Raw genomic sequence first — 135000 nt, 5'->3', positions numbered from 1 at the left:
AGGATGAATTTGTATAATTTGTGCAACTTGTATCATTTAAGGAGCAGGACTTCCAGAATGGCCAAGTAAGGAGCTCAGCAAAACCTCTCCCTAAAAAGTAATGAAAAAACTAAACAAACTTGTCAAAAAAGAAAAAAATGTAAAGATTGGAAATTGACCAAAGGCATACAACAACTTGGGAAGCATGTATTCAAGAAAATGTACTGAACCTCCATGAGAACAGTGGGAGTCTGTGATGTTTTAGCCTGGGGCTGCTCCCATCACAACTCCCCTTCCCCCAGCTTTGTGTCACAGAAATTCTAGCAGGGCCATCGGAGGGGCCTGCCTTTATTTGGAGTGGAGTGTGAAAAATCCCATGTATGTCAGTGTGGCCGACACTGCAGCTAGCCTGAGGTCTCAACAGTGACTGGGTTTAGCAATAGACTGGTGAACAGACTGAGATCTTGGGAATGAGATAGCTACTTGAACCCTGGTAGTCTGGGAAGCTGTGCTCATGGACAAGACTATGTGTACCTAAGGGAAGGCCTCAGAGGGTCCTAGCAAGCCACTTATCCCTGGCTGGATGTGAGGCCTTGCAAATAGAAAATAAAAGCTGGAATAGACTTGGAAACTGCTTAAACTTCCTTCCTCAGGCCACACACAGATTGCTCAGCTAAGTGTGGAAGCCTTACTGGCTCAAGGTGTTTAAGTGTAACTTCTGACTAATCATTGGCTGACCATGAAGCTATGCTGACTATGAGCTTAAAAATAAAAACAAAAATTAAAAGAAAAAAACAGCTGAGACATCAGTGGCTGTATGTGGGTGGGGGTGGAGGGGAGAGCCTCCAAAGAATTCCTCCAGGCAAGTCACTAAACAAACACAACAAACCAAAAAAAAAAAAAACGCAAACGACCACACAGAATCCAGAGTTGCTACAATATATTATCTAAAATGTCATTTCCAAGGAGAAATAATGTCAAAGAAACAGGAAAGTGACCCATACCTGGGAAAATACGGAGTCAATAGAAAACTCTCAGGGATCAGAGTGTTACGGATATGAGTGAGATTAATTTTGTATCCTGTATTCCACATAAAATTTTATTAGAAACAATTTCCCAAGTCATTAAAATTTCTTGGAAAATAATATTTTTAGTGACTGCTTAGTGTTCCATAATATGGCTATACAATAATTTATCTAACCATGCCTCTATCGTGACACCATACTACATTAAAATTTTTTTCTTTCATTTGATTTTATGTATATATATATATATATATATATATATATATATATTCCACACTTAAGATTATTTCCTTAATGTAGCTTTACAAGATGGAATTTAAAAAACAAACTAAAGTCCCAGATAAACAGTGCTAGATTAAGCTTCAGGGAAATTGTACGATATACCTGCATCAGCAGTTAATGAGTTTATAACCACACTTTATACTTAGAAATAAATTAGTGATCTACTAGGTAGAAACTGTATTTTAATTATTATGTCTTTGATTATAGTGAGTTGAGTAATTTTTCACATGTCTATTTGCCATATATGTTCTATGAATTACTGTTCATGTCCTTTATGCATTTTTCAATGGTGTTTTGGTGTTTTATTATGGATTTTGAAGGGTTCTTCATCAAATATGCTTTGTAACACTTGAGAATACTATTCCAAATGATGACTAGGTATCTTTAATTATTGGGATGATTATCAAAAACCATATAATCAAATTTCATTAAATGTGGAAAGCAAATAAAACAATTTAGAGAAAACAAAGGGCTGGAAAGTACACTGACAGAAAAAAAATGGTTAAGAATCAAGTATATTTGAAAGCTAGGAGAAGCTGATAAAAATATTAAGAAAGCCATGTATTAAAGATTAAAAAAAACCCATTCAAAAGTTAACAAACAGCATTCTCCTTAGATCTGGGGTATAAGAATTTTCTTTGTAGGGTTCCATCTTCTGTGATGGAAACATAAAAACATACATTAAAACTTTTATTGAATACCTGCTACATGGGTGCTAGCGGGAGTGAAAAAAAAGATCCACTCTGCTCTCAAACTAATGAGGAAACAAACACCTAAAAATCACTTAAGGCCAGAAAAGGTGCTAAGTAGAAGGAAGAACAGGATGCTGTGGAAGCTCAGAAAGTTACAGTCACTATTGATGAGAATCAGTAAAAGGTTCATGGAGGAATTGGCATTTCTACTTGGTTATGGAGATTAAGTAGGATTTCTCTAGGTGGAGAATACGAGAAAGGGTTTTCAAGAAAGGATGTGCAAAAAAGCACAGGAACAAGAGGCAGGAGGTTCTGACCCAGGCATGCACCCAGGTCCAATCTATCAGTTTTCTATTCAAGTGGATTCTAGTACCGGTAGAAATAATCAGCATAGACCAGCACCTCGTAAAACTTGTTATGAATGAAAAAATGGCTCATATTTATTTAATGGCTCATTTATTTTAACTCATTAATCTTTTTAAATCTCTGATAATTAAAAAAAAACCAACCACAGAAAATTTTTTAGACTCTGTAAAAATAATCAACACAATAAAACTGACAATGTCAAAACTTTATACAATTATATTTGTAGTCTTATGTTGGGCTCCCTGGAAGCTGACTCCAACTGAGATGAGAATGAGAGTGCAAGTTATCTGAGCAGTCATTCCAGAAAGCACCAATAGGGAGGGGGAAGTAAGAGAGGGATGGGGATGAGCCATTAAAGGGTGTGTCATCAAGCAGCTTTTCACTGAGGTTGACTGGGTTCAATCCCATCGCATCCCCAGGTACTACAAAAAACCGTGTATGTAGCACATACCTTAGTGTCACCCCACCAGAGGTCGAGGAAGCTGGGGTACTGATTCTCTGACTGCTGTCTGTCACTGACTTTAGGCTTATTCCCAGGCACTTTAACTTCCCAGCACTTCTGGCCTGGGATGTCTGAGTGAGAGAAAGCCCTCAGGTGAAGAGTTGCAGGTTGGAAGCCAACCACCATTCTTGTGTACTGAAGGGCGAGTGCCAAGGAGGTATGGGGAGGGCCACCACTATCTGCTACATTTGTCACTGACTCAAAACTATCAAAGAATCACATCTTGACAAAATTTAGGGCCACCAAATTTGCAACATGGGAATTGGTAGACATGATTGCCATAGAAGTAAACTCACTTGTAAGAGATTAAAGTTTTTTTATTGGGACCACTTTTAAAACAAATCTTCATAGTGACATTTTTATAATAAGAATTTTCAAGGTGAAAATAATTTCAATAAAATAAAAGCAAATAAAAAAATTTAAAATATATACTAGAAACATTTTACCTGCATTATACAGAAAAATGGTATCAAGGAATTAAATTGATTTGAGTTTGCTCAGGAAAATATGTTCTTCATTAAATTTCATCAGTGTTGGCATGATTCTGATTAGAATGTTTGTACTCACAAACATGGAGTCACAGTGTCCTCGGGCTCAAAACAAGAGGAGGATTGAAACATCCTGTTCTTGACTTGCTAGAGGCCAAAAAATGAAGAGGATTTGTGCCAGGGGAAATTGCATGGGTAAATGTAGAGTGGAAAAGCATATGGAATGCTTTGGGAATGATGAATTCCTCACTGACAGAGCTATGGGAGCAGATGTTAAGCAAAAAAAAAATCATATTCATGAATATTCTGTGGATCTGCAGAGTTCTTTGTTGAAAGAGGATAAGAGAAAAATTGGATATTACAGCTCTCCAGTGAATTTCCTCACAACTTTTCACTAAAATAGCCCATGACCTTACAGAAAAGAATAAAAACCCATTAAAATGAGAGATTGACAGATAACATAATATAAAATTGTGAGCAGCCTTGAAAATAATTTTAAGGCAAATGGAGTTAGACTGAGAAAAACAGATCCATACGTCACCTTGTGGAATATTCAGGCTTCCCTTCATGAAAGGGAGCTACTGGAGAAAGATTTTCTTTTTTAAAAAAAGGTACATTGTTCTTGCTCCACCAACTGTGTCCTGACTCAGAGATTCGGGCCTTTACTAGCCAACGGACTGGGCCTTCATCTCTCTTGATTCTAAGGAGCTACATTGTGTGGCAGGCAGTTTTGATCCTCAAGTTTTGCCCCTTGCCTTGAAACCCTTTGCCCCTACCCCTGCTAGTGCCCTCTGCCCCTGCCCCGGCCCCTGGCCCCCATCCCCACCCCTCAGTCTACCCATTGTCTTTTTTCACATTGAGACAGAACAAGCCCAGTAATCAACTAGGCAGGAAGTGACGACGGACTGGCCATGGTATAAAGCATATCTTCCCCCATTACTCAGCGTAGCTGACCATAGACATAGAAGAACCATTTCACTTACTGCCATTGGCTTCCAGTACCAGAGAAGGAGACAATGAGAGGAGGGCGATAACTATCAGAATACAAAGAGGTACAATAAGGGAAAGCCTATTAGAAGTGGAAATGTGGACTGAAAGCTGTGCTCAACTCTCCCACTTTCCAACTACAGATATATCAAAGGGATGGAATCACTACTCAAATGGATAGAAGCTGAGACGAAAGTCAAGCCACACGTTCTGTTGTCACACTGAGTCTGGAAGGGTCTTCCCTTATTTATATATGAATTAAAAGAAAAAAATAAATTAGAGTTTATAAACAAAGACGATGGGATAAGAGAAGTAGTTGGAAGACTCAGGGAAAGAAAATACTTGTGGAAAACTATTTGCTTTCAGAGCCAGAAGAAAAAGTCAAGACTATCTGGCATCTTCAAAAGATTGCAAATAATCATAACCTCTGCACACAGGAAGCAAAAGATCATAAGTAGATGAAGAGCAAAGGTGAAAAAGTAGCTGACTCAAAGAAAGAGTATAAGAAAATCCCAAAGGCAATAGGAGAATTAAAATCCACATGAAGTCAGTAAGGAATAGAAAGGATGCCGTAGAAAATTCACTTGCTGATGTGAAAGACATCTTTGAGATGCTTTCCCAGGGTGCAGATGAAAATGACAGAGATTCAGTTCTTCACCACATGCTTCATGAACACCTGCTATGTGCTGGTCACTGTATTAGGTGCTGGATCTAAAGGCTTTCACAATTGCAAATTGTGCTGGTTGCTGCAACTGGCACTATAAAGACTGCTCAGGAGAAGCCAATTCTGATTGGGTGCTTAAGAAAGGTCTCTCTAAAGAAGGAATATATAGCTGGAGATATAAAGATGAGTAAGAGAAAAAAAAAAGTAGGTTAGGGCATGTGGCTCTACAGCAAAAAAAGGATGTGGGGCAGCAGAGAGCCTGAAAGAGGACTGAGAAGAGAAAGGTAGGGAATGTGGTGCAAGATGTGTTGTGAGAGGTACTACGGCCAGATCACACAAGCCCACCTAAAGCTGGGTGAGGAGTTTGTATTTTATTCTAAGGGAAATGGGAAGTCATTTGAAGGGTTCTAAGTAGGTGGCTGATGTGATTTATGTTTTAAAGGGTCATCTGTTCCCCCAGTGGAGATAAGGATGGAATTGGGAATCTCACTGAGGGGGTCAGGGAAGTATGAAGTGTGATGATGACGTGGACAATGGTGGTGGCTAACACTGCAGAGAGAGAAGCGTATGGAGTTAGGACATGCGCTGGAGGTTACAACTGGCAGAAGTTGGTGATGGGTTGGGTAAAGGTGCTGGAGAGGGGACCATCTTGAATACAGTACATATGATGATGCCATTAATTACAATGGGAAGATGGGCAGGAGAGCAATTTGGGGAGTGCAGGTTCAGGCCCTTCAGGTCTCAGATGCTTGTGAGGTGTTCATGAGTGCAAACGTCAAAAAAGTCCTTGGATATAGAAATCTAGATGAAGTTCAGAAAAGAGATCAGAACTGGAGAGATAAATTGGACAGTCATCCACTATTACAGATAGTACTTATTTATTTTGGTTTTATGCACCTTTTCCTGAGGGAAATATTCAAAGATACACAGAAGTAGACAAAATAGTATACTGAATTTCTATATAACCATCATAGTACACATAATGTTTTGTCATGAGAATGGTAAGTATCCTAAAGAGAGAAAGATCCAACTCCCCCTAAGTTTTTTCATCCTCAAAGTGGGAATATCTGAACCTACCTCATGGAGTTACAGTGAGAATAAAATGAGATTAACAGTGTGTGGTAACCAACTTTAGCCATTAATATTTTGTTATTGTTGAGTGGGCAATATTGATCCAACACTGGAGAAAGAAAATAAATCAAGGTTAGTGAGTAGAAACAAATTAAGTTTCTAAACTCCAGAAGAAAGTATTCAAACCATTGCACTCTTACAGAAAGAAGAATGAAACAGAAGCTGCTGACACAGCTATGGCATGTTTTGTAATTCTCAAAAGGTGAGGAAAGCCAAGGACACAGCAGGAATCTGACCTAGTAAAATTCAAGTTTCAATGAAGTGTGAATTGTGTATATAAGACCACTAGTCCCTGGCAATGGAGCCCCCACTTTATGGCAGAAACATTACATTAAGGGAAAATCCACATGACAATGAAGTACATAGTGAAAGGTCAGAACATGACAGGATCTGGTCTGGTGTGGGGTTTGGGAAGGTTTCCACTGTAAAGAATGACTTCCTGAATAGACCAAAAGAGAGGGTTAAATTGTGCCTGTGCTCTAGAGCAGAGCTTCTCAAATGTTAATGGGCACACTAATCGCCCGGGGGGGGGGGGTGTGTGAAAAAAAAGCTCCCTCTGCGGCACTGGGTCCAAGATGGGGCCTGAGATTCTGCATTTCCAACAAGCTCCCAGGGGTCTCTGGGATCCTCCCCTGACTGCCTAAGTCTGTCACTGAGGAGTATGTGTGGCAGGTACCTGCCAGCACTGCTGCTAGAAAGACAGTAGCCCTGGGAAAATGGCAGAACCCATTCCTTCGAGAACCCTCCCGGATAAAGGGGCTGGCTTGTGGTGGCCAGGGGCTTTGTCCATCCCCCTGGGCCTTCTGTGGCCCAGGGCTGGGAGTAGAACAACAAGGAGTCAACCGCTATTGGGATCAACACTGTCACCCACGTCCACGCCCCCAGGAACTCAACATGCAGAGGTGGAGGAGAGAGAAAATGATGGGAGAGATGACAGATACGGAGAACGGAGAGTGAGCACTGGCACACAGGGACTCGCTGTTCCTAGCCAAGAGGTGCAATGAAAGATCTTTTTAGAAAAAGGTTTTCCTAAACTTAAAGAAGATTTGTATCTGCAGGCTGAAAGAACTTACCACAGTTCAGGGAAGACGAACTACCTACACACAGACACATTTGGCAACAAGTTTTAACTACAAGGGGGAAAACCCTACAATCTAATGACAGGAGAAAACAAATCATCATTAATTGAGGGCTTACCTTGAGTTCTGCACGCTACTTGGTGCTTTCCCTGAGTTTGCTCATTGAAACCTCATAGCATTCTAACAGAGGGCTGGTGTTGGCCTTTAAGTGGACTGGATCCAGAAACTCGGACGATCGTGTCAGGATCCCTCTGCTCTCCAGCTGCCTCAGCTCTCTCATTCCGCGTGGGAGCAGGCAGGCTGCCCCAGACGCGGCACAGGCAGCTCCAGGCTCACGTTGTCCCAGCTCAGCTACCCCAGGAGGAAGAGAGTCCCTCTTCTGGTTTCACCATAGAAGGACACCCATTGTCTTGTTCTGCGCTTGCCCTTGGATCCATCACGGTGACCAAGAGGATGGAGTGAGATTATTTGACCAGGGGCTGAGGGTCTATGTTTAGAAGTCCCACCAGAATTAAAAGGTTGGAGTAAGAAAAACAGACAAAAGAGAGGAAGGATGGTTTGGCCAACAAAAGCAAAAGGTCCACGACATGGGGGTCTATGAGTTGCCCCACTTTACAGATGACAACAGTAAGGATTAGAGAGGTCAAGTGACTTGCCCAAGGTCACACATCCAGTGTAACTGAAGAGCCAGGATATAAACCAAGGCAGTCTGAGCAGAGCTCTTAACCACTGTGCTGTAGGCAACAAAGTGAGTTTGGTTTCAGACTTCTCTGCAACATCAGCTCTCAGAAGAAAATGGAGCAACAGTTAGACTTTCCGGAGAAAAAGACTGTAATCGAAGATTTCTGTGCTCTGCCAAACTGTCTTTCACAATAATAGCTAACAAATATTAAACATACACTGTGTGACAGTAACTGTTCTAAGTGCTTTTTATATATTGACTCATTCACTTCATGGACAGCCCTGTAAGAAAAGAATTCTTATTATGCTCATTTTACAGATGAGAAAACTGAAGCCCAGAGAGGTTAAGCAAGAGGTTATCTAAGAGACAGGATGGTGCCTAGGGAATCTGATCTTTTAAGCCTATGCTGTGAACCGCTCTTCCATACTGCCAGGGTTCAAAAGCATATTATCAACACACACTTCTTGAAAAAAATTAATGAAAATATACACCCCAATAACAAGAAAGTAAAAAAACTGAGTTCTAAAATTAGAAAATTGTGTAAAAATGACAAAGTTTTTAAAAGTCTAAATGATTAATCTGTATCTTCATAAAAGATTTTATTAACAGAAGAGGGAGGGAAGTAAAAATGAGCTTAACCTGGGTGAATCAGAAGGAACTAAAAGATTAGCATTTCATTTTTCAAAAACATTTTTATAGGGGGAGGTAATTAGATTTATTTATTTCATTTATTTTTAATGGAGGTACCAAGGATTGAACCCAGGACCTTGTGCATGCTAGGCATGTACTCTACCACTGAGCTATACCCTCCCCCAGCATTTCATTTAAAAATTCTGATAATTTAAGAAATACAGGCCACAGAATGCCTTTTTTAAAATTGTTATTTGGCTTGAAAATTTTGTTTCTAAAAGAAAACAGTAAGTTTTTTTTTAAAAAAAAAGGTAAGCAGTAAGGGTTTTTGGTAATATGAACTTGTGGATGCAAACTTATTTGATGTGTTTCACACCACTGCTGTTATCTTTATTGATGCTCAAATTATCACAACTGGGGCTAGTGGGAATTTGAAGTTGGCTCCTGAGTCCTTTTGCTGTGATCTAGTAGTCTCTGATAGCTTTACTGTTATCAAAATACCTTGTATGTGTTCTTCCCCAGACCCACAGGATGCTTAAAGGTCATACTTACTAGTCCTAAAAGGAGTATATATGCCTTCCAAAGTATGAGGAAGATAAAAGCAAAGGAAATACTCATAAGAGAAAAACAAATCATAAACCAAAGGAAATGACAAAAGAATTTTTTAAATAGCATAGCAAAAAGATGAAACATAATAAACTAAATGTATTAGTTACCATGATAAATATAAATAAATCCTGCTCCCATATTTAAAAATAAAATTTCCCAGACTAGATTTTAAAACACCAATTCTATGTTATTTCAAAGAATCACACAATGGCACAAAAAGATCAATGTAAGAGAATGGGAAAAAATATGCAAAACAGATACAAATGAAGGGAAACAAAGATCAAAATACTTGAATTAGTAGAATTTAAGACCAAAAACTGAATGAAATGACACTGAAATGTATAAAACCAAAATATGAAGGATAGAGACTCAATAATAACAATTAGTAAGTCTTATTTAATAGATTTCCTGGAAAGAAACATGTATACCAAACAATATACCTTTTTTCCTAGTGCCCATGGAACGCTTACAAAAACTGAATATATAGCTGCACTATCATGGCACTTACACAGGGTTCAGTTGCTGAAGAGGACTCACAGGACCCAAACTGGCAAAGCTTACAAATGTACAGTTTATTATAGGGAAAGGACACACTATAGCAAAAGCGTGAAAGTCAGAATATACATTGGGCCTATGACTCACAGCAGGGGTCTGTCCTCTCTCTGTAAGGGCCAGCCCAGATGTCTCGTGGATCGAGAGCCACTGATGTATGCACAGAACACGTCAGAACCAGGGAGACTAAAATGAAATCTTTGCTGAGGTTGTTTATATTTTGCTTGTCACCTAGGCATATCTCTGCTGCAGGACCAGCAGAACCCTGGGGCAGGGGCTGGAGAGTATCACACTAAGACCAGGTGCAACTCTTCAATCTCATTGTTATTAATAAACAAAGCTGACAAGCTGGGTCAAACTACCCTGAAACTCTTTGGACTCATGGTTACATAGAGACACTATACATTAATGTTTCATGCTTTGACCAGGAGTCAGTGTCAAGCAGGAGCTTTAATATAACCAAACAGCTCAGGTTAATTGCAGATCTGCTGTGATTATCCTTAACAGCACAATCACAAAACATGAAGTATAGTTCAATAATTTCCAATATGCTGAGACCACACAAACTCTATTTTTGGACCACAATAAAAAAATTAATAAATAGGATGAGTACAAAGTAATCAAAAATGCAAATTATAGTAAGGCACTTTTTTGAGAATATATGTCTGATGAAAATTGACAAGAATCAGTAAGGATCCAGGGGAACTAGGCCTCTTCATTTACTGCTCCTGGAAACATAAATCTGTAGAATCTTTCCCAGGTACATCTTGATAATGTATATAAAAATCCTTAAAAAGGTACATTCTTTCAGCTCAGAAATTATCTATTTGGCATTTCATTTTGAAAAAATAATTGAGAATATGGGCAGATGTTTATTGTAGCGCAGTGCATAATAGCAAAATATTGGAAACAGTCAAAATGTCCAGCAATATGGGTCTGTTTCAGAAGTTATATCCATGTCCAATTATTCAAAATAATTTTGTAGAGGTCTTTTTGTGGCAGGCTCTGTTAGTTGCAGGTCTAAAATCCTTTCCTGTCTTCTTCTGTAGTGACAGATCCCAGATATTGTTCAGGGCAGCAATGTTCACTTTCCAGGCAGAAAACCATAACAATCCTGTTCCCACTTTCCTAGCTTCCCTTCACCTAGGAATGGCCATGTGATCCGGTTCTGGTCAATGAAATGTGAAGAGAAGTCTCCTGGGGGCTTTGAGAAAGTTTTTTGCTTTTCTTATAAAAGGGCAAGATTCTGTTGATGCCAACAATCATCTACTGCAGACCTTATATTTAGGGTGAAAAATTAACTATTTGTTAGGCAAGAATTGACTGGGTTTTCTGTTATTTGGAGCCCAACGTGTCTCTTACTGTGGCGGATGCAGTGATGTGCTTCCTCATATCTCCCTTCAGGACTCCCAGGTACTGGCAGTTCTCTAGGCTGCTGGTCTTCACCTGCCAACTATCTCCAGGAATTGTACTCAGGTGAAGTCAGCTGCCTTGCCCAGTGTCACATCCTCGTCCTGGGAGGCAGTCCACATCAACCTCTCCGTAGAAGTGTAAAGGCCCCGTCTCCTTTCTTCAGTTTGCAGGGTCCTCCCAGCTCCAGGGCTGGAGCCCCTGTGACTACTGCACCATTGCCTAACTTCCCTTTCTGCCTAATCCTACTTTATTCCCTTCCCTGATGGTGTTGATTTTAAGAGTACTCTGTAATAAACTTCCTGCACTCAAATCTCTCAGAGTCTGTTTCCTGGGGAACCCCACCCACAGCACTGCTGACACATTTATTCACATAAAGGAGATGTTCCAAATATACTGCTAAATGACACAACAACAGGTTACAGAGCAGTATGTATGGTGTTTTCTTATTATACAGATTATATATCTGCAGTGAAAGAAATTCTGCAAAGGAAAACACTAACAATTTAACAGCAGAACTTGTGTTTCCAACAATACATTGAACTAGATATTTAGAGAAACTCCTAGTTCAGAACACATTAAATGCCAAAAAAAGAAGTTTTAGTATTTTAATACACAACTAGTGATGGGAAAGTAAGGGAATTCCTGGCCAGGGCAAGGGGAGGGAGGCAGAAATAATAGGAAAGCATAAATCCACAAGAGCTAGAGATCATATTTACTCTGGAGGTATCTGCTGATTCCTGATGGCCTTGAGCAAGGTTTTCATGAGCCACTGCTATAGGGGAGAGGAGACAAAGCCTAGAGCCCAAGCAGTGTGACAGGTCAGGATGGAGATGCTTGCATAAAGGCAGGAAAGTCAAAGAACAGTAGCCTCACAAAGTTTAGCAGGAAAAAGCCCACCTTGAAGACGGAGCTGGAGGAAGTAAACTTCATGGTAGTAGCCAAGCACAAGCAAACTCACATCGGTGTGGGTCAGATCTAAACTTGAATTGCTGTGGCCAAAATAAACCTTTTACCCAAAACAGAGTTCAAAGTGGTCCTTGGTAGTACCCTCAGAAAATTGCCAGGAGAAAACAAAAATTCTTCTTGGGAGGAATACATTTACCAACTTCAAAGAATTACCATAAAGTTACAAATTCAGAATAATAAATAAATCACTAAATCCATGAGGGTCAGCATAAATATCAAAATTCAGTATCAGGCACACGGACACACAAAACTATAGATATAGGACATCCAGATACAGATTACAAAATAACATTTGTTGTATGTAAAGAATTGAAAATAGAGTTAACAGAATAAGGGCAGAGAGTATCAAAACTGACTAGGGTGAATTTGAAAGAAAGTCAAATAGGAGTTTATACAATAAAAAAGTAATAATTTAAATTAGAAACACAAAGAATGTTTCAAACAGCAGACAGGACTAAAAATAAAATTAGAGAATTAGAAGATAGATCTAAATAAATGACCAGTATAGGAAAAAAGACAATGATAGAAAATTTTAATTAGAGGTTAAGAGAAATAGAGCATAGAGAAGGTCCAATACATGTTCCAAGTGGAATTCCAGGAGAGAGAAATGATAATAGAGGAAAAGGCAATATACAAAGAGATAAGATTTCAGATATTACAAAGAACACCAATCTTCAGAGGCAGAGACCTAAGAACTCCAAGTAGGATAATTAAAATAAGTCCACATTTAAACACATAGTAATACAACTGCAGAATACCAAAGACAAGCAGAAGACTTTTCAGTAATGGCAGCCAGAAGACAATAAGATATTATCTTCAAAGTGGCAAGAGAAATTACTGTCAATCTAGAATTTTATACCTAGCAAATAAACTTTTATGAATAACAGTAAAATAGAGATATTTCCAAACATAAATAGACATCATTAAAAGAACTTTTAAAGAACATATCCCAGAAGGATAAAAATGATTCTAGGAGGAATGTCTGGGACACTGTCAGAAAAAAAGGTAAGAAAAAGAAATAAAGGGTATACATATCAGAGAAGAAAGAAAATCATTTATATTGACAAACAACACTTCCATGTATAAAAACCCAAAGAGTCTACCAGAAAACTACTAGAACCAATAAGTGAGTTTATCAAGGTTATAGGACAGGAGGTCAATATACAAAAATCAACTAATTTCTGTATACTAGCAAAAAACAATCAGAAATTGAAAACTGAAAATAGTACTATTTACAAGAGCACCAAAAACATGAACTCCTTAGGTATGATTTTTACAGAATATGTGCAAGATCTGTATGCTGAAAATTACAAAACATCAATGAAAGAAATCAAAGAAGACCTAAATATATAGTGATATACTGTCTTCATAAATTGGGAGACTCATTGTTAAGATGTCTGTAGTAGGCAGCCTTTAAGATGGCCCTTAATGATCTCTGCCTTCTTGTATTCATGCCCTTGTACAAACCCCTGAACTTGAACATGGGCTACACTGGGTATTGAACTTCTAATGAACAGAATAGGGCAAAAATGATGTCACCTCCTAGATTAGGTTGCAAAGAGTCTGTGGTTTTGTCTTGAGCACTTTCACCCTCTCACTCTGAGGAAAGCTAGCTGCAATGTTGTGAGCTGTTCTAGAGAGGCTCACAAGTAAAGGAACTGAGGGAGGCTTCCAGCCAACACCCCAAAAGGAACTGAATCTTGCCAACAACCACATAAATGAATATGGGAGCATATCCTCCCCAGTTGAGTCTTTAACTCAGCCTTGACTAACAACTTGATTACGACCTTATGAAAGGTCTTATGAAAGGCCCTGAGGGCAGAGGCACCCCACTAAGCTGCACCCAGACACCTGATGCACAGAATCTGTGAGGTAATGAATATTTGATGGTGTAGACTACTTAATTTTAGGCTAGTTTGTCATGTAGTAATAGATAATACAATGTCAATTCTCCCCAAATTGATGGATAGATCCCAGAAAGACTTTTGTAGAAATTTTCAAGCTGACTCTAAAACTGATATGGTAAAGCAAAGGAACTAGAATACTCAAAACAGTTTTGAAAAAGAAGAAAAAGTTGGAGGACTCACAGTGCGTGATTTCAAGATGTGATATAAAGCTAGAGTAATTAAGTGTGGTAGTGGCAAAAAGATAGACACAATAGATCCATGAGCTAGAACACAGAGTCCAGAAATAAACCCACACATATATGGTCAATTAATTTTTGACATAGGCGAAAAGGCAATTTTTAAATAGATAATCCCTTCTACAAATGTTGCTGGAACCACTGAACATTCACATGCAAAAGAAACAAACAAAAGAGCCTCATTGTATACTTCACATCATATATACAGATGAATTAAGCATAGATCATAAACCTACATGTAAAGTTGAAAACAATAAAACTTTTACAATAAAATCTTTGTGACTTGGGTTAGACAAAGATTTCTTATCTCTGACACTAAAAGGATAATCTATAAAAAATTGATAAATTGGACTTCACCAAAAATCTGCTCTTTGAAAAACACTTTTAAGAAAAGGAAACAGATAAACCATAGTCTGAGAAAAATATTTGCAAAATACATATTTAATAAAGGAATTGTAAGCAAAATACATAATGAACTCTCAAAAGTCAATAATAAGAGCACAAACAATCCAATTAAAAATGGTCAAAATATTTGAATAGACACTTCACTAAAGGATATGTATGGATGACAAAAAGCATAAGAAAAGCTGCCTGACATCATTAGTTATTAGGGAAACGCAAATTAAAACTACAATGAAGTACCATTCCACTCCCTCTAGAATGGCTAAGATTAAGACAACTAATAACATCAAGGGCAAAGTAAGGTTGTGGGACAACTAGAACCCTTGCCTGTGGGAATGCAAAATGCTACAGCCACTTTGGAAAGCAGTTTGGCAGTTTCTTATAGAGTTTGACATACACTTACAAAGTTAAACATACGTATAAGAATAATAGCCTTCCAAATATGCCCACATCCTAATTTCTGGAGTTTGTAAAAGCTACTTTACATGCTAAAAGGAACAAGCTGCAGATGTGATAAAAATAAGGGATGAGGAGATTATCCTGGGTTATCTGGGTGGGCCTGATGTAATCACAATGGTACTTATAAGAGGGACACAAGAGGAGTCAGAACAAAAGGAGAAGGTAATTTGATGATGCAAGTAGAGATCAGAGTGATGCACTTTGAAGATGAAAAAAGGGGCCTCCATCCATCCTCCTGTATTCCATCTGAAGAAGGAATATAGTGGCCACTAGAAGCTGAAAAAGGCAAAGAAAAGGATTCTCTCCTCAGAGTCTCCAAAGGGAATCAGCTCTACTGACATCTTAGTTTTGGTCACTTAAGACTCATTTTGGACTTTCAACCTCCAGAACTGTAAGAGAATAAATTTGTGTTGTTTTAAGCCACTAAGTTTATGGTAATTTGTTATAGCAGCAGTAGGAAACTAACACAATTTACCATATCATTCAAAATCCTAACTCAGTAGTCTTATTCCTAGATATTGACCCAAGAGAAATGAAAACATATGTTTAGACAAAATCCTGCATGCATATGTGTATGGTAACTTTATTCACAGTTGTCAACAACTGGATACAACCCAGATATCATTCTACTAGTGAATGGATAAACAAACTGTGGTACATCAATAAAATGGAATAATATTCATTATTAAAAAGGAATAAACTACGAATGCTTGCAACACCCAACTCAAGATCACATGACAAAGATTTTCTCCTATGTTTTCTTCTAGCTTTATAGTTACAGGTTTTACATTTAAGTATATGTTCCATTTTGAACTAATGTTGGTATACGGTGAGCATATGGTGTTAGGATCAAATGCATTATGGTAAGTAGGGCTGGGGGTGGGGGCAGTGGTAGAGGGTAAATGGAGAATGACTGCTAATGGGTATGAGATTTCCTTTTGCTGTATGAAAATGTCCTAGAATTGACTGCAATGATGAAATTGTACATTTTAAATGGATGAATTGTATGGTATGTGAGTTGTATCTCAGTTAACCTGTTTTTTAAAAAGTCATCCAGATTGGAAAAAGGGAGCAAAATTGTCTGGTACCAGATGATCTATGTAGAAAATTTGATGGAATCCACAAAGAAGCTACTAGAATTAATGAGTTAGTAGGATACAAGAACAATATACAAACATCAATTTTATGTCTATATATTCACAATGAACAGCTGAAAATTAAAATTTTGAAAAAGCAATTTCATTTATAATAGCATAAAAATATTAAATATTTGGGGATAAACTTGCCAAAAGATGTGAAAAACCTGTACACTGAAAACTACAAAATATTGCTGAGAGAAATTTAAAAAGGCCAAATTACTGGCCAGATATACCTAGTTCATGGGTTGGAAGACTCAATATAAAGATATTAAGTCTCTCCCACATTCATCTATAGATTCAGTGCAATCCCAAAGTCCTAGTAGGCCTTTTTTTTGGTAAAAAAATGACAAGTAGATTAATGGAATAGTATAGAGAGTTCAGAAACAAATCCACCCATATATGAAAAACTTATTTTTTCAAAGGGTACAAAGGCACTGCAGTGGAGAAAGAATAGACTTTTCAACAAATGGTACTGTAATAATTGGTTATCCACATGCAAAACCCTCCAAAAGACAAAAGGAACTTGGATCCTCACACCATATACTCACTATATATCAAAATTAATTCAAAATGGATCATATACCTATATGTAAAACCTATAATTATAAAGCTAGAAGAAAACAGGAGAAAATCTTTGTGACCTTGAGTTAGGTAAAAATTTCTTAGATAGCACGATAAAAGTGTAAGGCATTAAAAACCAAACTGATGAATTAGACTTTATCAAAATTAAGAACTGCTCTTCAGAAAACACTTGTGATAGATTGAAAAGACAAGGCACAGACTGGGAGAAAATCTCTGCAAAGAAGATCTGATAAAGGATTTGTACCCAGAGTATACAAAAACTTTCAACATCCAGCAATAAGAAAACAAATGACCCAATAAAAATATAGGCAAGAGATTTGGCAAGATACTTCACCAAAGATATACGAACAGCAAATAAACACATGAAAAGATGTTCAACATCATTAGTCCTCGAGGAAATGTATGTCAAACCACACTGAGATACCACTTCACACCTATCAGAACAGCTAAAATTAAAAAGACTGATGATATCAAGAGAAATGGAAAGCCTATGTTCACACAAAGACTATACATAAATATTCAAAGTAGTAGTTTTAATTGTAATAGCCCCAAACTGGATACAACTCAAATGTCCATTTACAGGTGACCTACCCAGCATGGATAAACAAATTGTGGTCTAGCCAAACAATGGAATACTACTCAGATGAACCACTGATATATGCAACAACATGGATGAATCTCAAAATTATCACATTGAGTGAAAGAAGCTAGACCCAAAAAGAGCACATGCTATTTGATTCCTCTTATATAGAACTCTAGAAAATGCAAACTAATTTATCCTGACAGAAAACAGATCAGTGGTTGCTTAGAGATGGGGGCTGGGAAAAGAAAAAGGGAGGGACTAAAGTGGCATGAGGAAACTTATGGGCATGATGGAGGATATGTTCACTATTTTGACTGTGGTGATGGGTGCATGCATATGTCAAAACTTCTCAAGTTGTTCTTTCAATGTGTACAATTTATCATATGTCTATTATACCTCAACAAAGCAGTTGAAATTTTTAAATTAAGATTTGTGTATTGCATATTGAGAATATTTTTCCCTGGCCCAATTTTCTATGTGAAGATTATAACCATAGTCATGCTTGACTAGGCACTCACCATTTATTAGTTATCAGAGGCAGAAAAACAGGGATTAAAAGCATGTTATTTTCCTCCTCTTTGAAAATTATTCATCTTTTTACTTGCAGAATTAAACTTCAATCAGTATACTTCAACATTTAGCTAAAATGTGAAACATTTCAGTAAAGTCAGGAAGGAAATAAATGACTGATAAAACATAACATTTAAATTTGAAAAATGCTATCATACTGTTTTGTCCATTATATTGTTGATCTCTCATCTCAATCTTACTAAAATACTATTAAGTATTATTAATTTCACTAGCATGGAGCTTCAAGTCTAGAATCAACTGAAAAAAAATGGAGTTCTGTCAGAAAAGGAATGTGACTCTATAATTCAGCCCCTGTTCCAGCTGTTCTTCACGTGTGAAGGCAAACATTTCTGACACTTAAGGAGTCGTGTCCGTTTCTGAAGCGATAACTGGAAGCAATAAGAATGGCATATGAAAAATTAATCAGAATGAAGCAAGCTCCAAATGTGAGAAACATTGGTGTGATGTTCAAGTTAATGTTCTTTGATTTTTGCTTATGAATGTCCAATTGATCAAGCATCATTTGTTGAAAAGATTATTCTTTTTCCATTGAATTGCTTTTGCATGTTTGTAAAAAAAAAATTAATTTGGTGCATTTCTGGGTTCTATTTTGTTCTATTGATCTATGTGTCTATTCCTCCACCAGTATCACACTATCTTGATTACTACAGCTATATAGTATGTTAACATCAGGTAGAGTGATTCTTCCCACTTTATTCCTCTTTATCAAAATGTTTTAGCTATTCTAGTTCGTCTTTCCATGTAACTTTTATTTTTTTATTTATTCTTTTTTAAAATTAAAAATTTTTGTTGTTTTGTTTTGTTTTTAAATTTCCAAATTCCATTTAGAATAAACTTGTCCGTATCTACAAAAAAGTCTTGCTGGAATTTTGATAGGAATGGTGGTAAACCTGCATATCAATTTAGAGTTAATTAACATCTCTACTATATTGTAACATCTCTACTATATTGTCTGCCAATTTATGAACACAGTATGTCACTCTATTTATTTAAATCTTTGATTTCTTTCTTCAGTGTTCAAAATTTTTCAGCATACATATCCTTTACATGTTTTTCCTAGATGGGGTTTTTTTTTTTGGCAGTCATTTTAAATGGCATTGTTTTTCAGTTTTCACATGTTTATTGCTAGTATATAGGGGATAGACTGATTTGTGTGTATTTATCTTGTACTCTGCAGCCTTGTTGAACTCATTAGTTCTATGAGTTTTTTTGTGGATCCTTTGGGATTTCCTATGTAGACAATCACGTCATCTGCAAATAGAAATAGCGTACATTCTTTCTTTCTGATCTGTATGCATCTTATTTCCTAAGTGCTATGTTGAATAAAAGTGATGAGAGTGGACCTCCTTGCCTTGTTCCTGATCCGAGGGAGAAAGCATTCAGTCTTTTACCATTAAGTATGATGTTAGCTATAGGGTTTTTTTTTTTCAGTGCTCTTTATCAAGGTAAGGAAGTTCCCCTACGTTCCTAATTTGCTGAGTGTTTATTATGAACGGGTGTTTAATTTTGTTAAATGCTTTTTCTGCATCAATTATGTTATCATGTGATTATTCTACCTTAGCCTGTTGATACAATGGATTACAGTGATTGATTTTTGAATATTTTACCTTTATATCCTGGAATAAACCCCACTTGGTCGTGGTATATATACTTCTTTTTATATATTGTAGGATTTGATTTGCTAAAATTTTTTGAGGATTTTTATGTCTAAGTTCGTGAGTGATATCATTCTGTTGTTTTCTTTTTTGCACTGCTTTTGTCTGGTTTGGGTATTGTATTGCCCTCAAAATGAGTTAGGAAGCATTCCTTCCTCTTCAATTTTCTGCAACAGTTTCTGTAGAATTGGTGCTAAAACTTATAGAATTTTAAAGCTGGAAGGCACCTTTGAAATCACTGAGTACTGACTGGGATCTTGATTTGACCATAGGGACACCAGAGACCCCATTTTTTCTCTCTAGGTAGCCAGATTCAATTGTAGATTTCTATATCTTGGCGGATTAGCAAAGGAATTAAAACGACTATTCTTGACACAGAATTTAAAGAAGACAGTATGTTCAGAAGGTACTAAAAAGTCATTTACTAACAAAGCTGATATTTGTTCTCTTCACTGCACTATAAAACCAGGAAATGATGAATGAATTCAAACGTTGAGGAAATAATGAACCAAAGCAGTAAAGGCTGGTGAGTCTTAGGTTGTTTTTCACCAGAAACTGACTCTGAAGCAAGGATTCCAGTGCAAGTAGTTTATGTAGAAGGTACAAAAACAAACAAACAAATACCTCAGTAGGTGAATGAGGAAGTTACTGGGGAAGTAAGACAAGGAACGTAGGGCAGCCAACAGAGTGAATTATTAAGTCCACTGCCACTGTGGGTGACTGAAACTTAATCGTGTCAGGGAAATTCTGAGAACCAGTGTAAGGCACACACATGCCTCAGTTACTCCACCAAAGACAGAAGGAGCTGGGATATTTATATATCAAGTTCTTTCAGGCACTGAGTTAGAGTCACTTTTGAGGGGCATTAATTCCCTGGCATTTCTGGCCTGTTATGTAAAAACCAACAGCAGAATGCTCTAAACAAAGCTCTGCTTACAAAACAAAAACAAAAAAATCCACAGAAAAACCTCCAAAACCAAAACAAAAGCAATAGTTTCACCTGTCAGTCCCAAAATTACTATTGTGGGTTTTGCATTCCTCTCTTAATCCATTCTTCTCTTCTTTTTGTGGTTCTTCATTTGTCTATACTGACATTTTACAAAATTACATTTTCCTAGGTTTAAATTTAAAAAATTGTTTACCATTCGTACATTGTGGTGGTCTGCCTAATGATGCTATTAAATATGAATACAGAATTTTATGAATAAGAAAAAAAAGGTGGTCAGGGGTTGGTAAGTTGGAAGTTAGGCTGTGTACATGAAGTGGTAAAGGCCAGAGGATACATGCTGCACATCTACAGCACCTGCCATAGCTGGGGAGGGGAATCACATTTTGAAGACAGTGAAATCACCTTCCATAGAAAGATTTGTGTGATTTTAGAGGGAAAATGTGAATATCATGATTTAATTTATTCCAAAATTACTCAAACTATAGAAATATATTCCTGGGAGTGATGCTGTAAAACTTGTCAAAAATAATATTCCTTTGATACTGTGCCTTCAAAAATAATCTATGAAGGCAAAAAGGGACTGACAATGCATAGTCTTTGCATAGAGCATTTTTATTCACTTTAAATTAATGCAAACCTGAATATTATCATCTTATGCTATTTAGCATGTTAAAAGAATTACATCAACTTATTGTGCTAAATGAAAAACTACTCTGAATGAGAAAAAAAAGGAATGGATTGCATGCTGAGAATAACCTATGGATTAATATTTAAAGTTTCTCAAGAGATGATGTCATAATAAAACTTCCTGGGACAGAGAATATAATGGTATTAGTCATAGATTTCCGGAAATGCTGATCCAACATCTTTTAACACTGGAGGATTTTTATTTATAGAAATCTGTAACAATTATTGATCCAAAGTAAGCTCAGGTTGTGTTTGATTCTTTCTTAATATTCCATGATGAAATGGTATAATGTTTGCTATTTATTTTTTTAGTCTGGTCCATAACCATCATATCTTGATTTTTTTTCACTTTTCGAAGTTTCTCATATCTTTGCAAGTGTTGGAGAATATAATTTGACAGGTTAATTTTAATACCAAAGATTGTCACAATTTAATATTACCAGGGAGAGATGAATATTCACTCTTCCAAAAATACAGAAGGAAATGACTTACTCGTGGAGAACTTTAAAAAATGATACACATGAATATTTTAAACTTAATGTCATTTGTATGAATCATAGCTGAATATAATACTGTAAATTTATAGAGTTGGGTTGAAATTTCTTGGTATTTGGGCAATCTTCATTCTTTCTTATTGTTCTGGTCCACAGATTTGAGCATCTGACCTTACTTCCAAACAAAGATAGAATAGTAGAGGTGAAGTAATTTCTTGTTACTAAAACTTCATTAATTTCATAAGCATAATATATATATACAAAACGCTCACTATCAAAATAAGCCACAAACTTATTTTAAATTAAACCACACTTAAAATAATTTAGCCAAGTACTGTTTATGAACAGGAAGACCTGATGTCTTATTTAAAGCAAATCAACATTTCTTCAAGTTGTCAATATTATTTTAGAAATAATTAGCATTAGTTAAGGAGACTGTATTATTGGTTTATCATAGGAAAAAGTTACAGAGAGCATCAACTTATAGAGTCTTATTATTCTGTGTCCTTTTTTAAACTTAAGGTTCTGATAACTTAGAACTATGTAATCAAATTTCCTCTTCTTTTAAAAAATCCTTTATTGCTGAGTTCCTACAAACTGTTCCTATAAAACTTTCAGTCACCGTCAGTGGTGCCTGGTAAATGTACTAGCCTTGAACAACAGACAGAGGTTTCTATACAAGTGGTTATGCAGTTAATAATTTCTTCAGGAAGGCATTGCTGCACTACTTCTATGCTATTATCAGGAGTCCCTTTGTCAGTTAATATATGTTTCACATATAAGGCCTAACACTTTCGAAGATGCCTCCTAAGTTGGCAACCAAGCTAATGTTATAGAGTAAACTATAACAATTTGTCCCTCAAAAAGATCCTGTCAGTTGTCTGAAAATACTGAAAGTATTTAAAAATTACTTCATATTTTTTATAGCATTTCATTCAGGCATGTAATAAATGTTCAATATATATTCGCTGAATTAGTATTTTTGCTGTTGTCATTGTTGTTAATAATAAAGAATGAGCCTTTAGATCCATCTACCAATTTACAAGAAATACAGGGGCAAAAGAACATGTTAAGCTACCCCATGGGAATTGAATCAACAAAATCCAGATCATGGGAGATGCTACAGATAAACGATCTAGTTTTGTCAACAAATTGTAAGAGGGGGAAAGAGAGGTGGATGGGGAATCTACAGATTAAAAAGAGGTAAAAGATGTATAAAAATAGTAGGTGAAACTAAATCATAGTGTTTATGGATGCACACTTAGGTGAGGAAACTATAAAATAATGAAGTGATTACCACAATAGTCAGAAGGATGGTTACTCTTAGGAGAGGAGGAGCAGGTGGAGCACTTCTGGGGTGGTCAGCCATGGTTCTTTTTCTGACATGGATGGTAATTACAAAGGTGTCCCGGCTTCCAATAATTCATTAAATTGTATATTAGTTTTCTAAAGTTTTCTATAGGTGTGTTATATTTAACAACAAAAAAGTTTAAGAAATAAACAAGAAATACATATATTTTCAAGTTAGTTACCAACATGACACCACAACAGAGTTGAGAAGAGATGTCCTGTAGCTCACCATTATATAGTATAGACAGATATAATAGATATAAATAACAGCAAGGTCACAGAGCATAGTAAAATGTAGTAAAATAATTAGGAAGTGATGAGTTTTGAGTAACTAACTGTGCTTTTAATATAACAGTTTACTTACTTGTATGTTTATACAACTTAATTTTTAATAATGGCTATATTTAACAACTGGCTCACGAAATTCCTGGAAATGTAACAACCAGCTACAGCAAGCTAAGTATGAGCTGCTCTGGCACACTCCTGTCTGCATCCCAACAATTCTGCTTTCTTGTATTTTTAAAAGAAATTTAGTTTTTAAAATGAAATGCATACTTGCACAATGTTTTAAAAGTCAAATAGCTCTGCAATGATTGTTGAAAAATCCACTGGACTCTGCTCCTCTTTACCCCATTTTATGATTCTTAGAGGTAACCATTTCAATTATTTTAAGTGATTCTATCTTTCTTATAAAGACACCAGTCCTATTGGATTAGGGGCCCACCCTACTCTAGTATGACCTCATCTTAAGTAATTACATCTACAACAACTTTATTTCCAAATAAGGTCACATTCTGAAGTACTGGGGGTTAGGACTTCAACATACATTTTCTGGGGAAGAGGACAGGACACAATTCAACTCATAACAGTGGGAAAGGGATTTTGTGTTTTAATTGCTTCTTAAACAGATTTTCAGACAATTTCTTCTCCTTCACTTCACCCCTTACTTTCAAAAATAGCCTGTTTGCTGCTGCCAATTCCTGAGACTTCGGGGTGGGGGTGGGGTGTCTCATGGTGTAAACTGCTTGGCTTCTTAGCTTTCCTTAGCCAGTTTAAGACAGTTTTCTCAGATATGCTAAGTCAACTACCACTCATAAGTTTTCCAACTGACAAAATTTTGCCACTGTTTTCTCTGATCTTCTCTGATCTCTCTTTATCATTGAAGGTTTATGCCTTTAAAAAAAGTCTCTTTACCATTGTTTTAGTGGGGTTTGAGGGGGTAACAGAGACTAAAATAAATACTCAAGCCAGCATTTTCATTCTCTCCTTCTTAAATAATGTCTTCTTTCTTAATTCTCTTGCATCTCAAACCACAACAAAACTTTTTAGAGAAAGAGTTTCTCTAATCTCTGTATATGTGAATAATGGAGGGATAGAGAGAGACATGGGGTAGGGAGAGACAGAATCAGATTTCGTTGATTTAAATCCACACTCTATGATACTACTCTGCCTCCATGGAGTGGATAAGCAAACATCGATATAGTACTCACCACTCAAAAAGTGAATGGCTGGAAAGCAATCTGACAATGCATATGAAAAACTATAAAAATGTTTAACATCTCTGATGCATAAGTAGTACAACTCTCAACATTTTATCCTAAGGATATAATTTAACAGAATGAAGTGACACTGTGGACTTTCACTTATGGTGAATGGTAGACTAAATATTCTGAAAAACCATCCCACTACAAAAACCTACAAACCCTAGATAAAATACAAAAAAAACAAAAAAACCTTTTAAAAGGTATAGCTGAGCTTGTAAGAAGGAAAATCCTCAGGAGTGAAAAATAAAGAGGGAGCTATAAACTAGCATGGGAAGTGACTGATGACCCTGAGTACATGTATCACTCCCAGGAACCTAAAGTCTCAGGTTTTCATAACCTCATGTATGTGGGAGACAAGATCTTGGGCTCAGATAAGGTTGGAATTGAGACCTCCACATAAAGCCAGACTCTCAACAGACAGTAAGGTGAGACAAAATGTAGATAAAAGAGAAGGAATGCGGGAGACTCAATCTTCTTCAGTATAACTAAAGAGCACACAGTATAAAAAGAAAATCTTTAAAGTTTCGAGACAGAAAAGAGAGAGCATCTAAAAGGAACAACAATTAGACAGGCAGTAACAGTGGAACAACTTCAGATTGCTGAGAGAAAACCAAATTACTGTCAATGTAGAATACGACATCTACTGAAATTATGTGTTTAAGAGTAAGAGTGAAAGGAGGACATTTTCAGAAAACCAAAAACTGAGCTATCACCAAAAGATGTTCATTAAAGAAGTTTTCAAGCGTATTCATCAGGATAAAAAAAAATAATCCCAGAAAAAAAAGTCTGAGATTTATAAAAACAACGATAATGTCTAATTTGGAGGTTAAAAACAAGATGGTGCTAAAAAAAATTGGATAACAATAACTTTAAAGACAACAGGATGATGATTAGCATTCTAAGGCCCTTGGATAGTTTGGGAAGGGAGGTGGGGCTATTGATTTAGATTTTAAGGACACATTGCTAAACTTTAAGAGTAATTACTAAGAATAAAAATAGAGTTATAACTCTCAAAATAATAGAGGGGAAAATGTACAATCAAAAGAAAAATCTGAAAGAAAAGAAGACAGGAGGGGAAGACAAAAAATCAAGACAGATAGCACAAAATAAAATGGTAAAGATAATTTCACATATCAACAATTAATTAAAATCACAATAAAGTGTAAAGTTTCCAAACTCACCAGTTAAAAGAAAGCTATCCTCAGACTGGATTAAAACAAAACAAAACAATCCAGATATTTGCTGTTATCCTAGAGAAAACCTAAAACACAAAGAAGACATGGTATATCAGAATAATTAATGTTAGCTGCTATAACAAACCATCCCTATGATCTCTGAGGCTTAACACAACAATTAGGTTTATTTCTTGCTCACATCAGAGTTCATCAAGTCAGAGTGCTGCTTTGGCTGTTGTTCCTTCAATCAGTGACATAGGAATCTGGGGTCTTTCAATCTTAGTTCTACCATTTTGGAGTTTTTTTGCCGCGAGCCACGTGAGCAGGGGAAAGAGTGCATTGAAAACCACGTATGACATTTAAGGGGCCAAGCACAGAAGGGCTATACATCACTTCCACAACTATAACTGTAAAAAGAGCTTGGAAATGCAGTCTTGTGTTGCCAGGAAGAGGAAATGGAATTAGTGAGCATCTAGCCAGTCTCTGACACACACAAATGTTGAAAATAAGAAAAGATGGAAAAGGGTATGCCAGGCAGACACTAACCAGAAGAAAGCTAGAGTAGCTGTGTTCATAATGGACAAAACGGTCTTCAAAGAAAAATATATTGTTAGGAATAAAGATAGTAACCATATAACGATAACAGATTCAATTCACCAGTAAGAGATGCAGTTTCTAAAATAAGGTGCCTAATGATATCTTCAAATAACATAAACCGAATATTGACAATTACAAGAAGAAATCAACAAGTCCACTACCATTGTAGGATGTAACATATATCTTTCTCAGGAATTGATGTTGCACAGACTAAAAATGAGCAGCATAGTATAGGAAATAATAATACAATTAACAAGCTTGATCGAAAGGACATGTATCTAACTACAGGGAATGCACATTTTTCTGAAGAGTACAAGAAAGATTCATGAAAACTGACCATATACTTAGCTATAAAGCCAGTCTCAACAAGTTTCCCAGAATCAATATCATACAAATCATGTTCTCTGATTACAGTACAATTAGGTTAAAATAAATACCAGAAAGATAACCAAAATAAAGAAGACCGTGTATGATGATGTTCACTCTAGCGTTAATTACCTATAATAGTGAAAAATTCAAATCACCGAAATATCCAATGATATGGGTATGGTCAAGTAAATTATGCCTTATCAACCCAATGGGGTATCATGTGGACATTAAAAATTACTTGTTTAAAAAAAGACTATGTTTAAAATATAATATTAAGTGAAAATTTAAAATCTATATGTTACTTATGATTACAACCATGGGAATATATTTGTGCATTTAGACAAAATAAGTGTGCAAATTAGAAAGGTATGAACTATTGAAGACAGTTGTTATAGTGATGAGATTATATGTAATTTTACTTTTAAAAGGATTTTCTGTGATGTGGTTACATTGTTTAATGTGAGTTAAAAGAATCAATAGAAGACAGGCTCTCTGTCTGGCAGCTGATGCTAGTTATGCCTTAATATCCATTACCCCTTTCTTTTCTAACAATAGAATTTTAGTTGGGTACATAACTGCCCAAAACAAGAGTACATTTCCCTGCCTCCCTTCTAGCTAAGCATTATGATGGGACAAAGTCTTAGCCAGTGAAATATGAGAAGTGGGTGCCCTTAAACGTAAAGAGTCTGTCCTCCTTTGACCTTTTCCTTCATCTTGTTACCTGAAATCTTCCTTTAGCTTTGTTATTGCCTGTTACATGGGGGTACTGAATCTGATATGCATTTGACTGGATGAGGGACTGCTTTCCAGTTTAATAAATGAGAATCTGTGTGACTCATGAGGACAAATATGTGTTTTCTATTCAACCGGTGCCAGTACAAGCTCTGAAAACAACAGGATTATCCATCCTATTTTTGGAAATCAAATGAGGACATATTAATATTGAAGAGTACACATGTATGTTGAATATATTCCAGTGGGGAACATACATATTTATTCCAATATTCTTTATCATTTAAGAGAATGTTTTAGGAAAGGATGGAATCCATTTATAGGCTACTTTGCACAATTTAAATCAGGAATAAACCTCCACATTTTAAATGTTAAACAAAATCAAAAACTGTATTTTTAAAATGCAATAAATAATGCACTTTGTTTAATTATCACAGCCTCAGGGAAGATTTGATATAATCTAATAGCCTGGATCACAAAAAATCAATAATTTGTATTATATCAGGAATGAGAATTTATCAATTCAAAAGGAAATTGATAAATATTACTCAAAACAGTCTTTATATTTTAAAAAAAATACAAAGCACAACATTTTTTTGGTAGTGGGAGGTAATTAGGTTTATTTATTTATTTATTTTCAATGGAGGAACTAGGGATTGAACCCAGGATCTGGTGCATGCTAAGCACGCGCTCTACCACTGAGCTGTACCCTCCCTCAACATTCTGCCCCAGGTGCTCACAATGCTCAATAATGATTAGGTATGCCATGTCATGCCTGCTGTAGCAACAAATTCATTATTATTTTTATTATAATTCAGAGTAGGTCAATCACAAGCTGTTCTATAAAAACCACATGCTACTAAAAAAAAGATACTGGAGGCTGACTCAAGAGCAGCCTTTTATTCTGTGAATTCTAATATTTATGCGAAGCATAGCCTGCTCAAATATTTTTTTAAATGAAGGAAAATCGAAATTGAATAAAAGGTACAGGGATTAAATACTCATCATTTCTTGAACAAAACCATATACAGCTAGACTGAGTGCATCTAGTTGAAATAATTTATTTAGGTTAAAATTCTGTCAGCAAGAAATATTTGTACCTATGGTAATACAAAAGGGCTTAAAAATCTGCCACACTTTTGGTTAAGAGAGCATACCAAGGGCTTGTTTATATTTCGTTTTCCTTGAATGCACATACTCATCATTTATAGACAGACAAGCAGATTGTTGAATAACTTGATTTTCTGTCAATTAGCTGTGCATTAACATGATGGAGAACTATTAATACACAAGTCTTGACACCAGGCAAATAATTCCTTTTCCTCTTTTTCCAATTCATCATTTGACACGAGTTCATTAACTTTCACAATGTCAAAAGAGGGGGTGGATAAAACGATTGTCTGTTTTTGCTTTGTACCTGATGAGTCCATTTGCAGCTCCTAGGTAGAATTATAAATAAAAGTGGAAAGTGTTTTATATTTTATTTTTCACTATTTTATGTTTTTATATTTGACTGTTTATACTTAGCCTCATCTCAAAATATTTTATAGCAGATTTTTAAAAAATTACAAAGTAAAATATGAATACATGTTCATTGCAAATATTCCTGCAATGCAGTATACTGAAGCAGATTTTCCACTGTATATAGTTCTTAATAAGTGTAGATAGAAATGACTTCCATTTTGAGAAAAGCACCATTAGAGATGTGCTGAATCAACAATGTCAACATATAGAAATAGGGTTTTTTGCCAACTCATGCTGATGTGGAGCCAAAATGGCCGTTATTTACCAGAATAGCTACTCATATTGTTTAAGAATTTTTAAAATATGTGTTACCAAGAGGAACGTAGCTTTATACTACCCAGGGTATATACCAAATGTATGTATTTCATCCTTGAACTTGTAGATTAGGAAAATTCTACTTATGAAAGTAGAATTACTTACAGTTTGAACATTGTCCAAAAAAATACAAGTTAAACTTACATTTTCTGCAGAAACATTTTTCTCTTCAGCCATCTTATAAGCTTTTCTCATTTTTTCAACTTTCATTTGAGCTTGCTTGGATCGACGACCCAGATGTTTAATTTGACTTTGTTGCTGGTAGCGTCGATATAGAGGTTGAAGACTTGAGAAGGATGAGGGGCACCTAGAAAATATTTGTAGTATAGACAGAAAAATTCCATAAAGTAATACAATTTAAATGTAAAGCAAGTTCCAAATTTTATTAAAGCATCCTCTAGCAAATACGTCATAAACCTCAGTGCTTAGAGCAATACTGCATGTAAGTTTTTAGGTCAAAGTTATCATTTCTGCCTATTACATAGCATGGTTCTTTATCTGCCACATATGAAGGTGTATAGATAGGTGATGTTTATGATGATGATGATGAAAATTATAAGACATGGTATCAATGTAAAATCAGTTTTCTTAGAAAACACCATGTAGTAGCCATTTGAATCTTTATATATAACCGTATATTAACATCAAAAAGGATTACGTTGCATAATGGCTGCAACAAGCTGTTTTTATGTGTTGGGACCAGACACAGTTGGTGCCGTGCTCATAATCCCCTTGGCCATACCAATGCAGGACACGAAGGCCCAACTTCTAACTGTCAGCATTGGCCTCAATTAGGCGGAGAGTTTTCTTATGAAAACAAGAGCCCACATGCAGGGAAAGTGCCTCAGAATTAATACCTCCCCTCCTGAGCTACCCTTAACCAATGACTAATGGGTGCTGGTGTATTAATATCTTAACTCCCTTGCCCGCTGCGGGATAACTTGAATTGTATGTTCTACACTGGCTAGGGCGTTCCCAGGAGGAATTAAGTTTCAGTTACCCACAGGGATAACCTGCTTGTTAACATACACTGTTTTGGCTGCCTGCCCTTTCCTGTTTCATTTCTCTACCCCACTGATGAGATCCTGGTGGTTCCTGGGATCACCTCCCAAATAAGCTACTCATACTCAAATCCTTATCTCAGAGTTTGCTTCTGGGAGATCCTAAACTAAGACTTCATTCAAAGAAGCCTTTAAGAAAGTACTTTTTCCCTCTTCAATTGATATAGAATTTGGCTACTTATTTGCCTCTTTAAATGACTCATTCTTGGATAATCAGAGCAGGGAGCCTACAGTTATATATGGTGACAGAGAAAATTACACCATTTATTCAACCTTGGTGGTAATAGGGTTAAGTTCCATATTCAGTGCTTATACGGATGAGATAGAGGAAATCTATTTCATGATGACAGACTGAGCCCTATACCAGGCCATCTGTCTGGTAAATGTATAGCTTTGATTATAAAATAAATGGGCTAAATTATGTTATTGGGTCAGCACCCACTCATTTCTACTTCTGAAAAAAGCCCAGTGTGTTTGCCTGACAGTGCGTCACCAGTGTCATTTCATGTACTAAAGGAGTATTTTTCATTCCAAATACGACTGTGTGAAAATAGACTATCAATAGGTCCTCTTCCGTCTGATTATCTCTTTTTAAGAAAAAAGGCTCAATTTGTAAATAAGATAGGCTAGGTAAGACTTGGTAATGGAAAGAAAAAAGGAATATAATTGGTGCAGTCATATTCTGTCCATGTTGTTCCAGATCATAATACAGTCTATTTTGCTACAACATACTTTTCTATAATGTGAACTGGCTCATATATTATTGGTAAAGAAGGGAATAATGTCACTGTAATTTATATGCAATTTACCCTCGGCAAGGGGAGCCAGAATAGCAAGAGAAGAATTATAACCTTCAGCAGAAAAGGAAAAAGTCTTGCTCTGTGCAGCATGGGCAACAGGGGCCCTTTTGGCTACATTTATGAAAACAAGAATTAACTCCAGCACCTAGGACTCTCTCCCCAGAGAGCCCCCCCCCCCACTGCCAACAAGCACAATCTTACTGCCCTCCACCCTACTCCTTGCTTTGGGTGGTTCATGGTTCTTGGCAGGTCACATTGCCTCTCATGCCCACTTAAAAGGCCACCACATTGGCCCAGGTCTCCACTTCCATCTGCGCTGCCTCGGTGCCCACTACCTGCTCTAATTAAAGAGTGGCCAGTATTTCCACTCTATTGTACTTTTTAAAAATATTTTCTGGGGCAGACTGCCTAGTGATACAAGTTATCTCCCCGGGTACCAACTGTCCTTTTTGTTAGTGCTCTGTTTACAAAGTTGCATAACTTTTGAGCAATCTGCCCCAACCTTATTTTTCCCAAGTGCTGTTATTACCTTTTGTGAGCTATTTGGCAGAATGTGACCATTTCCAGAAGTGCCCCTAGTATTGCAACCCCAGTGAAGGATCAACTTTACCTAACTTCAGAAACAATTCGTAGCTGGTGCTGACGCATCTCTTCTGTTTTTGGTCTTTGTAACAGATACTTCATTTCTTTTTTAAGACGTTTTGAGATTATTCCAGTCTCTGCATAATCAACTATGTCATACATTATCATTGTCCTGGGAATGCTTTCGAGGTTTAACCTTCGCCAATAGTTATTTCTGCCACCAGAAGATGCAGGGGTCTCATCCAGAAGACTGGAATACTATATGGAAAAAATAAGTAAGCATGATTAGCTGTAGTGCTTTAGAATGTTTGTAGACACATTTCCCAAGGTTCCACTCAAATGTTACTTTGTCCAAACAGCATTCCTTGATCCCATCTCTGAACTTTACTGGAATTCCTCTTCTGTGACTCTTATTTCTGACTACTTGATGTTTTAGCTCTCTGTGTATCTCTCAGCTCCCCTACTGGAAGGGAGGATCCTTTTCATACAGTATCATGTACATAATGTCACACTCACTAAATATATATCTAATGCATAAACATTACTATTTATTTAATGTATAATTTTATTTATTTAATGCACTTAATATTTATTTAATACATAAACATTAAACCTTTAAGGTAAATATAACTTAGATAAACTAAATTCAGGATGAGTCTAAAAACTGAAAATAGCTATGTGATCTACGTATCTGCCAATGTTTGTTTGTGACATGCTTGCATTGGGAAGACAGTTGCACAAACCTTTTTAGAAATAATTAGCTCATCTCTGGCGCAAAGTGGCAAATTTCACTATTTTCATTTCAAGTATTTATAGAAATCGCACTTTTCTCTTTTTAAAATTTAAAATATCAAATTAGGAATTAAAAATGTAAATACATGTAATCAATCAACCTTATCAATGTTCACTTAAGAGATAGAAATAGGGCAGGAGGAGCTACAATGCTAGGAAATGGAATAATAGCTACACATTTAGGGTATTACCCACCCCTCCATACACACACACTCTCTTGCACCTAAACAAATACAGGCAGTCTTCCTTTTGTATCATTTAGGTATGCACGAATTTCAATTACCACCATTTAGTCAAATGAACTCAGTCCTTCAACACCATGGTTCAAATTTCAGTTATCACAGTATTACTGAGTAATTGCATAAAGTACAAACTCTGCTGCTAGCTTTTCAGTCCATTGATTAGTACATAAATAACAGATATGCACGGTGGTAAATGACAAATCATGTCACTTCTTTCAGAGTGTGTCAGTGACTGGTCACTGTGGATCTGCTATTTAGTTCACACACAGACAGCAAAGTATGTAACTGTGTTGCCTCTTCGTCTCCCAGTGATAAACCCATGTGACATTTTATAGATAAAGATAATCAAAGAGGGGAAAAGTCCAACAAAGAAACAAAGTGGTAAGACTGGAAATGAAATTCACAGACTGTTAATTGGAGTTCTAGAAGAAACAGGTGACCATGGGGATCCTGACACTATCATCATTCAAGAGACTGCAGGTAGGCTGCTAGAGGAACTTGGTGAAAGTGAATCTAGCAACATAAATGAGGAAAATGGCTGTGATGAAAAGGATGAAGTTTTCTCAGAGGAAGTAATGCTGGCAAAAAAGACACTTCATATTAAAGAAGCTCTGAGATATTCCACAACATTAATTTATTAAAAAAAATTCAGAACATTTATTTTATTTTAGTACAATTAGTTCAATTTAATTTATTTATTTTAGGGGGAGGCAATTAGATTTATTTATTTATTCTTAGAGGAGGTACTGGGGACTAAACCCATGACTTCATACATGCTGAGCATGCACTCTTACCACTGAGCTATACCTATCCCCCAAGATATTCCACAACACTTAAAGTGCAAAGGACAAAATGTTGGTAGGTGATCCAAGGTGAGAAAGAAGTATGGCAATTTGCCAGGGCATAAAGAAGATGTTCACTCCTTATTGCTAGTTATATGAGAAGAACAAGAAGGCAAGCGCTGTTTAAATTACTCTTGATAAACTGGGTTTTAGGTTTTTATTTTTAAACAGATTTATTGAGATTCACATCTCAATAAAATGTAGAGTGTAAAATTAAATAGTTTTTAGTATGATTGATAAGCTTTTTACAAAGAGGTTAATAAGCTTTTTACAGAGAAGTAAAACATTTTAATTCTCAATGTTTCTATTTTAAATTATAGTGTACTAAATACATGTTTTGCTTTTTTCCATTTTCCTATATATTTATAACACAGTAAGAGTTTTTAATGTTCTGACAAGATTTTTGAAAGGCAGGAAACAATTACAATTTTTCCCATTGATGACTGAGTTTGCTCTGCATGGTTTACAGCTTGTGTAGTCATTTTTATGGCCCTGAACTACTATGCAAAGTGAGGACTCCCATATATTTTATTTCCAGAGAATGGAGTGGTAAAATGGGTAAACATCTCAGAACTGTCAATGATCGGCTCTGTATTTATTGGCTATATATGACCTTGGGCAAGTTTTTAAAAATCTCATTAAACTCCATTTTTCTAATCTGTTAAAGGGTCACATAATTTACAAACTTGAAGATTAAAGCAGATAATATGCATATAAAGAGCTAAAAACAATGCTGTGTCTGTCCATAAAGGGCTCAATGAATGTCAGCAATCATTATATCCCTCTCTTCCAATTTGTCAATCTGGGGACTTCTTTCTATGACACCAATGCTTGGCAGAGTCACAGTCTGCAAGTATGAGACCCATGTCCTTAGCAAAGATAGTTGGCATCCCCAAACTCTACTTATTTCCTGGTTCACTTCCATATTCTTCCAGGTTAAGGCTCTCAAAGAAAGAAAACAGAATTGGGAATCTCTAAAGCACTGCATTTAATTTCATGTTTCACAAGGAAGCAACTGAGTGAACAGTTAAGGCCATATATTATCATTACTATGAGCTAGAATTTTGGGATCACTTGTTTCTTTAGAACTTCTAAAATAAAACAGGATAATAATAGTACCTACTTCTTAGGGTTGTCATGATAATAAAGGGAGTTGGCATTACACAGCATTTGCTATTGTTATTATTCAGGTATCTAGTTTAAGTTCCCTGATTCAGCACTGCTGTCCGACCTGTTAACGCAAACCAGAAACCTAGGAGCCATGTTGGACACCTTCTTTCGGCTTACCTCCCTGTCTTCAAGGCCCACTGCTTTTATTCTCTAATTATCTCTTGCATCTCCAGCCAGCCCTAAACCAAGATACCACCATCTCTCCTAAAATCTGTAGGAACCTCTCAACTAGGAGAACGCTTCTGCTGTCTCTAGTCTGTTCTCTACATTGCAGCCAGGCGGATCTCTTCACTTATTAGATTATATCACCTCATTTCCTGAAACACTGCACCAGCTTTTCACTGGGCACAGAATTAAGGCAAAAAGCAAACACCTTACTATGGTCGAAAGCCCTGCATGATGATCTCCTACCAGCCCTCCAGCCTGACTGCATACCACACCTTCTGTGCTCTCTCTTCTCCAGGTCCACAAATTTGCTTTCAGGATGTGCAGCTCCTCCCTCCTGCCACAGAGTCCTGGGGTGCACCACCTGCTGAGCCCCAGACTGAGGCTGTGATATATTATTGCTTGCCTGCCTATCAACCATTTCTCACTTCTCTCTTACTTACGGAGCCCTGATCTTTTTTTTTTTCAGGTATGGAACTGACATATGATCCAGGAAGGAGGTCCCCAGCACATGAACCATGAACGTTCTAACTCAATTGTGGAAAATGATCTCCTTTCCCTTTATCACTAATTGGTTTATGGGGAGCATGTGATCCACTTCTGACCAATGGTACCTGTGGGGAAGTCTGTTGAGGGCTTCTGGGAAAGATTTCTTCCTGAGACAAGCAAAAAGATGCTGGGAATCCCCTTCTTCCTGCCTTTTAATGTAGTTGAGAATGTGATACTCATCTTGTTACTGTGTGAAGGAAGCCACGAGAACTGTAGAGAAGCTGACCCAGGACCCTGATGTCCTTGAGCTGTGGCATTAGCTAGCCCAGGACACACCTGTCCAGGGACTTCTTATATGGAACAACAAATGTCCTTTATTGTTTAAGTCTCTTGTGAATTGGGATATTCCATTACTTGTAGCAGAAAGCTTCCAAACAACAATAGAACCTTTCCTCACTAGGTCAAATTCCCGTCATGCACTCTTAGCACCATGTATTTATTTTTTTCTGATGTTTTTATTGAGATAAAATTCACATAATATAAAGTTTACCATTTTAACCATTTCAAAGTGTAAAATTCAGTGGTTTTTAGTAAATTCAAAGTATATATCACTACTAATTCCAAAACACTGCCATCACCCCAAAAAGAAACCCTACATTCCTTAGCTATCACTCCCCAGACACAAAAAGCCACATATTATATGATTCCATTAATATGAAATCCAGAATAGGCCAATTCCAAAAGACAGCAGATTAGTGGTTGATAGAGGCTGGAGTGATGGAGGAATGGGAGGTACCTGCTTAATGGATGTAAGGTTTCCTTTTGGGTGACAAAAAGGTTCTAAAACTACATGGTAGTGATGTTTGCACAACACTGGGAATGTACTTAGCTCCGCTGAATTGTACACTTTAAAATGGGTAAATTTTATATTGTGTGTATTTTACCACAATAAGATAATGGATGATTCTTTATTCTTAGAGGATAGGATCAGATGGCTTATTTTGTTCTTTGTTTTCAGTATATAAATCTAAATTCCTTACTTGCACATAATCTTTCAGAGTGACAATATCTATTTTATCAGTTATTTTGAACTTCTGGAAAAGATGTTCATCTTCCATAATTTGATGATAAAATTTCTTTTCCCCCATCATTTTGCAAGCATCAACCACCGCCTATAAAGAGAATAGAAAATACTTTTAAAATAGTAGTATAACAGTAATAACTATCAGCACACACTTTACATTTTTTTGTGACAAATACATCAAATACTGTTCCTTTCTTCTAGCAGTTTGCTATTCAATAAAAAGACTGTATTTACAAAGAAAATGCAGCTAGAGGAGTAGTTGAATCTATAATCCTCAGAGGACCATAGTTTTTTAAAAAAATCTGTTTTTCCCTCTTTGAAAAACATTATTTTCCTTAAAAAAAAACCAAACAAACCTATAACATCATTCATGCTGTCAATGCAGAGAAAACTTATCGGTTATTAAGCAGGTTGCCCTAGGAACCGCACTGAAAGGTGGTACTGGGGCCAGCTCTCTTTTATGTGGTAGTTAATACATCGCCCCCAAACGGAAACATGTCTGTTTCAGAGTGCTTAGACCTCCCTCTCCTTCAAGCTTCATGCTCAGTAGCAAAAGAGTAGCAAAGGGTTTTTTCTTTTCTCTCCGAAATGTCAACATTTTGCACTCAAGAAAAGCACGTGAGAGGGCAGAGACAGAAGAATCACAGAAAATACGGAGTCTCAAATCGTGTCTGGCCCTATTTGCACCATACCCTTCCACATGTATCTACCCTTGTGCTAAGAGCTATACACAGACTGTGAGTACAGACTTAAGAGCTCCCCATCCTCCTCCCCACCCCACATCAGTATGTGCTGAGTTTTCTAATACATATTTATATTATATGTTTGTGCTTTTGGCCACAAAGGGTATGCTCATGTGAAGGGAGACCTGGCATAAATGAAAATTCAAGTATTGTTTGATTCCAGATCAGTTTCTCTTTTTCTTTGTATCTTAGAATGTGATACTGTGAAAGTATGGGAACTCTGTGTTATAATGCTGATATAAGGCCACAGAACAGCAGTTGAGACAGGATTAAAAATCGGAATCTCTATTTTTTCTTTAATACACAGTACAACAGCAAGCCTTAATGTATTTTCTACTCCGATCCTCACTTTTGTTATCCAGAGTATTTCTTACTTATTTCTTTATTTAAATTCCAAAACTTAGAACTCAGACACATATGGAAAAACGAAAGAAAATATTCAAATGGTTGTAGTTTTATTCCTAATGTGCTAAATTGAAGGGACAGAAACAGTTTCCTAAGAATGTGATGGAACCTTTTTTTAGGCAGATTATTTTTGTTTTCCATTTCATTAGTTTCTCTATACATGATGCATCTATGGAAAGGGCAGTATTGGCACATATCTCCATTATGCGTTCTTGCAATTAATTTCCTGTGGGTTCAAATTAACCATCCCTACAGTGACATTAAAGGTAAAAGCAAATAGTTATACACTGAAAGGTCTGAAAACTATATAATCTCTGTCTTGAGAGTTTCTTTAGATATAACTATATTTTATTGTAGCTCAAGTTACTTAGAAAAGGTATTTCTTGCCAGTTCCTCCCTACTCTACTCCACTCAGCCATCGGCACCATTGTCTCCAAGTCCCAGTTTCCTTATTTGTACAGTGTCTCAGCTGTGTGGCTCAGCTGTGTCAGGCCCACCCCAGTCTCTCAGCCAAAAAAACCCCATGCCTGGCAGCACAGGGCAGGCTCGTTGCCCACTTGTGACAGGGGTTTGAAAGAGAGTTTGTCCTCCAATGACCAAGATGTTCTTTCTCAGACATCGGCTGTGTATGGTCAGATTTAGGAAAGTCCTTCTGGATAGGACGGGATAGGAATGAAGAGCCCAGCACCAGGAGAAAGGGAAGGTGAAACTAGGCAAGGATTCCAGGAGAGCAGTCAATCAGACAAGGATTCAAGAGGCAGGTTCCATTCCTAGTGGGTGACTCAAAGGGTCAGAAGGGGGCATCTCTAAATTTGACACCTTCCTTGATACCTGGCATCACTGTGGCCCAGAAGCCCCCACAGCCCTGCAGCTACTTGCTGGCGTATATCTATACTTGGGCTTGTCAAGTTACTCTAATATCTCAAGTCACTTCCCTGCCTGGCTGGAAATTCTCACTCACAAAGGTAGTAATAGCTGGGATCCCCACACAGGAAGGTTTCTTGGTTCGGTACAGTTCAATCAGTCTCAGAATTAATAAAACCACCATAACTGCTAGTGTTGTTTCAACCTTGAAAGGTGCACAGTACAGTGGAAAGATGGAGAAGGGTTCAAGTCTCAGTTCTGGACCTGACAAGTCTCTCCAAGTTCCAGGTTCCCCTTTAGGCAAAATGGGATAACATGTACCTCATCCGAGTTATCAGGGGCCATATAAGAGAACATGCTTAGTGGGGTTCCTGACTCAGGAGTGGTTAAGAGCCTGGGCTCTGGAGTCAGGCTCACTGGGTCTTGGTGTCAGTTCCTTCACTTTGTAGTTGTGAGACCCTAAGCAAGACACTTAGTCTTTCAAAAATGAAGACAATAACAGAATCTACATTCTAGAGTTTATGAGAATTAAATGATAATGCACATAAAATGTTTAACATCATACTTGATAGTGCTCAATAAGGGCAGCTATTATTAATGATAATATATTTTTTGGTTTTTACATAAATGCCCAATCCTCAAAAAGAACAAGGATTTTTCAATTTAAAATAATCGTTGCTGGATGTTAATGCTTAAGAATTGTCATTTACCCAGAGGTGTCCAGGCCACAGTGGGTTTGAGCTCCTTTAGGACAGTGTTTGTCAAATCATATTGTGCCTAGGATCACCTGGGGGTCTTGTTAAAATTCAGGTGCTGATTTGGTGGGTCTGAGAGCCTGCATTTCTAATAAGCTCCAGGGGAAGCCAGTGCTGTGGGTCTGCAGACTACACTTTGAGCAGCAAGCTTTAAAATATTCTAAATATAGTTGGTAGACTAACTATAGTGACAACCCTCTGTAAATAAGTATTGCTCTGAAAATAGACCATTGAAGTAGGTAACTGAAAGGAGATCTCTTTTTTATACACATGGCTATCCAACTGTTCTAGCACCATTTGAACTGCTTTGCACCTTTGATGAAAATCAATTGATCTTCTATGCGTGTGTCTATTTCTGACTTGTCTTTTCTATCCCATTGATCTACGTATCTATCTTTTTGCCGTCACTTCACTGCTGGGATTACTGTAACTTTTAAAGTCTTGAAATCAGGTAGTGTAAATCGTCTAATTTTGTTCTTCTTCTCTAAAGTTGTTTTAGGCTATTCTACATCCTTTCCCTTGTTTTTGCTTTTTGTTTGTGTGTGTGTGTGTGTGTGTGTGAATATATAAGAAATGCTATTGGAAAGCGGTAAGGAAATGAAACCAGAAATGGAAATAAGAACGAGGGGAAAGATGGAGCAACTGAAAAAGAATTGCTGAAACTCTTCTCCTTCATAAATGAACTTGATTAAATACCTGATTGGTCTAAAACTGACTTATTTCTTTCATATTAAGAAATAAATAAACTTAGGAAAGTTATATCAGTTTGCTAAAGACACAATGTCTACATTCAAAGAGCAGAGGAGTTGAGTGAGCTTACAGTGAGAAAATTTCCACTTGTACAGGTTTTCTATTAACCATGAATCCAAGTTTTGCCAGAGTTTGTTTTGAAGCTGAAATAAAGGGAAAAAGGAACCCTAAACTATTTTCTCCAAGTTGGGTATGTTCTGATCATTGCAAACCCCTTATAATGTTTAGTGAAAAACTCAAGCTGAATAGTATAATCACATTTTAAAAATAACAAAATTAAAAAAAATATATTTGTGTGTTTTCATGGAAAAAATGAAGTTTACACAGCAAATTATCAACAGTGATTACACCATGTGAGTGAAAGTTGCAGCACAGAGAAGAAAGGCATAAAGGCATATATTCCTTTAAAAAAACTCTGTGCTATTTCCTTTTTTCAACAGTTACTTTGTAGTTAAAATAACATTTAAGCTATCATACAGCACTTTAATGCATTTTGATATACACACAGTACTTTCCAGTCACTGTCTCTAAGGTTTTTATTTGCTCCAGCCTGGGGATAGCAGGGGCCGCCAGGAACGGCCTCTGGGAAACTTCAGTTCTTAAAAAAGTTCTATTGTATAATCTCAGAGAGGCAACAATTGATGACATTTTATAGGGACAACTATAAGCTTATTTTCTAGATAAATCTGGCATGAATTTATCTCTTGAATATAGAATAAATACCTACGTTCACATTTGAAGTCTGTCTATATAAATAAATATTAATGCTTCTGAAACACCATATTTCACATGAAACCACTAGTTCTTTTGATACATTTCTGAAACTGAGTTAAATTTTTTCTGATATTTCCTGAGAAGAGAGAGAAAAGCAGTTTCTTTTCCTTCTCTAATATTCTTCAGAGAATAAATGCTGCACATGCTGGATCTGATCAGAAACTGCCAGGCTGTGTGGTCTTCTATCCTGAGTATGTGTCATTACTGATGATTTCATATGGGTCATACTTTTAATGTAAAATATTTCCAGAACGCTACAGGAAAATAATCTTTGAGGTATGGTTTATAAAAGGCTAAATATGAGAATGTACATTATCTTTTACTCTATTAGAGTCATGTGTAAGGGTCACAGGAGTAAAACTTATGCTGCAGATCCTCGCTATTAAAAATGTGGTGAATGGATTAGCAGCAGTGGCAGCACCTGGGAGCTGGTTGGAAATGCAGAATCTCAGGCCCCATCCCAGATCTACTGAATCAGAAATTGCATTTTAACAAGATCTTCAGGTGAGTGCTATGTCGTAGACATAATTATGAAGAATTACATGAAACTTAAAAGTATGAGAACTCACAAAAAAGGATTAGTATTTTAAAAGTTCATTTTCAATACTGTAGTACACTTTTCCTAAATATGCTATCAGAATCCAAGAAACAATGATAAAATGCCATTAAAACAAAATTGCATCAAATGTTCAGAATTAAAAAGCCCTGACTAATGGGCCACTTTAATTCATTATTAACAAACCCAAATTTTCATACAAAGAAAAGTGATGGGTATTTTCTAGGGACTTATATAAGTAATTCATTTCAAATTTTTTTAGCTATTAAACGGAGACAATTTGAAACATGATGCTTAAAAACTACTACCTGCCTGCTAGGTGATTGAATGATGAAACAACTTAGCCTGTATAATTTGAATGCAATTCGTATACTACATAGATTAACACAAAATGTACATCATGAAACATTACCTCACTTGATGGCTTTAATAAATTTTTTCCGCTGAAATACTTGTAACCATGGCCTTCAGTATGAAGGAAAATTTTAAACACGATCAAAGGTGGAAATGTTTCACCGCTAAATCTGAAATAGAGACCAAAAATTAGTTATTTGGCACCAGGCTTGGGGCTCAGTTACTTCTTCCCCTTGTACTTAAGATCGTTCACATAGTTTCTTGCATGCAGGGTAAAGGCTATGCCAGAGCATAGAAAGAACTAGTAATGAAACAGATCACAGAGGATAAAAGAGCCACACTTTGGCATGTGTGCTCACAACTATTCTCATATATGTGTCAGACACACTATGGGAGATGAGAGCCACTCTCAAGGCAACTTTTGGCCCAAGAGTCATGCCTCAGCTTCTTCACATAATAATTGTAAATAAGAGTAACACATTCAGTTTGTAATTATACCCTGAAAAGTTATGAGGACTTAAAATAAATTTCTAACATTTCTTCAAATTAACCAGTACTTCTTGAAATAAATCAGCATAAAAACATTACCTGAATCTAACTTTACACTTCATGCAAGGATCTTTAACAAGCTCAGCCTCTAAGGGGCTTACTTTCTTCAGAATTTCATGTGTCACGTGATATTCCTGAAATAGATGATGGTGCTATAAATGGAAAGTGGTACCCTACTCAGACACAATTTATTGAAAATAACAGAGTGGGCATGGTAAAGTGAAAAGTATACTGAACTTCAAGTTCTGAAGACCTGAGTTCTAGTCTTGGCTCCCCTACTTATCATCTGTGTAGCCTTGAGTTAATAACTTCATCATTTTGGCTTTCATGTTTGCGTATGTGTCCCTCCTTGAGATCCCAGGCACTGTTCTTTCCCTATGACAACACTTTTCACAATGTGTTGTAACTACCGATAAATGTATGTTTCTTGCTAGACTGTAAGCTTCATGAAGGTAGGGGCTATCTCTTTCTTCTTTACCATTGTATTCCTAGCACCTAGTACAGTGCCTGGAACACAGCAGGTACTTGGAAAGTAGCTGATGTTGAGTGAATCACTGTAAAATGAGGATGATAATAGAAATGTTACTAAATTTTAAGTACCTCTTATATACCACACACTATGTTGGGTGCCTTATATACATAACGTCATTTAATCCTTACAACTCAGCAATATTATTTGAATATTATCATTCCCATTTTACAAATGAGTAAGCTGAGGCTCTGGGAGTGTCTGTAACTTAACCAAAGGCACAGAGGTGGTAAACAGAGATGCCAGGATTCAAACTTAGATCTGTTTGATTCTAAAGCCCCAACGTTCTCCCTATACAACACTGCTCAACCTTTATGCCTGTGACAATCACATAAAAATGTACACCAAAGGGCTTTTAAAATGACAAAGCATTATTAATGTAAGGTAGTAAGTTGAAGAGCTAGGGTAACAGATTAAAAAAAGAATTTCCTTCTTTTTTTTACTAAAAGAGTCTAAAATTATGACAAACCAGCCTTATGATAGTTAAATATAAGTTCCATATATGAAGATAAGAGACAATGGACCTGAAATGTCACGAGTTTACCTAGGTGGGTTTTCTCTGAGGTATTTTGCTTTTACTGACATCAGAAATGGGTCTGTGGGTCAGATGGTGAAGTGTACACATTGCTGAGAGCTCACGATTTTTTTCAGAGCTGCTAAAATTCTCTTAATGTGACTATTACTATTTATAGACTGCTGTAATCACTGGTGAGTTTATTAGGAGAATATTTGGTACTATACGAAAGAAGGCTTAATACTCTGCCAGGGTCGCCAGAGTTTTTTCTTTGGGGAGTGGGGGGATATGCACCTGTTTGTTTTCACTCAAATAGAACTACATTGTTCATAATGTTCTGCTGACTGCTGTAATCACCGGTGAGTTTATTAGGAGAATATTTGATACTCTATTCGAAAGAAGGCTTAATACTCTGCTAGGGTCGCCAGAGTTCTTTCTTTGGGGAGTGGGGGGATATGCACCTGTTTGTTTTTACTCAAATAGAACTATTGTTCATAATGTTCTGCACTTGCCGTTCTCACTAATGAAACATTTTAGCTACCTTTCTATTGCTAAATCATATGCAAGGCTGCAAGATTTAACGGTATGAAAGCACCAACATTTATTTAACCAGTATCCTACTGACGGATTTATATGGTTTACAATCTTTGCTCTTACAAACAACAGTGCAATGAAATTGTACATATATTGTAGAATGGATTTCTAGAATTGAAATTGCTGAGTGGAAGGCAAAGGCACTTTTAATTCAGAGATTTTTTTATTGTTGCAAGATCATTGTCTCAAATCTTCAAATAAGAAATCGAATTTTAAAAATCATATTGGTTCCAGAAAAAGGAAATAATAGTTACCCATGTTAAAGATAAATCCAGAAATATTCATTTAGGGTTAACCAAAGAAAAAATCCCACAACCCCATGCAATATTATTAGATTCAAATAGAAGAGATTTTAAAAGGTTATATATTCTACCTTTACTTAAGACACGTTTTAGCTTGGTAAGTAATTAAACCTCTCAGAAGAAATGAAAAGCAAAATACATACCGCCGCACAAACTGTGTACTTAAGGAGTTGAAACACTGTTTTGTCCAGATGAGATAACCAAGCTCTCTGTATCCTGTGGGCTGAAATCTCTTTATTTCTGAGAGGAAGGAAAAAAAGTTAAGATCTGTGAAGCAGTTTTCATTTTCTTAAAATCTTGGGGGAACTCTGCATTTATGCTTCCTCCTCCTGTGCCTCCTCATCCCCCACCCTAAGACTGACCTAATGAGGAACATTTGGATGCGGTAATTAGAACTGGTCATCTGCAGAATCCAGTCAGAATGAGGATATGAAATACTTGAGAATATTTCCCTTGAGATTAAAAAAAGTCTTGGCCAAAACTTTATCCTTGAAAGGCATATATATATATATTTATAAAATTAAAAAGTGTGAGGAGACAAACATGCTTTCTAAAAATGTCCATGACCTAAAATGATTCCATTATAGTTAGTTCTTTAAAATGCTGCCCAACTAGTTCAAGTGCTATGAAAATAGAATGTGGAATAGTTGAAGTTACAGTAAGCCCAATTCTCTTCCAGGAGCTGATGACCATGCCCTAGAAAAAGAAACTCCCTTCTCTGATCTTTCTTTGAACCAGGCTCATCCCAGTCAGGTCAGAGCATTATTCTACTTCTGATCACATCCCACTCACTCTCCAGGAACCACCCCCCGCAACCCTGTCATTACTCCTCACAGGGCTACAGACAAAGAGAGGTAGATACTCCTGCATAATGCCACCATTGGCTGGCAAAATGCAGACTGTAAGATGTAGAGTAGAAAAGTCCTGAAATATAGAAACAAACCCTTGAATACTAGCTGATGCCATTTACTAGCTGTTTAACCTGCAAATCACTTACTTTCTCTTGGATGCTGCTTCCTCACTTACAAAATGTAATAATAAGACAGGTTGTGTCAGGATCAAAGAGATGTGTGTTAACATGCTTTGTCAATTATGAAATACTATAATTATAATAATTATTATTCAATTCAAAAGTAATTTTAAAACACACAAAACCCCTCTAATTTACCTTGTTTGGTAAATTGGTAAGTGTTTGATATTAGCTGGGCAAATACCACACTAAAACTGTCCAGTTCAGGAAAATGACACAAGGTGGTTACTTACTGTTGTTCTCCCTTTGTCTTTACAGTATTTGACAAATATACTTTGTCACCTTTTTTCAAGCGCGGATTATCTGATTTTGGAACACCAGTAACTGATGTCTTCAGAGAATGACTCATTTTCCTTACAATGAAGTACTCTGAAAGTACATAAATTAAACATTTGAGGTCTTAATCTTTATTATTACACTGTTTGGATGAGACTCAAGTGCTATATGATTGTTGCACTAATCCCAGAACCCCTTAAAAAGGAAGGTTTAATGGATCTCTTAATGTTGCGTATATTTTTTGTGTACTAAAAATATGCGGTATATTGGAAGACAAGTGGATCTGCCCTTAGCCTTCTAACTGGTCTTCCTGTCTCCAGTCTCTTCATCCTCTACACTGCAGCTGGAGTTAACTTTTTAGAGCAATAATCCAACTTTATCACTCTTCAACTTAAAATCTTTCAGGGACACCTTATTTTCTCCAAGCTAAAGTCCAGACTCCTCAGAATTGCATTCAAGTCTTTTCACAATCTAGATCCATTCTTTCAAATCTCAAAATATCAACTTTCTACCAGGATCCCTCTCTATATGGTAAGAGCAAGAACTTGCCAAAATCAGTGTTTTACAACTCTGTGTTGCTGATCATACCATTTCCTTTAGCTGGACTGACTTCCCTACCACCAGCAAACATCAATTCATCCTTCAAAATCCCAGCTAATTCATGCCTTTTCTCTGAAGTTTTCCACCTTTTCCTTTTTACAGAACTACTCACTACTGTCTCCAAGTCCTATAATACTGTACATGTTTTTCTTTTATAGTACTTCTCATATTGCATCATAATTTGTTTTCTTGGCTGTCACCCCAACACACTTGTTGAAGGCAGGAGGCATCGTGCTAATATGGAATCCCTAATGCCTAACAGAGAGGATGGTTTTTTATATGCTTTTCACCCGTTTTACCATGGAATAGCTGTGAGATTTTGGGCAAGTCCCTTAACCTCTCAGTAGCTCAGTTCCCTTCCTGGTAAAGTGAGAGGATGTGTACTGAGTGATCTGATTCCACCTCTGATTTTCCACCCTTTGACACATTATTCCAATTTGGATGCTGCTCCCAAATTCTTAGTTTCTGCTTAGTGTTTTGTACTAAATCAGGGCCTCCTTATTTATTTATTTTTTTAGTGCCATGGACCCCTATGGACAGATTCCTTCTAAGAACTATTTTTTTAATGCATAACATAAAATATACAGGATTGCAGAAGACTCCAATTATATTGAGATCATTGTCAAAATATTTTCAAAAACAAAATTACAGAAATGTGTCTTCTTTATGCATTAAATAAAATGAGAGCTCTAATAACTATTGTCTCATGAAGTGGTAATGAGCAGAAATATTTCAAGAAATCTGCCATGACTGTAGCATGATATGAAAATATCTGTGCTTTCTATTGATGACAAAGTCACAAGTACTGCTGATACTACTGTGGTTTGTTACCTACACTATAATTGAGAGGAATGCTAAAGTTCAGTTAGAGGTTAGTGAAAATAAAGTTGCTATTTTTCCCCAAGTTCTTGTACCCCCTGAATTAAAAGTTTCTGCCCTAATTTATCATTTATAAATCACACTTTCATATAATATGACATTCCAGTACTGATGTAGAACCTTCAGAGTTCCCTCAATATTCCTCCTTAGGGATGCGGATGGGGATAGCTTGGAATATACAATTCTCTTGAGAAGGAGAAAAGCAGCCCTTAACATCTGGGAGCTGGCCTGGCACTCACAGCTGGGCTTTGGTGTTAACCCTGGCTTACACCACTTAGCCCAGAGCAAAGCCCAGCTCCCTTGAACTTGCCCCAAATCACCCAACCAAAACCCAAACCCTACAACAAATCTTTCTAACACCCTCTTACTGAGATGCCCCACTGTTTCCCAAGGTGTGCGTTTTCTTGGCAAGAATAATAAATAAAACCAACTTGTTCAACTACAGATGTGTTCCTAGTGGTCTTTGGCTGGAGAGCAGTGACACAGCACCACTAAAACCCCCAAAATCTTCTGGATGCCCACCTGAATGGGTTTATACTTTCTATGGGGTTAGAAGGGGAAATACAGAATGAAATTTTAAACATACCTCCCATTATGGGACACTATAACAGTTCCCTAGGTGAGATCACAGAGTTCAAAGGCAGAGTACCTAGGTTTGGATCCCGGCTTCCCAATATCCTCCTGTGTGACCTTGTACATATTACCTCTTTGTGCCTCAGTTTCCTCATCTATTAGATGGGGGAATAATAACCGTGTCCACCTACTTGGGATGTCGGAAAGAGTTAGGTGAATATGTGTAAGGAATTTCGATCATAGCTGGGCCTATAGTAAAAGCTGTTGGTGCTTGTTATTCTTGTTAATAATTATTGTCATATTAAGGGACAAACATTTGATTCCCTGTGAAGGACAGACGCTTAAGAACTTTACAGAGAAAAAAAAGAGTCTTTCGAGGCTAAAGGAAGTAGCAAATTAGTTAAATTTAAAATATTAGAAATGTCCAGCCCAGGGTAAAAAAAAAATCTGAAAACCTTTTGTGAGGTAAATCCAGGCCTCGAGGTCGGCGGCTTCCGGCTGCAAGGCTTTCGAGGCCGCCTGAGGCCTGCTGAGCGCCCCCGCCCGGCGGCCTCCGCACACAGGATTCCCAGCCTACGCCGCTGGGCGCCCAATCGCGGCGGTGACGGCAGATTCCCAGCGCCGCGCGGCTCCCGGCCCCTCCCTCCTTGCGCCCCCGCGTGCCGCCCACACTGAGCGGGCGCTTTCCTGCCGCCTAGCAACAGCCGGCGCAGGGGCGGAGCCTCCGGAAGGCGGGGCTTGAGTTCGCTTGCCGCCCGAGGCGCGACGCGCGGCAGCTCAACGACACCGCTTCCAGCCCAGACTTCCGAGCTAAGCCTTAGCGGAATCAAATTGGCTGTACAGCCGTCATCCGCACCGCGGCCCACTAGCGGTTGGAGGAATTCGACCCTAACCGGCCGCCGTAGCTACCTCTCCCTAGTGGGCGGGGCCAAGGCCCCGGTGACCCCGCCGGAGCCGCCGCTGCCAGCGACATGTTCAAGGTGAGAGCGTGGAGCAGGGTCACAGCTGTCGCTGCCCCCTCCCGGCCGCCCGGAGCCCTCCCCGCACTCTCGTGGGCCTCTCCGGGGACCGGGCCCCGCTCGCCCCGAGGCTTTTCCCGCCTCCGGGCCGGCTGCGTCCTGGCCCCGCGGTTCATTCACCGGTCCCTTTGGAGCGAGCGGCTGCCGGGCGGAGGCGTGAGACTGGGGGTGGGTGGGTGGGGCCGTTTGGGTCTTGCTCTCATGAATAAAACGCTTTAAAAAGCTAAAGTACCTCACAAAGCATCCACCCTTCGGCACGTGCCGTCTTGAATCCGTGGGTAGGGTGAGGCCAGCTCAGGGCACTAAGGGGTCCAGCTTTGGTTTGGCGAGGTCAGGTTTCAGAACCTGGTGTATGAATGGGGGAGGGTCACCTTCGGAGAAGCTACTGCAGGATGTCGGGGAGGCTGGCATGGAAATGGCTGGGTGAGGGGGGAAGCTGAAACTTCTCTCCCCTCCCCAATGAACATTATGTCTGAACATTTTATGAACTCTTGTCTTTTGAAAGAAATCTACTTTTATAGTGAAGACTTCCGAAAATCTGCATTTGAACATGAAGCTATTCTACTACTTAAAAAAAAGTAAATGTTTTTCTATCATGAAAAATAAATCAGTAGCTACCAGAAATGAGTCTCTAAGAAGCATTGCACCCATTAAATAGTGCTAGGGAAATCTCACAATTGTACTACTCATTTAAAAGTTCTATTGCGCTTCTGCAATGTGCTCTGGGTGCATTAGGACAGGCTATAAAATCAGAACATGGATTTGGCCTTCCAGTCCTGGCATTGCCACTTTCTAGCTATATGACCTTGGGCATGTCACTTAACCTTTCTGTGCCTGTTTTCCTATTAGTGAAATTGAGGGAATAGCATCTACCGTGTAGGTTTATTATAAGGGATAAATAAGTTAGTATGTTTAAAGCACTTGGAAAAGGCCCTGGCACATGGAATTGACATCTAAGTATTTACTTTTATTTTGTTTTCAGACAGCTCACAGTTTAGTTAAGAAATCACATCCCATAAGCAACTTGGGTTCACTTGATAAATTTGTGTTGAACACCTATTATGTGCTAGGAGCTCAACTCAGTTTTAAGGTTGCAACAACAAAGGTTATGCTGTGATCAGTTTATGACTATCAACAATGTACTGTGATAGTTAAAAGAAGAGCAGGATCTCCTCTGTCTTACCAGGAATTCTTAACCTGTGGTTCTGTGCCTTCAGAGGGTCTGTGGATAGAATTCAGGGAGTTCTTGAACTCTAATGGGAGAAAAAATAATCTTTTTTACCAGTCATTTCCTTCAGTTATGAATGTAGATAACTGTTTCAGTTATGTATTTCCAAATAACGACCTTAAAACAACAATTTATTATTTCTCACCGTCTATAGATTGGCTGGGCAGTTCTGCTGGCATCCCCCAATGATTGAATTCAGCTAGTGGCTAGACTCCAAGGTTGCTTTATTCCCCTGTCTGTGGGCCTGAAGCCCCTCAGTGTTGCTATCTTGGGCTTCCTCACATTGTTACTGGGTTCCAAGAGGGCTAGTCCCCATGTGTGAACAGCTGCTTGCATCACATTTGCTGATGTCAAAACAAGTCATATGGCCAAGCCTAGAGTCAGTATGGTGGGCACCTGCACAAGAGCATGGATATAAAGACATGTGGTTCGTTGGGAATGATTAATAAGCTACTACAGCAACAAAGTATACTAGTATTAGCAGTACCTGTCACCAATAGAAGTCAACAGGACTCATGAATGTCAGACATTTTCATATCACATTACAGTTGTTGCAGATCTCAAAATAACATGCTCATCACTGCTTCAAAATTTTAGTATAAGATTCACTATTAGATCTTTTTATTTAATGAGCAAATAAAGAAGCACATATTACTATATCAGTTTTGGGGTTTTAAAAATATTTTTGTAAGTATATTGCCATATAATTGGCATCTTACGCAATTAGAAGCATCATTTGAGAAAGGGTCTGTAGAGCTTATCAGACTGTCAAAGAGGTCTATGGAACAAAAAAGGCGAGGAACCCCTGTGGATTTCAGGGAAGGCAAATTCTGAAAGATGGAAGTTTCCTCAGGGGAAAGTCAGCAGTGGTACTCCATTGGGGGAAGTGCCAGTAGCTCATTTCTGCTGTGTCATGGGAAAGGTAACGGGAGCTGAATAGAAAAGCTCACAAGGAACCTTGGCGGACACCAAAATGTAAGAGAAAGAGGGGAGGCCAGAGCTGTTTGAGAAGCAACTTTTGATAAGCAGAAGTAGGAGCACAAGAGTGATACATAGAAAATTAAAGGAAGAAAAGTTTCAAGGACAGACTATGTTAGGATGCTTTTAGGTGGAAAAACCCAATTGCTTAAATAGTAAGGAAAATTGTCTCACAGAGTCCAGAGGAAGGGTGAACTCCTGTGGATCAACTATGTCTTCAAGGAGCCCGTCTTTTCTTGGCTTTCTGCTATAAGATTGGTTCCCCTAATGGTTGTTAAGATGACTGCCAGTAACACACGTTTGCCCATTTACTAGAGCAAGAGAGAGGACAAAACGCCCATGTTTGGATTACACTTTTACTTCAGTCTTATTGGATCACCTTAGGTCAGGTGCCTGCTGAATACCAGTGCTGGGGAAATACTTTACCCTGATTGGCTTAGACTAAACAGGATCAGCTCAAGGTGGGGTCACTTTACCTTAGTCACATGGGAAAGAAATGAATCCATGAACACAATGAGGGAATGGAGAGTGGATGTGCGCCCATGATGTCCATTACAGAAAGATGAGTTAGATGAGTTTGGAGCCGTGTTCACTGATTTGGGCAATTTGTTTGGAAAGCTTTCATGATCTTTTTTATGTAGGTTTTACTGATGGACTTGAAAGCTAGATTAATATGGGTTGGTGACTGAAAAATGAGTAAATAAATGGACACAGTGTTGGGGTTTATAAGCTTGACTGTCAAGGGGAGGAGGGAGAACATAGTAACTAGAGGGACATGTTTGGTCAAGATTCTAGAGTTGCTTTGTGGTTGTTCCAGTATTCAAGATTTGGCAGTGTTTATGGCTTAGAGAGGAATGCAGGGAGGGAACTTTTATAAAAGAGAATCCCTCAGCTTTAAAAAGGAGGAGAGATACTCCCTTCCACCTGTGAGATGGAAAGAAAAGAAGGGTGGGAGTGATTATAGACTAGTGGCTCTCAACTGGATGATACCTCCCGCCTAGGGTATGTTTTAGAAATTTGGGTGGTTCTTCACGTCTTTAGTTGTGTTAAATGTTTATATATTGAAATATAATTCTTGTAAATCTTTCCTTTTTGTTCTCCATTGTGTTCCCATCAAATCAACATACTGGTCTCTTTTTTGGGACTTATGTGTGTAAGTGGGTGATGAATTTTATTTCAAGATAGCAAAAGAATTTCTTAGAAAAATATCTATCATAAAATGGCAGTGTCAGGTCTAGTAGGTGAGAACCAGTGCTTCTCAAACTTTAATGTGCATGCAACTCTTGTTAAAATACAGATTCTGATCCAGTAGGTCTTGGGAGGGGGGCGCCTCAGAGTGTCCATTTTTTTTAACAAGCTTCTAGGTGGTTTAGATGCTACTGGTCTTTGAATAGCAAGAACTGAGGCAGATTGGTAGATGAATGGTTTCTTGTGTTTTCGAGGTGGGTGATTTTATGAGCTGGTGGTGGTAGGATTTGGAAGAGGCATTGATAAAGAACAACAAGAACAACAACAACAAACCAAATGAGAGGCTTTGAGGGCTGTGCTGAGAGCCACTAAGGGCAGCCTATCATGATTGCAGCCTGGGAGTGGGCTTGAGTAAATGGTAGGATTGATCTGGCTTTGAGAGTTATCATCTTGGGTCAACTAGGACTGGAGGGCAAAAGAATTGATAGTGTAGGCATTGATGGGAAAAGTACAATGTGTTTGACAAGTTATTTGCATATGCAGTTAAAATATTTAAACTCTAATCATTGTTTTGATTTAGTTTTTCCATCTTCAAGTCAGTAGGGGGCACTGCTGGATTACAAAACACATTGAAAATCTGCCCTGTGTTTGCATTCTGTTGCAGGAAGTAGTTTTTCCGGGTGTTGAATATTGGATACATACACCCAGTCTCCAGATTCATGTTACTAGATTTCATTCGTTACACAAATGTTTATCACAGTTCAGCTATGGGCTGGGCACTGTGTTGTACCTTGGCGGGTATAAATGAAAAGACTTGTTTCTTAGCTAGGAGAGAGTCCCCAAATTTGGCCACACGTCAGAGTTATTTGTGAGACAGTTCCCAAGGCCCTGCCCATGGGTCTGATATAGTTTTTGGTGAGGTCCAGGAACCTCTAGTTTTGAAAAAGCCCCCCAGGGTGACCGTGAAACTTGAGTTTCAGGAGCTCACAATGCGGTTAGTGGCACAGACATGAAGAGTTCATTCAGGTGCATTGGGATAAGTGCTCTGATATAAAAAGGTTGGGGAAACATAGAGCAGTATGTCTCAACCTTGACTGCACATTAGAATCACCTGGGGAGCTTTTATAAGTCCTGATGCCCAGGCTGCACCCAGACTGATGTCATCAGGATCTCTAGGGTTGAGATCTAGGTGTCTAGTTTCTAGGGCACGTAACCAACCTTGAGAACTACTGACTTAGAGGAATGAGCACCAGCAGGGGGCATCAGGACACTTTGTAGAACATGCTTGCCCTGGCCTTTGAAGCTGAGCAGACAAGGTTGAAAGGGCCTTCCAAGCAGAGCAGAAAAGTACATGCAAGGAAACAGAAGTTGAGTGTTCAGTGCCAAGTTAAAACCTTGGACTTTACCATGTTACCTAGGTGTGAGACACTAAAGTTCTCTGTAGCTGTGTCCTCATCTGTAAAACAAGAATAAGACTAGCACCAACCTCAAATTGTTGTGTGGATTAAATTAACTCAAACTCAAAGTTCAGCACAGTGTTCAGTACAAAGGAAATGTTTAATAAATATGAGCTGTTAGTAACTTTTAGTTGGTGTCTTGTAGGAGGCTGCTATGGTAGTGTTATGGTGGTGCACCGTCTTGGAGCTTTCCAAAAGTTTTTTGTTTTTGATGTCAAAAGTTGGTAGTTGACTGAATGTGGCACAGTTGGGAGAAGGAGAATTTAAGGATGCCACCCAGGTTTTTGGCTTGGAAATTTGAGTGGTTGTTGGAACTATTCATTGAGGTGGGGAAGTGAAAGAAGGCTGAGTTTGGTTTGGGGGGAGGTGGTAATTTGCTTTTCAGCAGGTTGGACTTGTTGAAGTATCTATGGACATTAAGAGGTGGTAATCAGTTGACATGGAACCCAAGAGTATGGAGTTTTCATGAGAGAGATGTGGGCTGGAAATGGGGGAATCATCAGATGCTTCGAAGGCCAGAAAATGGCCTAGGGAAAGCTGGTCTGCGTCATTTCCTTCCTGAAGGGCGGAGTTGTGACCTGTACTCAGAGCTCAGTGCTCAGAGGAGCCTGAGATGACCATAGCTTTGGCTATAAGGCATTATTACCTCACATACTTGTTTTGTGGCTGTTTGGTCTCGATATAATTCCTTTCTTTCTGAAATTAATTTTCTGACCATGAATAGTACATTACTAGCACAAAGTGAGGGGAGAATTAAACTGCTAAGTGGAAAAGGAAAATCATCTGTAAATTGGAAAAGAAATACTGTAACTTTATTTTACTTGAATATTATTTTAAATGTCACATATTTTGAAAGATAACAAGAATTTTCCCCCTTAGAATGTATCTCCGAGGGAATTCTCCTTGAGGAATTATAGCGAGTACATTTTTACTCACATAAATACATATTTGTATGCAGAATTAGTTGGATGTTCTGCCTTTCTTACCCTTCAGAGATGTTGGGTGGTAGATCACAAAGAAGAAAAAACTGCCCTTCGCTGCTGGCTGCAGTCAGAAAGCACAGGCTTGGGTTTCAGTTGTAGTTTCTGGTTTCTGGCTGAGCGACCTTAATGAGGTTTCTTAATCTCTCAGAGTCCCCGCATCAGGGTACTGTGGGGACAGTCACATCCTCCTCCATATCACACAGGATTGTTGGGAGGTTCAAATGCGATAACATGTAAAAAGAACAGTAAACTACAAAGCACTGTATGAATGTTTCAGATATTTTCAATCCCTTCTGCATCACATCTGTCCACGGAAGTGATCTCGAGTTTCAGGTTAGCACTGTGGACTTCGGACTGTAAAAAGTAGCTGAAACTTAAGTAAATTCACTTCTCATTTGGAACTGAATTCTGCTCAGGACCCTGTAATACTCTTCTATCTATTTCTAAAATACAAATAGCCTCTTATGTGCAGGTAACACTGAAAGAGGAGAAGGAAGAAGTAGATGAATTACAACTTAAAGGAATGGAGAGCAAAGACAAAATGGAGAACAGTAGATAATTCACTAGACATTTATGATAAATGAATTTATTACCCCCATGATCCCTATGCATATTTATAGACTTTATTATGATTTAAAGGTTTAATTTTTAATTTATATGTATATGTGTTCCACACCCATATCCTTTCTAGGCTAGTCTGGGACTTCTTAGAGGCCAAGAAATGAACTTTGATACCTGTTTGTATGGTACATTTAAAATTAGTGTAAGTAAGTAGATGCATAAGAAATCTCTATAGCAAAGGTACGTATCTGTTTCAAAAACTTGAGAGTTGACTTATTTATAATATGACAGGAATGTGCCAAAAGATTTTTTAATGAAAGAATTAAAAGAGTTTGTATCACTTGATTTTCCCCAGTAATGCTTAAGTGGAATTTTAGTGCATACAACATGAAACTTTATGTGAATATTTTCAGGGGGGAAAAATGTGCCTAAAGATAGATTTTAAAATTTGGAAGCTATTTGTTTTTTTTACTTTTGCTGGGGTTTTCCTGATCTTTGCATGGCCTCATGCCATTTTTTTCTTTAGAAAACTTGAACAGTGCCAGTTTCTTAGTGTAGTGGGTTTTAAAACTTTTGTTCTTTGTGCCCTAAAACTTGTAGCAGCAAGAATTTAGAACAAGGGTTGTAGAGTTTTCAATATGCTGAGAGTCTATAACTTTGAATATTAAGCCATATTTTTAAAATAATAGCCTTATAGGCAACGAGTTGTATTTTGAATGAATATTGTTTTAAAGGCACTTTAGATACAGTTACCCTTTGTTTTTCTACTTCTGGTAACTCTTTGAAGCAATGCAGTGTGTTTTGTTCAAAGCCCACACTGGCTCCAATTTAAGGAGGTCTTTGGTTGGGTGAGGATGGGGAGGCCTCTTTGGGAGCTGGAGATAGGTTTGCAAGTGCACGTTCATTGCTTTAGTTGGGAGGAATACTCAGTGGTTTCTTTTTTCAGATGTGCCTTTTCATTCCTTTGAAGAGTGTTTTTAAATAGGATGTATGAAAATAATAAAGGTTCATTTGTCTCCCTCCGTATCCCACAGACGTCAATCCTTGTGAAAAAACAGCCTGTTTTTCTTTGTGCTTGCTGAAATGCGTCTCCTTTCCCATTAGGGGTGCTGCTTCGTGTGTCGTATGATGACATGGGTTAAACTGGTGAGTGAGTAAGTCAGCATCAAGTGATACGAGGACTCCACTAAGTTTCCTAAGTCTTCTGTTAATGGCTGACCTCACTTGGCAAATATTGATTCTGAGCCTGTTGGTGGAGTCACATCGTTTGGGAGCACTGTTAAAAGTTGCTGTGTGTAGTCCAAATATTGATTTTTCTTGTTTTCGTTCCTTATTTTCAGAGATTTTTCGTTATGAATCCAGATTGTCATCAGCTGAGTTGAGCCTTGCACACGATTTTTTTTTCCCAAAAGAGTTTTGTGGGTTCCTTTTTTCCTTAGAGAAGAAAAAGGCTGTGAATAACTGAGATGAGGTTGAAGGCAGTTATTGTCAGTTCCGCGTTCTCTGTGCACACAGTGATCTATTAGGAACCGAAACCTGGGTCTTTAAAGATAAACTTTACTTTGACAGAATAGCTCTTCCTCTTAGAAAGTGGAATTTTTTTTTAGTTGTTTGAAAATGTAGAAACATTTGAAAGGCAAGTTTTGTAGTAAATGTTCCCCCTATGATTTTTTTTCCTCTCTATATTTCCTTAACTCAGAAGAGATTGAATGGGTCTTGGGATGCCATTCCAAGAGGGAAAAGAAACATATATTTTGGAGTTTTAGGTAAGCACTATTAAATTTCTGTCTGAATGAGGAAGTTCAAAATAAATTTGAAACACGGTAAATTACATGTCATCTGTGTTCCAAGTCTGTAAAACCAGTACAGCCCAACCAGATGACTCAAAACCTGCCTGAATGAACAATTATCTCACTCTTTGGCTCTGAGGTTTCCTTCCTGTTTATCAGACAAGTTTATTATTTTTTTGGCATGAATTTAACGAAATCTGATAACTAGTAGAAAATGAAACAATTGCAAATGAAACATCTTTGCTTTGCTGACCTAATTTTGTGGTGAATTCTGCTCTCCAAAGATAAAACAGAAGCTGGTTTTCTATTAAAAAAATAATGTTAATCTTGAAAACAGTCTCAGTTTTCTTCTTTACTTATCTCTTGAGATCACAATGTGCTTTTGCAGTGGATAAGGAAGAACTAGGAAGTATCAGTTACTCCAGTACAGAATGACAGAATCGAAAGTTTCTCGTAAAATAGCTGTGTTTGTCATAGTTGGAAGACATTTTTCTTTTCATTGGTTAAAGTCTGAACTTTAAAAATATTGGCTTCATAATTCCTTCACTGTGAAACAGATTGAAATGATTGTGGTTTCTCTTGTTGTTAAAGTGTAAGTGCTGTCAGATTTATACACCCAAATGAGTGCCTGTCAAAACAGTCATTTTGAGAGGACAGATTTAATTATTCTGTCACTGCATCTCTTCCAAACACACCATCACTGATCGATATATTTATTCCAAAAATATCATCACTGATCAAAACATTTTTGTTCCTTTTCATTTGGAGTTGTCATCATACTCTGAGGTGGATTCTTTAGAATATTCTCAGGAACCAGCCATTTTCGTTTCTTGCATGTTTCAAAACAAATTAATATTCATTGCAAAAACTTTAGGAAATACAGATAATACTAAAGAATCTTCCTTAATCCCACCACCTATAGATAACCACTGTTAACATCTTTCTCAGGCTCGTTTCTGGGCATACTTATATATACCCTCAATTTGACATTTTCAGAAATCACACAAATCCCTCCCCCCTGCTTTTTAAACAAATACCATTTTCTAGTCACCTTTTATTTCAAATATGTTGAGACTGATTTTTTTATATGCTTAAAATTTGATCTGAAGCCATTTGGAAATGGAAGCCATATGATCACATATCAAAAGTAATTTTCCTTTATTTGTTATATAAATAGTTGCAGTAAATTCTGACTCAGTATGTGATATGTCAAGGTTACTACTTTGAAGAGAAAATACTTTTTTTTTTTGAGGAGGTACACTTTTTTTCTGGCTGCATTTTAAAAAATCATCTTAAGCAATTTTTTTTAGTTCCATATTTTTAAATTGTGGTAAAAAAAACTACATAATATGATATTTACCATCTTAACCATTTTTAAATATACTGTTCAGTTGTATTAAATATATTCACACTGTTGTGGAAAAGATCTCCAGAATTTTTTCTTGTGGCCAAATTGAAACTGTACCCATTAAACAACAAATCCCAATTTCCTCCTTCCCCCCAAGCCTCTGGTAAACACCATTCTACTTTCTGTTTCTATGAATTTGACTACTTTAAATACTTCATATAGGTGAAATCATACAGTATTTGTCTTTTGTGACTGACTTATTTCACTTAGCATAATATCCTCTAGGTTCTAATTTTCCATTGTGTGTATATACTGCGTTTTGTTTATCCATTCATCTGTCCACAGACACTTGGGTATCTTTCACCTGTTGGCTATTATGAATAATGCTGCTATGAACGTGGATGTGTAAATTTATCTTTGAGACCCTGCTTTCAATTCTTTTGGATGTATATGCAGAAGGGGAATTGCTGGATCATATGGTAATTCTATTTTTAGTTTTTTGAAGAACCTCCATATTGTTTTCCTTGTTAATTGCACTGTTTTATAATCCCACCAACCATGAACAAGGGTTCCAGTTTCTCTATATCCTCGTCAACACTTGTTGTTTTCTGTTTTTTTGATAGTGGCCATTTGGTGTGAGGTGAGAAAATACCTATTTTAAAAATTATATAAGTAATATTATATTAAAAACTAATATATATTAAAATAGATAAACAACAAGTTCGTACTGTTTAGCACAGGGAACTATATATTCAGTATCTTGTAGTAACTTACAGAGAAAAAGAATATGAAAATGAACATGTGTATGTTCATGTATGACTGAAGCATTACGCTGTACACCAGAAATTGACACAACATTGTAAACTGACTATACTTCAATAAAAATATATATATTAAAAATTGTATAAGTAATGCTGAATTAACTTTTCTTGTAAAAAGTCAAACAGTGTATAGCACAGGGGAATATATTCAATATCTTGTAGTAGCTCATGGTGAAAAATAATATGAAAATGGATATATGTATGTTCATGTATGACTGAAGAATTGTGCTGTACACTAGAAATTGACACAGCATTATAAATTGACTGTAACTCAATTTAAAAAAGAAGCAAAAAAAAGTCAAACAATACAGTTAAGATAATTATCAGTTTCCCATCATCTGCTTCCCTCTAACCCTTTTCTCAGAGAATAGCCTCTGTTACAGGCTTGGTATGTGGCCCTCCAGATTAGAAAGGATGTGTAAAATGCAAGTTCTGTACTGAATACTCGTTATGGGGGAGGCATAGTCTTCTGATGTTTGAAGAATGTGGACTCATTTAGTTTCTCTTTATTTTTAATTCAGTTTATGACACATTACTAAGGACAGCAATGCAACCTGTTTGGGCAATATTGTTGATTGTTTTCATCATTTTGTTTTACCCTAAATTCTTTCACATAATTTATTTTTTGTTTTATGTTCTTTTTTAAGAACAAAGATAACCTCAAAAGTATTGTCAGTTTTTTAAAAAATCCATTTCAGATTTTTACCTCTTAAACAACTGAAAAGAATCAGATTAAAAGCATTTTGTTTTTACATGAAAAATGCTTTCAGTTGGAAATTTGTGCAGAAAAGTTTAACCGAAGATCAAAGAACCAGTGTAACATATGGGGAAAAATACATAATTGTGCCTCATTTCCTATAAATAGAGGAATATTTAATTTTAAATGGCATTTACTTTTCTTTTTACATTTTTTATTGAGTTATAGTCATTTTACAATGTTGTGAAATGGCATTTACTTTTAAAATGTCTCCAAATGCGTTTATTTTCCACCCACAGTGATAGATATAAAAATGATGTTATTCAGTAACTTTGGCCATAGCTGCACATTTTAGTGTATAGGATATATGACAGCTAAATGATATAATAGCTAAAATGCAGTAATTAAAACATTAGATTTATTTATGCAATTTTTGATACCAAGTTGTTTTGAGTAGATTACCAATGACTTTCCATCTGACCTTGAAATTAAAAGGGAACTTCTGGATTGAGAATGTTTGTGATATGCAGCAGCCATGGTTTATGGTTGCTTATATTTTCTCCATCTAGAGATTGTAGCTACGTATGAGTATAGCTGAACAGATTGTAGTGTGTCAGAAATCATCCTCATGTTCCAAACCTTTGGTTTATTTTGTTACAGCTCTTTACAGAGGCTCTTCTTAGTGAACTGAATCTTAACATCAATATGGTGGGTGACTTTGCTTAAAAAAAACATGGAAGGAAGGAACGGAGGAAGGCAGAAAGGCATAAACTTCTGATTGTTGATTCTGTCTTCTCTCTACAGTTGTTTCCCAGAATTACCAGTTGTGGTACATAATTCCTTTTTCTGTGTTACTCCTGTCCTTTGGTAGTGCATTTCTCATAGGTGGTGTAATTCTTTGCTTACTCACTTTATCAGATGATGGAGCCTGCAACCACATCTTGTTGTTTTTGAAGTCTATTTTCATTGTTTCATTAAAGAGTTGCTTTGATGTTGTCCTTTGTGTGACTTGTAAGGCTATTGAATGAGGTAGGGAACTCAGAGAAAAACAGGTTTTTGGAGAAAGAGAATTCATTATGAGGCAGCAATTGAAAAACCTGGTGAGACACACAAGCCTGAGGCTTAGGGAGAGGCCAGGCTGGAAATATGATTTGGGCATCAGTAGCATAAGGTGGGTGTTAAAGACCTAGATTTAAATGAAATTGCTCTGGAGTGAGAAGAGAAGAGGGTTAAGTACTACTCTGACTCATTAACCTTGAAGAGATGGGCAGAAGAAGAGAAGGCCCAAAAGGAGAGTAAAAGTGCCCTGCAAAAAAAGCTTATAGGATGGGGCCAGAGTAGAATCGGAAGCCAGAGTAAGACAGAGTTTCAAGATGGGGGAGTGGTCACAGTTTCAGGGTGCAGTCGAGGTACCACATGTCCATTGGAGTTTAGTAACTGGGAGGCCATTGGTGGCCTTGGGAAAACTGGTTTTAGATATATTGAGTAGTGAAGGGAGGAGGGAATAAAGTAGAGAAGGCAGACAGAATCTGTCTAACTTTGTGTTGACATATACCATATATACAGAAAAGTGCACAGATCACACGGAATTTTCAGAAACTGACCATACTAGTATATCTGGTACTCGAGAAGCCTTCAGGGCCCTTCTAGTCATTCCCCAGCTTGCTAAGGGTATCCACTATTCTGCCTTCTAACCAGACTTAAAAAAAAATTTGTCATTGAAGGGAGATGGAAGGATAGAATAGTTAGAAAGGGGATCAGGGGTGGGGAGGTGTTGTTTGTGTTGTGTTTAAGATGGGAAAGATTTTCTTGAATGTAAATAAATCCCATAATTTCTCTAGTGGGTGGCCAGTCACTGTTTCTTTTTAGGTTTAGGACGATTTTCATTTCATTTTTTCAAATGTTTTTAGAAATAAGTACAATTGAGTGTTTATACAAACTGAAGTTGAATAACTGTTCCCAAAGCATCTGCTTGTAGAATAGTGGTTTTCTAAACTTGGCTGATTGTGGGAATAGATTCTTGGAGCTCTCTTAGGTTTATTGAATCAGACATTCTGGGGGAAGGCATTGGAATCTGTGCTTCTAAAAACTCCCCAGGTGATTCTGAAACCTTCTGTGTACACAGGCCTGCAACGCGAGGCTTACATTTTATTGAACAGGAAACACGTATTTTTAATGGAAGGTCTAATAAGATAATAGATCTGTAATTGTAGGAGAATAAAAGATTACCCTTCTTAATAAGGAGGGAGACTATATACTGGGTTTTCCATGAAGTTGAAGAAGAAAGCAAGTTATCAAGGATTTGAGCCCCACCATTCCTGAACGTCCTTGAATAATTCTAAGGGTGACTTACTTAGCTTGAGATTTTTATTTGTCTTTAAAGCAGTTTTACTGGGACACAATCAGAAAGTGGTCCTGGAACTAGAGAGTGGGCAGTGCACTTTTTTTTTTAACATTTTTTATTGATTTATAATCATTTTACAATGTTGTGTCAAATTCCAGTGTTCAGCACAATTTTTCAGTCATTCATGGACATATACACACTCATTGTCACATTTTTTTCTCTGTGATTTATCGTAACATTTTGTGTATATTTCCCAGGCAGTACACTTTTATTTGCAAAACAAAGATAGTTTAGCCTTCTGGATATCCATTATGATCTGAGTGTGACCTCATCCAATTCATACCTTGGTTGACTGTGTCCTAGAATCTGCCCTTGCTGCTGGTGCTGAAGACTAAACTCAATCTCATGCCTGAGTCTCTAGAAAAATATTTTTTTTTAAATTGTGAACTGTGTCTTTCTGAGTAAATGCATGAGCTTCCTGGAAACTCTGTAACGGCAAGCAGGGATTACGTCTGCTTAAGTGTTGTGTTCTGTTTAGCACTGTGCCTGACATGGAATAGGTATATAGTAAATATTTGTTTTCGAAATGAAATTCTAGTTGACCTCTTCCAATTGTTATATCACATATAACCCTGCTTACCTAACCAGATTTGTTTTGTTCTCATCAGTCCTTGATGGGCTTCATTGGAGAGACTAAGACGTGAAAGCCTTTAAGACAGTGGTGGCCTACTCCTTTGCACCACTTCTTGTTAGGGCCCCATCCAACCAACCGCCAACCCTGGTGCTCAGTTTCCATTGACAATTAAGCCCTCTGAGAACTATGTAAAATAAAAGTTGAAAGACAAAGAGAGTCCAGAGGTCTAAGATGGAGAATATATCTTGATAGGGGGAGAGTGTATAAGATATCTTGCTGGGGAATAGAATCAGACAGAAAGAAAGAGCGTTTAACCACATGAGCCAGGGAACTCAATGACACTCCCTCTGAGGTTTGCAAAGCTAAGGGTCACTAACTCACCTTTGTCTGAGCTAAATTTTAGTTTCCCCTATGACTATGGGTCTCTTACAGCTATATTCAAAACCTCAATCAAGCCAATAAATTAGGGTCCTTAATTTGAGGTCCCCAACTAGCTGAATTCCAAGGGGGCATCTAATAACTGAAGGGCCCACTGCAGAGGAAAGGCTGGATCTAAAGCAGTGCAACTTTTGAATCTAGTTAGTCTGTGGCTGTGGCTTAGCACTCATTGAAGATAGAGCTCTTAGCAGAGTGGGCTTGACTTTGTTCTAGTAAGCCAAACTCATCTAATCCAAAGTAGAGAATGTTTAATTAGCTCTTAGAAAGTGCATATATACCCACTTACTGAGCCAGGCCATCTGCCCTGGGTGGAGAGTGAGCCTGGCAAATAAGAATTCTCAAGGACTGTCACTTGGGACAGTGAGTGCTCAGGCCATCGGTACCTACAGCCTAGAGGTTTCAGCTACTCATCGGAAAAGGTCCAGGGGCGATCTCACTTCCCAGGAAAAAGTCTGGCTGTACTATAATGGGTCAGAACCCGTTACTGAGAGAGAACATCTTTGTGTTCATGTCTGACCAGGCAACCTAGCAGGAGTGCCCTTGGTGATAAAGCCAGAGCTTCAGTGATTATTACCTGATTGGTTAAATCTTTCTTCAGGACATCTAACTTCTAGATTTGTATTCCTTTTCTTCCCTGGGGAGACAAAGGATTGAAGAAGGTTCTTCTTTGCCCCCCCTTATTGCCTTCACACTTTCCTGGGGTGATCTCTGCCAATTGTAACAACCTTTCCTTCTTAAATTGTAATATTGAATGGGTTCACCTGAATAATCAATATGAGCTCTGACAAATTATGATAGCCACCTGGCAGGGGCCCAGCATCTAGAATCCCCATTTGTGATAACTCTGGTCTGGTCAAGGCAGGATAGGGTAGTCTCTCACCAAAAGGAGCCCTCTTTGAGGCCCAAAAAGAAAGTGAACCACCCAAGATGATGGGCAGTGCATCTGCATCAGGCTTGTCTGCCTCTGGATCTTTTACCCAGGCTCTTCCTGTGGGTTTCCATTGCACAGTTCTGTACCACCAGATCCTTACTACAGTCAGGTATGTGGCTGACTCCTTCCTAAGAATGACCCCCCTGGTCTGTGGTTCCCACCCATATTTTGGCATGAACTTGGCATGGTTTAGGTGTGTGTGGATTTTTTTTGAGATATGGTTTACGTACAGTGAGATGGACAGATGGTAAATTGTACAGATCATACAGCAATTTGAGTTTTGACAAATGTATACACCTTTTGTAACCCACACCCAATCAAGATATAGATCATTTCTGTCACCCCAGAAAGTTCCCTTGTGCTCCTTCTCAGTAAGTCTAACCCCTCACCCCCACACGCTTCTCTCCCAGGCATTAACTGTTCTGATCTCTATCACTGTGTATTAAGTTTGAGGCTGTGGATTTTAAAACATACAGATTTTCTTAAAGTCTGGCAAGATACGTCAGAAAATAATATTTGTTCAGATAAATCAGTGCTCCCTAATGCAGGGGGATGCCCCCAGGAGACTTTTGACGGTGTCTAGAAACAGTTTTGACTCATGAGTGAGAAGGGTTCCTACTGGCATCTAGTGGATGGAGGCCAGTGATGCTCCTAAGCCTCCCACAGCGCCCAGGGCAGCCCCGCAGCGGAGTGATCCACCCCCGCAGCGGAGTGCTGAGGTTGAGAAACCCTGAGGTAAATCATGTGCTCTCTGCTGAGAGAATTGTGGCCCTGGGGAGTGTTAATCTGTGGCTCTTCCAGGCCTCTAGGGGTGAGAGGTTTTTTTTTTTTGGTTATTTGTTAAGAGCCTACAGAAAGCTCAAAAGGCAGCTGCAGGAAGGGGCATTCTTGGGTGCCACCACCCTTGTGGCCACAGTCCTTGCTGTGTAGTGGGAGTGAGCATGGGCTTGGGCAGGGGGAGATGAACAGGAAGGAGAAGAGGGAGGTGAAGAAAACAACTTGGGCAATAAAGGGACAGGCTTAGCATAATATTAAAACTAGAAAAATGGACAAGAGGGGAAAATAAAGTGGAAATTAATGATACCTGAAGTATAAGCAACAGCATCAAAAATAAACAAGTGAGGCTACATCAAACTAAAAACCTCTGCACGGCAAAAAAAAAATCAACCTACAGAATGGGAAAAAATATTTGCAAACCATGTATCTGATAAGGGATTAATAGGCAAAATATATAAATATGCATACAAGTCAATAGCAGAAAAACTAATAACCCAATTTAAAAATGGGAAAAGGACCTGAATAGACATTTCTCCAAAGAAGATATACAAAAGGCTAGAAGATATATGAAAAGATGCTCAACATCACAAGTCATTAGGAAAATATAAATTAAAGCCACAATGAGAATGACATTCTCCAGGACCATCCATGTTGCTGCAAATGACATTGTTTTATTATTTTCTGTGGCTGAGAAGTACTCCATTGTGTAAATACACCACAACTTCTTTATCCAGTTATCTGTTGATGGACACTTAGGTTGCTTCCATGTCTTGGCTATTGTAAATAGTGCTGCTATGAACATTGGGGTGCATGTGTCTTTTTGAATTAAGGTTCCCCCTGGATATATGCCCAGGAGTGGGATTGCTGGATCATATGGTAAGTCTGTTTTTAGTTTTGAGGGATCTCCATACTGTTTTCCATAATGGCTGCACCAGACTCTTTTATTTTCTTTTTTAAAAATTGTATCTATATGAGAAGATAGACATTCGTTGAACCTATTGTGGTAATCATTTTACAGTATATGTAAATCAAACCATCATGCTGTACATCTTAAATTTATATAATGATGTGTCTGTTATTTCTCAATAAAACTGGAAAAATGCATTAAAATTCAAGAAAACGTTAAATTTAAAAAGCAAACGAGTTGAGATTGAAAATAAAAGATGAAAGTGAGTGAGAATATTCATTAAGAACATAAAAGAACATCTGAATTAAAAAACAGTAGAAGGCTGTGAGATGAAAAATGAAATATGTGAAAAGTAGATAGGATTAAAGGTTGAAAGCAGGAATTGAGAATTAAAATGGTCAACACACGGCATTATATCTAATGAGGATGAAATAGGGGACAGTATGAACCCAAAATGTTTGGATGATGGAGTAGGAAAAGGGGTGGGGCACCAGCTATTGCCAGTAAGGAAGGGAATCTGAAACACAGTTGGGGCAGGGCCAGCCAGCTGGCTCAGTGGAAAGTCCCCAGTTTAAGCAGCATTGTCAGTAAGTTGTGGTCAGACCCAGAGGGCAGAGAGCATTGAGTTGGCACTTCCAGATACCAGCAGCCTCGTAGGCCCTCTCCAGGGGCCACCCTTACTGTCAGCAGTGGCTTACACTAACCTTTATTCTGGAAGCAAAAGAAATTAGTGGCAATATTGCCTTGAAAATAATACCTTTCAAGTATTTCACTTAATGCTTCATTCAAAAAAATGAATTATTTTTAAACCAGTTAAAGTAATAGCCACTCTTTAAAAAAAAATAGCTTCTAGCTTTTTATTTGCTTCTACAATACAGGAATTTCCTTTTTTGGTGTGTGATTCCAGGCATACATTTCAACAGATCTTTTTAGGTTTTATCCAGCATTATATGTTTTGTGAGGATTACAGAATAGCCTAGTCTTTCATATTACAGGCACTGTAATCTTAGTAATATGATTTCCGTGGTGCTGAATCATGCCTAAGTAGTTAGAGCAAGTCAATAGCTCATTTATTTTTCTCCTCTCTTTTGTCCATTCACTTAGGCAATAAACAGTTATTGAGCATTTCTTTTGTGCTAGGCACAGTTAAGGGCACTAGAAATATAGGATAAGACACAGCCCCATCCTGAAAGGGCTTCCATCTTGGTAGGGAGAACTTGGTAGACATAAACAAATGGATAAGTGAGAAAAGAAAATCAGTAAATCTCCCTGCTCTTTGGTAGTTCTATAGAAAGACAAAGCAAATATAAAACATTCTAGCCAGAGGAAGCAGCATGTGAGAACCCATGATTCTGGGAAGCAGCATGAGAGAAGTATTGAGAGTTCAAGTTTTGTGGGAAAAGGCAAAGGGACAGAGAGATGAAGTTAAGAAGGTGGTTGGGGTCAGATCATAAATGAGCCTTGTTTGTCTCACACAAAAATCCTAGGTAATAAGTATCAAAAGATCTCAAATAAGGATATAGAAGACAATCAGGTTTGCAGTTTAGAAAGATCATTCTTTCGCAGTGTGGTGGTTCAAGTCATCAGAGAGCCTGATGAATTAAGCTGTTGAAACAATCCAGGAAAGAAGCAAGGGCCCAAGGGAAGATTGTACTGGAGGGCGTAGAGAAGAGAGAGTGACTTGAGGCCATTTAGTAGGCAGAATTAACAGGACTTAATGGCCAGTGGGATGGGGGTGGTGCTGAAGATGACCTCAGAGTTTCTGATTGGGTTGTCCTGGATGGAATTACCATTCCTGAGAGAAGTAGAGGAAGAGGGGGCATATCTGAGGGAAAGATGCTAGGTGGTGAACTGCTGTGTAATACATTTTTAAAATGTATTATTTTTTGAAAAGCTTTCATGATTCCACAGCACACATCCACCCATCAGGCCTAGTGTGGACTCAGAGGCACAGACAGGATCCTGATGACTTGGTTTTTGGTGTGTTTGGTCTGGGGACCCTGTGTCCCATCCAAGTGGGAATGTCCAGAAATAATAGGATAAGCGAGTTGGGAGCTTGGGAGGAAACTCTGCGCTGGAGCTGCATATCTGGGAGTCACTGGCTTTGTGTCGAAGCCATGGGCATGAGTGACCCAGTCAGAGAGAGCAAAGCACAGAAAGAGACGAGTTCGGGAACTGAGATCAGGGGAGACCAGCTCTGGATGGGAATGGAAAGGGAGAGCTGAAAGTTTGATTAGTAGAATTACAGGAAGAATCTTCACTCTGTTCAGGGAATCACTAGGTGGGATCGTTTAAAACTCCTTCCCTTGTTGTTATTGATGATTGTGTGTGTGTATCTTTTATTTCACTTGAAAGGCTAAGTAGAAAAACCTCAGGAACTACTGTCTTTTAGGAATTAGAATAAAGGTGACCTGAAACTTTAAGTTCGTGAGAACATGTTTTTTAGGTTCTGATTCCCATAAGACTTCAAGAATACATTTATTTCTCATAAAGTGCAATAAGCCTTTCAGTACAGGAGTGGCTGAGGTCACAAATGTGCTCACATTATGTACATTCAGTTTGTAGCCTTGAGAAAAGACTTAAGATTGCTTCTGTGTTTCAGGTAATTCAGAGGTCTGTGGGGCCGGCCAGCCTGAGTCTGCTCACCTTCAAAGTCTATGCGTCACCAAAAAAGGACTCACCTCACAAGGCTTCTGTGAAAGTTAATGAGGTAACATGTTGTGATATATTTTCAATGTCTGATTTAGTTACTATAGGAAGTATACACATTGAGTATCAGTTCTGAAGATACTTTTTTATAGTTTGTTTTTCTTTGTGGGAAGCCTCTAAACTATGGCTTTTTCAATTGATAAACTTTAATTAATGGTACTTAGCTAAGGGCATAATTAAGGAATATTTCCTAGATTTTTTTAGTGGAGAATCTGCTGTGTCCTAGTAGATTGTAAGCACAACTCACTTCTAAGTGATCTGCCCGATTCTAGACTGCTTATCAAGCCAGGAAAACATATGCGTTTTTCCCTCTCCTATAGGAAATTAAAGACCTGGGCTCATTCTGCTTCTTGGCTGGATTAGAGGCTCATAAGTAGATGCTTAATAAATACTAAGTAAAGAAAACAAGAAATTGTCTCTCCATTGTGGACATTCTTTTTCGTCTATACTTCTCACTGATTATTTTGGATATCTGATTTCTTTTGACTTTGAGTAAGTGTCATAAAGATCTACCTCCAGTCATGGCTATGGTTACTTATGTGGTGCTTACCTAAAACTAAATACCTTACTTCTTTGCCCTTTACTCTCTTCTTCTCAGGCTTTGGGACAGTGGTATTTTTGAGGGTGAAGAAGGCAGCCAGTGGTGGCTGTGAAGTGTCACCAGTCTGTGTTGGGAGCAAACCTCTCCGGCTTTGGTTAGCACTAGACTGCTCATTAGAACTATGTCACATGCTTTTCAGTTACTCTCAAGCTTTTTTCCCTACCCTTCCTCCCATTCACCCTTTAGAGTAATAGAATCCTTCCAAACTAAATCTAAGGGGGAATATCAAATACCAGTATATAAAACGGGTCATGGAAGACTGCTTTGTCTGCTACCAGTAGGTTGGTGGGAGGCTAGGGCACCTCATAGTCCTGCTCTCTTGGCCTGATTGATTAAGGAAATAAGCAAGGTGCCAAGATCCTCTGAAGCAAGGTGCACATAATCCTTGGTCACGGTAATTCATGAATTATTAGAGATACAATGCTTACAAATTTGATAATGATTATGTTATCTCATTCCTGTGTACACTTTTTGATTTTTGTTTTGTTTTTTAATCTATACAGCTTTCACTCTACTCCGTTCCTGAGGGGCAGTCTAAATATGTGGAAGAGCCAAGGACCCAACTTGAAGAAAGCATCTCCCATCTCCGACATTATTGTGAGCCATATACAAATTGGTGTCAGGTACAGCTGTTCTGAAAATGGAATGAGTGCATTTCTGTTGAAGTCAGTAGTGAAAAGTCTGTATTGGCTGATTATTTTCAGAAAAAGGCAGTATAAAGGGCCCTGCCTTAAGAGTGCCCAACTTAAAAATGTTCATCAGTGCCATCTCTGGGGGCGGGGTAGGGTGGGGAGCAGAGAGCCCTAGCTTCCTGTTGGTGACTTTTGCCACAGCCACGGAGAGAATTTCCTTCTCACTGAATAGCATGTGGCATCTTGACTAGAAAGCAGAGGACTGGTACCTATCTTGTTGGTCACAACTAGGAAAACATCGCCCACCAGGGGAGGATATGGGGCTGGATGTAAACATTTATATCAAAATTAGAAAGTTTCCCTCCCTACAGAAATACTACAGCTCATTACCACTTTAAACAGGAATGGGTACAGAGCTTTTTGAATGCTGTAATAGGAGGGTAGATAACTAGAAACGGGTGGAATTACATACTTGAGTGATCAAAGAACTACATATGCAGATTGACTTCTACTGCTTAGGTTTTAGGTCAGGCATTTGTCCTTATGTTCATGAAGGCATGTCTGTGATTTTTAGCATCTGAAACCGAAGTTTACAGTCTATAGAATGCTTTTGTGGGCTTTGATACACGTATTTGCCGTACTTGATTTTGATTTTAAAAGTTGATGACGGAGTAAAAGTATGAGTGTGGCGTGGTCTAGATTTATTTTGCTTGAGATTTATAAGCTTAATTTTCATCTAGAACTTGTTTTAAAATTTTTAATTTCCTCTATCTGTGCCAGTGCTGAAGTTTTGTTCACCAATTTAGAAAGAAAATAATAAGCATAGACTCTGTCAGCAGTGTAAATTAGGCCATTATACTTCAGTATCTTAACTGTATTACTGAGTCATGAAATACCTAAAGACTTTATATATAATGTGTTGTAACTCACTTAGACTTTATTCTCTTGTTCTAGAAGATTTTTAAACCATCTGCTGGTGGTTAAGGTCAGCACATTTGCAAATATTTTTGTGTCATGTAGATATGACTACTGTTATTTCTCTTTGTTTTTGGAGGAAGGGGATTATAAAAGTTCTTTGTCTTTTTACCTTTCAACCTAAGGTTGATTTTTGTTTTTTACTTTGTCGTCTGTGTATGACACTCAGTGCAGCAAAATACTCCTTTACCTGATAGAATAGTTATTACATATTTGTTTGTACTACTTCTAAATAAAAACACTTTCTTTGTGATTATACTGTTTTCATTTTCCTATAGATTAAAGTCTTTTTTCCCCCTTAACAGAGGCACTGGGGATTGAACCCGGGACCTTGTGCATACCAAGCACATGTTTTACCACTGAGCCATGCCCCCCACCCCCGATTTAAGTTTTGATAAATGAAAATATTTTTAATTCCTTGCTCCTTTTTAAAGCCTACAAGTTCTAGTCTCTTTCTTTAAGAATTAATTTAATTTTTCTTCATGATAAACAGATTATGCTAGCAAAAGAAGTGGGCAGTCACTCTAGACATTGATCTGCAGTTTTTCTTTATTTATGGGCAGAAAAAATTAATAATGGATTTTAATGAGACATATACAGTTTTTGTAATGTTCTTTATGTCCTCCACCAAATTCAGCATTTAATATTTAAGGCCATTTTTAACAGTACTAGGGTAACTAGCTCTGACTTGAACTGAATTAAATAAAACAAATCCTTTTCCAAGTGACAACTGGTTCTGTTACCTTCTGATACCCATGTATCTCTTTTCCTTGCCTTACTGTAGACTTCTTGAACGTGGATTCCTTCTTTTCTTTAGGATCATCTGTTGTTCTTATACAGAGCCTTTGTTGTTGTTGTTGTTGTTGTTGTTGTTAAAAGAATGTTAACACTTCATTTGCTTCAGGATTGTGTCTCTCCAAACCTGCATATAGACTCCTTTGTCCCATTAAAGCTGGTCATTCCTGCTTCAAATGGACAGTTTTCAGATATAGGCTCTAAAATCAAGGCAAATCAGGAAATAGACTTAGTATGAAAGATTTAATCTCAAATAGAGAGGATTTCCACTTAAATTTTCAAGGGGATTGATTTTTGTCCATTTTCTTCAATTTTAATAGAGGACCAAAACAGCTGGGTTGTTGAAACCACTTCACTTGAAATCTTTGCTTCCTGTGGCAATAATAAGCTGTTCTGCTGAGGAGTTTGTGGTGAAGGAGAAATTACAAAAGAATAAACAACACAGAAAACCCCAATAGACAGTATATCCCTTTGTTCAAAAAGTGTTAGTAATATGATAATTTATTCAGTAAAGACAAATATATTTATTGTTACTTTCTAATCAGCAAATGCTATTCATTGATTTTTTTAATCTTTTTAGGAAATGTACTCCCAAACTAAGCCCAAGATGCAAAATTTGGTTCAATGGGGGTTAGGTAAGTTGATTTTTAATTAAGCATAATCAGTTTGTTTGACATTAAACTCTTTAACTGGGATTCCATGGATGGGCTCCAGGAGATCTGTGAATTCCTTAACATTATATGCAGAATTAAGAGCTATTTGGATTTTTCTGGAAAGAGGATCAGTTTTTTTCATCCAATTACAGACAACTAGTGTCCCCAAATACTCAAGTAAGTCTCTTCAGGATCATTAGGATTTTTGGCCTAGTAAGTGTGGATTTACTGGATTTTCTGTCTTTAAATCTATTTCCAGGTGCATGTTTTAACTCATCAATAGGTTTTCAGAATCAGGATAGCTCATTTGCACGGCTATTAACACAGAAGTTTAGAGGCAGGAAGGAACTGGGCTGGTAAACCTGAGAAAGGCTTTATTACATAATTATTAGTGTTCTTACATTTTTCCTTTGTTTTTAATTGCTTTTGATTGTTTTTCACATCCATTTAACACATACACTTATAGGGTGGGTTCGTAGTCTGTTCTAACTAGTTTCAGGAACTGGTAAATTAATAGACATAGATCATATTTCATTCCCCTTATTGGGCATCTCAGCCAGTCAACTTCTTGTTTATACAGTTGTTTGTTTCCGTGACAGTATAAAATAAATAAGCATGAGTGTAATTTATTTCTTTGTGAAGATCGTCATAGAGTATTGATGTGCAGATACCACAAAACTACCATATAAATTTTTCATTTGAAGACAGACATGTTAGTAGCTTACCAGTTCTTTAAATTATTCATGTATGTTAATTAACATCTTAATTTTATAAATATTTATTTAGTGCTTATTATGTGTCAGGAACTAGTCTAAGTGCTTTAAAAATATTAATTTATGTATAATCCCCGTAACAACTCTGACAGGTACTTTTACCTTCATGTTTTACCTGAGGAAGCTAAAGAACTCCTGATCTTTTATTTATATATGTGACTGAGGTGGTCGCTTCATTGTCCCCTCTCATTTCCCATTGAGTCATAGCAGTAGACATTATCTGCAATGTGAGTCTTTTTTTTTTTTCTTCTCTTGGACTCGTAGTTACTGTAAAGACTCTTAAGAAGAAACATTCCATTATGAGTTGCGTTGTTGTCTGCCAAGGCAACTAGTCTATTTCCCAGCAGTCACAGCCAAGACATGTTACTAGAAGCTGGGCTTCAGCCTCATTGCAGTCTTCCAGCATGTCTTCTTTCCCATTTCTTTGTGATTTACCCACTTTGGCTCAGCTTACCAAGGCATCTGGATGTTCTTCTATCAGCTGCTCTGTGTGCATGTCTAGAATTGAAAATACCATGCTGGTAGGCAAAGGGAAGTGGAAAGCTGCCTCAAATGACCCAGACAAGAAGATGAAAAGTTAAAATCAGGTTAAAGGCAAAATAAGTAAAAGTCCAGACAGGAATTAGTGCAAACAACACAAGCCCTATAGTAGTGTTTAAAATGACCTCATTTCCTGAAGAACCCAAGAACAGGAAAATTGGCACATGTCTGGTATTATCTGGGGGAGAGAATTACTGAGTATTCAGTAGTAAGTTCAGTTCCACTTACATTTGTTAAGTCACCATCATGGCAGGCATTGAAGAGAGAGAGAGAGGCTGGTTAAGAGAGTGGTCACAACCACTGAGCTGCATGTAATAAAGTATTCAGTACTAGGAGAAATACAGAGGTAGCCATGGACCACTATCAAAGATAGGAACGAGACTAGTTTGACAGAGACTGAGGACATGGGAGCAGTCAGGGAAGGAGTTCTGAGATGAGTCTTGAAGGAACAGAGCCACACAAAACGTGGGGGTGAGACTTGGGCAGCATTCCACTCAGAGGGCACGGCATGACCAAGGCTCGGAGCGGTGGTTCAGCGTTGGGTGTCCGGGAACTGAAAGCAGATAGGGAGTGTTGAAGATGAGGCTGAGAGACATGAAGGCTTTTCAAGTCATGACCTGCCTGAAATCCATTGTTGATTAATTCAGTGTCCATTAACTCCTAGCAGTGTTTTTAATAAATGTCTGTTGAGTGAACATCCACTATTTACCACTGGAGGAAAAATGGCATAGAAGTCTAAGCAGTCCACAATTAAGGGGCAGATAGTCTTCTTGAGGAGACGTGAAATACACCCCTGAATAATTAAACACAAGGGCTGTACAATTAGGTACCGAATGGTGGTACCGAGAATAAGTATAATGGGACTTAAGAAGAGAAAGAGGTGTGGAGTGATGAGTGTAGGAAAGGCTTTTCTGAGGAGGTAGGACTTAAGCTGGCTCTTATTTGGTGGCATTGGCTCAGTGGAGAGGAGAGGAGGGGAGAGGGTAGGAGGCATCATGTGAATGAGGTCATAAGGCATGTTCAGGCATGGCAAATAGGCTCACGTGCTGCATTTATTTGTATTTATTTTACCTATCAACAGTGTCTGTTTCCCTCATATACTTGCACTACAAGTTTTCTTCATTATCCAGATTTACTCTGTTCTTGAGTTTGAATAATGAATTCACATGGCAAAGGATACATTTTTTTTCCTGAATCTAATGTTTTTGGTTCCTGAGTTTCAGAGCGTAGGCAACAAAGCTTCAGATAGTGACAGATCTATCTAAAGATTTATCCAAGTTTATTCTGTTTCTAGGTTTGGGTAACAAGCAAGGGATCCCTGTATTTGTATTTCTCCCCGTATGACTAGTTGATTCAGATCTATTGCCTTCAGGAATATGAAGGTAATCTAACATTACTTTATTGTCAGAATGTTGTTAGACCAAAAACTTTGAAAATTGGGTACTTTCTCTGTGACTAGTAAATCATGTTTACATGTGCATAAAAAGAATGTGTTGAAAAAAGTCTATTAACAGAAAGCAAAAAATAGGTATATGTTAGATATTTTGTTCTTTTTATTTTTATTTTGAATTGGAATATGGTTGATTTACATGTTTTATTTTTAATGAGCAATTTATGGAACTACTTACCGTTTTGATTCTATTGTAGACAGCTATGAATATCTCCAAAATGCACCTCCTGGATTTTTTCCAAGACTTGGTGTTATTGGTTTTGCTGGTATTATTGGACTCCTTTTGGCTAGAGGTAGGTACAGTTTTGTTTTTTTAACAGTTCATAAGAGAAAGATAAGATAGATATTTGGTTCTTTCTTTTTATCTACCAGTTTTCAGAATACTGAGTTGGTTCCTGGATATGTCCTTCTTAGTATGTAATTGACATGATTGTTTTCTCCAGTATATTTGGTTTTAAGCATATATAGAAATTATTTTAAAAATAAAGTGAAAGAAATTATATACTCTTGGTTAAAGAAAGAAATTAGTTACCCTTTATAGGCACATTTACTTGGTCAAATTCCTATTGCCCTTTGGTGCAGAAAGAGTGAACATTCTTTAACCAAAATCTGTCACACCTGAGAAATTGTTTCTGTTTCACTATTAAGATCAGGCTATTAATCATAGTAACTAGAACAGTGATTTCCTAGAGATTTTATTAATTTCCTGATGTAGCTTCATTCAGTGATGATATAAAAACTTTTAAAACACTTAAAATTAAAAACTAACACATATTAACTTAAAATATTTCTATACTTCACTGCTGGATTATAAAATGTTTATAGGAAATAAAGGATGATAAAATACTTCACTATAATGAGATTATTATGAGTTACTTGAAGTTTCACTGATTATAAAATTCATACTTCACAAAAATTCCTAAAACTGGGAGACTGAACCTTGTAATCAGGTCCCCATAAAAGATAACTATAGAGACTAGTTTGGTACCCAATTTCTCTGATGTTAAAAACCTTTTCTGTAGATGCCTTAACCATTCTTTTAGAATCTGGTGGAAAGCTGCCCTGGTACCAGTCCCTCAACCTGTGGAATAAATTCTTATTGTGGTTTCTGTGCCCTCCTCCTGTCTTGTGCAGAATATATAAGAATTAAATTTAGAGTTTATTTTTACTAATCAACTTGGGCAATAGTTGAACCAGCTTTTTTCCCCAAACTTCTTTCCCCTCCTTTCTTTAAAACTGTCCAGAAAAGCATTCCTGTCTTGTTTAGATAGTGTTTAGAATTTATGAAGATCCCAAGGCCAGGGTGTTGGAATGTTGGCTGCAATTAAGGAGCCAGGAATGTGGAATCAAGTGAGATTAGCGTCTTTCTTCCTCTCCGTGGTTAGAGCACGTGGAAGAGTCGAACAGGCTTAAAGAAGGCTCTCCGTGCCGTACGTGCGTTTTACACTGTCAAGTGTTTATCTTCCCCATATCCGCTGGGGTGACCATCCTGAGGAGGATTGGCGACTGTGCTCTCCTGGGCAGAACAGCAGCATAAGGATACCCACTATGGTGGGTGGGTCCTAATCCTTTGTATTTTGTTTGCTTGTTTGTTTCTTTGTGCCTCTCTCTTTTTCCTTTTCCTGAGAGAGCTCAGTAGTATTAAAATAATTTAAAACCTTAATTCTTTTTCTGAAAAGTACACATGCACACACAGTCATGTGCACATACCAAGCAGCAGATCTCTTCCCGTGGGTGCTGAGGTACAAGGGCCTGAGGTACAACGTCGGGGGTGAGGGTGTCCCTAAGCAAGATGAGTGGGAGTGTAGTTATGTTTCTCGGCGGTCAGTGGTTTGCAGGCCCCTCCAGGTACATGATCCCCTATGCTGGCAGCAGTAGGATGGGCTCAGAAAGTCATTCCGGGGGGAGTTTCTTTTCTTTCTTTTTCAGCCTAACATTTCTTTTAATTTTATTTTTAAATAAACTTATATATATGTAAGGTGTACAACATGATGTTTTGACATACATATACCTAGTGAAATGATTACTGGAGTCAAGCTAATTAATATATCTTCACATAGTTGCCTTTTTTGTGTGTGAGAGCACCTGGAATCTCCTCTCTTAGTAAATGTCCAGGGTTCAGTGTTACTAACTCTAGTCATCATGCCATACATTAGATCTCTAGATTTATTCATCCTGTATTGCTGCAACTTTGTACCTTTGACCAACATCTCCCCGTTTCCCCCACCTCCCCGCTCCTGATAACCACCCTTCTACTATCTGCTTTTATATATTTGACTTTTTTAGATTCTACATATCAGTGAGAATGGTTCCCTAGGGCTGGGGGTGATGGAGGAACTGGGGGGTAACTCCTAATGGATGTGAGGTTTCTTTTTGGATGATGAAAATATTCTAAAATTGATTGTGGTGATGGCTGTGCACTCTGAATACACGAAAAGCCATTGAATGGTACACTTTAAATGGGTGAGTTGTGTGAATTATATCTCCCTAAAGCTTTGAAAATGTAGTGGCCCTTTCTGGTGCGCATATTAGGCACATTCTCTGTCAATCTAGGATCAAAGAAGTCTTTCTAGTGTTAGATGTACAAAAGCAAATTGTGATGATAAGGATAATGAAACATCTGATGGTGTCCACAACCTTTTATTTAATAGGTTCAAAAATAAAGAAGCTGGTGTATCCACCTGGTTTCATGGGATTAGCTGCCTCTCTTTATTACCCACAACAAGCCATTGTATTTGTCCAGGTAAGTTAGACCCAGTAAGCTAAGATGTTTCTCATACTGTATGGGTTTACTGCTTAATCTTATTTTATTTTGCAGCATTTGTCACACTAGACTAAAATTTGTTGGTACAGAATGAACTATAGCAAATTTTAATGTTTTTCTCCATTATGTACCTCAGTTCTGGCTCTCCTTCCAATGTCAGTATTCAGAAAACGCATGCTAATTTGAATATTAATCAAAGAAAATTTAAGATACCTTTTTTCCATAATTACATGGAAGTCTAGAGACTCAAATTCCAAAGCTGATAGTTATGGGCCATTCTCAGTTTGGGCATATCTGGTCCTTGGAGTTGCAGGCACGGGCCTGTGCTCTGGCCCTCTGTGCCTTCTCCCTCATCCTGGTGCCAGCCTCTCTATCCTTGCTGGGGACTTCGGGGAGTGCAGTCTGCTCTGCTGGGAACACCCTTCTCAGGGCTGTCACTTGGCAGCTCCTTTCAGTAGTTTTCCTTCAGGCCTCAGCTTGATGGCATCCTGGCAAGTAGAACACAGAGTCAGGGACACGGGTAAAGCCGATGCCTGAGTCAGCTTGAGCTGCCGTAACAAAATACCACAGACTGTGAGGCTTAAATGACAAGTGTGTTTTCTCACAGTTCTGGAGACTGAAAGTCCAAGATCAAGGTGTCAGCAGGGTTGGTTTCTCCTGAGGCCTCTCTCCTTGGTTTGCAGATGGCCACCTTCTCAGTGTGTTCTCACACAGCCTTGTCACTGTGCACACACATCCCTCGTGTATCATCCTTGTCTTGTAATGACACCATTTATATCGGATTAGAGCCCCACCCTATGACTTCATTTAACCTTAATTACCTTTTTAAAGGCCTTGTCTCCACATATAGTCACATGGTGGGTTAGGGCTTCAACATACAAATTTGGGGGACACAGTTCAGTCCATAACAGCTGGACCAGCAGTTCTTAAGAGTGTAGTCCCTGGAACAGCAGCATCAGGATCACCAGGGAACTTGTTAGAAATGGAAATTTTCAGGCCCCATCCCAGACCTACCTACTCAGACACTCAGGGTTAGGGTCAGTAGTTTGTGTTTTAGCAAGCCCTCTGGGGGATTTTTGGCAAGCCCATGATATTTGAGAATGACCGATGTACTAGATTCCCTCAGGGCAGTGGTGTCTGCACATAGTGGGACTCTTCACATCGTGTCCCTTGGAAAACTGGTGAGACCAATGCAGACTGTAGGTTTTGGGGTCCTAGACAGCTTATGGAGGCAGGGACCCAGTTGCCAGAATTGCCATATCACAATGAGACTTGGTCCCGGGAAGAGTAGCAGTGCTGTCACCAGAATTGGGCCCTGAACCAAACTGACCTGACATTGAGCTCCCTGGAGTCCTCGTGACAGGATTGAGCCTAGATCCTTGGATGGCACAGCAGTTGTCGATGGGAGCCCAGTGGCTCCAGCTGTGGGAAATTGTTGGCTTTGGGGGCAAATACCAGTAAGATCTTTCTAGCATGGGCTTGATGTTGTTTATAGCAGTCTTCGAGGGGTGAGGCAGATGGTTACTGTTCCTCTGCCTGCTTCAGCCCCAGCTCTGGAACACTGAATCATGTCTGCCTGCCCTAGATTGTAAAAATAATCAAACATCATCTCAGTCTGTTACGGTTTAGATAGTAGATGGATTGGGTGAGGAGGGTGAGCTTGGCTGCTGGTGGAGAAGCATATGTAGCTGCCCTTTGAGGAGAAGTCTTTTTTTATCTTATGTGCCACAGCATATGTTGCAAAAGATTTTTTGTATTCACAATCAAGCTAATAGGATGCAAATCTAAGTTGTATTCTGACTTATTTTTAAGTCAGTGGGAAGGAGTTTTGTCTTTTATTTTGTACCTAGGGTAAGCCAGAACAAAGCAATTAACTATTTTCATTAGATATAAAACATTAGTGATCTGTTTGGAATGATGAACAAATTCTGGAAATAGATGGTGGTGATAATTGTATAACATTGTGAATGTAATTAATGCCACTGAATGTACACCTATAAATGGTTAAAATGGTAAATTTTATGTTATGATCATTGCTTTGATCAGCAATGATCTACATTTTTTTCCTTGAAATTGCTACAATAAAACAAATCAAATGTCAGTGATTGAAAGAGAATTTCTGATACTGTTTCAGTGTCGTTTAGTTCCTATTTTATAGTTTCTTTTTTATCTGTCTCTGTCTCTTTTTTTAATGGATACTATGACCTTGAACAAGTCACTTAATTGCTAATGTTCTGTTTTCTGTTCAGTGGTGTTTGGATAAAAGTACTGTAAGAAAACCCTTAAAGTGATGACATATGTTATTTTTCTCTCAGAAATTTAAAATACTGAGAAGAGTGCCATATTCATGGTAAATGCTTGATCTGTCTACCAATGGGTCTGAGAATCATATCATACTTTAAGAACAGCTGGAGCAACTGGAAGAACATAACTTATAAGAAACCAGCATGTTTGGTTTACTAGCACTGTGATCTTGGATTAGTCACTTGGACTCTGAATATTTCCTTATAATTTTTGCTTACTTACCACATAGAGTTGTTATATAGAATAGAGATAAATCATGTGAACGTGCTTTGTAAGTTAAGATGCTATATATAGATAAATTACTATAAAAATTAGAAAGAGAATAGTAACTACTTTTATGAATTCGAAGTACTGTCATATGAAGGAGTAATCAACATTGTCATAAATAGGACCAATGAATGCAAATTATTGTAAGTATTTTTTTAAGAAAGCTCAATGCTTAAAAGAAAAGTTTCTGACAATTAAAGCCAGCTACTTAAAGGTAGACAAGTGCATTTTAAGGTAGTGAGCTCCCTGACCCCAAGATATTCTCTGACCCTGGGGCCTGCCTCTCAGGGTATTGTAGAAAGGATTTTGGATCAGAAGGCAAAGTCCCTGCAGAAACTCAAAGACTTTATGTTTTGGGGGACCTGGGAAAACGGAGAGCATCTTTACTAGGTTCACCTATGTTTTTTTTTTAACCTAAACCCCTAAAGTAAATGATTGATTTTCGTTTTGGCAGATGTTACTTGGTTGTCTGTTATGTGCTAAATGTGATAGGTAGAAGCCTTCTTTCTTGTCTTATTTTCAGGAATTTCCCATATCAGCTATTATCTACATTTTTTCCTTGAAATTGTGAAGGTTTGAAATATACACCTTTAATTTATGGCAGATTATTTTGAACAATACTATGTATGGCTAAACTATTTTTTCTTCTTACGTTATCATTCTTACTATCTTTTTATTTGCTTATATTGCACACTTTTAATTTGTATGTCCCAAGGTTTCTGTGGTCGTCGTGGTTGTCATATGTGTAAATACAGTTCTTCTGGAAACAGGAAAAAGGAAAATGAAAAATTATCTTCCTTACCGGTCATGTATGGAATAATAATGAATTTTTATATATTTTTTTCAAGGTTAGTGGGGAGAAATTATATGACTGGGGTTTACGAGGATACATAGTTGTAGAAGATTTATGGAAGGAGAACTTTCAAAAGGTAAGAAAGATCTTTTTCATTATCTTCCTTTTGGTTTAAATATGTAGTTTCTCTAGGATTTTAGAAAATTCTTGATAACCATATTGCTTGCTCTTGCTTTTTCTGTTTGTTTTCCTTTATGCCTCAGCTTAGATTCTCTGGTGGCCTTTATTGGAGGAGCAATAGAATGTCTATGCATTTCGTTATTTTCGGCAGGTCTGAATAAGTGATGACCATAAAATGCATTCCACCTCAGTCTTAGACCGTAATTTCCACTATATTGCTTTACAGTTTGCTGAAAGTGTTGCATATTATCTGATAATTTTATCAAAACTAGATTTGGGGGTTGGAGGTGGGGATATAGCTCAGTGCTAGAGTGAGTGCTTGGCATGCATGAGGTCCTGGGTTCAATCCCCAGTGCTTCCGTTAAGGAAAAATAATTAAAAAGAAATTTTTAAAAATTAAAAAATAAAGAAAACTAGTTTCAAAGGGAACATGCTGTGCTCCCAGCAAAAGACAAATAACCAAGCCGCCTCCTCTTGCTATTTCATCATAGGTAGGCTTCATTCTTTCCTTTATCAGTACTGTATCTGCCCGTCCCCTAGCCATCTGGGCCCAGTTAAGGGTGGAAGCCATGGCATGTTGGGGATCAGCGCCAGTTATAGGCCATGTCCTCTGTGTTGACTGGCGGATGAGCAGCAGAGGGAAGGAGGTTGTGGAATTATAAGGACCTGTCATTTTTCGTCTTTTCTCACAGCCCATGTTTAGATGTTGCCCATGTTTGCTGGAACATTCTCTCTTTCCTCTGATAAGGCATAGAGCAAGTCATATCTCCTCCAAGTGCCTGTCAGGCACAGCTCGATAAGGAATAGTTAGGGTTCATATACTAGCATACCTTCTATATCATAGAAGACTTTTCACTCCTGGCATCTCAAATCAAAATACTCCTTTACAAAATATAAATAACTATCTCAAAATTAAAATCCAGGATTTCACATTGGAATTTGGAAGTAACATTATAGAATAAACTATACACCTGCCCTATTAGTTACATAAATAGTCTTCCAGTGAAATCTCAAGACTAATTTTTGTACTGGTGATTTTTAAAGGAATTAGTCTCTATCAAGCCTGTTTAAACTAGCTCTTGAATAGGAAGTTCTGTATTAATATAAAGTGCCCTTTGGCAATCCCTTTTAAAGAATAAACACTCATAGTTTTATTTTCATTTCTCTGACATTTTCTTTGGAAGCTTTCTTTCCTGTTTAAAAATCTCCTTAAGTCCACACTGAGTTTAATATGGGAAAGGAAACAGAATGTCAGGAAAGCTATACACAGCCTTAGAAAGAAATGAGGAAATGAAACTCAGCCTCTGAGTGATCACTGCAGTGTCGAGCAGATGTGTGCACACCGATGGGACTATGGTTGGAATACAAGCTAAAAAGGCCAGCATTTTGTGATAATTTGAAAACGTTAGATATTAAAGCAACTCAAATTTATATGCAAGTTGTTAGGGAGTGAGATAGTAAAGCTGTCTCATTAGCCCATGGTGCATCTGCGTGTCTTCCTCTGGGCTTCTCTCTGCGCTTGTCTTCTTCAGTGTCATGAGAACTTAGTGTTCTACCATTTGTTTACTCTCAAAGCACAGTTCTCCCAACAGCTCTCTGTCCTGAATAGAAGGTAATAAAATGGATGTTGACTACTTAAACATTTAGTACAAGTTTTAAGTGAAAAATAGCGGAAGGCCCTATTAATTCAAGATTTGCTATGCTTAGATTTCGGGAGTTATTTGATAGTGAAATGCCATTGTTTTTTATTGATTCCCTTGCCCCCCCTCCTTATTGGATCTTGTGGGTTTCAGTATTTTTTTGTTTTGTTTTTGCTTTATTAGAGCAAATATTTAAGCTGCCCTGGAACAGGAATCTTTTGGGGCCTGGGAATTGTCTCTTTCAAGGGAATTGGGGGACACTTTATGAAGGACATTTTTGTTTCTTAGCTTATTTGGAAATTTTTTTAACTTTTTTTATTGAGTTATAGTCATTTTACAATGTTGTGTCAAATTCCAGCGTAGAGCACAATTTTTCAGTTATACATGAGCATACATATATTCATTGTCACTTTTTTTCTCTGTGAGCTACCACAAGATGTTGTACATATTTCCCTGTGCTATACAGTATAATCTTATTTATCTATTGGTTTTTAAGTCAAGCTTCCATTACCAGTTTCAGGTGCAATCCAATTCATAATTGTGCTATAATAATGTAACAGATGTACATATTTTCAGTTGTACGTAGTCAAAGAAATTTGTAGACATTGTGTTTAAAGTGGGGCCCTGAAATTTTAAGTGGTATGAATGATGGTTCAGTTCTCAATTATGTTATTTTCCATAATGTGTCAGAACTGTGAATCAAAGATGGCTGTGTGCAGAATATATGCTTCACTTAGATTCACCAGTTAACATTTTGCTACACTTGCTTTGTCTTTTTATACATGCTCAGGCACTTACACATATGTGTATTTATTTTTATGCACCATTTGAGAATTAGTTGTAGATATTGTGCTTTGTAATCATATCTAATTCAGTGTGTATTTCCAAAGAGCATGGACATTCACTAATACAATGACATTACCATTATCATACTCAGGAAAGTTGACATTTCATTGTTTATATAAACATTATCTAATATATAGTCCATAGTCATATTTCCCCAGTTGCCCCAATAATTTGCTTTCCTTTAACAATTTTTTCATTTTTTTTTATAGCTGAGTGAATTATTATAAGGCACACATTCTTGTAGCCATTATCTGGGACAAAAAAACCAGAATTTTGCCAGCCTCCCCAGAAGCTCTTCCATGTAGCTCACCCCAATCACACTCCTCTCTTCCTGTGCAAAACTACCGACTATCGTGACTTTTGTCATAATTACTTCCTTGTCTTTCTTAATGGCTTTATCACCTAAGTATTTATCCCTTTCAGTTAAGTCTTGCCTGTCATTATTATTTTTACTTGATATTCCTTTGAAGTCTTATTTCCCCATTGTAAGTCACTTTTTAAAAAATATTTTTTATTGATTTATAATCATTTTACAATGTTGTGTCAAGTTCCAGTGTAGAGCACAATTTTTCAGTTATACATCAACATATATATATTCATTGGTCACATTTTTTTCTCTGTGAGCTACCATAAGATCTTGTGTATACAGTGTATACTGTATACTGTGTTATACAGTATAATCTTGTTTATCTATTCTAAAATTTTGAAATCCCAGTCTATCTCTTCCCACCCTCCGCCCCCTTGGCAACCACAAGTTTGTATTCTGTGTCTATGAGTCTGTTTTTGTTTTGTATTTATGCTTTGTTTGTTTTTGTCACTTTTAATCTAGAAATTCTCCTTCCATCCTCCTCTTTTCCTTAACGCTGTTATCTGTTAAGAGAACCTGGCATGTTGGACCTGTGGCATTTTCAGCAGTTTGGGTTGTGCTGATTGCACACTGATAGTGTAGTTGAACATGTTCCTCTCTTCTCTGCATTTCCGACAGATGGGCTGCTGGACCTAGAGGCTGCATAATCAAGTCTGTGTTTGATTTTGCTGGCAAGGCTGTAGGTCTGTGTGAGCACCTATGCTTCACTTCAGCATTTTAGTGATTGTCGAGGCTCAGTGCCTAGATCCACTGATTCACTGGGAGCTGGAAATGGTGATATTCTACTTCTGTCATTTCATTTTCACATATTAGCTGGAATACTTTAATAAGGAGCTGCTTTTCCTCATCTTCAGAAGGTCACCAATTAGTTTTTTTTAAGTCACATGAATTTGTAGATTTAAACATATTTATGTTTGAATTTTTTATAATCCTTATCCTTATTAAAGTTCAGATTATCCCATTTTAGCAAGTAGAACTTGACTCTGCATCCTTTTACATTACTCAACTAGTCTGCAATAGTTTCCTTGCTATCTGGGATGTCACAGTGGTCCCACAATTTCTCATTGTTGTTTTAATGTACATTTCTTTGATTGCTAATGAGGTTGAGCATCTTTTCACATTTCTTGGTTTCTTCTTCTTGAAATGCCTATTGATGTCTTTTGGCCATTTTTCATGTGGGTCATTTGTCCCTTTCTTAATAATTTATAAGGATTCTGTACTTTTCCCCAGATGCTAATAATTTTGGTCACATGTTTGCAGATGTCTTCTCCCAGTTTGAGGCTTGTCTTTTGAGTTTTGGTACCTTTTGATGAGCAGAAGTTCTTAGTGTAGTTGATTCATTGACCTTTTCCATTATTCATTGATCTTCTCCATTTCACTCTTTGTCTCTAGAGGCTTAATAAAAGCATGAAACTCTTTATCGATTGTCCATTGCTAATCTGAAGCCCTTTCAGAATAGTCTAAACCCAAGGTCTGAGTATCAGAGTTGGAGGCCTCCTGTGGGTGTCAGGTGCCAGGGTAACAGATGGCACTTTTGGAGTTGTCTTCTAAATTAGCCAAACACAGCAGTGTATCTCAGTAAAAGCCAAGTTTAGTTTTCACTAGGTTTTTTTTTTTTATAAATGTAACAAGTTACTATCAAAGAATTGTAGAATGACTCAAAGGCCAACAATAACTAAAAAGAAAAATCTTAATAATTCTTTAAAGGACAGGAAAATACATAAAGAAATATAAACCTGTTACTAATGTGAAAACTGAGCAGAACTTCTAAAGCTACACTTTGCACAGTTGTATTAACGCCCTTGCTGGCTCAGCAGGAAAATGAACGGGAAGCAGCAGCCATCATGCTGAGTAAATGTGGCCAGCTTCCTCTTCCTGCATTTGAAATTCCTCAGCTTTCTAAACACTCAAGTTTAGCTGTAAGTAAGTTACATGATTTAAAAGTGATCGTCTTTGAAATAAGGAGTCACAGAAGGTGAAATACTATATGATTCCACTTACGTGAGGTGTCAAAAATAATCAAACTTGTATAAGCTGAGAGTAGAATGATGGTTGCTAGGGGCTGGGGTTGGGGAAACGGGGAGTTGCTATTCAGTGGGTATAAAGTTTCAGTTGTGCAGGATGAATGAGTTCTAGAGGTCTGCTGTACAACATAGTGCTTATAGTTAACAATACTTTATTATACACTTAAAAATTTGTCAAGAGGGTAGATCTCATGATAAGTGTTCTTAACCACAATAAAATGAAAATGAAAATAAGGACAATATAGTGGGTTTTCGGTAAAGCTAAATTTGTTCTGAATTTGTGCCCTTTCTAGTTTTTGCTGTTTAAAATTCTAAGACATAAAGGTACTAGGCAATGATTTTTCTTTTTTCTTTTGTTTTTAAGCATCGTTACTTAGCAAAATAAAAAGTAAGAAATCCTGAAAAATACATCTCTTTCTTCAAAAGGCATACACTTTTGGTATCAGAAAGGGCAGACAAGGCAGGCTGCAGCATGGCCTGATGGCGAAGAGAGTGGACTCCAGAGTGGGTGCACCAAGCTCTCCCATCACTCCCACCCCCACCCCCACTTCTTACAAGCCTTGTAAATTGCTCCAGTGCTCTGGGAAATGAAGGTAATACCTCCTGGCACTGTTTTGAGGATTAAGTGAGTTTATCCACATGGGAAGCCCAAAATGGACAGACTCTAGCACCTGATAGCCATGATGGATGTCATGTGACGTATGCACATGAGAAGGTAACATCTCCTCATGGAAAATGGAGCCTTAGTGCTTAGACTCATTAGTCAAAACCTCCTATCAGTATTTTCTCTCCTATTGCTGCCATAACAAATGGCCACAAATTTACTGACTGAAAGTAATACAAGTTTGGACAGACTGGGATTTCAAAATTTGTAGATACTGACAGGCATATGCAGAATAGATAAACAAGATTATACTGTATAGCACAGGGAAATATATACAAGATCTTGTGGTAGCTCCCAGCGAAAAAAAATGTTACATTGAATATACATATGTTCATGTATAACTGAAAAATTGTGCTCTACACTGGAATTTGACCCAACATTGTAAAATGACTATAACTCAATAAAAAATGTTTAAAAAAATTTGTTATCTTAGACTCTGTAGGTCAGAAGTCCACTGCTAAGTTAGGGTGTCAGCAGGGCTACATTCCTTTCTGGAGGTTCCAGGGGAGAATCCACTTCCTGCTCCTTCAGGTTGTTGACAGAATTCAGTTTCTTGTGGTTATAGGACCAAGGTCTGTTTTGCTGGCTGTCAGCTGGCAGCTGTTCCCTGCTTCTAGACACTGCAGCAATTCCTTGGCTCACAGCCCTCTTACAGCCACTACAGATCAAGTCCTTTTCATGTCCCATTTCTTTGACCCTGCCTTCTGTCTTCAGCTTTCCTCTTAGACTACAGGAACCCATGTGACTCAACTAGGCCCACCTAGATCATTCAAAATAATCTCCCTATTGTAAGGTCAGCTGATTAGCAACCTTAATTCCAATGCCACCTTAATCCCCCTTTGCCTTACTGTAAGGTGGTACAGTCACAGATTCTGGGGCTAGGATGAAGACATCTTTGGGGGAGCCATTATTCTGCCTACCACATCTGGTGAACTGAAATTTCATTTGGGTCTTTAACAGGTCATTTATCCTTACCATTTATTTCTTCATCAAAAAAGTTAAGTCACCTACTGCATAGGATAGGTAATGTTTATTGAGCATTTCCTGTGAGCTTGGCCCTGGATGCTAAACTCTTTGCTGAGGAAGAGTCTGTGAGGCAAGTTCTATTACTGTCTCCTTTTCATAAATGAGGAAACTGCATTTTGGAGATGTTAAGTAATTGATCAAAATAATTCAACTGGTAAAAAAATTCAGTTGGTGAGGGAATTAGACAGTCCATTGGGTTGCTATACCTCAAAGGTTTGGCTGGAAATCCCCTTTCACATGGCAGTGCATACTAATTAGGAATAAATGTTTTGATTAAAACGAATGTTTCAATTTTGCTGATAGAAATTATCATTCATGTTTGTGGACATGGTAAGAAAATAAAATTTCTCCTGTAGCTTAGCCAAGTTGACACATAAAACTAACCATCACAGTACAGTGTTGTTTAGCTTATTCCTCTAGCCCTTTGCAGTCCAATATGGCAGCCACTAGCTTTTGAGTACTTGAAGTGTAGCTAATCTGAACTGAGGCGTGCTATAAATGCAAATTCATACCAAATTTAAGACATGGTACAAATAAAAAGATTATAAACTATATCATGATTTTAATATTCATTCATTTTATATTGATTACATGTTCAAATAATACTATTTTAGATGTGTTAGGTTAAATAAAATGTATTAATCACTTAAAAAAACCAACGAAACCCAGTATGTATTAAAATTAGATTATAAGGAGAATGGTTCCTTTATAAGGTATTTTAAATATAATTGTCTGAAAACACAAAAAATTAATTTCTGGCTTGTGCTAAATTACAAACTGTCTTTTGAAGTAGCAGTGTTGTTTTTGCTGAGATCATGATGATTTCTGCCAAGAGAGATCTGATTTGTAGTAGGATAGATAGGCTCAATACTTCATTAGTGAAATACTTGACTGTCACGTTTTGTTGTAAGTGATATGTAATCAAACAAGAAAAATTTCCTAGCAACAGAGTTTTTTTCTTCAACCAGAAGAATGTTTTTATGTGCTGATTTTCTTAATGTCCAAAAGATAAAAAAGCTTATGAATTTAGCATCTTATATTTTTGAGATTAAGATGCTGGCAAATATAGATAGTAGAATATATAAGAAGATCACTAGAAGTACTTGGCAAGCATTATGTTGAGGTAATTCATACCTAAAACGTATTTAACTAGGTAGGGAACCACATGGTTTTTATGACAGACCCAATTATTGGACATGGTTATCTCACTCAACCTTCATAAGCCTCTTTTTATCTCTTCTTATTCATCATTAATTACATACGCAAACTTTAACACTCATCAGATCTCTAGGTTTGACTTAATTCCATCTGTTTATTCAACAAGTGTTTGAATACTGTGTGCTAGGAGGTCCTGGGATATTGTGTCCTTGTGAAGCTTATATGTTAGTGAGGGATTCAAACATGAATGAAAGAATTACACAAATCAGGAAGTACATGGGTGCTATGAATGTGAGTAAAAGATTCTCATGTAGATCTAAGGGCAGAGGACAGGGGAAGGCCTTGATCTAAGGGATGAATAGCATTTAACCAGGCAAAAATGAGGGTTGACCAGTTTAGGTCAAGGGATGTATTTTGCAAAGGTCTTATCTCAGGAAAGAACTTGATGAGTTGGAAGAGCAGCAGCAGGAAGACCTCTGGGGCTGTGTGTGTGTAAGTGGCTCTGGAGGAATAGAGTAAGGCACACAGACACTGAGTCCTGTAGAGCTCTCTTAAGAGCAACAAGTAGACCTCAGTGTTGTACGATGTTCCACCGAGCAGTGCATATGGCCTTGTTCCCCAGAACTCCATCATCAAGTGGGTGTGGTCTGTAGACAGAGTGACCAATATAATTTATCATCCAAACCAGGATACTCTTGAGAGTGAAGGGGGGCGTTATTAATTATGCTGAGACAAGGGGTATAAACCAGTATGTATAACTTAAGCAATCCAGGGTGTATGCTCACTGTGCTGAGAACTTAAGTAAGTCTGAATTTGCCTGGAAACCATGCTCTGAAAATCCAAGCTTAGTTATGTGTTCCTGCTTTCTCCCTTTCCCCCTCCTTCACCCATGGATAACTCTGAGAGAAGGCCACCGGTAGAACCTGCACAGAATCTAGACCACAGAATCACAGCCACATTGTCCACTCACCTAGAGCCTAGTGTTTTTCAGATTGCACTGTCATGAGAGCTCAAATCCTTGACTACATCAGGTCTTATTAAGGTGTTTTCAGGATTAAAGTCTTAGAAACATGTAGGAAAGAAATTAAGGTCTTAAACATTTAGCACATGAACTTTTCCCACTAGAAATCTTTCCTACATCACTTCTCCTGGATGACATGACCTAATTATATGTTCCCAGATGACAGCCAGCAGAATGGGTGTGGTCTGATTATAACCTCTTAAGAGTAAACATGTTTTGTAATTTGGCTCCTATATACAGAGTGGAGTACCTACAGGAAGCATCCCCATAGATGTAAAGCCTTTTTTTTAACAATGACAGTGGCATGAGGTAGTAAAGCAATCTTTTCACTGTTGATTGGATTTTTTTTTTTATAGAATCAGTTGTTGGCCAAATCTGTGTAGTGAGGATTAATGGAGCTTTGTTTCTTGCTCGCCTCTGTGCCTGAGTCACTTTCTACAGCAGGGCCCTCAGGGAGCACTAGTAATTCCTTCAGTTTACTGAAAAATGGGTCACTTTGCATTATTACTCATACTAAAATATTTGCATAATATTCAGCCAAATACTGAAGATGTACACTTTGAGACAGTCCCCTATTTCTTTAGAAGTTTCATTATTTCTTTTGAAACTGCATTAATATTCTTACTTTTTGTTTTACAAGCCAGGAAATGTGAAGAGTTCACCCGGAAATAAGTAGAATACTCCATGCTCTGTCCATTTTAATCAGGTAAAGAACAAGAAAACTCTGGTTATTTTTAGCATTGTTAGCAACAACTGAAATGACTTGTCTTTAATTAATTTAATTTAATCAATTATAGCAGATTCACTTCATATGAAAACCTAAGGGTCAGGATGATAATTTCATTCCGTCTTTACTTTTTAGGCTTAAGTGCTATGACTTACTGTATTTGTTCCTGAGAAGTACCTGGACAAACTAGAACTTGACAGTTGGGGTTTATCTACAAAACTATTTCAAACAGTTGAAAAATGCCAGTATTTATTAGGCTTATTTTTTTTCAAACAGCACTTCACTGCAGTAAGCACACTTGTATTCATCTAATAATCGATAAACATTTGTTAAATGCAAGACTATTGTTGAGAAGCTCAAGATTATATAGAGATGTTATCATAAGTGACATAGGGAAGTCATAGGTGTAATTTTCTTTTTTTAAAGATTGAGTAACCTGAGGCTAGAGAAATTTAGGATGATATCAGATGACGTCAGAAAAATCGGTGTGATTTCTTCTGGTCTTATACTCAGTTCACCCTGCAGCCCTGAGTGTTCTCACTTTTCACCTCCACTGATAAGAAACTCACCCCACAGGGCAGGTAGCTTTGGGCAGTTCTAATTTTTAGGAAGCTGTTTCTTATACTGAGCAAAATATGTTTCCTTATAACTCCTATACAGTGATCCTGATCCTGCCTTAGGGGACACAGAAAACAAATCCAGATCCTCTTTCACATCACAGCCCTTCATATCATAACCCCAAGTCAGCATTTCTCAAATTCTGTTACACAGATTACTTGGGGAGCTTGTTAAAAAGCAGAGGCCTAGGCCCTACCCCAGAATTGAAATCCCTGGAGAGTGAGGCCAGATGTGCATCAGATGTGCTATTAGAAGGGAAACTAGAGGGTTAGCAGCCAAGAAGCCACACATGTCCTTCAGAGATTTTCCACTGAATATGATTCTATTTCTCTACAGAGAAGATGAGCCACAGAATAAAGAGAAACTATGTAAATATCCATTTCATTTTTCAAAAATATTCTGGGCCAGAGTTCAGCTTACTGTGTACACAACCTTGATTTCATTCTTTATTTTTTAGATCTTTAATCAAGATACAGATTTTAATTATAAAAGTGATGCATATTTGTTGTAAAAAATTTTTTTGTTAGATATTTTTCAAGCTTGTCTTGTTCTCCATTCCTTTCCTAGAGGTAATTTCTGTTAATAGTTTGCTGTATCATTCCAGACTTTTTTCTCTATGTGTAATATACACGCACACACACACACACACACCCTTTTGAGTTTTGGATAGAATGAGATCATATTCCTTATATTGTTTTCAAGTACATTGAAGCTCCATAAAGGGACATATTGCAATTTTATTATCACAGCTCAAGAAATTAACACTAATTCCTTAATATCACCTAAAATCCAGGCTGTATGCAGATTTCACTGATTGCCTCATTAATAACTTTTTACAGTTGTTCCATTTGAGTCAGCATCCAAACAACATCTGCCCATTGCATTTGACTAATGAGTCTCAAGTCTCTTTTAAACTGTAACAGTTCCTTCTCCCTCATTTTTCTTTTATCATTTATTTGTTGAAAAACCAAACTTATTTGTCCTTTAGTATTTCCCATGTTCTGGCTGTGGCCAAGTAAATCTATTTAGTGTCATTCTGTTTATCTCTTGGTTCCTCTCTTCTCTGCATTTCCCATAAAGTGATAGTTGGATCTGAACGCTTAATCAGATTTAGGTTCATTGTTTGGTTAGAATACTTTGTAGACAATGCTATGGTTAGCTGTGTTGAATGAATGAATTAACTTCCTTTCTTTTCACGGAATATATTGTGTACACCTTTTCCTATCAGTACTTATGCATCTATCTCATTCCTCCTTTAGCTGCTTAATAACTTCCTAGTACGGACTACCATGATCTTTTGAATCCTTATTAATATAGATTGTTTGCAGTTTGTAGTTTCTTCACAGTGCAGTAAATCTGTTGAATTCTTAGAGAAGTCCAAAACTGATTAATAAACTGAGATAGAAAAGGTAAGCTAGTGATTTACATGTTTAATTTAAGAATTTTGGGTTTTATATCAGAAGATCTAGTGAATTGTCATTGGCTTCTAAAATATTTATAAACCTCTAATTGCTAAGTAGATTCGTTACATATTAGGAAAAAGCAATCTGGAGAAGAGTCGGTGTATCTTTGGATTGATGTGTGTTTCACTCCAGAAAAGAATGATGTGTATGAGGAAAGGTATATGTTGGACTAGCAATGATCTAATTATGCTCTCCTCCAGCAGATGGATGGAAATGCAGCTTGGCTTTCAGAAGGAAAGAGAGATGGTGTGTGCTGTGCCATTTAGACATTTTTTTTAATTTATTCATCCATCCATCTGTTTAATTACGCTCATATACACAGTCAGTTGAGAATCTGAATGCAGTATTGATGTAACACAAAACCTTTCTGTTTTTTAAAGTACCCATTTATAAAATGGGAATAACTACATTTTTCTCTGGCTCACTATGATCTTCATGGTCATATAATGGTAATGCGAATATTTGATATAGTTTCTCTATTTAAACCTGAAGAATTTTCAAAATGCAAAATTTTAGAGCTGCTTTTATTGTGATGGGGCACTGTTTATTTATGTTTTTCTTTTTCTTTTAGTTATAGGTAAACATTGAAAACTCCATACAGTAAACCAGTATTTCTACAGAAAAATGGCAGAGAAGTCAGTATTGAATGTAGTAAATTGGCATTCTTCTTCAGGAAAAACTACACTAGGCCTCTTTGTTCTCTTGGATGATTCCATACTACAAGTGGACTAATCGGAAATTCTTTCACCTAGAGAAAATGTATAAGCCTTAGAACTCCTCGTTCTCATGTTGCTATTTATGTACATAATTAAAATTCTAAGTTAAAAAAAAGTTGTCTTACTTTTTCTTCTGGTATTATCTGAGTGACAATTTAAGTGTATCTGGTGTCCGTGTGTGTGTATTTGTGGTGTATGTCTCTGAGTGTACATGTATGTGTGTGCATGGTGTGCGTGTGTGCGTGGTATGTCTGTGTGAAAGAAGACCATTCACTCTTCTTAGGGCATTATCAGTTGGCAGTCTCCAGAGGTCAAGTTGAGAAGAGTGGCTCTGGAGCTGAGAGACGATGCTTCGAGGAACAAAACTTGTAAGTAATAGTTTGCCTGACACTGATTAGAAGACATACAAAAGAAAACAATGACCATGACCCCTTGTGTGCCCTTGCCTCCCAACTTGTACAGATCTTCAGGTTCTTGAATGCCAGTGGGAGATGCATCATAAAGTCTCTCCTCTGCGAGTGAAGGAATGGCATGTGGTCGTGTGTGTTGATTCTCTATATGTAGCCCTTGTATTTGCCTTTGTGGCCTCTGAACACACAGCTGATTGAACTCCATCTTCCCAGTGCTGGTGGGAACTGCAGGAGTCTCTTGACTTGTCAGCCAGCCAGGAAGGATGGTGGGGGAACAGGATATGAAAGAAAATTGAGAATTTCTAAATTCGAGTCAAATTAGAAATAAAGGCCACTCTCCCTTCTGAGTGAGACAGATCACACTCTGTCTATGGAGTGTGTATCTACTTTTACTTTAAACTGAGCACCTAACCCCTACACCTCATGGCCTTTCTCTCACCTTCTGAAATAGCCTGCACTCTGTCTGTGGAATGTGTATCTCTGAATAAATCTACTTTTACTCAAAAAGAAAGATTTAGGAATTAAGAATCATCTTTGTATTCTTGTAGCATCGATTTATTTGCTAAATTGTTGACCTTCCAGAGTTGATAGCAGTTAGTAAGTTAAGTACGCAGATGGAACATGCCCATGTTAATGTTAAACACATTTAATAGAGCCAAGATGACAGGAATGGTGCCAGCACTGTTACTGCATTAATGAGCTGAAGCATGTTTGTCCTAGAGTAATCCCCCTAGTGACCCAGAAGTCTTATTTCCTTTTACACTGAAATACTTTTGTATTAATGTACTAGTCATCCAAATATATTAAAGCTGTGCCTAAATTACAATATCTTATTGTAAATATTCTATTATTATTTCAGACTTTTCCCATTGGCTTGGCTTCCTACATAACCACCAGAAAGTAGAGATTCCACAAGTTTCCTCATTCTTGAGATTGCTTGATCTAGAGAAGATGAAGGAATGGCCCCCACCACACTGTGCTCTGGAAATCATCAATCAAAAGATGTTTCAGTCCCTCCTAGTTAGAAGGTATTACTTCCATTTTTAACCCTTTAGGCATATTGAAACATTGCCTTAAAACCTCTTAACTCCTTCAATGGGAAGGTGGGGGTGGGTCTCACAGCCAGTGCCTGGCCTATATGTAGGATAACAAGGAAATTGCCTCCTACACAGGGTCACTCACTTGCTTTTTTATATTATAATCTTTTCCTTTCATGTTCTTTGCATCCAGTGCTACCTTTTTAAATTTTTAAAAAAATTTTTATATTGAAATATAGTTGATTTACAGTGTTTCAGCTCTGTGCCCTTGGGCCGGCCACCCCTCCAGCTGTGGGGCCTCCCTGCTACCTTTTTTTAGTATTCAATACTTTTTGCATGCTCTCTATGAACTTTGAACTGTAGAGAATGTAAAACTTGCATATTATAATATCTTACATTTCCCTAGCTCTTTATAGTTTTCAAAGTGTTATTTTATATCTTTCTTTCCGTGGCTTATGTTTTGTCCTCAGTGCATTTGTTTTCTCTGTTTCGAGGTAATGCTCTCTACTTACATTTACACTTTTTATTCTGTTTCTTACGACCATTTTTTCTTATAATAAGGCTGTGATTCTCAATCCAGTTTAACTTAATCAGCATAGTTCTGTTTGAAAAACTTCAGGGCTTTGGAGGGAACATTCTTTACCATACAGAGTGATTTAAGCTCCTCTACAAATGTGGTATGTTCTGTTCTGTGATAATGTGTCCTAAGAAAGATTACGTTGTCAAAATCAAGGTTTAAAAGCAGTTGTTTCAATGGAGAAAAAAAGGGGGCTAGGGGCACCAATTTATGCCTTCATCAATCTTATCTGTGTCACACCTTGGGACAAAGTCACAATAATAGTTGTAGATAGAAGAATCAAGGCCAGCTGAGGGACCACCCACCTGGCACGGGGAGTAGCAGGTGCCTGGGCTGCTGGGTCAGCAGCTTTTGTCCTGAGTGCAGAGCTGGATCCCAGCCCTGTAGTGACCCATGGAATGCAAAGTACTTCCCTAATGGATCAGTGGCATTATATCCAAGTGGCCTAAAGAAAATTCAAAATATAGGTAAGATGCCTGTGTTTACATACAGAGATGGAAAAATGTGACTTGCTTGTGGAAAAATAGCAAAGCTATGACAGTTAAAATTAGGCCATGTAATAAGTAACAATGATTTTCATTAGTTTAAAGATGAAATTCAGAATGCTTGAGTTTGGCAAAAAAGAGAGACAATCTTGTGTTTTAATGGGGCTCTCTTGGTGAACGCACTTTGTCCTCATTGGGGAAAGGCTTGGTATTTAGAGGAACACTTTTTTTTGTAACCAGTACTGTTTATGCCTATTTATATAAGCTGAAGGATTTACCATGAGTGTAAGTTTTCACTTTTTAATTCATTGCACCCATCTAAGTTAATGCAGAAACCGCCGTCAGAGGGACCAGCAGTATGAATGTGGGATTAAACCCTCATCTGAGGCTTAGTTTTAATTAAAAGTAAATATTTGGAATAATGGTTTTGCTCACTACCGGTCAAAAGAAACTTGCTTGAGGTTTTGGTTTTCACCCTGTACACCTCCTGCCTGCTGTTTTGTTTCCTTTCTGAGAGGTTCAGGTTTCAAGTCAATAATTAGCCAGCACATAGTTCTAAAGGTACAATTAGGTCAAACTCCAGACACAACTGAAGTTCAGGCTTATTGATATTTATAAAATGATAGCAAAGGAAATTTCTCCATGGGAGAAAAGTTTGTTTTCACAAACAAGTGTTTCACTATTTCACATTTTGTTTACTTAGCAGTGCTGAATTAGTCACCTGTGTTCCACATTTAAGGGCCTTTATCTTAATCAGCTCTAGAGCTTAGTTGTTGGACTTTAGCTGAGACTCTTGAAGGCAAAAGAAAAGCGAAGGAAGTGACTGTTCCCCCTGCCCACCCTCCCACCTGTGAAGTCTGCAGACAGTATTTGCAGTCAGTCCGTAAACTCTCTCTTCTCAGGTAAACCTTGGAAGACTCCCTTCAGTGCTGGCCTGTCTCAGGAGTGTACAGGACACATGGAAGCAAAAGCAAAAGGCAAAGATGGAGGAAAATACAGGATTCAAAGACTGCTCCCCATACTCAAAAGTGAAGTCAGAGTGAGTCCTTTCAATATTTGCTTAGATGATGCAATGCTGGGATTTTGTTAGTGATCCTAGGTTTGAGTGTGGTTGGAAGAATGATTTTAAATACTATCTTCACTACAGGGAAAAAATCAGCTAAGTATCAGCCATCTAATTTATCTTCCATAGCTCTTCTACGTTGAGAAAATGGCTTTCAGGTAAGGATAGAGCCTGAATACATACATTACTTTTTCCTGACACCCCAGGAAGACAAGAGGAAAGGGGTTGTTAAGATGGCATTAGCACACAAGGAAAGGTTGGGGAGAGGGAGACAATAAAACTCCTGTTTTGTTTTTTTTTTTTAATTATTTATTTATATTAAAAAATTTTTAATGGAGGTACTGGGGATTGAACACAGGACCTTATGCACACTAAGCATGTGCTCTACCACTGAGCCATTACCTTCCCCCCTGTTTTTTGCCATAGACTTAGTGGACTCAGTTGACTCTTGAAACCCTGTACCCGTGTAACATTGACACAAAAATAACAGAAACATTGAAAAGCAAATTCTAAGAAAAGGAAGTTAATATTAAAAGTCTCATTTTTACTTTGTAAACTTTAGTTCCATGTGTCCAATGGAGCTCTTCCTGTAATGAATGCAGTATAATACAAAATAACATTTCTTGCCATTTTTTTAAATTTGAGAAGGTTCTGGTGTGTCTTTGTATCTCTGGACATTTTGTGGGTCATATCTCTGATTCATTTTCTGAATCTTTCATCAGGAATGTAATCCTCCATTGCAACATTGCTCAAGAGGGAGGCTGTGATACATTTGGGGGCGTGTTCCCCAGAATGGGAAATCATGTTGTTTCCGTGAAGAAAAACAAACTGCTTAGTCTGTCCTTAGCCTGGCTGAAGCCTTTCACAACCCAAAGTGGCCGTGGTGCTCCCAGGGCCTTCTCTGTTTCATGTACCTCACTTGCCTCCTGTTGCTGAGGGTGGAGAAGAGACTGGGTCTCCTTTCTGTACCTCCTCTCTGTCCTATCAAGCAGACATGGTACCGTTTGCTGCTCTTCACTTTGTGTTACTGGCTCTTTGTGGTTCCACTGACCTAAAGATGCTTAACTTATGACTAATAGATTTCTTTGTGCAATTACTGTTATCCCCTTGAGACACCTTCTGTTCTTGTTACTCATTTCTAGGCAGGATGTGAGGTTTAGGAAAAGCTTGCACCCTTACAAAACCTTTTAAACTTATTTATACTCCTGCTGAATTCACTATCACTCTTCAGGTATGAGGAACTGAATTTCCAGACATGAAAACCTTTCCTCTCTGAACTCCTGGATCACTTTCTGGATTTCTTATGGCTTCATGCATGTTCTACTATTGTTGGTTCACACCTGATCTCTAGTAGACTATAATCTCCCTGAGGCCAGGGCAAGTATCTTTCTTGTTAGTGTTCCCACAGTGCTGACCTAATGCACTGACATATACATTGCAAACTGTGTGTTGTATGAACTCTTTAAAGTTCAAAATTGCATTATGATTTTGTTTCAGTTGAGCGTTTGAGGGTACCCATAGGCATTGGATTTGTTTGATTGCCACCAGCCTGAGAGTGTGTGTTGCTGTGTTTCTGACTTCCAAATCTAAAAACAGAGGAGACTGGGCTAGGCACTCTGTAAAGGCCTTCAGACCCTTTAACTTCCCCTCTTAGATTTATTAAGCACCCATTGAGTGTATGGTCTAGATATTTTGTTATGGTAGGCAGGGAGGAGAAATACAGTTTGCAATTCAGTTGCAAAGACAAAGTGGGTACACAAAACAGAATAATTATAGGGCAGCATCATTATAACATACAGATTAACTATCTAATAGATAGTGATTCCATATATTCGTCTTGTGCAAAGAAGTACCCAGGGATATTTGTCTAACCCTTGAACTTGTAATGTACCTAGGCAGTGATTTTACTTTTTTTGTGTATGGTAAGTCTTTTAAAGAAGGAAGAACAGTAATCAGAGGAAACAAGCCTGGTAAAACAGAGGACATTGGCTTTGGATGGATGATTTTGCTTTGACCGTGTTAGGACTTAACTTGTGCTCTCTTTGTGATCACTGTTTCCCCTTGAAACACTTTCTGTCCCCGGCAGGTCCAGCCAAGGGCTGGGCTTTTGAAGCAACCTTGATATGTTCTTCTACCTCATTCCTTAATGTTATTGAATATAGATAAGATTTAATGTCTTATCACTTTCAATATGAATAGGAATTTAAATGTCTGGCTAAGAATAGTACCAGTTCAGATCCTGCACGTCATGCTTTAATGAATAGATATGTTTAATTTAATGTTTTTATTTATTTATTTATTTATTTATTTATTTATTTATTTATTTTCTGTGGGGTAATTAGGTTTCTGTATTTATTTATTTTTGATGGAGGTATTGGGGATTGAACCCAGGACCTCATGCATGCTAGGCATGCAGTCTACCACCGAGCTATGCCTTCCCCCTTCTAATTTAAATTTAATATCCATTTGCATAGTAAGATATTCTACTGTCCTTTAAAAATCTCTTAGCTTAAGCATGCACCATACAAGATCTATTGTTATAATATACTTGTTTTTAAAATTCATAGAAAGGATAAGCTTCAACTCTCTAAAATGATGACAAAACCAGAATATACTAGACACCGAAGCTGAGTATTTCCTTAAGTAAATTTCGAATTAGGACTTGAGTGAGCACCAAGGCCTCTGTACAGAAGAGGGTTAGCATAGCAGGCCTGAGACTGCCATCTTTAGAAAGTCTTGCTTGCTGGATTGACCCTTAGGAAACTCAACTTCTTAAAAGTTACCAAGCTGATAAAGCCTGGGGCACCAGATTCTGCTCTATCAAGTCACATAGATTGTTTGCGCAAATGTTGTGATTTATGGCAAACGCCTCATTTCCTCTCAGGAATTGTGAATTTTGGTAGTTGCGAGGCAGGGGCTGCCTATATGACCAGCCCCCAATAAAAATCTTGGGTGCTGAGTCTCTATAATGGATTTCCCTAAGGTAGAAGCTTGCACATACGTAGCTGCACTTTTTCTGCTGGGAAAAGGAAGATGCTCATGGATCCCTCCCAGGCTGGGAGGGAGAGAGCCTCTGAAGCTTGTGCCTGGATTTTTCCAGACTCTGCCTTTGTCTTTTTCCCTTGCTCGTCTTGTATACCCTTTGCTGTGAAACTAAGCCACAAGGACAACTGCGTGCTGAGTCCTGTGAGTCATTTCAGTGAATCGCCGAATGTGTGGATAATCTTGGGGGACCCCCCCCCCCATACAGCATGTTGAAATGGTATTTGTTTTATTTATGTAATGCCATCTTCCCCTCTGCTTTAGAGGAAAAACATAAATAAAAGGACTATTATATTTATTTACATTAAATATTTCCAGGTCACAAGACATTAAAAAACAGTTTTTATTTGTATTCCTTAAGCAAAGAGAAAGTAGTTTTTGAAAGCCACCGAAAACTCTTAAGCTCCCTTGTTTAGACCAAATTAGTGATTGGATTTTTTTTCTGATTCTCACAATAGAGTCTTTCTTCCTTCCCTCACGCTATGCAGGCAAGCTGTTTGGGCTAGTTCATAAGTAAATAGGTCATAAACTGCTCTCCATTCGAAAGTGACGTACTTATTAAAGCATTTATTTGTCCTACAGAGAGAGCACTAGCTCATTTCAAATATTGTTCACAGCCTAGATCTGAACGTTAAAGAGTACACATTGCACATTTTGTTTTAAACACAATAATTTGTTTGTTTTTTGATGGTGCCATAAATATTTCCCTGGGAAAGCACTACCAGATAGGTAAGGCTTTTACATTGTGTGGGATCATAGACCTAAATGTAAGCACTAAAACTAGAACTCTCAGAGGACAACATAGGAGTAAATCTTGGTAAAGGAGTAAATCATGACCTTGGATTGGACAATGGTTCCTTTGATACAACACCAAAAGCACAAGTGACAGGATAGATAAATTGGGCTACCTCAGAATTTTAAAACTTCAGTGCTATAAACAATATTAACAAGAAAATTTAAAGATAAGCCATTGAATATGGAAAATATTTGTAAGACATATATCTGATAAGAGACTGTATTCAGATATATAAAAAACTTTTATAACTCAACAATAAAAAGACAAAAAACCTAATTAAAACTGGACAGAGGATTTGAACAGACATTTTTCCAAAGAAGATATACTAATGGCCAATAAACACATGAAAAAGATGTTCAGTATCCTTAGTCATTAGGGTGATACAGATGAAAACCACAATGAGATACCACTTTACATCTACTAGGATGGCTGTAATAAAAGACAGACAATAACAAGTGTTGATGAGGCTATGGAGAAAACAGTCCAGCAGTTCCTCATATTATTAAGCCTGGAGTTACCATATGACCCAGAAATTCCATTCCTAGGCATATAATCAAGAGAAATGAAAACACAGTCTTCGTAAAAACTTGTACACAGATGTCCATAGCATAATTGTTTATAACAGCCAAATAGTAGAAACAACTAAATGTCCATCAACAGATAAATAAACAAAATGTATTTTCACATAGTGGTATATTATTCAGCCATGGAAAGAAATGACATAGTGATACATGCTACATCAGTGACACTTGAAAACATGCTAAGTGAAAGAAGCCAGTTATATATTGCATTGTAAGACTGCATATTGTATGATTCCATTTATTTGAAATGTCCAGAATAGGCAAATCCGTAGAGACAGAAAGTAATGGTTGCTTGGGACTCTGGAGGGTGGGAGTGGAGTTGCGTGTATCAGTCAGGGTTCAGCTAGAGAAACAGAACAAGTGGAGATCTGTATTGAGAGGTTTATTGCAAGGAATTGGTTCAGGTGATTGTAGGGATTAGCTAGGCAAGTCCAAAATACATAGGGCAGGCATCAGAAAGGGTAGGCTGGAACTTTCAGGCATGAGCTGAAGCTGCAGTCCATAAGTGGAGTTTCTTCTTTAGGGAAACCTCAGTTTCTGCTCTTAGGCCTCTCAACTGATTGAATCAGGCCCACTTAAAATCAACTGATTATAGACTTTAATCATACCTACAAAATAACCTTCACAGCAATACCTGGATTACTGTTTGAACACCTAGGGACTGTAGTCCAGCCAAGTTGATACATAAAACTGAGCATCATGGGGTGGGTAGGAGGGTGAATGACCACTAGTGGATTTCTTTTTGAGGTGATGAAAATGTTCCAAAATTGTGACGATGGTTGCACAACTCTGAATATGTGGAAAACTGTTGAATTGTATACCTTAAATGGGAGAATTGTATGGTTTGTGAATTATATAAAGATTAAAAAAAAACTGTGTGTACTTGCATACCCATGTTCATAGCAACACTGATCACAATAGCCAGGAGGTGGAAGCAACCCAAGTGTCCATTGACAGATGAATGGATAAACAAAATGTGATATATCCATATAATGGAATATTACTCACCTTAAAAAGGAAGGAAATACAAAATAATTTTTTTTAAAGAAAAGAAATCCCATCACATGCTACAATGTGGGTGAACCTTGAAGACATTATGCTAATTGAAGTAAAGTCAGTCACAAAAGGACAAATACTGTGTGATTCCACTGATACGCTATCTAAAGCACAGTAGTCCCCCCCCCTTATCTGTGGTTTCACTTTCTGCAGTTTTCCTTACCCAGTTTCAGTTACCATGTCAACCGAGGTCCAAAAATATTACATGGAAAACTATAGAAATAATTCATAAGTTTTAAATTAGCATTATGAGTAGCATGATGAAATCTTGTGCCATCCTGCCTGAGACATGAATCATCCCTTTAGCCAGCATATCCACGCTGTATATGCTAACTGCCTATTAATCATTTTGGTAGCCATGTAGGCTGCCAGATGGACTGTGGTGGTATCGTGGTACTTGTGTTCAAGTGCAGTGCAGGCATACCTCAGATACAGCAGGTTCGGGCCCAGACTACCGTAATAAGGCAAATATTACAATAAGGCAAGTCACGTGAATTTTTGTCTCCCAGTGCATATAAAAGTTATGTTTACACTGTGCTGTGGTCTATTAAGTGTGCAATAGCATTATGTTTAAAAAAACAATGTATGTACCTTAATTAAAAATAGATTATTGCTAAAAAATGCTAACCATCATCTGAGCTCTCAGCAAGTCATAACCTTTTAATAATAGTAGCATCAAAGATCACAGATCACCATAACAAGTATAATAATAGTGAAAAAAAAGTAAATATTGCAAGAAATACCGGAATGTGGCATAGAGACATGAAGTGAGCAAATGTTTGGAGAAATAGCACTGATAGACTTGCTATCACAGGGTTAGACACAGGGTTGCCACAAACCTTCAATTTGCAAAAAAAAAAATGCAGTATCTGCAAGGTACAATAAAGTGAAGCCAATAAAACAAATTATGCCTGTATATAGGGCTCGGCACTATCTGTGGTTTCAGGCATCCACTGGGGGTCTTGGGACATATCCCAGTGGGTGAGAGGGGTCTAGTATAGTCAAACTCAGAAACAGAAAGACTGATAGTTGCCAGGAGCGGGGAGGAGGGGGAGATGGGGAGCTCTTGTTTAATGGGTACAGTTTCAGATTTGTAAAATGAAAAAATTCTGGAGATCTGCTGCATAACAATGTAAATATACTTAACACTACTGAGCTATATACTTAGAAATGGTTAAGACAGTAAATTGTGTGTTGGTTTTTTATCACAATTTTAAAAATGAAAAAAAAAAACTGTCCCGCATTGCACTAGCAGCACCCCTGTTAACTCAACTGTGCCACAACACCCTGTCTGTCCCATACCGTGTTGTACATAGTCTCTGAAGTTAGAATGAGGGAATTTCTCAAAATGTAATAAAAGTACACTTAGGGAGTTCCAGTGATATTGGCTCAAGTATTTCTATTTGTGGCTTATTTAATTTTATTAACCTGTTTCTAGAAAGCTGATGGTATTTAGAGATGGTGAGTTCACATGATAAAAATTTGAGGTAGTGTTTACATTTATTTTTTCTAATTAACCAAGACAGCTGCTAAAAGCAAGTAAAAACCTGGTCTTGAATGATCAAAATGTGGCTGCCTGGCCCTTCTCTGAATTTGGTGGACTGCTGGGGGTTTGTCTTCAGGGAAATGATGCAGAGCCCAGACCTGTGGTACCCACCTGACTATGTCCCCTATGGTATTGTGATTCTGTCTGACCCCATTTTCAGGCTGATAGTGAGGAAGAAGAGCAACTCATGCTAAAGCCTTGAACCCTGGTATTCCCACTTCCTGGTTTACCCCTTTCATCTTTAAGATCTTTTGCCAATTGCCACAGTTGATAGATTCATCCAGAGGGAGGGGCAGCTGGAACCGGTGAGGCCAGCAGGCTGAGGGCTCTGCTCTTTCTGCCAGGAATGCCTTTGCCTTAACCCAGTGGTTCTCAATCAGGCGATTCTGCTCCTCAGGTGACACTTGGCAATGTCTGAAGACATTTCTGGTTGTCTCAACTATGGAGAGGGGGTGCCACTGGCATCTTGTGGGCACAGACCAGGGATGTCCAGTGCACAGGACAGCCTTACAACAAAGAACGATCTGTCCCCAAATGTCAGTAGTACTGGGAGTGAGCAACCCTGCCTTGGGCCTTTGCAAGGCTAGCTCCTTGACATCCAGGTCTTGACCTAAATTGATCTTTTGTTGGATGGGTTCTGATCAGCCAGTGTAAAGGTAGTTTTATTTCCCTCATTGCACTATCACTATATTTTGTCTATCTTTTATCTACACCATCTTTCCCCCACGTACAATATACTAATATATAAATTCCAAAAGCCTGCGAAGATTAGAGACCTCACGCCTCTTCACTGCTGTATCCCTAGCTTCTTGCATAGTCTTTGGGACCTAGTGAAATGAATCAGTATTTGTTTCATCAATGAATCAAAAGGATTTGACTAGCTCTAGAAACTTGGCCTCCTCCATGACCCCCAGGGCATGCCAGCTCCTTTTTCTTAGTCCTAAAATCCCTGGTCCCTTCCTGCCTCCCCAACTCCTCCTCTTACCATGGTGGCAATGGGGGAGGAGTAAAATTCTTGGAGGAAGCGACCTGCAGGGCTCAGGGGAAGTCTCTGGAGCATTTACCACCAGAGGAGTGGCGGAGAGGAGGGACTCATGGGAAATAAAAAAAGCTAAGTGGGAAGGGCAAGGTGGAAGAGTCTGAGTTTGCCTGGCCATTCAACATCTTCAAATGAGAAAGAAAGGAATTAATATTTATTGAGTGCTTTTTAGGTACAGGGCAAAATAATCTCATTTAATCATTTTAATTCTCCTTTTTTTCCCTTTTATTCAATTAAAAAAATTAAAGTATAGTTGATTTATAATGTGTTAGTTTCTGGTTTGTATGATTCAGTCATACATACATATATATATATATATATATTCTTTTTCATTATAGGTTATTACAAGATATTGAGTATAGTTCCCTGTGTTTATCTATTTTATATATAGTAGTTTGTATCTGCTAATCCCAAACTCCTAGTTGATCCCTCCCTACCCCTTTCCCCTTTGGTAACTATGAGTTTGTTTTCTATTTCTGTGGATCTGTTTCTGTTTTATAAATAAGTTCATTTGTATCATTTTTTAGATTCCACATATAAGTGATATCATATGATATTTGTCTTTGTCTGATTTACTTCACTTAGTATAATAATCTCTAGATCCATTCATGTTGCTGCAAATGGCATTACTTCATTCTTTTTTATGGCTGAGTAATATTCCTGTGTGTGTGTGTGTGTGTGTGTGTGTGTGTGTGTGTGTACACAGCTTCTTTGTCCAGTCATCTGTCAGTGGATATATAAGTTGCTTCCGTGTCTTGGCTATTGTTAATAGTCCTGCTTTGAACACTGAGGTGCATGTATCTTTTTGAATTAGAGTTTTCTCTGGATATATGCCCAGGGGTGGGATTGCTGGATCATATGGTAGGTCTGTGTTTAGTTTTTTAAGGAACCTCCATACTGCCCTCCATAATGGCTGTATCAAACTACATTCCCACCAACAGTGTAGGAGGGATCCCATTTCTCCACACCCTCTCCAGCAGTTTATTGTTTGTGGACTTTTTAATGATGGCCGTTCTGACCAGTGTGAGGTGATATCTCATTGTAGTTTTGATTTGCATTTCTCTGATAGTTAGCAATGTTGAGCATCTTTTTATGTGCCTATTGGTCATCTGTATGTCTTCATTGAAGAGATGTCTGTTTAGGTCTTCTGCCAATTTTTTGATTGGGTTGTTTTTTTGTTATTGAGTTGTATGAGCTTTTTTATATTCTGGAAATTAAGTCCTTATCAGTTGCATCATTTGCAAATATTTTCTCCCAGTCTTTAGGGTTATCTTTTCATTTTGTTTATGGTTTCCTTTGCTGTGCAAAAGCTTATAAGTTTAATTAGGTCCTGTTTGTTTATTTTTGCTTTTATTTCTATTGCCTTGGTAGATTGACCTAGGAACTTTTAATACTTCTGAGATGAGGACACTCAAGTCTGGCACAATCAATTAACATGTATAAGACCACACAACTAGCAAGTGGCAGAGGTGAGATTTAAATCGAGGGTTATGTGATTCTAAAGACCAAACTTGTTGACTCCTTTGCAGAGATCAGATAAGATGAATACTGTCCTTAAAGAGCTTACAATCTGGTGCAGGGTTGGGGGAAGTAGGACCCCAAATTAGCATATGAAAGTTGTAGTGGGTATGACCTCTTCATCAGCTTGGAGGTACAAGTGTCACTTCCCTGTAATCAAGTTACTAACTTGATTACAATTGGCTCAAACACCCACACACTCAAATTAGTAGTCAGTCCAGTATTGTACCCTCTTTCTCAAACCCCCAGCCAAACTATATTCAAGAACCTCAGGGGTTTACAAGATCTGAATTGGTCAGTCCTAAATGAAAGGCAGACATGTGGTCATTACCACCTGGTCACTACTGAAATTAGTCATTGCCAGAGCTGGAGTGGTGGCCCAAGATTGCAACTGTTAATATTCCAGTAGCTGGTTTCTACTCATGGACTCAGCCATTGTCCCAGAGGGAGTCCCCATGCCAAGATAGTTCCAACCTCAGGCATGTACCAAACCTGCTATGATCAGATATGGCCACAGCAATATTTCTGGTTCCACATGTTCTTGTAGAACCTGACTGTCCTCCCACCAAAAGAATCTAATTCTCTTCCCTTTGAAAGTGGGCCAACCTTAGTGATTTCCTCATATCAAATTGGATGCAGCAGAAATGAGCTGCATGACTTCTGAGGTTAGGTCATAAAAGGCGATGGGGCCTCCAGCTGATTACTTTGCTATGCTCGCCCTCAGAACCCAGTCACCATTGCTGTGAGGAAGCCAGAGTTGCATGGAGAGACCACGTATAGGTGTTCCACTGACAGTTCCACCCGCAGTCTGGCAGACAGCCAGCATCAACTGTCGGACATGTGACTGAGCCTGCCATCAGGTCCTCCAGCTGAGACATAGTGGAGCAGCAACAACCTGTCCCTGATGACGTGTGTTGGAATTGACGACTCACAGAATCCTTGAGCATAAATAAATGGTTGTTTTTCCGCTCCCATGTTTTGGGGTAATTTGTTTTACTGCCATTGCAATGGAAACCCCACGTATCACCTGTGAGAGTTTCAGCTCTGCCACTGAGATCAACAGTCCACATATCCCCATCTTCATTGTTTTCAAGGGCCTAGTCAAAGGTCAACTATGCTCATTCTGATGCCTCCCAGGGAGATTTCATCTGTTGTGCCTCTGTTTTGACATAATGTTTGCCATGGAAAGCTAGCTACTTGTGTCTGCCTGCCTGATCGACTGTGAGCTGTCTTGGAGGATGGGCCCACGTTGTATTTGCTGTCTTCACTGACACCTGATATATGGCAAGGCTAACAGCTCCTTCTCTACTGACCGCATGAACCATTGACTCCAAACTCAACCCCCTTATACAGTAGCAGACCTCTTCAGTGGCTTTGTTATGTCCATATGTATGTTTGTATCTTTTCTTTAAAAACAATTCCTATATATACATACAATGGAACATTATTCAGCCTTAGAAAGAATGAAATTCCAACACATGCTATCACATGGATGAACCTTGAAGACATTATGCTAAGTGAAATAAGCCAGACACAAAAGGACAGGTGCCATATGATTTTACTTATATGAGGCATGTAGAGTAGTCAAATTCACAGAGACAGAAAGTAGGTTGGTGATTGTTGGGGGGCTGCAGAGAAGGGAATGGGGGCTTAGTGTTAAAATCAGGGGAGTTTCAGTTTGGGAAGATGAAGAGTTCTATGGATGGATGGTTGTGATGATTGTACAACAAGGTGAGTGTATTTAATGACACTGAACTGTACACTTAAAATTGGTTAAATTGATAAATTTTATGTTATGTCAGTTTTACCACATTAAAAAATGATTTCTATATAATCTGTTATTTCTGAATATCACCAAGAAGGTATGGGACCCATACCAGAAATTCAGCCCTGGAAGAAGCAATGGTGATGCCTTCTGGACAGTTTCATCTCTTCCTCAGAAGACTTCCTTTTAAGAACCATGCAAGAGAAGTCACGTGCATACAATGGGAGCCTCTTCTCTTTTTATCATGTGCCACTCAGAGCCTTCACATTGAAAGTTCAGCCTGTTATCCTCCCTGTGTACTTTCCACTCCTGTGACTTTGGGTCTGCCAACAGATTCTAACTTGGCAAAGCTCCTAAGGCACATGTCTTACTCTCCACATGCTCTTTGTGGTGACCCTGGACTTGGTAGTGGCATACCCAACATGCCTGACCCCTTGGCTTGAAGGAAAGAACACTGAACGAGGAGCTAAAAGGCCTGGATTCAGGTCCCAGGCCTGCGCCTCAGTGCCTGTGTGGCCTCACAACCCATTTTACAACCATGTTCTACTCTCACTTTCCCCGACCTGTTACAAATGTATTCTGAATTATATGCTCATAGAATGTGTGCTCGCCTACCTTTCTCCCCAGATGAAGACTGTTAGTCATTCACTCTCATTGTGAACTGGTTTAATCAGATTACAAGAGGGTGTTGGACAGTTTTGTTGTATGGAGAAGACAGGCCTAGAAGAGGTCAGGAATGAGGGAGGCAGAGGAACCAAGAGGAGTCTTTGGTAAGCACCATGGCAGCACTGGCTTCTAGGAACAGGGAGAGGAGTCAGGAGCCAGGAGACTACCAGTCAGGTTAAACTACCTTTGCAGTTACACAGGAAGAGATCATGAAAACAATCTAAGGTAGGTTATCTTTGTGAGGTAGAGGACTGGTACCCTCCCTAAACTGAGTCTGATGTCTTAAGGAGAAAAAGGGGAGGGTCTAAAACCTCTTCCCTAGTTCTTTATTTTCTGAGACCACAGCTGTATCACTTAGGATTGGGCTCAGCTGTGACTAATAGAGACCCTAAAACTAGTGGCTAAAAATACAGAAGTTTATTTCTCAAAAGAAGTTTAGAAGTAAGTAGTCCAGAGCTAGTGTGCCAGCTCCATGGTCATAGGGACTCAGGCCACCTTCAGCTTTCCCCTCTGTCATCTTTAGGATATAGTCTTCATCCTTATGGTCTAAGATGGCTGCTGGAGCTCCAGCCATCACATCATAGTTCCAAGCAGCAGAATAGAAGAAGAGAGGAAGGTGCACATGCCACCTCCCTTCCAAGTCTTCCCAGAACTTCCACCCATTACTTAAGCTTACTTGTTAACTGTAACTTAACCTAGCTACAGTGGAGTCTGACAAATGTAGTCTTCTAGCTGGTAAGCAATACACCAAGTGAAAAACTGGGGTTCTTTTCACTTGGGAGAGAACTGGAGAGTAGATAGTTGGTAGGCAGCTAGGCCCTGCACCACAACAGCCTAAAAGGCAGCAATGGGCATGGTCACTAGGAAATCCAATTCATTCAACCACACATTGCCTTAGCATTTATTGAACAGTTGGAGTGCAACAACCACTTTTACTTTAAAACTTTAAGCTCCTTTTCATGTGTATAAAGGTATGAAATTTATCTGTCTTACCCAGCCAACAAAATTTACTGAATGCCAGCAAATGGCAGCATAGCACTGGAGAGGACAAGATGAGTAAGGTACAGCTTTTGAGCCTTCCCTCACTTTATCACTACTGCTCCATTGCGTACATTTGTGATACTCTATACTCTCATGTTCTATAAACAGCTGTGACCTCCTGCCGGAGGGGAAATATCGAGGTGGGAGAGAGGACGTCATGACATTTGAGGCAACACTGAGAACCCAGAAAATGTGGAATGCAGTGTGAATATCTATTGTTTCAAACTGGAGAGAGCTGTTTCCCTGAAAGGGAAAAAGTTAGATTTAGTACTAAGAATAGAGCAAGAGAAACATCGGCCCAGTGCCTTCAGCTGAGAAATGAATTTCATTAGAGTCACAGTTATTGTCTATTGTCCCCATTGGTTGTTCTGGCTGGGCTGAGATCTGATTTCCACTTCAATTCTCACACTTGGCATTATTATTTCCCTTTGTGTAACTTTTGGGAAAAAATTCAATATGAATCAGATTTTGTTTTTCGTTCCCACCAAAGAGAGACTTTTTTTTTAATACGCTGAGAACAGGCTCAGACTTAGATCAAAATACTTCCATCACAATGGAATACCTTTTCGGAGTGCTGTTGAGTCCTCTGCCGTTCATTGTTTCAGAGTCTGCATTTGCACAACTGTTCCCGTCCTAATTTAGAACGGAGTGCACCTGCTGCCTAAAGCTTTGACTTCCTTTTGCTCAGTCTTCCTCTTTTAGTTTTTCTTTTTATGATATTTACAAACCTGAGATTTATTACTGAATGCTTCCCAGTCAGAAGAACCCATAGAACTCCCCAACTTCAAGGGAACAGTCAATTTCCTGATACCCAGTCTTTCTTGTTCTTACAGGCAAAGTTTGGATCTTCAGCCTTCTCAGATTTGATTCATGAGCGATCAAATTGGCTTCCAAATTTTCTTCCTTTAAATTACCCAGATTCTGTTTCTGATATTTGAAACCAAGATTTTAAAAAATTGTGGTAAAAACACATAAAATTTACCATCTTAACCATTTTTAAGTGTACAGTTTAGTAGTAGTAAATACATTCACATTGATACGAAAAAGATCTCTAGAACTTTTTCATCTTGCAGAACTAAAACTGTACTATTGGGAAGAAATTTCCCTCTACCCTTCCTGGTTCTTCTGGCTGGTCTAAGAATTAAATTGACAGGAGACGGATTAATAGGAAAAAATTAAACAGAAGTTTAATAACATAATATACATGGGAGAGACCCAGGAAAGCTGAATCACTACCCAAAATGGCCTAAGCCCTCACCTTAAGCATCATCTTCAGCTAAAGACAAAAGAGGATGTTGCGGGTAGTGGTTTGGGACTTCAAAGGTGCAGAAGACAATGCACATTGGGGATGGAAAAGTAGATGTTTCATAAACAATGTTTGCTGGGGCAGACAGGGACAATGGGACACAGCAGACTCTGATCTCTAGGCCCTTCCCTTCTTGTTTTTAGCTCAAAATAATCCACTTTTTGGGATAACAAGTTTTGCTCTTCTATAATTCCCATTAAATGACAACTCCCTTTTTCTCCTTCCCCACAACCCCTGGAAATCACCATTCTACTTTCTGTTTCTATGAGTTTGACTAAATAGATACCTCATATTAATACAGTATTTGTCTTTTGTGACTGGCTTTTTTAACTTATAATATCCTTGAGGTTCATCCATGTTGTAAAATGTGACAAGATTCCCTTCCTTTTTAAGGTTGAATAATATTCCACTGTATGTAGGTACCACATTTTGTTAATCCGTTCATCCATCGATGGATATTTGAGTTACTTCCACCTCATGCTGTTGTGAATAATGCTGCTATGAATGTGAGAGTACAAATATCTCTTTGAGACCCTGCTTTCAACCCTTTTGGATAAATACCCAGAAGGGGAATTGCTGCATCACGCGGTAGTTTTAGTTTTCATTTTTTGAGGAACTTCCATACTGTTTCCCTCTTTCAGTTTTAACCCAGAGGTATGTAAATCTTTATCTCTTTGCAGATTCAGAAGTGTACATCGAGGAAATACCAATATTTTTGGCAGACATCGAGAAAAAAAGGGTGGAGCAGAATTTATATCAAATTGAAATTATCAAAATGAAGTTATAGCGAAGTCACAGCTATGAGCCTTTCATTTTGAGATCAGACTCAAAAATATGTCTTCATTTTCCATCTGATTTTCACTTCTTTATACTATTTTTGACTTCTTCTCTTTAAAACTCATTTTCCTTTACTAGAATGAGTTCTCAGAGATAGGGAGTTAGAGATCACTTTTTTCTGGCTTCACTGTCTTTAACTGTTAGGTGAAATAAAACTAGACAGAAACCAAAGGCCCTGCATGTACACCATTACATGAGTATTTTTATGGCTAAAGCTACATGGCCTTTTGTTCAGACAGTGGTAGCGATGTTTGATGTCAAGCACTGCTGTGCTACACCTTTACACCAGATTTCTCTGATTGTTGTTAAAACACACACACGCAGGGTCCCGTCTCTTAACAGTCTAACTTTGAACTTTTTTCTTTTGATTCAAACTCAGCCTAAGTGGGCATGAGTAAAACCAGTACGACAGATGCCAGCCATGGAAGTTTTCCCTTATACCTTTTGAAAGAATGGGAAAATTAAAGGGTGTTTTTTTGATGCCCAGATTTCTTGGAGTAGTAGCTCTCTGAGGATACAGCTGGGGTGGAGGGTACTAAGCTAAGGGAGATGGAATCCGGACTGTGGATTCGACCTACCTCAAGAAATTCCTTTCCTTCTCTGAGCAGCTGCCTTGCTTTCTAAGCAATCCTGAGGACACTGGTTCTCACCCTTAACCACACATTTGAATCACGTGAGGTGATTTTTAAAATTCCCATGTCCAGGCTGCACTCAGACCAGTGACATCAGAATCTTGGGTGGGAGGAACGCTGGCATCAGTATTTTTGTAAGGTTCCCCAAGGCTGGGAACCACGGTGCCAAAGAGCACTATGATTTATAAGTTTACCATTTTTATTAAGACACAAACTTTCATTTCAAAATTGAAGTACCACATAATCTGTGACATTTATGGTCTGAAAAATATAAGAGCAAGTATCCCTCGAGGATTATTCTCTGCCCCAAAAAGAACAAATGGGTAGCATGTGTGGGCTGGAAATCAGTATACCTGCAAATTAAGTTCCATTCAGAATCATTTTTTCATCTTATAAATATTTTCCCTCACTATGGCTAACATTTTATTTCTCACATTTGTATGCAAATTTATACTTTCCAAAGAGCTCCAGGCAGGTCTGCTCTTCCTTGGAGTGTCCACTTATAGGTTCCCACACAGACTGCTTCTTGTGGTTCTAGTGAGTATTGAATGCTTGTGACTCACTGGAATGTTTACTTTTTAAATTCTTTTTCACAGTTGGCCTCCCTGTCTCCTTCTACCTTTGATGTTAACTGGCTAACACTGTGGTTCATTTCCTGTTATTTGCAACTTTAGAATCAAAAGCATAAATGAAGTCAAAGAACTGAAAGGCCCAGGTCAGCTATCTTGTTAAGGGTCACAGCTGCGGTTCTAGAAGGTCCCAGTTCAACAACTGGCTTGTCACCCCTCCCTCCATTCTCTGAATGGAGGCCTCTCCTGTGGAGGCAGTTATTAAGGTTGGCCCAAGGCTTTCTCAGAAACTGTGTTATCTTCGTGAGTGGTTAGTTTTTCCTATGCTGCATCACGTGTTTTGTTGCTTGGGAAATGTATTTGATGAAACAAGTGGATAATTTGTCCCAGTTTATTCAGCTTGTAAGTCCTTGTCCTTGGACGTCCTTTATCCCTGAGATACCAGGAATAACTAGACGGTGCAAGTTTGCTTGTTGGTTAGGGGGAAGGGGTGAAAAGGAGGCGTTATGGACGGTTTTTCTTATGCAGAATTTGGAGGCAGAGGGACTTTCATTGCAATTTATAACTTAGTTCAAAATTCCAAGGTCATAAACTTGAACATCCACCTCACAGGTTGGTTGTGTGGATTAAACAAGATAATATAAGTTTGGCCTGGTAAATGTTTCTTAAGCAGCCACCTAGTGTGCTCACTTATTAGAAAAACATTCTGGTTTTAGTATACTTTCTGTCACAAGAAAAGAATTGAATTGAAGAAGTCTTACCTTTTACCCTACTATATGCCAGGCTGGTTTTGTGGGGGGAAGGAACCCTAACATGACTTGCTACCAAGCTATTTAGGACCTAGGTGGGGAGAAGAGCTCCCCCCGTGGGGTAGATTGAGGAATATGAGGCAGCCTGTAAGTGGGGGCTGCAGTTCCTGGGGAGACTGATCCCCATAGACTAGGGTGGACCATGGAGCTGAGAGTTCAAGGACAGAGAATGAGCAGGAATTCCAATGAGGAAGAACATCTCAAACTGCTGTGCTGTTACCTCAGTGCTTGGCCCGACTCCCAAGGCCTCGGCTGCGTTTTGCAGCAGGTACTCCTTCAGGGCAGATGGCAGCCGACAGCCCCAGGCTACAGCCTCCAGCTTGTGAACTAGTAGGAGCCTTGAAACCCGGGTATACCCAGCCCTGAGCCAAGTCCTGGGGTGAGGGGAGCTTAGAGAGGAGCAGGGCATCATGGCTGATAATCTTACCAGGACACCAGGACCATGGAGGTAGAAGGGGAGTTCTGCAAATGAACAAAAGAAGGGAGATGGGGAGTTGGTCGGGCAAAGACTGGAGCCACTACAGGCCATGATAATTTCAGTTCGGAATTTTTGTTTTCTAGACAGAAAACTAAAAATCTGGACTGTTCCATTAAAAAAAACGCCAGAAACTAAACAACCTTATATGTAGTCCCCTTGCACTGTCTTCAGGATGCTGTGTTAAGATCATGTGATACTGACCCCTATATTGACCCTTCAAAAAATGTTCTTTATGGTGCTCGCCTCTCTTTCTTGCCACTCAGCACATTTTCTCTGCGATGTCTCACAACCCCTCTTTTTTTTCCCCCTTGCTCTTTCCCTGCTTGCAAATCATGTGATTCTGGTTTTAAATGCTGTCTCCTTCTCATCTTCTGTATCCTGTAGACTTTTCACCATATCCTCTTTTGGACTTTTTCTAAAACAAAACACTAATAATGAAAAACTTTCCTAAAAGTTGTTAGGATTTTGTATACAACATACACTGGGAGAGTTGGGGCTTTTACCACTGGAGTTGCCCCAGAGTTCACCCTGAAAGTCCAGGTTGGGAGAGTGTAGATTGTGATGATGATGTGATTCTAATTTTTATAAAAAGAAAGAACTCAGGCACAAATCCAACAACATCTGCCACACAGCTTCAACAGTGATCTTCCATATAAATACTCACATTAGAAGATATATTTTTTCAATCAGACCAAATAATCCCCTTCTTAATCTTTAAATAATCCTGAAAATGTATTAAAGATACTATTCCCCAAATATGCATCAATGTGTTTCATATGTTTTTTTGTTTATTTTCAGTACTGAAGTAGCAAAGATTTATCTGAGTTCTGAAGACACTGTTTCCCTAGCAGGAAATGAAACTGCCAATGTTCCACAAAGTGCTTAAGTTGATGAAGAAATCATGCTGATTCACCAGAAGAAAATGGTCTTAATCGTAATCAACTGAACACTTGTGTAAGTGTTTTTAAAATTAAGTTGCCTTAAAAAATCAAATTGCTTTGTAGACAAAGTCATGTAATGGTATAATCCACAATTAAAAATGTGTTTTTAGAATTTCTGACTTAACGTGCTGAATAGAAAACATGAACGTCACAACCCTTTAACATTTTGGGATAGGGTGGTTGAATTGGGAGTGGAAAGAGAAGTCATTGGAAATTTTTAAGAAGAAAGCAACGTCAGGTCATATATACCACTTTTTATTTTATTGAGCGTCTGCATTTTTTGGTGAACTGTTTATATTTTTGCTTTAACCCAGTTAGGAAGTTGTGTAACTTTACACAGTGTCAAAGGTTTATTTTGTTTTGGTAACTACTTTTTAGCTGGTTATTTAGTTTACCTTGTAGTCTTCCAAATTATGTCCAAAACTATAGCTTGTTATTTTTCCAAAATATGATTTATCACTTTGCTAACCTTACACCCATGACCTTTTCTGCAAGAGTAATCAGAAAGTAACATACTGAAAGTCCCAGCCTCCCTTGCCACCAAGAGTTGCCTTGTGACACATCTCAGCCAATGAAGTGTAGGTATAAGTGATGGTTAACAGAATTTTTTTTTAAAGGCCAAGCTGTATAAGGACAGGCTGTATATTTTACCCTCTGCCTGCGCCTTTTCCCCATGTAGAAAATGAATAAATAATTTGGAGGTGCCTGAAGTAACATTTAACCTGATTGCTGAGGAAGAATAGGGATTAATTAGGTGAAGGAGAAGGGAGATCTTCAAAGAAGGATGGTGCCCCGCCAAGAAATTATATATAATAAAGAATTTTTGAATTTTGAAGGGCTGGATATCGGATGTGTCTATCTTGGAATCATCAAAAGCCCGGCTCAGTGAATAAGGGGCTATTCCAGCTCCAGTGGCAGAATTAAGGCCACAGTTGGGTGAATGGAAACAACAAAGAGACAGCTTTGACCCCAGGCTCGCTGAACTTTTTTACCAATGGAACTTTCCAGCAACACTTTGAGCTACCATGTAGGTAGGTAGTCATTTCCCCATCACCAAGTGTGTTGAGGCAGCTGCTGGCTGACGTCCACCCAGGAAGAGTAGAAGTGGGAGTCCTGTGTTACTGCAGTGATTGTCCTGTTTCAGTTTCGTTCAAGCATTTTTGTTTGCATATGCCCAAAAAGAATTTTGAACAACTATGTACCCCCTCACATATTTTATTTTGTCTTTTAAAAATTTAAGTTTTAAATTTTCTCTTGCATATTTCAATTGACATTTTATATTTTTAAAATCATAGATTAAATAGTTGCAAAGAACATGATTTTTTAATTGAAGTATAGTTGATTTACAATGTTGTGTTAGTTCCTGGTGTACAGCATAGTGAATCAGTTATGTGTATGTGTGTGTGTGTGTGTGTGTGTATATATATATATATATATATATATACACATTCTTTTCATTATATGTTATTAAAAGATACTGAGTATAGTTCCCTGTTCTCTACAGTAGGTCCTTATCATTTATTTTATATATAGTGGTTTCTATCTGCTAATCCCAAACTCTTCATTTACCCTCCCCAACCCTTTCCCTTTTGGTAACTATAAGTTGGTTTACTATGTCTATCTGTTTCTGTTTTGTAAATAAGTTCATTTGTATCTATTTTTTAGATTCCAAATATAAACGATATCATATGGTATTTTTTTAAATTTATAATTGACTTTATTTTTTTACAGCAGTTTCAGGTTTACAGCAGAGTTGAGCAGAAAACACAGAGTTCCCACATAGCCCTTCTCACCCACACATACATACTCCTCTACCCTCAACATCCCTCATCAGTGTGGCATATTTGGTACAATTGATGAACCAACACGGACACATTATTATCAACCAAAGTCCATAGTTCACATTAGGGTTCACTCTTGATGTTGTACATACTATGGGTTTTGACAAATGCATAATGACATGTAGCCACCACTATAGTATCATACAGAATAATTTCATTGACCTAAAAATCCCTTGTGCTCCATCTATTTATTCCTCCCTCCCTCCCTCCCTGTCCCCAAACCCCTGGAAACCACAATGTTTTTATTGTTTCTGTAGCTGTGCCTTTTCCAGAATGTCATTTGGTTGGAATCATACAGCTTGTAGCCTTTTCAGACTGACTTCTTTCATTTAGTAATATGTTTTTTAAGTTTCTTCCATGTCTTTCATGGCTTGATAGCTCATTTTTTTCACTGCACATATATTTTTAAATTTATATATATATATACTATTCATTGTTTCTAAGAACGTTTAGAGCTTTAGCTTTTTAAACTTACATAGTTAACAAAGGAATAAAGCCAACCACAAAATAAAAATTAATTCAAAAAGATACATACACCCTGCTGTTAACAGCAACATTATTTATAATTGCCAAGATATGGGAGCATCCTAAGTGCACATCAACAGTTGAACAGATAATGGAGATGCAGCACACATATATGTAATGGAATACAGCTCACCATAAGAAAGAAGGATACTTTGCCATTTGCGGCCCTTCACTCACTTTATTTTTTTTCACTTCAAAAAGCAGAATTTTATAACTGGCAGAAACATTTCCATTACATCAAAAACAACAAAATACCTAGAAATAAACCTTACCAAGGAAGTTACCTATACTCCGAAAGCCAAAATGACACAAAGAAATGGAAAGATTTCTCGTGCTCTTCGATTGGAAGAATCAACACTATCAAAATGGCCGCACTACCCAAAGCAATCCACAGATCCAACACAACCACCATCAAAATACTCGCGACATTCCTCACAAAACTGGAACAAACAATTCCAAAATTTATAAGGAACCACAAAAGACCCCGAACAGCCAAAGCAATCTTTTGTAGGTCTTTTTGTCCCTCTTTCTTCTTTTTTGTTCTCTTTTCTTATGGTTTGGTGACTAGAGAAGTTTCTTTAACATTTGTTGTAAAGCTGGTTTGGTGGTGCTGATTCTTTTAGCTTTTGCTTATCTGTGAAGCTTTTGATTTCTTCATTAAGTCTGAACGAGAGCCTTGCTGGATAGAGTATTCTTGGTCATAAGTTCTCCCCTTGTATCACTTTAAATATATCCATGCCACTCCCTTCTGGCCTGTAGAGTTTCTGCTGAAAACTCAGCTGATAACCTTATGGGAGTTCCTTTGTATGTTACTTGTTGCTTTTCTCTTGCTAATTTTAATATTTTCTCCTTATCCTTAATTGTTGTCAATTTGATGACTGGGTGCCTTGGTGTGTTCCTCTTTAGGTTGATCCTGTATGGAACTCTCTGTGCTTCCTAGACTTGGGTGACTGTTTCCTTTCTCAAGCTGGGGAAGTTTTCAGTGATTATCTCTTCAAAAATTTTCTCAGGTCCTTTCTCTCTCTCTCCTCTTTCTGGGGCCCCTATAATGCAAATATTAGTGTGCTTCATGTTGTCCCAGAGTTCTCTTAAACTATCCTCATTCCTTTTTATTCTTTTTTCTTTTTTATCTTCTGCAGTAGTGATTTCCACTAATCTGTCATCTAGCTCACTGATCTGTTCCATTGCATCATTTAGTCTATTTTTGGTTCCTTCTAGTGTGTTGTTCATTTTAGTGATTTTATTCTTCAACTCTGGATGTTATTTATATTTTCCAACTCTTTGCTAAAAACTTCACTCTGTGCATCTGTACTCCTCTTGAGTTCTCTGAACATCTTCGCCATCATTACTTTAAACTCTTTCTCAGATAAATTGCCTATCTCCTCATCACTTATTTCTTCTTCTGGGATTTTATCTTGTGCCTTGGCCTGGGAGATATTCCTTTGCCACCTCATATCATCCATCTTTCTATGTGTTTGTGGATTCCTTCCACAGGCTTTGGGATAGTTGTTTTCTTATTTCTAGTATCTGTGCCTGGTGGGTGAGGCTGGACTAGAGGCTTATGCAGGTTTCCTGGCAGGAGGAGCGGTGCCTGCCCACTGCTGGGTGAAGCTTGGTCCTGGACCTCTGGTGGGTAGGGCTGTATCCAGAGGCCTTTGTGGCTTAGGAGGTCTGATGATGGGTGGGGCTGTGTTCCCACCTTGTCTGTTGCTTGGCCTGAGGCTTCCCTACAGGCTGTTGGGTGGGGCTGGGTCTTGGTGCTAATGGTCCAATCAAGATGTCAGCCTCCAGGAAAGCTCATGTAGATGAACACTCCCAGAATGTCTGTGACCAGCTTTTTGTCCCCTGAGTGAGCCACAGCTGTCCCCTACAGCCCAGAAGACCCTCTAAATCCAGCAAGCAGGCCTGGCCCAGGTTCCTATGAAATCACTGCCTCTGCCCTTGGACCTGGTGCACACAAGTTTCCGTGTATGCTTCCCAAGCGAATGGAGTCTCCATTTCCCCCAGTCCCGTGGGGCTACTGGCACTAAGCCCCCCTGGCCTTCAAAATCAGATGTCCTGGAGTCTCCTTCTCTTCCCAGTGCCCGGACCCAAGCTGGGAAGCCTGACATGGGGCTTAGAGCTCTCACTCCTGTGGGAGGGCCTCTGCGACTTAACTAATCTTCAGCTTGTGGGGCCCAATTATATTGTGAACACGCCCCTCCTACCATCCTGCTGTGGCTCCCTCTTTATGTTTCCAGTTGCATAAGACCTTTTTTGCTAGGTTCTAGCCTGTTTTTCGATGACTGTTTAGCATTCAGTTGTGGTTTTGTTGTAGTCGCGAGGAGAGGCTAGCTCATTGTCCTACCACTGCACCATCTTGACCGGAAAATCTATCATATGGTATTTTTCTTTCTCTGACTTACTTCACTTAGTATGGGGATCTCTAAGTCCATCCATGTTGCTGCAAATGGCATTATTTCATTCAAAGACATGGTTTTTGATGTACTGTGTATCATGTACATACTATAAATCTATTTTTATTGCTTTGAAATCCCAGCACAGCTCATTTAGCTCATTCAGTTAATGAAAAGTGCCTGCTCTATACCTCATGGCACAGCCAGTCATTGTGAAACCAATCAGCCAAATCTAAGTTTTAAAGAATTGTGGAAAATATTAACCCTCTCCCTGCTCACCAGTCAATGGTGGACCTAAAACTGATATGATTCTTGCCCTCATGAACTTGTGCTATTATGAGACACAGATCTTAAAGAATTCCACAGATAAATAGCAAGTCACAAATAGGAAGAGTGTAGTGAAAGAGGTGTTAGTGGAATGTATAATAGGAGGTGGATGAGTGGTCTGGGAGGGCTTCCCTGTGGAAGTGACATTGAAGCAGAGAGCTGAGGAGGAGTAAGAGTTTGTTATGTGAAGGGGGATGGAAACCCTTAAAGAAAATCTGCCTTTATTTTTCAGTTCAAATAAATGTTAAATACTATCTCACTTCTAATGCTTAGATAAAGCAGTTTGTCACATGGATAAAATAAGTTGCTGTTGCTGTTGCTCTCAATGTTTTTCTTTTACCAGAAGATCTCTTATTTTCAGGTCTTGAGAGAGGAAATTGTCCCAAATTTAGTCTGGGATAGAACTTTTATGTATAATGTAGTTACAGTCTTTCCTGGGAGGTAAAAAACAATCCTGACAAAATGCTTGAGTAAGCAATCTCTTTCTGGAAAGTTATGGTTACCCTCCCTGCCCCCCTGCCCCCCTGTCCCCAGCCAACTGCTGACACTTTTTAACCAGTAGTTCCCTTATTGTACCACTTATATCTATTCCAAGAGAGAATCTTTGAAAGAGAAAGAAAAATACCATGTGATATCACTTATATGTGGAATCTAAAAAAAGACACAAATGAACTTATTTACAAAACAGAAACAGACTCACAGATATAGAAAACAAACTTATGGTTACCAGGGTGGGAAGGGGGTGGGAAGGGATAAAGTGGGAGTTCGAGATTTGCAGATACTAACTACTATATATAAAATAGATAAACAAGGTTCTTCTGTATAGCACAGGGAACTATATTCAATATCTTGTAGTAACTTATAATGAAAAAGAATAGAAAAGGAATTTATGTATGTATATGCATGACTGAAACATTATGCTATACATCAGAAATTGACACAATGCTGTAAACTGACTATACTTCAATTTAAAAAGAGAGGGAGAATCTTTGAATTTGCTTGCTTAGGAGCCTTTTTCTGTGTGGAGTTAGAAATAAAGCCTTGGTTTGTGCTCCTAAGCAATCTGAGAAGCTGGTGGAGGGGAGCAGGATATGCACCCCCCACAACATGCCTCTTTGGCATAAGAATTATTTTGGACTGATTATTTTTAAGAACTAGCAAACACAGGCAAAGCTCTGAAAACCAAGTAGAAATTACCCTTTTATAAGAGACATTTACACTTATAGGAGAAATCTCCATTTATAAGGGTGTCTTCCTCTCTGTACCAGGAAGAAGAAAACGTCTAAATGTCTAGAATCTCTCTTATCATTTGGAGAAGGCAACGACTTAAATCTGCCATACTGCTGTTTACTCTGCTTTTCCTGATAACTACCCATAACTGGTTCCCCTCACCTCCAGCATCATTCTTTTGTCCTTTGCTGGAGATGGTATTGAAGGTGGTCGCTTGGGCCATTTTGTCTCGAGAGTTACTCAGTTTCCCTGGGTCTCTCCCATGTATATAGGAAGTATACATGTTATTAAACTTCTATTTGTTTATCTCCTGTGAATCTGTCTTTTATTACAGGGGAAATCTCAGCCAAGAACCTTGAAAGGTAGAGAAAAAATTATTTTTCCTCGCTGACACTGGCTTAACTCTCAGAGAACTCCCTCAGGAGTTGGACTTCGCTGAATTATCTTTGGATTGGTGCCCAGAGGTTTTTACACTTTGAGGTAACACATCTGCCAAGATTCAGGGTGGATGAGGGATACACCTTTGTTTAGTCACGTGGAAGAAGGGCTGTTATGAAAGGGGAGATGGGCAAGGGGAACTGAGCGTGACCTGTTTACCTCAGAGCCATCGTCAGGCAGGTTATTTCCAGAAAGAGTTTATGTGGTATTTGAGGTTTGGAAACCAAGTTCCTAAAACTCAGTCACCTGGAAAGTTCTCATATACTTCAAGTGGCAAATATTTCCCAGTCTGAAGGCCTTGAACTAGATGACTCTTCTCTGCATGGGGCAGAGGCTTATATAAATAACTGTAAAGTGACTTATCAGAGATCATGTCAAGATATGATTCTTGGGGTTCTGGGACAGAGGCCCCTGGGGCAGCAGCCTACATCTTTTCGAGTATCCTCAAAACCCACTCTTGTCAGTGGCTCCTTTGAGGACAGAGTGAGTATTATTCAGTGGTTATTGTTACAGAAAGATCACATTGTGCTGTAGTTTCTGAAATGTAGGCCTTGATGAAGTAGAGTAGAAAGAAACATAATATTTTGAGTTTCTCCCCTAGGGTTTGTTTTAAAAGCTAAGTCTCAAATAATTATCATTTGAACCAAAAGACTATATATATTTCATTGGAAGAAAGGCATATTCTTAAAAAAATACTTTTGGTTTTGTCTTATCACTTGTAAATATTAAATTTTGACTTCCTTTCTCAATCCAAATCTCATTTTTTCCTACAAGCCATTACCAGGAAATACCGAAGTTTTAAAACATACTATTTGTTTTTTTCCCATTGAGTTTTAGTTAGAAAGAATAATAAACTTCATGAAATTCAAACCTAGGACAATACACCCAGAAAAATACTAACACAATAACCTGAATTGCAAAACTTGTTTAGCAAGTTTCAGCTGGAGGTTAATTAAAACCTGCTCCGAAACCTCTTAAAACACAGACAGGAATGTAAACCACACACACCACCACCTAGATTCTTCCCTTGGGAGCTTTCTCCTCCCCACTTCCCTGGATTTCGATGGGAACTTTTCCCCAGAGTTCCATCTGGTTTGGCCTGAGACCAATAGGATTCTGTTTCTCCTGTCCCAGGGGAGGAGCAATAGCACGGTGGGTAGGCAGCCTCTCCTTAGCAGTTACAACTAACAGCATGCTACAGCACTCCTGAAGCTTTTAGCTCATCTGGGAGGTGGAGTGGTGTTGGGGTGGGGACTAAGGGGTTGTAAGAATTTCCCCTGGTGTTTCATGTTTTAAGATACAGAGGAGTTAAGTGACATTGTTCTGGACAAGAGAGCACAAAGATAGGTCAAAGGCAGAAGAGGAAAAGGTAGAAATGCTGCCTGACATTTGATTTGCCGGTCAGAGAATATTGAACTGACCGAACACTCTAGAATTTTAGCTGTATATTCTTTCAGAAGTTCCTCGGGGTTACTGCTATTATTTCTTTTGTCCAGCCTTGTTTAGAGTGATTGTCAGCTAACACCCCGTTGGTGGATAAGCATCTGTGAGATGTGCAGGAAACAAGGCCGGGGTGTGAGCATAACATAACGCTGTAACAACATTGCACAAGACTGCCTCAGTACTGCGTGCCAGCGTATGGAGCGACCATCTCGCTGACAGGCATTTGGATGGTGATTATTGCTGGATCATGTCCCGGAATCAGGCTTGAAGCCAGAGGAACTGGAAAATGATTTTTGTTGTTCAACTCCTTGGAAGCCCATGTGGAAAATTTAGGAGAGCACATTTTTGTTTCTAGTAACAGAACTCATATATCATTTGAGGAAGAGAGAGTTGAAGTGGGATATTTCCTGAACCACTTGTCTTGCCTCGAAGCTGGTTTTCTGTGAAACAGTCGAATTTTCTTGCAGAGCTGGCTGAGGAGTTTTGAGGTAGGGAGCAGTCGACAGTCCCACATTCCCCCAGCTCCTCCACACCTAATCTAAGCACAGGCAAGACCTTTTCCAGGTGACAAAGAAACAGTCAGTCCCAAAGCACCACCAGTTTTAATGACTAAAAGCCACTATGTATGGTTAAACTAGACAATGAATTGTGGTTTGTGAGGTGTGTCTGGGGCCCAGCTGTCCAGTTCAGATCTCAACCACATTACCTTCTGGTTGTATAACACAGAATAAGTTGCTCCACCCCCTGCACCCTACCTTTCTTATGCACAAAAGGATGGCTTTGTTTTAAGGATGAAATGACATAATCCATGTATAACAACACGTGGGATGTAGAAAGCACTCTATAATTATTGGCTTTCTTTTTTTTTCCCCATTAATTTGTGACTCTCAAAATGGATGCCTGCTACAGGTAAAGAATGACATTAAAGTTGATTCTCTCAATTTCTCCCTAGAACTAGGGCTGATTTATTCCATTTATTCATTGACTGTTCAGTGCCCACTGTGGGCCATGCCTGGAATGAGGCCCTGAGGATATAAAGATTATGGGACCCCATCCCTGCCCTTGGGATGTTGACAGTCAAGGAGAGAAACATTTTTGTTCAGACTGTTATGCACAAAGCATGCATCAATCAATCAATCAGTCAGTCAGAGATCAAACTGTGGGTCAGCTGCTTTGAGGAGGGCCAGGTGTGTGGTCGAGAAAGCACATGTCTGTGGAGGCACAGACCGGGTTGACAGCCCCAACCCTCACTCCCTGTAGTGAATCCAAGTTGCTCAACCTCTCTCAGCCTCCATTTCCTCATCTTTAAAATGGGCTTGATTTAGTGGTGTGCCAAAGCCTGCTGCTACTGGCTTGGGAGAGCTTGTTAAATTTTCAGGAACTTTGCATTTTCCAGTTGTTAAAACCGTTAGTAGTTTGAGATCAGCCTTGGTGGAAGTATTGGCACCCTGTTAATCAGCAGATTCTACAGATCAAGGTTCCTCCCTAACCCCAGCTGTTTGGCCAGCACACCACGTGAACATGTTGGGGGGAGGCCAAACTTGACCTTTTACCCTCTTGGGGTTTTTATCTGGGCCTGAGAATTTAATTAACATAGACAGGAGAAAAGCATACAAATTGATTGACTGTTTTACGTGACATGGGAACCCTCAGAAGAAAAAGACCCAAAGAAATGGCAAAACCTAAAAGCTTCTCTAACAGGTTGGACGAAGAGGGACGATTGTAGAAAAGTAACTGAAATATATGGGGAGGCTAAAGGCAGAGGAGGATTGTTTTAACAAGCCCTGTTTGCACAGAATTCTCTTGGCCTTGACTCCCAGTTGACGAATGTTTCTTTTCTCCTGGTACACTGAAGGCATCTTTCACATGGGAATTTTCTCTCCTCTTTTGAGAAAAAAAAAGGGGAGATTAGAATGTCCTTCTTGCATTTGCTGTTTTTCAAGTGCCTTTAGCTCAAAATAATCCTTATGCCAAAGTGGCATATTTTGGGGTGGCATATTCTGCCACCCTTCAAATACCCTACACTATGAAGATTGTTATGAAGATTAATGAAAATTGTTGTTATGGAGATTAATGAAATAACAAAATCACAGCATCTGGCACATAGTAGATGCTCAACATAGCATTACTGTATCACATAGAATATATTAATCATGTACATCCTGCACTTTCATATTTAGTCCTTATAGCAACTCTGAGGTAGTTTATTTTTAATCCCATAAATGAAGTTTGTTTTTATCCCCATAAATGAAGAAGAGCCAGGATCTAATTTAGTTTCCTTTGACTCCAAGTGGAGCATTCTTTCCACCAGACCCAAACTGCCCCTGGACCGTGTTGCTCTGCAAACAAGGATCATTGTCATTGTAGATTTAGCTGTTTGAAACCACTTTTACTGTTGTTATTGACTGGATGAAAGAAAGCAGTATAAGCACTGAGGTGGAAGAAGACAGGCCTGGCCCGCAGCTGGTGGAAGGCTCCCTGAGCTAAGCTGGAGGTGAATGCCACCACTCCCAGCCCCCCTTAAAAAGGCTCTGCCTGCTGTGCCCGTGTCATTATGAAAACAGAGAGCTGTGAACACTGCTTGCTCCCAGAAAATGTTGCTTCCCTGGAAACCTCTGAAGTTCAGAATTACCTTGCCATTGATGTCAAGTCTGGGGTAGAGAATGTACAAGATGAGCCTGGGACATTTTAAGAGCAAGGAAGTTAACAATGAAAGGCTTTTGGGGTCATGTCCCAAGGATTCTGAAGCCAACTTGAAGAAGCTCCCATTGGACAATTAGGGAAATCCAAGCTTCAATCAGAAAAATAATGGCAATAGATCAAGAGACATGGGAAAAAGTCCATGAATTAATAAAGATACGTGAGGGGGGGAACCTAATTGGAAGATGCTGGGGAAGCCAATTCACTGTTTTAAAACCTAGTAAATAAAAGGGCAGTCTCAAGCATTTATCCTGCCTTTGCTGGGTCAGCTGTACTTCATGGTAATGAAATACGCAATTGGAGAAAGTTCTCTTTACAGAAGTATTTTAGGTAAGAAATGAAGAAGGAATGATAGAATATCACATTTTGAAACTCCTAATGAATCAGTGCACCTAGGTATTAATAGCAATGGCTGCTAGCATCACAAAAAAAGATAACCAGACATTATATGCGTCTTGATGGGAAAAAAATATTATCTATGAAATATTCTTGCTGAAAAATCAAGCCTAAATCTGATCAAGTTGGGGCTCAATTGGTAAAAATTTTACCTCTGACGCCTTTGGCCTTTTTTTAACCAAACAAAAGCAGACAGTATTGCTTTATGGTCTCAGCAATGTTTGTCAAACTCGAGTAACATGGACCCCTTTCAAAGGAAAGAATTCTTACAGAGCCCCAGTGGTGATTGAAATTATTCTTGTTGTATTATTTACTATAGACATACAAATAGATTTGAGCATTTTATGTTTGTGGCTCCTATACAACTGTAAATCATATACATTTACGAGTCAAATGCAAACAAAACTACTAAACTAATAAAATTCAAAGGGACAACACTGATTTAATGTGAGAGGAAGATGTTTTGCTGAATGAAGTTGCTGCTTGCAAAGGAACATGGTACTGATGGCTGGGGTGTATGTTTTTGGTTTCAGCACTGTATGCAATTGGCTGACACAATTCTCCCACCATTTTTCTCTAAAAACTCTCCAGGAGATTCTCCTTCATGCAGTGTAATGTCACTTCACTTGGTCTTTGCTTGGCAAGAGCTTGTTGTTAATGACGTGGTGCCAAGGTGAGCAGCATAAACACAGACTGAACACTGAAATGTTTGTACTGACATGGTTGTACTAACAGTTATGACTAGGATTTGATTACAAGGTGATTATCTAGATCAGTGGCAGTGAAACCTGGCTTTACTTTGGAATGCATATTAAAATATAATTAAAATAAGAGCCTCTCAGGGTGGGGCATTAGGATTTCTTAAAAGCTTTCTAGGTGATTCTGGTGTGCAGCCAGTACTGAGAACTACTGATTTCAGTGATCCAGAAAACGCTTATGCAGTTGGCCCTCCATCTGTGAGCTCTGTATACGTGGATCCAACTAACCGTGGATGGAAAATATTCTGAAAAATCAATTCCAGAATCCCCGTTGGATACTTAGGGACAACTGTACTGATTATTCTTTGGAGTATAATCCAAAAGAAACACCAAATTCAGTCATTCTTAGAGAGAATATGAGGTCCTCTGAGAATATGGCAGTGAACTCTCAGGGGTTTGAGAAATTTGGTTTGGAATTTGATTCCCAGGCCTAGTTGTGTGGCCTTAGGCAACTTAACCTCTCTGAAGGTTAGTTTCTCATTATAAAAAGAAACTAATAATAGTATCTACCTCACAGGATGTTTGTGAGAATTAGGTGACATAATAACTATACAAAACACTAAACAGAATGCCTAGTTCCTGGTGAATACTTAGTAAATGTTAGCTCTTATTAACTATTATGTTGATAACCACGTGGAAGGTACTAAAACAGTAGCTGAGCAGATGTGAGCCACAAGAAAGAAAGAGGTGATGGAGGAAGAGGGTGTTTGGCAGAACCTTGTGAGGAAAGGCATTTGGTGGCCGTTGTTAGATGAGGCAACAGAGGCAATGTTGATGGGGGCGAGTGGCAGCTGGGTTCGGTAAGGGTGTGGGCCTGTCAGCCAGAGCTGCGGGTGACAGCTGACTGGCATGAAGCCCAGACCCACAGCACAAAGAAAAGAGATGAGAACGAAGCACAGAGTCACCCTGAGATGACAGTCCAGAGGAAGAGATGATGAAGCAATGATACCGAGCAGCACCCTGTGGGCTCCCCCACCCCAAACCCCTGCCTCTTGTTTATAGAAAAGTTGAAGTCTCCCAGGCCTCCTTGAGTCATAGATGAGCAGCCCAAGCAGTTGATTAGGACAAGCCTGCAGACACTGGGGGATGGCGATGACTCTGACCCCCTGTCTCAACAATTAACTGAGATTTCCTTTTAAAACTTTAATGGCTGAACAGAATCTTTGGAGATGGTTTTTTGAGGGGGATGCTGGATCCACCAGATTGAAGGCATTCTGATTAAAAGCAACTTTCCATTTTTGTTATCAAGGCTGTTGCCCCCAGGATCATATCCCTGCCCCTCCCTCAAATAGAAACCAGTTACTCTTATCTAAGTCTCAGGAGGCAGCTGCAATGAGAAGAAACAAGAATTGGTGAGAACCAACGGAGCCCAAGATGGTGGAGGATTTGACTTCCAGTGGACCTTGAGCCTCATCCACTCATTATAATGTATTAGCATGCTAAGTGACACACCCACCAGCGCCATGACAGTTAACGATTGCCATGACAACAACCGGAAAAGCCCATACCAGGACTGAAAAGCCCATATAAGGGCTGATTGGCCCCATCACACCTGGAAGGAGGACATGATGGCAGAAGCCTCTCATAAAAGTCCATGTGGCCTGAGCCACAGCTGGAGCTGTCTCTGCCGGCCTTCTTGGCTGGCGACTCATCGCTCAAGTGCTTTTCTTCCTTTTCCTCTTTTGAAAAATAAAGCAACTTTTTCACTTTGTCCCTCTGCCTCTGCTGCGAAATCTTTCACAGCCAGCGGGAAGGACCCACACTTTGGTGGGCCTTCTAATTTAGGGGGTCTCAGTGTCCACTAACAGCAAGAAGACAAAGATAAGGCCAGTCAAGCATATAGAGTCCCAGGAGCAGACATGGCCGCCTGCGGACTCTGAACAGGAGCTAGGGTCTGGCTGGGAGGTGGTGGCTGGCTTCCCAGGGCCCTGCCAGCTCCCTCAGCTGCTCTGAGCAGCCACTTGTCTCAAGGAGCAGTGCTAAGTGCCATCATTTAGGGCTTGCTGGGGACTCAGGACTGGGTAGAGTGGGTGTAAAGCATTAATAAATCATTAGGTTTCTTCTGAATTGTTGCTTCTGCATTTCTGTGAAAAAGACTCTTACTTTCTTTCCCTAGAAAGGCTGCCCCATGGAATCTAAGCAGTTGATGATCTTGGACTCTGGTTTGGACCATGACAGACGGTGCCTCTACTGTCAACCCTGTAATCAGATGTGTAGCGGGATGTCTCGTAAGTCTCTGTGTGGACAAACCCAGCTGCTTCCTGTTTTAATAGTATGAAAATTTTTGATTTTATAATTCTTTTAAGGGAGATAACTTAGTATATAACAGTTTAAAAAGACAACTACATAGAGAAAACCCCAAAATATCCTTATATAATAATTGAAAGTCCTTAGGCCTGAAGTACCATTCTTCCTAAATGATCATGTCAGGTATAATATTTTAGTAAAACTAATTTAAAAGTTATCTTTACAGAGGTATTGCTTACATGTACCCCTCCCCATGGCCCCCTTTCCAGGTTTATCAGTGTTTATTATTTCCTTTCATATAATTTCCTCAGAACATGTTCTCTTGCCTGGTGATTTCAAGCTTTACAGATTTGTTTTATGGTTCAGTTTTTAAAGAGGTATCTTTAGAGTTGAACATCCAGTGGGCTGTTGCTGTGATGTTTTCGGTTCTAAATTTTTAACTTAAGGGACTTCTTTAAAGTAGACACAGAAACTTCATAAAAGCTTTGATGGGGGCGACACTGGGCCTTTAGGGCTAAGCTCTAAGAAGACTGAGAAAACAAAGAGTTACATTGTAACTCACTTGGTTAATCTAATTTATTCACATATTTAACCACAGTCAGCATGTAGTTGTTTTCCTCAAAGAGGCCCACTTTCCAAAACACAATTTTCAAAATGTCTTCTTTCCCCACAAAGCTCCTTCTGTTACTGTTAACTCTTTTTATGCCTGCCAGTGTTTCTCTCCTGTAGTTAGTTATTTGCCATCCTAGCAGGACCCTGGTTGAGAATGGACTCAGCCTGTTGTCATGACGTGCTCTCTAAGCCACCAGTAAATCCCAAAGCTCACCTGTTAAATACAGTCCAGGAACCCACTTGTTTATATGGCTACTCTCTAATTTAGGAAACCATAAAAGACACTGAAACCAAGGGCTGCAGGACAAATCCCCCTTGGACTGAGAAGCCCAGTATTTATTTCCTGGAGAACACAGGAAAGAGTACTGCTTTTCAGTTATCTGATGACTTCTTTTGGAAAACAGTAATCTTGGAAATCACTGCAGTGGTATTAACTACCACTTTCATTATTGTGGGAATTAGTGGGTTTAGGAATTTAGGTCAGTGTTATGAGTAATAAAAGGAGTTCACCTGTCTAAAACTGTCTCCTCTTCAAGCGTCTTTAGGAGTTTCTTTTTCAGTCTTGGAGAAAGCTTTTATTCACTTCTCCCCACCCCCCAGTTTTCACTCCTATTGTTTCTGGACATAGAAGCCCGTTGTGTTAACGCAGTACCAAATTTCCGATTGGTACCTGTGTCCAACTCCAGCCTTTCTTTTAGTTTACAAATTTCCTATACAAATGTGGAATTTTTGTTGCTGCCCAATTAGCAGTTTCCCTCCAGAATAATATTTTGTGTGGGATGAGGTTGTTGTGGGCAAGATGTTTTTCCCCCCAACTTCCAGTGTTTCAGAATCCCATTTCCACCTCTTTCACTCATAAAAGAAGTAAGCTTTTTCATTGTGGGCCTTAGTTTCTAAGCTCTTGCAAATTCTGTTGGATTAAGTGTACAATGTCCTCAATGTAAAGTTATATTTTACATGTTGCTATATATATAACTTTGGGATTCAACTGGCTTCTTTCTAGACTTTCAGAGTACCAGCACAGCACAGCTCCTGACCATAAGGCACTTTAAATTGGGTTAAAAACTCTTTTAAAATAATTTTAAAGTTGTTTCCTGGCCATTTTTATTTTGCACTCAACAGAGAGAAGTGTCTAGGAAATAAGGGATTAGTAAAAAGGCTTACACCAAACAATTAAATCAAAGGGTAGTTTATTAAAAAAGAATCAAAACAGAAACTCTAAGTACCAGTGTGTACATTGTACACATTTAAATGACTCACAAGAATGAAGTTTTTTCATAGACATTATCATACCACCTTGTTGTTTATCAAAAGATGTTCAAGAGAAATCTGACTCCAACCTGCATACAGGATTGCCATCTTAAACAGACCTTATTTCAAACATGCAACAACGCCACTGGTAATAAAGCTTTGGAATGGGTGCTCATTCTATTATTTCACTACGAATAGGATAGAAAGCAGAATAAGTTGAGAATTTAATCTAAAATAGAATGGAAGCTGTCATTGTCTACACCAGCACTCCTCACTCCTCTGCTGCCATTTTTAACAAGTACTCCTTGTCGATCTTGAAGAGTCTCCATCCCTCTTCGCTGGACAGATCAGAAGCACCTCTTCTTTTGTAGAAGTTGATAGATGGTTCATTCCACTCCGCTACCAAGAAGTGCATGCTGCTGCAGCGACATTTCATCGCAACCTGGTACACGGGAGAGTAAAACACAAACTCAGTGACATTTCACCTGCTTTTCAAGACCCAATTTTGATTCAGTCATTCAGATAATCCAGTACCCCTTGCAAATCTGGAAACCAAAAAACCTAGACGTACCTGGCTTAGATTCTTCAGAATTTCTGATCCTATGCCAAAGCCTAAAGGAAAGAGAAGTACCATTTTAAAAGTCATTTTAAAGCACTTCAAGCCCTGATTTCTCTTTAGAGCAGCTCCCCCGCCAGAACTCAACCATACCTCTGTAATCACTCATCACGAAGAAGTCCTCAAGATACAACAGTTTGCCAATCCATGGGTCATAGGTAAAATAGTACATGGCAAAACCAACAATGCTGTGTCCTGTAATAAGAGTATCACACGCGTTATGGATGAAAGACAATCTGTCAAAGTTGTAGCTGCAAAATCAGAAGCCTATCATAAGTTTTTAAAAATATACATGCATGTATTATACAAATAAGCTACTGGACTGAACTGTCTTTACTTTTATGCTAGTGCAGTCCAGGTCACTGTTGGATGATCTCACTGTTCTTAGAAAATGTATTTGCAAAAAGCACATATTAGAGCTAGCTGAAGCCAGGCTAAAACCGTAGACTGGCCACTCTGCAATCTGTTGGATCTCACACTCAGGAAGTGAGAATGCTTTCATTACTTGCCAGAGAGAAAGTGCTATGGTCTTAAACTAAACACACACATTATTCACATCCTATTGATATACTGGTATGTTGACTTGGGAATAAGTCAGGTTTACACGGCAGTTCAGAATAGTAAGTATTTGTAGTTTAGAAACTCTGCTTCCTTAAGGTCAGGACATCAGGCCAAAAGTACAATGTTTAATTTCAGAACTTGCCTTCCAATTCACACATTTTCAATTTGCTCTTCTCAGTTTTTAAACTGGAAGCAGCAGAGGTACCCAGGTATGATGTAACATCCACATACCTCCAGAAAGTACCTCATCCCTTATGTTTTCTGCTCATTTTTTCCAGCTTGAGGAAATGACCTCAGAAAAAAAACTTAAGCGCCCTTCCCCCCGCCAACTTCCCCTTTTAGCTCTGTCTTCTGACCAGTCAACAAGGACCAGCAAGGAAAAAAGAAAACACACAAAAACAAAAAAAGAAAGAAAGAAAGAAAAAAAAGCATCTGACTCCCTTTTAATGGGTGTCTGTAATTCCAATTGGAGGCAAAGGTTTCAAATTAAACTTTCTAGCCATTTTATAGTCCTTTGCAAACAGGAAGCGAGTACAATGGAGCTTCTGATCTACCGTGTTTTAAGTGTGTGATAGTAGGGCCTTACCTCATTTATCATGATCATCTACTTTATTGTGTAAAGGATCTTTTAGTTACCTCCCCGCCCATCCATGTACACGGAAGGGCCATGTACATGGCGAAGCTAGAGACTGTAACCTGAAGATTGGGACAAATTAAAAAAAAAAATGTGATTTAACACAAATACAAAAAAGGTTACGTTAGGGTCAAATAAGAACCATTTATGAAACTGAATTACAACAAACGACTTTATACCTAATTTTTCCGGGTCTCCACAGCATTCTGATACTTACTTAATCAGCTCAAATTCTTGCGGGTCTCCACAGCGCTGATAATTAAATAGCTCTTTTAACCCGCCCTAATATTAAGTGCAGCACATTTATTTTTTTTTTCCCTCAGTAGTTGGAACACTGGCTGGCTATTTTTCTGGCCAACTTCTCAGTAGGTAACTCGAGCCTGTGTTGCCAGTGGTTCTACACAGCAGACACTACGTCTTACACAACACTTGGTCTCTCCAGCTTCTGGAAGGGGGGGCAATTACCTTCCGGAGTCAGGTTCTCCTTGGGTACTTCTGCAACCAGGCAGTGGTAGAAAGGGTGCTCTCCGAAACCATCCTCTAGCAGATCTGAAAGAAGGGGCAACAGGGACAGACAGTGTTGGCCTCGGTCAAGGTGGAAGGCACCGGGACGTCCCCCGCCCCGCCACTGATGCGTTACCTTTTTCAGTTAATATTACTTGTTCTTCCATGTATTCGTATTTAGCCAATTCCTGGGGCGATGCACATAGAAGAAAGGGAAAAAGCAGAAAAGTAAGTGAGGCCCCGACCGGGCCAGCTCAGAGGGAATGGGGTGGGCGAGGCGGCGATTCCTTCTCGGAGTCTCCGGCCGGGGCGGGGGAAGGCGGGCGGAGAAAGCGGAACCTGCCGGAGACAAGGACCTCATCCCCTGACTCCCGCCCCGGGAGGATCCCGTGCCTCCCGCTACCTTAATCAGCCGCAGGATGTCACTGCAGTCGGCGGCGGTGGCCGGGCGGATCACGAATTTAGCCATTTTCGTCTTTTGCTTTTCTTCCCTTTGCGGACCAGGCCCCTGTACTTGAACAGCAGGAGGAGGTGGTTCCTCATTCGTCTCCCGGGAGCGTCCTCTTTCCAGTCAGGATGGCACCATGACCCGACGAACCTCGGCAAGCAACGTAACAACAACAGCGGACTGCGACTAGAGCCGCGCGATCCAGCGTCCGCACTCTGCTTTTTAGCGTGAAGTAGCTCCGCCTCCGGCCGTGAGGCGGAGGCGCCTCATCCAATGAGGCCGCGACCGCCCCCACTTCCGGGCGCCTCCCTCTCTTCCGGGCGCGGGTGTGAGCCCTGCCCGCGCGGGCGGGGGCACGGGCGGCGAGGCACGCGGCGGGGCTTTCTAGCGGCGCCCTCTAGCGGAGCCTGGCGGAGCCTTCCCGAAAGCCCGACCTCGGAAACTACGCGTCCCTTTGTAAC

The 135000-nt window shown here is 38.5% G+C and overlaps 4 protein-coding genes and 1 non-coding gene across 7 annotated transcripts; 1 reads left to right on the top strand and 4 right to left on the bottom strand.

Annotated features, from left to right (window-relative positions):
- Positions 1-18235: 18235 nt before the first annotated feature.
- Positions 18236-47729, bottom strand: CXHXorf58 (chromosome X CXorf58 homolog). Of its 3 annotated transcripts, none has more exons than XM_072956572.1 (10): positions 47625-47729; positions 45517-45652; positions 44397-44493; positions 42354-42448; positions 41824-41935; positions 36521-36652; positions 31809-32038; positions 29482-29644; positions 25807-25886; positions 18236-18314 (listed from the first exon to the last, which is right to left on the bottom strand). In XM_072956572.1, exons 1-9 carry the CDS (start codon positions 47629-47631, stop codon positions 25827-25829), a joined length of 1032 nt encoding a protein of 343 aa, XP_072812673.1. In that variant the 5' UTR covers positions 47632-47729; the 3' UTR covers positions 18236-18314; positions 25807-25826. The 3 variants fall into 3 exon arrangements, with proteins under 3 accessions (XP_072812673.1, XP_072812674.1, XP_072812672.1); XM_072956573.1 differs by lacking the exon at positions 18236-18314 and adding an exon at positions 19150-19197; XM_072956571.1 differs by lacking the exon at positions 18236-18314 and adding an exon at positions 21639-21906.
- Positions 47730-48349: 620 nt separating this feature from the next.
- APOO (apolipoprotein O) lies at positions 48350-93533 on the top strand. Its single transcript, XM_006213006.4, has 9 exons — positions 48350-48591; positions 68315-68422; positions 69526-69645; positions 72005-72059; positions 75038-75133; positions 77492-77583; positions 81024-81104; positions 90535-90600; positions 93274-93533. Exons 1-8 carry the CDS (start codon positions 48583-48585, stop codon positions 90568-90570), a joined length of 597 nt encoding a protein of 198 aa, XP_006213068.1. The 5' UTR covers positions 48350-48582; the 3' UTR covers positions 90571-90600; positions 93274-93533.
- On the bottom strand, positions 70932-71003 carry TRNAT-GGU (transfer RNA threonine (anticodon GGU)). The gene has a single exon. It is a non-coding gene; the product is annotated as a tRNA-Thr (tRNA).
- A 38165-nt stretch (positions 93534-131698) lies between the features above and the next one.
- On the bottom strand, positions 131699-134628 carry SAT1 (spermidine/spermine N1-acetyltransferase 1). Its single transcript, XM_006213005.4, has 6 exons — positions 134495-134628; positions 134228-134279; positions 134053-134136; positions 132486-132587; positions 132348-132388; positions 131699-132218 (listed from the first exon to the last, which is right to left on the bottom strand). Exons 1-6 carry the CDS (start codon positions 134558-134560, stop codon positions 132048-132050), a joined length of 516 nt encoding a protein of 171 aa, XP_006213067.1. The 5' UTR covers positions 134561-134628; the 3' UTR covers positions 131699-132047.
- On the bottom strand, positions 131699-134634 carry LOC140691840 (uncharacterized). The gene is made up of 7 exons (XM_072956062.1): positions 134495-134634; positions 134228-134279; positions 134053-134136; positions 133540-133649; positions 132486-132587; positions 132348-132388; positions 131699-132218 (listed from the first exon to the last, which is right to left on the bottom strand). The coding sequence occupies exon 1, from the start codon at positions 134632-134634 to the stop codon at positions 134545-134547; it is 90 nt and encodes a 29-aa protein (XP_072812163.1). The 3' UTR covers positions 131699-132218; positions 132348-132388; positions 132486-132587; positions 133540-133649; positions 134053-134136; positions 134228-134279; positions 134495-134544.
- Positions 134635-135000: the final 366 nt, after the last annotated feature.

The sequence above is a fragment of the Vicugna pacos genome, chromosome X (assembly GCF_048564905.1).
Source record: "Vicugna pacos chromosome X, VicPac4, whole genome shotgun sequence".
In the NCBI taxonomy this organism is placed as follows: Eukaryota; Metazoa; Chordata; class Mammalia; order Artiodactyla; family Camelidae; genus Vicugna; species Vicugna pacos.
Note: the sequence above shows the minus strand (reverse complement) of the source record. Positions and strands in the feature narration are given on the sequence as shown.

Coding starts and splice junctions, on each gene's coding strand:
- CXHXorf58 (XM_072956572.1), bottom strand. Junction 36,653..41,823: donor TATTAAAGCCATCAAGTGAG/GTAATGTTTCAT, acceptor TTCTCTTTATAG/GCGGTGGTTGATGCTTGCAA. Junction 29,645..31,808: donor CGAATTGTTTCTGAAGTTAG/GTAAAGTTGATC, acceptor AATATTTTCTAG/GTGCCCCTCATCCTTCTCAA.
- APOO (XM_006213006.4), top strand. Junction 69,646..72,004: donor CATATACAAATTGGTGTCAG/GTACAGCTGTTC, acceptor TAATCTTTTTAG/GAAATGTACTCCCAAACTAA. Junction 81,105..90,534: donor GGAAGGAGAACTTTCAAAAG/GTAAGAAAGATC, acceptor TTGTTTTACAAG/CCAGGAAATGTGAAGAGTTC.
- SAT1 (XM_006213005.4), bottom strand. CDS start 134,560: ATGGCTAAATTCGTGATCCGCCCGGCCACCGCCGCCGACTGCAGTGAC. Junction 132,588..134,052: donor GGAGAACCTGACTCCGGAAG/GTAATTGCCCCC, acceptor CTCTTATTACAG/GACACAGCATTGTTGGTTTT. Junction 132,219..132,347: donor TTCTGAAGAATCTAAGCCAG/GTACGTCTAGGT, acceptor CCCGTGTACCAG/GTTGCGATGAAATGTCGCTG.
- LOC140691840 (XM_072956062.1), bottom strand. CDS start 134,634: ATGAGGAACCACCTCCTCCTGCTGTTCAAGTACAGGGGCCTGGTCCGC.